The following is a 107,500-nucleotide window of genomic DNA, read 5'->3' as shown; positions in this document are numbered from 1 at the left end:
ACCTATACAGACCAAGGACTGACCATCCATGATATCAACATTATAACTCTAACCTATACAGACCAAGGACTGACCATCCACGATATCAACATTATAACTCTAACCTATACAGACCAAGGACTGACCATCCACGATATCAACATTATAACTCTAACCTATACAGACCAAGGACTGACCATCCACGATATCAACATTATAGTTTTAACCACGTTTTGATGCTCTACAGTGTTGATGTTTATGTTGTTTACAAACATTTGCATAAAATAAGTAATTATTTTGGGTTCTGACGGGGTACCACTGTCACGGTACTGATGTGGATGCGGTGGTGAAGTCAGGCTCAGGACACAGAGGATAAGTCAAAACAACTTTACTGAAATACTTGGAACAAATACAAAATAAATGGCCTCGAAACACCGGAGGCGAACTAATACGCGAAATGCGTAAAAACACCGACAAACAAAAGTACCGAACCTCGACACCAAACGACAGGCGGACAATAACACACAACTACCAAACATAACACAGGGAAAGGTATAGGTGACATAATCATGACAGAATACGAAACATGTGCACTTAACTAGACATGACAAAAAAAACATCGAAAACATCAAATGGTGGCAGCTAGTACTCCGGGGACGACGAACGCCGAAGCCTGCCCGAGCAAGGAGGAGGAGCAGCCTCGGCTGAAACCGTGACATTGCCACAGTGGAAGCATGTGACTTGATTTACCGGTCTCTGAATTTTCAGTTGAAACTCTGTGATCAACTTTTTATTTATTTGAAAGGAACACAGACAAGAACAAATAGCAGCAGGAATGTTTATACAACTAGAGACACAATACTGTTAAAATATATCTCAGTATGTTATGGAAACTAGTTATTGCAGATAAATACAATTAATAAACCACATATACAAAATGTGTTGTTTGGCTAGCCCCATGGATCCTAGCAGTGGATAGTTCTAAATCTATCTATAAAAGTGCTGATCCTATGTTTTCTAGGTGGAAGGTATACCCTGTGTATGAAATTAAAATGTATCAGCTGGTGATTAGGATTGTTAGATGAACCCACTAAGTTCCTGATGAACTCAACTGGTGAGCCTCTTTAGCAGCTAGTTCCATGGACACACTGATTTCAATGTCCTTTGCCAAGGTCAGGTGACTTTCAGTCAACAGTCTCTTTTGTGTAGCTTCACTCCGTAGCCCACATACTAGTCTGTCTCAAATGATGTCATTTAGAACAGCATTAAACTCAGTGTTCTGGTAGTTTCTTTAATGCAGCAGCAAACATTGTTACTGATTCTCCCTCTTCCTGATGTCTCCTGTGGAACCTGAACCTTTCAGCATTAACTAGTGGTTCTGGTGAAAAATGTCCTTTAAGTATCTCCACCAATATCCCCATACGTCTTATTACCTGTTCTGTCTGGCTGTAGCAGGCTGCCTAGTAAATGACATGTCTTTGGCCCCATTACACTAAAACATGTAGGCACAATGTTGTCCTCATCCATGTCATTTACAAGAACAAAATATTCAAACCGTTCTGTATATGAGCTCCACTGCTCAATACTCTTATCAAACTGTCCAATGTTTCCAACAATTCCAATATTTTTTTGTTTCTCAATAAGCTCCTGATTGTCACTCACTTCAATATTGTCCTCAACCAAAGCAATATTTTCCTCAGTCACGTGATCTTCATTCACTTCACTGACTGATGTTTCCTCCTAAGTTCGCTCATTTAGCAATTTTTTATTCCAAAGTTCATCTTCACAGTTGAATAAATGTCCTTTCCTTTAATCACTGTATATTCCTCCATTTTAATCACGTTGTTTTCCCACTCCGATGTCCGTCTCCAGTCCTTTTCTGCCGTCCATGACGATGTTAACTCTCAGAAAATAACAGTTTTAAACAGTTGTAAAAACCCACTTCTTCCAGACAGAATAGTTCCTGTAGATTCAGACTTACTCATCGCCAATCTTTTGTTATGTCTCGTGGGTTTCATAACCACGCCTGTATAACAATTCAATAATGATGAGACGGGAGACAGGAATCAGTTCAACCATTTATCTGGAACGTGATCATCTCAACACATACAAACCCCCATGATGCTCTGCAGCACAAACCCAATATACAACAAATACATAGATAAGTAAATGGACACGAAACAAAACTCATAGAGGAATTTAAATGTTCAGTTGTAGAAAGTAGGGCCATGGGATAGGGTCAGAAAAGTCAGTATGTTTGATAACTGGTTCCAGAGGTGACATAACAAGCATAAGGTCCATTATAACACAGTGAAGTAGAGGTGGGAGCTAAAAGCAGACATGGACAGTGAGACGGTGTGAGGAGGTCAGGGGTGAAACACTAGATCAGGACAGGTAGAAATGGCAGGGCTGGAAATAGACACAGAGACACATTCTGATCATGGCTCAGACCTGACCTGAGACACCCAAACAGAAGATGCCATAGCAAAGTCCTGTCCAGTAGGCTATATGGGATTTCCTTTCATCAAAATCCAACACATGGAAATGTGTCCAGTGTGTGTGTGTGTGTGTGTGTGTGTGTGTGTGTGTGTGTGTGTGTTCAGTGTGTGTGTCCAGTGTGTGTGTGTGTGTGTGTGTTCAGTTTGTGTGTGTTCAGTGTGTGTGTTTTTGTGTCCAGTGTGTGTGTGTTTGTGTGTGTCCAGTGTGTTTGTGTGTCTAGTTTGTGTCCAGTGTGTGTTTGTGTGTCCAGTGTGTATGTGTGTGTGTCCAGTGTCTGTGTGTGTGTGTGTGTGTGTGTGTGTGTGTCCAGTCTGTGTGTGTGTGTGTGTGTGTGTGTGTCAAGTGTGTGTGTGTGTGTGTTCAGTGTGTGTGTTTTTGTGTCCAGTGTGTGTGTGTGTGTGTCCAGTGTGTATATGTGTGTTTGTGTGTGTGTGTTCAGTGTATGTGTGTGTGTTTGTGTGTGTGAGTGAGTGTGTGTGTTCAGTGTGTGAGTGTGTGTGTCCAGTGTGTATGTGTGAGTGTGAGTGTGTGTGTCCTGTGTGTGTGTGTGTTCAATGTGTGCGTGTGTCCAGTGTGTGTGTGTGTGTGTGTCTGTGTCCTGTGTGTGTGTGTGTGTGTTCAATGTGTGTGTTCAGTGTGTGTGTGTGTGTGTGATGAGTGTGTGTGTCCAGTGTGTGTGTGTGCGTGTGTGTGTGTATGTGTTCAGTGTGTGTGTGTGTGCCGTGTGTGTGTGTGTGTCCAGTGTGTGTGTGTGTGTGTGTGTGTGTGTGTGTGTGTGTCCAGTGTCTGTGTGTGTGTGTGTCCATGGTGTGAGTGTATCAAGTGTGTGTGTGTGTGTGTGTCCAGTGTGTGTGTGTGTGTGTGTGTGTCCAGTGTGTGTGTGTGTGTATTTGTGTGTGTATCCAGTGTGTGTGTGTGTGTCCAGTGTGTGTGTGTGTGTGTGTATCCAGTGTGTGTGTGTGTCCAGTGTGTGTGTCCAGCGTGTGTGTGTGTGTATCCATTGTGTGTGTATGTGTGTGTGTGTGTGTGTGTGTATCCAGTGTGTGTGTGTGTTTCCAATGTGTGTGTGTGTGTGTGTGTCCAGTGTGTGTCCAGTGTGTGTGTGTGTGTATCCAGTGTGTGTGTGTGTGTGTCCAGTGTGTGTGTCCAGTGTGTGTGTGTTTCCAGTGTGTGTGTTTGTGTTTGCGTGTCCAGTGTGTGTGTGTTTCAGTGTTACCATGGTTATTATTTACAGGGACACTGAGGAGTCAACACCATAAACCCCAAACCCTGGATAGAGGGGCTCAGTGAATGTGGTGTAGAATGTGTTCAGGTGGGTCAGTGTGTCAGAGGAGACTCTGTAGAAGGACAGAGTGCCGGCTGGCCAGTCCAGATACACTCCTACTCTGTGGGGGCTGGAGGAGGGGACGTCTATGGTAGTGGACTTATTATTGTGACAGGCTCTGTAACTGTTGTCAGAGCAGAACAGACTCCAGGACTTGTCATTCCATCCAATCCTACAGTCATAACCCCCTCCTGTCCTTCTGATTCCTTTATATGCCACTCCTATACCAGGCCCCTCTCCCACTGCACTCTGCCTCCCAGTAACAGCGCCCAGTCAGACCCTCTCTACACAGCACCTGTCCACAGTCCTCAAATCTCTCTGGGTGATCAGGATACGTCTGCTCCTCTCTCCTCCATGTCACCTTTCTGTTCTCCTCAGACAGAGAGAGGAATATGTTTACTGTGTTTAGGTCCAGTGTGAGATCACAGACATCTGATGGATGAAACCAGACACAATTTTACAAATCGTCATCATCCTGAATACACACACACACTGAACACACACACCCTGAACACACACACACACACACACACACAAACAAACACATCCTGAACACACACACACACAAACACACACATCCTGAACACACAAACACACACACACACACACACACAAACACACACACACAAACACTGGATACACACTCACACTCACACACCTGTATGCATGAACACACAAACACCCTGAACACACACACCCTGAACACACACACACATTTCTAAAGTAACACGAACACGCCACACACACACACACACAGACACACACATTGTCAAAGCAACTCTTTGTAAACTTTGGTTTCCCTGATTTGTGCTTTTGTAGAACTACAGCTGATATTTAATATGACCAAGTAAGTAATGATGGTGGTCTTTGACTTTGTCTTCACTTGAATTAAGACTTATTCTTAGTCATATTCTTCACAGCAGTCAACACTCACATTTTCTAAGTCCAGGTTTCATTGTGTTCTCTCCACCATGTTCTACACTGTAGCGGTAAGCAGAGGAACAGACAGTCATTGAGGGATACCCCTGAACTCTTCTTATGTAACACGAACGCGCCACACACACACACACACACACACACACACACACACACACACTCACACTAACACACACACACAGTATTTATATAACTTAGTCCAAGTGGTGGTCAGAATGTTTGTCTTAACTAGCCTGATAACTCCAACATGTCTGATATGAACATTGCCATAAACCCTCTACATACTTGAGTTTCTCCAGTCTGCAGTGTGGATCCTCCAGTCCAGCAGAGAGCAGTCTGACTCCTGAGTCTCCTGGGTGATTGTAGCTCAGGTCCAGCTCTCTCAGGTGTGAGGGGTTTGACTTCAGAGCTGAGACCAGAGAAGCACAGCCTTCCTCTGTGACTAGACATCCTGACAGCCTGCAAAGAGTCAAATCATATTAAAACCACACTGCTATTTTTTGGTGGTGAGTGATTTTCTTCCTGTGAGTAGATAACATGTTTCTAAACACAACTACATTAATCCTGATGATGACATGATTGAGAAAGATCATGAATTAATCATGAATAATAATGAGTGAGAAAGTTACAGAGGCTACAACAAAACATGCTAACCTCTCACCATTAACATCAAATAAACGGTGACATTCTATAAAGTCGCCTAATATGAAACATAACAGACCTCAGAGTCTCCAGTTTACAGTGGGGATTCCCCAGGACAGCAGAGAGCAGCTTCACTCCTGAATCCTTCAGGTCATTGTTACTCAGATCCAGCTCTCTCAGGTGTGAGGGGTTTGACTTCAGAGCTGAGACCAGAGAAGCACTGCCTTCCTCTGTGACTAGACAGCTTGACAGCCTGCAAAGAGTCAAATCATATTAAAACCACACTGCTATTCTTTGGTGGTGAAAATATATATTTTTCAACATTTTCAGATACATCAGAGTCCTGAAACCTGCCATATCTATTCATATATATATATATATATATACAGTACCAGTCAAAAGTTTGAACACACCTACTCATTCAAGTTTTTGTTTAGTTTTTTTTAAAACTATTTTTTACATTGTAGAATAATAGTGAAGACATCAAAACTATGAAATAACACATATGGAATCATGTAGTAACCAAAAAAGTGTTAAACAAATCAAAATATATTTTAGATTTTAGATTCTTCAAATAGCCACCCTTTGCCTTGATGACAGCTTTGCACACTATTGGCATTCTCTCAACCAGCTTCATGAGGTAGTCACCTGGAATGCATTTCAATTAACAGGTCTTCTTAAAAGTTAATTTGTTGAATTTATTTCCTTCTTAATGCGTTTGAGCCAATCAGTTATGTTGTGACAAGGTAGGGGGTTATACAGAAGATAGCCCTATTTGGGAAAAGACCAAGTCCATATTATGGCAAGAACAGCTCAAATAAGCAAAGAGAAATGACAGTCCATCATTACTTTAAGACATGGAGGTCAGTCAATACAGAACATTTCAAGAACTTTTAAAGTTTCTTCAAGTGCAGTCGCAAAAACCATCAAGCACTATGATGAAACTTGCTCTCATGAGGACCGCCACAGGAATGGAAGACCCAGAGTTACCTCTGCTGCAGAGGATAAGTTCATTAGAGTTACCAGCCTCAGAAATTGCAGCCCAAATAAATTCTTCACAGAGTTCAAGTCACAGACACATCTCTCCATCAACTTTTCAGAGGGGACTGTGTGAATCAGGCCTTCATGGTCGAATTGCTGCAAAGAAACCACTACTAAAGGACACCAATAATAAGAAGATACCTGCTTGGGCCAAGAAACACAAGAAATGGACATTACACAGGTGGACATTACACAGGTGGACATTTGTCCTTTGGCCTGGAGTCCAAATTTGAAATTTTTGGTTCCAACCACCGTGTCTTTGTGAGAAGCGGTGTGGGTGAACGGATGATCTCGGTATGTTTAGTTCCCACCGTAAAGCATGGAGGAGGAGGTGTTATGGTGTGGGGGTGCTTTGCTGGTGACACTTTTTGTGATTTATTTAGAATTCTAGGCACACTTAACCAGCATGGCTACCACAGCATTCTGCAGCGATACGCCATCCCATCTGGTTTGGGCTTAGTGGGACTATCATTTGTTTTTCAACAGGACAATGACCCAACACACTTCCAGACTGTGTAAGGAGAGGGATTGAGTGCTGCATCAGATGACCTGGCCTCCATAATCACCCGACTTCAACCCAATTGAGATGGTTTGGGACGAGTCGGACGGCAGAGTGAAGGAAAAGCAGCCAACAAGTGCTCAGCATATGTGGGAACTCCTTCAAGACTGTTGGAAAAGCATTCCAGGTGAAGCTGGTTGAGAGAATGCCAAGAGTGTGTAAAGCTGTCATCAAGGCAAAGGGTGGCTATTTGAAGAATTTCAAAAATAAAATATATTTTCATTTGTTTAACACTTTTTTGGTTACTACATGATTTCATATGTGTTATTTCATAGTTTTAATGTCTTCACTATTATTCTACAATGTAAAAAATTGTAAAAATAAAGACAAACCCTTGAATGAGTAGGTGTGTCCAAACTTTTGACTGGTACTGTATATACATGAATTAATATATCATTATTAACAGTAGACAACATGTTTCTAAACACTACTAAATTAATCCTTGTGTGTGTGTGTGTGTGTGTGTCCAGTGTGTGTGTGTGTGTGTGTGTGTGTGTGTGTGTGTGTGTGTGTCCGTGTCCAGTGTGTGTGTGTGTCCAATGAGTGTTTGTTCAACAAAACATGGTAACCTCTCACCATTAACAATTATTAACATCAAATAAAAGGTGACATTCTATAATAAAATATTCAATCTGAAATCCAAAATGCTGGAGCATAGCACCAAATTTAAAACTGTAAGCTTCACTGTCCAAACACATATGGTGTGGACTATGTGTGCCTGGTAAACACATGTGGATCTGGTGAACAGTTATCACTTGTTGACCAACTACAGGAATACTGACCTCAGAGTCTCCAGTTTACAGTGGGGATTCCCCAGTCCAGCAGAGAGCAGCTTCACTCCTGTATCCTTCAGGTCATTGTTACTCAGATCCAGCTCTCTCAGGTGTGAGGGGTTTGACTTCAGAGCTGAGACCAGAGAAGCACAGCCTTCCTCTGTGAATAGACAGCCTGACAGCCTGCAAAGAGTCGAATCATATTAAAACCACACTGCTATTCTTTGGTGTTGAGTAATTTTCTTTCTGTGAGTAGATAACATGTTTCTAAACACTACTGAATGAATCCTAATGATGCCCTGATTGAGAAAGATCATGAATGAATCATGAATAATAACGAGTGAGAAAGTTACAGAGGCTACAACAAAACATGGTAACCTCTCACCATTAACAATTATTAACCTCAAATAAAAGGTGACATTCTATAATGAAATATTCAATCTGAAATCCAAAATGCTGGAGCATAGCACCAAATTTAAAACTGTAAGCTTCACTGTCCAAACACATATGGTGTGGACTATGTGTGCCTGGTAAACACATGTGGATCTGGTGAACAGTTATCACTTGTTGACCAACTACAGGAATACTGACCTCAGAGTCTCCAGTTTACAGTGGGGATTCCCCAGTCCAGCAGAGAGCAGCTTCACTCCTGAATCCTTCATGACATTGTTACTCAGATCCAGCTCTCTCAGGTGTGAGGGGTTTGATTTCAGAGCTGAGACCAGAGAAGCACAGCCTTTCTCTGTGAGTCCACAGAATGACAGCCTGCAAAGATATCATCATGATTTCACAACCACACTGTTAATTTAACACCAGTAGTGTAGAAGGACAATGGCAGATGCATTTGGTTTATTCTCTTAAACAACATATAGATTAATCTTCCGTCTCCTAGAATTGCATGGTCATATTGTTATACAAATGTGAACACCAATGCACTGATTCAGTAAGTTTTTCAATATAATATAATATATTATATACATATTATAATATATATTTTTCTCTAAACTGAATATTTCTTCCTGATGATTAGTACTTAAATGTCATTTTATGTACTCACAGAGCAGCTCTGGAGGCTTTGACCACTGGCAGCAGCCTCAGAAGACCTTCCTCTGATCTGGAGTATTTCTTCGGGTCAAACACATCCAGCTCCTTTTCTGAAGTCAGCAACACAAAGACCAGAGCTGACCACTGTGCAGGTGACAGTTCTTCTTCTGAGAGACTTCCTGATCTCAGGTAGCTTTGGATCTCCTCCACTAGAGAATGGTCATTCAGTTCATTCAGACAGTGGAACAGATTGATGCACCTCTCTGGAGAGGGATTCTCCCTGATCTTCTCCCTTGATATACTTGACTGTTTCTTCATGGCTCTGTGAGCTGCTTCTTGTCTTTGTCAGGAGACCTCGTAAGTGCTTCTGATTGGACTCCAGTGAGAGGCCCAGAAGGAAGCGGAGGAAAAGGTCCAGGTTTCCCGTCTCACTTTGTAAGGCTTTATCCACAGCACTCTTGTAGACAGTAACTTCAGTAACTTGCGGTTTGGCCATTAGATTCTCATTGTTGTTGATGAATGAGAGGAACACATATACAGCAGCCAGAAACTCCTGAATGCTCAGATGCACGAAGCAGTACACCTTGTCCTGGTACAGCACACATTCCTCTTTAAACATCTGTGTGCACAATCCTGAGTACACTGAGGCTTCATTGACATCAATGCCAGCCTCTTTCAGGTCTTCTTCATAGAAAATCAGATTGCCATTCACAAGCTGTTGAAAAGCCAGTTTTCCCAGTGACAGAATGCTCTCTTTATTCCAGTGTGGACCTGTCTCTTCTTTCCCAAGATACTTTTCATTCTTCTGTTTGGTATGAAACTCCACAAGGTGTGTGTACATCTCAGTCAGAGTCTTGGGCATCTCTTCTGTCTTGTCTGTACTCAACATGTGCTCAAGGACTGTTGCAGAAATCCAACAGAAGACTGGAATGTGGCACATGATGTGGAGGCTCCTTGACGTCTTTATGTGTGAGATGATTCTGCTGGCCAGGTCCTCATCACTGAATCTCTTCCTGAAGTACTCCTCCTTCTGTGGGTCATTGAACCCTCGTACCTCTGTCACCTGGTCAACACACACTGAAGGGATCTTATTGGCTGCTGCAGGTCGGGTAGTTATCCAGAGGAGAGCAGAGGAAGCAGATTTCCCTTGATGAGATTTGTCAGCAGAACATCCACTGAGGTTGACTCTAGACGTCACAACAGATCTTGTTCTTCTTGAAGTCTAGGGGCAGTCGGCACTCATCCAGACCATCAAAGATGAACAGAACTTTGTACTTGTCGTAGTTGGAGATTCTTGATTCTTTGGTTTCCATTGAGAAGTGATTGAGAAGTTTAATCAAAGTGTGTTTTTCCTCTTTCATCAAATTCAGCTCCCGAAAAGGGAAAGAAAATACAAATTGGACATCCTGATTTGCTTTTCCTTCAGCCCAGTCCAGAATGAACTTCTGCACAGAGACTGTTTTTCCAATGCCAGCGACTCCTTTGTCAGCAGCAGTTCTGATAGGTTTGTCTTGTCCAGTTAAGGGTTTGAAGATGTCGTTACATTTGACTGCAGTCTCTGGTCTTGCTTGTTTCCTGGTTGTTGTCTCAATCTGTCTCAGCTCATGTTCATTATTGACCTCTCCTGTTCCACCCTCTGTGATGTAGAGCTCTGTGTAGATCTTATTGAGAAGTGTTGGGTTTCCTTGTTTAGCGATCCTCAAATACACATTGAAACTTCTTCTTTAGATTAGATTTGAGTTCACGTTGGCAAATCACAGCAAGCTCATCTGAATGAAGAAATAACACAGAGGATATTAGTATTACGTCTGATTTAATACCTACAGTTTTGCAAAACTGTCTTATAAAGTTTAAATTATAATAATTTATTATCTTAACTGTCCCTGTATAAATGTTTTCATAATGCATTACACAATGGTGTGACTGATTTATATCATTATTGGTATTATTGATGGCATTAATAATGTTCTCTCTCTCTCTCTCTCTCTCTCTCTCTCTCTCTCTCTCTCTCTCTCTCTTTCTCTCTCTCTCTCTCTCTCTCTCTCTCTCTCTCTCTCTCTCTCTCTCTCTCTCTCTCTCTCTCTCTCTTCGCTCCTCTCTCGCTCTTCTCGTCCTCTCCTCTGTCTCTCCTCTTTCTCTCTGTCTAAATTAATCACCACAACACATCCCTGCTGCCACTTGATGAGGTCACTAGGTGTTGTGTCAAGGCTGCTACAATATCATTGAGTTACACAGCTACTTTAGCTGTTCTTTAGCTACAGCTTTTAAATGTTCTAAAACAGCATTCAACATGAGGCAGACAGCTCTTACTTTTCTCCAGTGTGTCAGCAAGCTCCTTCTGGTTCATTTCCTCAGGACGTGCAGTGACCTTCAGAGCCCCCTCTCTGGCACTGCTCTCCTGCTTCTCATCTTCAGCATCCACCACTTCATTATCCCTGCTTCTGACTCTCAAAGCCTTCTGGGAGTTCTGGGACTAAGAATCCCTTGAACATCTTCAGCTCAGCTCTTCACAAATGTCATAATATTCTCTTCAAGCAACTGAAATAAATCAAGTAAATAAGTTAAGCAAGAGACTAAATGCTTTCTCACTAACACATTAATGAATGATTGACAGATCAACTTTACTTGAGGTAAACAAAAACAAATGTACATAACAGGACCACATACACTGAATATGGGAGGCCAGATCTGTTTGATGACTCTGGGAAGACTGCACCACTGAGAATCTCTGACTCTGATCTCTCCTTTGGTTTCTAGAGGAACATGAGATTACATCTCATCCAGGGAGTGCACACACACACACACACACACACACACACACACACACACACCACACACACACACACACACACACACACACACACACACACACACACACACACACACACACACACACACACACACACACACACAGGGAATGTTGTGTTAGGGTTTAATATTGTTTCAGGACTATGAAAATGGAAAAAGGTTTAGCCTATGGATTCATGAAAACAACAAAACGAAATGGTAAAATGGGAGAGGAGAAATGACTAGAGACAGTGTTGTTTAACCCCCTCACTGACCATGACCCATGAGTTCTTGTACCTTAGTTCACTAGAAAAGTCTCCTCTCTCTGAACTGTATAGGTTGATTCATAGACCGGTCACTCTTCATGGACACACAGCTGGGTACAGGGGGAGGCTGGTCTCTCCTGCTTGATTGGGCTTCAACAACAGAGACAAACAACACCTCTCATCTACTTGGTTCACCTACTGGAGCTCTTCTTTATCCTACAGTGGTGTTACTTTGGCGGATAATGACACCCATCTAAATAAATATAAATATATATATATATATATATATATATATATATATATATATATATATATATATATATATATATATATATATATATATATATATAGTTAACTAAATGTATGGTGTTTTTGGTTTAGGTCAGTTTCATTGTTTGTCATGCTATACATGGTTATTTTATGGTTGTAAGTGGTAAAATGAACTAGAAAATGTCATATTTTGTAATTCTGAGTAATTACTACTTTAGTAAGGATATACACTTTATTCAGTACTACTGCAGTTTCTAAATAATTCCAATAGATGGAATCATAAGACCAGAATGACATTTCAGAAGGTTAGTTTAGTTTTCTCTCTGGATACACCACCACTCCCCTCACAGGAAAAAAACCGCACACGCTTACTGTCCCTACTGCTAATGCAAGAAGGAACGACTGAAAAGCGATTTAACAGATTACTGTGAAATAATATAATGATGATTCATGTTTATTAATAGCTGTTTTTATGCTCATGTTTTGAAATTATACTTCATTACTATAACGATGATCAATAAGCCTGAACATTAATTAAGTCACCTCTGGTCGAGAAAAATGTATTTTCCTAGTACATTCATTGTCAGATTCATCAACCAGCAGCGAGCACTCTGCCTTCTAGCACAAGCGTAGGGCATGTTGAGGTACATTTACTAACCGAGGGTTGCATGATGTAATTATTGGCGGGCTGGAAGACGACTTCTTGTCTTATCTATTCCCCGAGTTGTTTAATCCGTAATAATTAGATATTTCAAAATGCATGTATACTAGGGTTGAGGTTGGAGCATCGACTAGTGATTATTTACCAGGGTTCAACACCGGCTATAGTCATTATTTAATTGCTCTTCCAAAAGCATCACAGGCCTAATACAGAGATATATAGCTAACTAAAGTAATGAGTGACCATTTTAGAAAATCATGGGACATATAGTATTTGGTTGCATGCTATTTTATGTCAATCATATTGCTGTGTAGCCTATAACTGATGTCGTGGTCTTATGCTGCCATCTATTGGAAATATTTAGCTATTAAAAGTTATTAATTCACGTACAGACGTTGGTGAGGCAGCTGAGAAATAAAGTGTATTAGATCAGTCTCAAACCTGCCCCAAGCCAATTGCTGGACTTTCACACAGAGGTTACTAGGTCACCCAGTTCAAGCCACATTTGAAAAATAAAACAAAAGTGTCTTATTTATCAAGTGTTCTGTCTTGCAATAATAAATATCATAAAATAACTAATAACAAAAAAAAGCAAAATGTTTGACAGGTTTTGATTAACAAAAAATTGAAAATGCTATTTAGTACTATAATTGTATTTACTAAGATAATATTATTACTAAAATAGTTTCTAAAAGTGTTCTAGGCTACCCTACCCTAGAATTAGGGTGAAGGTTAAGGCTAAAATAGGTTATAACTAGGGTTAGGGGGTTAGGGTTAAGGCTAAAATAGAATAAGGTTAAAATACGTTATACTAGGGTTGAGGCTAAAATAGGTTATACGTAGGGTTAGAGTTTCTGTATTGCACTTTGTGACATCTGCTGAAGTACAAAGGGCTTTATAAACTACTTTCTGATTGATTGATTGTTAGGTTTACTGTTTTTAAGGCAAGAATCAGTATGGGGGTTTATGGCTCTCTTGCTCTTCCCTGTGGCCGTATGTGGTACTACATAACTCATTCATGACACTTGCTAGGCTCATAATCTGAGGTAGCAACTGTGTCAGATCTACAAATCCATTAGCTAGACCACCCGATTAGACAACAATCACCCCATTATACCCATTTGGAAACAACAAATCGTCAAATATTTTATTTTTTTCTTAATTTAAAAATGTATTCTGGCTGTTTAAATCAGCCACATCTTGAAAAAGAGGACAGGGACATGTGTTTTGTTTAGGTTGTACACCCTTTTCTGAAAACAAATATGGTTAACCATGACCAGAAACGGTTTAACGCTTGATGGCTATCCGCTCAGCCATCGCTTACATGTTCGGTGAACACAACGTGTACTCAGGGGGAGCAGTAACCCTCTCACCAAGTATCAATAACCTTGATAATAAAAGTTACTTGAGGTAAGCCTCACAGTGTTAACTATATACATGCTGTCCTTAATCAAAAAAGCAAATTGAACAATAAACTCCAGCATCTCAACACTGAAACGAACTCTGTCGTTATTCCACAAGATCACTTCAGCCCACTCTGCTTCCTAACTGGACAATATCCTGGCGCCACACACGGACGTTGTGGACTGACACCGACGACAGTTCTGTACGGGACGCGGACAGTTCCAGAACGCGGACATGAGCAGAGCAACACAATAAACTAAACCCAGTCTTTACAGTGGCTTACATTAGTAATATTCATTTATTTATTTTTTTATATGTAAAACAAACATTCAAAGTTTTGAGATCTGGGCCCATATCCACAAAGTCTCAGAGTAGAAAATTGGTCTTGATGAGAATAAATACATTTTACTCTTATGGGTATAAATTAAAGCTATGCATGAAGCCTCTAGTCCCACCTAGTCGAGTAGATATTTAGGACACCTCATGAGCTGTCCTAACCAGTTAAGAGTTAAATCAGCAGGTGTCTTGATAATACTATAGAATCATGCAGTGAGTCAGTGGTTCCTGCACCACATGTAATTGCTTTGGAGTAGTTCAAAATAATATTTTTATATTTCTATATGATCAATCCAGAAATAATATAGACCTACATGCAACAGTATCTCTTCAGCATTTGACAATGATTTCTGTATAATAATTATGTATAAGTGATACCATTAATGTCTGCATAGCATGTTGTCTTCATTTTGGCAGATCAACTCATGCTTATTTCTGAAGATTAACTCAGGTTTTCGCCCAGTGGCTAAAGAGTTTGAGCTGTGGCAGGAGATGGACCTATGGCAGAAAGGTGGCTGGTTCGAATCCGGGCCGGGCGCTGGAAAAACAGGCGGGCTTGATCTGACCACTGGAGGGCTGCTGGGTTCACATCCTCAAAACATTCACCTTTTGTTGATCAGAACTCTAGAGGTTCTTCTTCACTAAACCCAACAATATATCTAACTTTTAGTGGTTCCATATATTAAGGAAGTGATAGAAGCCGAGCGGCAGGTAGCTTAGTGGTTAAGAGCGTTGTGCCAGTAAACCAAAGGTTGCTGGTTCTAATCCCTGAGCCCGACTAGGTGAAAAATCTGCTCGATGTGCCCCTTGAGCAAGGCACTTAACCCTAATTGCTCCAGTAAGCGCTCTGGATAAGAGCATCTGCTAAATGACTAAAATGTAAATGTAAGCCTTTTTGGTTCTATAAGGAACCTTATTTTCTAAGTGTATAATAAACACAATTATTTAATTACCTACATCAAGTTATCCCTTTGGAGCGCAACATCACGTTGTTAAAAAATACTTCTAATTTGGGCATGGCTATAAAATGGCCAATTGAAGGCATCTAGGGCAAAATATGTGTTAGATGAAAATGAACATTGTATGCAACGTTGTAGTCAACATTATTGACACGGGACTTGATGCCTACGATGCCAAAGCTATTTAGCGTTGTTAAACGGGTGTGAAGAGTGTGTTGGTATAACGGTAATATTGTCAAAATTCTGCTTGTAACAACTATCAGAATTGGTTAAAAAAATATGCATTCCATTATATTAGGCAATAATGAAGAGTAGGCAAAGTGGTTGTGTCGTGATAATTCTATCAAATGTCTTCCATTGCAACGAGTCCAGTCAGGGTGCTGCAGAACCCCTGCAGTACCTCCACTGACCCCGGATTGAGAACTCCTGATTTAGCAGATACTCTAATCCAGAGCGATTTCACGATAGCTCTTAAGATAGCTATTTATTTTAGAAATAAACGTAACAAATTCTTCATAAAATTGTTATCTCACCTCTTAGCTTTGGTGTCATGTTCCCCAGAGAGACGCATTTTAGAGGCAGGGTCCCCCCCTCTCTCTCCCCCAGAGAGACTCCTTTTAGAGGCAGGGCCCCCTCCTCTCTCTCCCCCAGAGAGACTCATTTTAGACCACTGACCCCTAAACAGAGATGCAGCATGTTGGTTGTGGTGAACACAGTGACAACTAATTCTAGAATATCCATTGTTCTCTTTTACTCATGATCTCTTAGAAATAAAACATTTACTAACAGACACATCCAAACAGTCAGGCTATTTAATGCAATCAGATGAACATCTGGTTGTGACATCTCTTCTCCATGTTAACTGTCAATAATAATAATAAGTCACTGTTTGTTAAGGTAGTTATAGACAGTGCAGCAACACAAGGCCTTGTCTCACACTTATTTGTATTCATTAAAAGTCGGCTATTTGTTGTCTTTCAATCTGAGAATGTAGACAGAAGGGCTAAAACAGGCTTGATTGATCTGAGGGGAAATCATTGATACATTCAGAAAGTATTTTTGCAACAATTTATTTTATGTAAAGTAGGCTAGGTTATAATATATAACAGAGGTTTGTTAGTGATATGCAGATGGAGGTCTATACCTCAGCTATAGCCTACATATCCTAGATGACCAGCCTAAACCTGTTCAGATCAGTTCCCATAACGTTACAGGCCTACCAGTAGAAGGACAGAGCATGTAGCCTAGGACTGATATGTTTCACATTTCCAACAGAGACCATCAGGTTGGTCAGCATGATAAGTGATCATATATCAAACCTACTCTGACTATTGAATGTCTGTAAACGACCTAACTTTCTAATATAATAGTTATTTGTAGCCTAGACTTACCAGGGTCTGCCCGTCTTTCCTTCAAATCAACTACATTTAACCGGCTAATGTTGCTGACAAATGTGTCCCACAGTTTCAACAGCCATTTTGTAAGTGCGTAGGCTACACCTTACTTTTAATTTCATATGAGGAAACTGGTGCGGCCGCCTGTTTTCTTGTCAGATGAAGTAGCCTCTCATAGGGGAACTCATTCAACCAGCCTAAACAACAGTAAATAAAATATGTAAAATGGTCAAGAAACAATGGTCTAAAGAGAATCCTGTCCTCCTAATATAGCCATGTACATTAAAGACAGGTATATTGCTACAGATGTAGGATCTTAATTTGAGCCCGCTTGCTACAGCAGGAAAATAATCCTGAAGCAACTCGACATTTGAATTATTATGTGGATTATAATGAATGGTCATTTTTCAAAAGGGAAAGGTGGAAAAGTGGAAATTACAAACTTCAGAAGCCTTTTTAACCCTCCAATACACGAAAAGTGTTAGTTCTACTGTAACAAGGTGATTCAATTAAGATCCTACATCTGTACAGAACATGTCTTTATCTAAACCAAGGCAGTTTGCATTATTAGCAATGACGTTGCAACTGTCAGCTGCTGTAAACCGATGTAATTGGATGTTATAGACCCCCATCTGAACAGTTTCCTTCCCCATGCTGTAGCCCTCACAACTGGCCATCTGGTCCATAGAGGACACAAGGACTATACACTCTATGCTGCTCACCACATCAAGCCATCTCTGAACTGTACACTAAATAACTGCACTATACTGCATTAGCACTCTGTTAATCTCTCTTAGATATATTTATGTAAATCACCTGTATACCCACTGTACTGTATTTAAGTGATAATGCCTGAGAAGCCGGTGTTTGGAAGATATATTGGTACGGGTTTTGTTAGGCAAACTGTGCCAGTATATCCTCCAAACACCGGCTTTGAGGGCATTATCACTTGTATTCAACTGAGTTACCAACATATTCAAATAATGATTTACATATTTTCATTTAAAACATTATTTTGATGAATATATTTCTTACTATTTCATCCTTCCACAAGATATAGTCCCGACACAAATCTAGGGTTGCTACCCAAGCCGGCTGGTCGTTCGATTCTATCGGTTCGGTTGCCAGAGACGCGACCCAGTTGTTAAGTCTTTTGTTCTGTATCTATGGATGTGACCCAGTAGTTAAGTATTTTTGTTCTGTATCTATGGATGTGACCCAGTCGTTCCAGTCTTTTTGTTCTGTATCTATGGATGCGACCCAGTCGATCGTTCTAAATGTTCCATTGCCATACTGGCTGGCAACGTTCTTATCCCTTGCTTAGCAGCTAGCCAACTACGGCTAACTCAGTCACGTCAAACAGTGCAGCCAGAATAACAGCAAAGTAGCTGCATTTGCGTTTGTTTAAGCTGTTTTCTAGTGACATTTATTTGGATACATCCATAACAATGAGCTAATGATGCGCGATTTCACCTGGCATAAAATATGTGCTCTCTGGTCAGGACACTGTTGTTCAGAGGAGCTAGCCAAAAAACACAGCTAACACAATAGCTTCAAATAGAAGCTGGAAAGACTGAAAACTAGCTGCACTTCGTTTCGTTTTACCTGTTTTCTATTGATATGTCTTTGTATTCATGATTTCGACAGGCTGAGAAAAAGCTGCCTGCCAGTCTGTCTCATCCCGACTCCTGATACGTTCATTACTATGGCGACAGCTGGAGATCAAATTTGAATATTGAAACAATGTTGCAAATGATCGGACAGACAGCAATGTTTATACAAACCTCTGCTGTTGAAAACTAAATGTTAGTCTAAAATAAATGTGAGATAATGTCTAGATGCTTTTTATAGTGGAGATCAAATTCATAAATTGCCTGGCTGGGCTGATGAGACAGTGGATTGCACAGTCAGATGGAACAGAGTACATAGGCATTTAATGTCATAGATTTAGCGGTGGTAATTTGTGGAATAGACACCGGCTGGAATGAAGTTTTTAACCAATCAGCATTCAGGATTAGACCCACCCTTGTATACATTTGTTCACGTCGCTGCCCTTTATATCCACTGCTCATTCTCTTATAGCTCAATGCTCACTCTAGCTATTTGTGTATAATGTTGTACATAAACTTTGTGTAAACTCCTCTGTCTGTATTCTGTCTCTAAATGTTGTCTATCACTAGCAGCGTATCACCAAGTAAAATTCTGAGTAAAGGATCTTAATTTGATCACCCCCACTGCAGAATAACTTCCATGCAATTCAATGTGAAATGTAGAACTATGATCAATGAATATTGATGTATTGAATTCACAGGAGTCTGGTGGCACCTTAATTGGGGAGGACGGGCTTGTGGTAATGGCTGGAGCAGAATAGGTGGAATGGTATCATTAATATGAGCCGCCTCCCTCAGCAACCTCCACTGATTGGATCTGACTTGCCCACGTCCCAGTTAGCGCCATTTTGTATGATTAAACTGTCATGTCATTATATATTTTCCGTTCTGCTGAGAGAGCACCTTCCTGATGATTAGCACTCTGTACATTCCTATGGATGAGGCCTGTGCTGGAATGTGAAGCTAACTGAAGCTAGCTTTAGAAAACCAGTATATCTAGCTTGCATCATAGTACACCCCTCAGGCTAAGTTCAGGTTTCAGCATGAGGCAGCCATCAACTGCCGAGTTGTAGGCTACAACCTGGGTCGTATTCATTAGTTTACACCACAGACAACAGGTTTAAAATGTTGCATAAACAGTTTACTCCAAACGCTGTACAACGTGACCTAAAACGGTTTCTGTTGCCAAACGTTTTGCTACGGTGGGCACTAATGAACACACACAACCTGTTTTTGAGGAAGTGTAAGTTGTTGTTAGTCTTTCCACAGTATTTATTAGTCTCTCTTTCACAACATACCTTCCTGAGTGAAAATAGTTAACAGTAGATTAGAAAGAGAAAATGTTGTTGCTTGTTGTGTTTTAAGCCTATTTTGAGAAGACAAGTCTATAGACCTATGATACAGTACACTCTTAGAAAAAAGAGTTCCAAAAGGGTCCTCTGGTTTGTCCCCATAGGAGAACGCTTTTTGGGTTCCAGGTAAAACCCTTCTGGCTTCCATGTAGAACCCTCTGTGTAAAGGGTTCTTCATGGAACCCAAAAGGGTTTCTACCTAGAGACCAAAAATAGTTCTGCAAAGGGGTTCTCCTATGGGGACAGCCAAAGAACCCTTTTAGATTCTAGATAGTGTAGGAGCGATCACCCTGGGGCACACAGATGGAAACAGAACGAAGTTCACCCCACGCATCTAATTTATATCCAAACATTTTAAGGAGAGTAGGCCTATTATAACACTGTCCACAAAACATATCATCAACTATATTAATACACATAACAATATCATCAACTATAGTAATACACATAACAATATCATCAACTATATTAATACACATAACAATATCATCAACTATATTAATATCATAACAATTGTCGTCTTACCTTTTATATGTCTCTCAATAGAAGTAGAGTCTCGGAATGATCATTCGGTGGTGGAAAGTTCCTTTAGTTTGTTCTGCTCATTTCAATCAGGTTCTACCTGTTCTCTCTCCCCACTCCCTGTCTCTTTATAGCTCTTACAATGTGCCTTGGCATTGTAAGAGCGGCAGGCTAGCTTAGTGGGTAAGAGCGTTGTGCCAGTAACCGAAAGGTCGCTGGTTCTAATCCCCGAGCTGACTAGGTGAAAAATCTGTCGATGTGCCCTTGAGCAAGGCACTTAACCCTAATTGCTCCTGTAAGTCGCTCTGGATAAGAGCGTCTGCTAAATGAAAAAAAACAAAACAAAAACAGCATACATTCTACAACTCTCCAGAATCTCCCATAAGTGTTCAATTGGGTTGGGACCTGGTGACTGAGACGGCCATGGCACATTGTGAAAAATCAGCAAGTTGAGCAATCTTCGTCACTGAGGTTCCTGCAAAACATAACCCAACAATCAACAATCGTTCAGCGCTTCCTTAGCATGGTCGCAGTTTCTCCTGGTTGCAGCTCCTCTCTCCCCAGGGGTAGCAGCCCTCTCTCTCCCCAGGGGTAGCGCTCCTCTCTCCCCAAGGGTATCAGCTCCTCTCTCCCCCAGGGCTATCAGCTCCTCCCCCAGGGTAGCATCTCCTCTCTCCCCAGGGGTATCAGCTCCTCTCTCCCCAGGGGTATCAGCTCCTCTCTCCCCAGGGATAGACGCTCCTCTCTCCCCAAGGGTAGCAGATCCCCTTTCCCCAGGGGTAGCAGCTCCACTCTCCCCCAGGGTTAGCAGCTCCTCTCTCCCCAGGGTAGCAATTCCTCTCTCCCCATGGGGGTAGCAAATCCTCTCTCCCCAGGGGTAGCAACCCCTCTCTCCCCAGGGATAGCAACTCCTCTCTCCCCAGGGGTAGCAGCTCCTCTCTCCCAAGGGGTAGCAGCTCCTCTCTCCCCCAGGGGTAGCAGCTCCACTCTCCCCAGGGTAGAAGCTCCTCTCTCCCCATGGGGTAGTAACTTCTCTCTCCCCCAGGTGTAGCAACTCCTCTCTCTCCAGGGGTAGAAGCTCCTCTCTCCCCAGGGGTAGCAACGCCTCTCTCCCCAGGGGGTAGCAGCTCCTCTCTCTCCAGGGTAGCAACTCCTCTCTCCAGGGGTAGCAACTCCTCTCTCCCCAGGGGTAGAAGTTCCTCTCTCCCAGAGGTAGCAACTCCCCTCTCTCCCCAGGGTAGCAACTCCTCTCTCCCCAGTGGTAGCAACTCCTCTCTATCCAGGGGTAGCAACTCCCCCTCTCCCCAGGGGGTATCAGCTCCCTCTCTCCCCAGGGGTATCAGCTCCTCTCTCCCCAGGGTATCAGCTCCTCTCTCCCCAGGGTAGAAGATCCTCACTCCCCAAGGGTAGCAGCTCCTCTTTCCCCAGGGTAACAGCTCCACTCACCCCAGGGTACCAGCTCCTCTCTCCCAGGGTAGCAAATCCTCCCCCGCATGGTAGCAACCTCTCTCCCCAGGGGTAGCAACTCCTCTCTCCCCAGGGGAAGCAACTCCTTTCTCCCCAGGGTGGCGGCTCCCTCTCTCCAAGGGGTAGCAGCTCCTCTCTCCCCAGGGTGGTAGCTCCACTCTCCCCCAGGGGTAGAGCTCCTCTCTCCCCATGGGGTAGCAACTTCTCTCTCCCCAGGGGTAGCAACTCCTCTCTCTCCAGGGTAGAAGCTCCTTTCACCCCAGGGTAGCAACTCCTCTCTCCAGGGGTGAAGCTCCTCTCTCCCCAGGGGGTAGCAACTCCTCTCTCCCCAGGGAGTAGCTCCTCTCTCCAGGGGTAGCAACTCATCTCTCTCAGGGGTAGCAGCTCCTCTCTCCCCAGGGTAGCAGCTCCACTCTCCCCAGGGTAGAGCTCCTCTCCCCATGGGGGTAGTAACTTATCTCTCCCCAGGGATAGCAACTCCCTCTCTCTCCAGGGGTAGAAGCTCCTCTCCCAGAGGTAGCAACTCCTCTCTCCTCAGGGGTAGCAACTCCTCTCTCTCCAGGGGTAGAAGTTCCTCTCTTCCCAGGGGTAGCAGTTCCTCTCTCCAGGGGTAGCAACTCCTCTCTCCCCAGGGGTAGCAACTCCTCTCTCCCCAGGGGTAGCAACTCCTCTCTCCCCAGGGGTAGCAACTCCTCTCTCCCCAGGGGTAGCAACTCCCTCTCCTCCAGGGGTAGAAGTTCCTCTCTCCCCAGAGGTAACAGTAGTGGTAGTCGGTGGTGGTGGTTGTAGCTGTGACTGGAGTGAGGCCTGTCCAGGCTTCTAGGATTTGAAGCTAAAGCCAGTAATGGGGGTTCAGGGCATTTCAACAGATAAATGCATGAATTTGGTGCACTTTGAGATGAACATTGAGAGATTAGAACATTGAGAGATTAGATATTTTTTCAGGTAACTTGCACCTTCCCACCTGCCACAGCAGACACTGTCAGTACTCAATTACAGTTGCTACTGTGGGTCTCTCTACTCTGGAACACTCTCTACTCTGGAACACTCCTCTACTCTGGAACACTCTCTACTCTGGAACACACTCTACTCTGGAACAAACTCTACCCTGGAACACTCTCTACTCTGGAACACTCTCTACCCTGGAACACTCTCTACTCTCAAACACTCTCACCCTGGAACACTCTCTACTCTGGAACACTCTCTACCCTGGAACACTCTCTACCCTGGAACACTCTCTACTCTGGAACACTCTCTACTCTGGAACACTCTCTACCATGGAACACCTCTCTACTCTGGAACACTCTCTCCCTGAAACACTCTCTAGTCTGGAACACTCTCTACTCTGGAAAACTCTCTACTCTGGAACACTCTACTCTGGAACACTCTCTACCCTGGAACACTCTCTACTCTGGAACACTCTCTACCCTGGAACACTCTCTACTCTGGAACACTCTCTACTCTGGAACACTCTCTACTCTGGAACACTCTCTACCCTGGAACACTCTCTACTCTGGAACACTCTCTCTACCCCTGGAACACTCTCTACTCTGGAAAACTCTCTACTCTGGAACACTCTCTACCCTGGAACACTCTCTACTCTGGAACACTCTCTATCCTGGAATACTCTCTACCCTGGAAAACTCTCTACTCTGGAACACTCTCTACTCTGGAACACTCTCTACCCTGGAACACTCTCTACTCTGGAACACTCTCTACTCTGGAACACTCTCTACCCTGGAACACTCTCTACTCTGGAACACTCTCTACCCTGGAACACTCTCTACTCTGGAACACTCTCTACTCTGGAACACTCTCTACCCTGGAACACTCACTACTCTGGAACACCCTCTACTTTGGAACACTGTCTACTCTGGAACACTCTCTACTCTGGAACACTCTCTACCATGGAACACTCTCTACCCTGGAACACTCTCTACCCTGGAACACTCTCTACCCTGGAACACTCTCTACTCTGGAACACTCTCTACTCTGGAACATTCTCTACTCTGGAACACTCTCTACCCTGGAACACTCTCTACTCTGGAACACCCTCTACCCTGGAACACGCTCTACTCTGGAACACTCTCTACTCTGGAACATTCTACTCTGGAACACTCTCTACCATGGAACACTCTCTACCCTGGAACACTCTCTACCCTGGAACACTCTCTACTCTGGAACATTCTACTCTGGAACACTCTCTACCATGGAACACTCTCTACCCTGGAACATTCTCTACTCTGGAACACTCTCTACTCTGGAACACGCTCTACTCTGGAACCCTCTCTACTCTGGAACACTCTCTACCCTGGAACACTCTCTACTCTGGAACACGCTCTACCATGCAACACTCTCTACTCTGGAACACTCTCTACCCTGGAACACTCTCTACCCTGGAACACTCTCTACTCTGGAACACTGTCTACTCTGGAACACTCTCTACTCTGGAACACTCTCTATCATGGAACACTCTCTACTCTGGAACACTCTCTACTCTGGAACACTCTCTACCCTGGAACACTCTCTACTCTGGAACACTGTCTACTCTGGAACACTCTCTACTCTGGAAAACTCTCTACCCTGGAACACTCTCTACTCTGGATCACACTCTACTCTGGAACACTCTCTACTCTGGAACACTCTCTACTCTGGATCACTCTCTACTCTGGAACACTCTCTACTCTGGAACACTCTCTACTCTGGAACACTCTCTACTCTGGAACACTCTCTACTTTGGAACACTTACTACTCTGGAACACTCCTGACTCTGGAACACTCTCTACCCTGGAACACTCTCTCACTCTCGAACACTCTCTACCATGGAACACTCTCTACCATGGAACACTCTCTACTCTGGAACACTCTCTCACTTAGGAACACTCTCTACTCTGGAACACTCTCTCACTCTGGAACACTCTCTGCCATGGAACACTCTCTACTCTGGAACACTCTACTCTGGAACACTCTACTCTGGAACACTCTCTACTCTGGAACGCTCTCTACTCTGGAACACTCTCTACTCTGTAACACTCTCTACTCTGGAACACTCTCTACTCTGGAACACTCTCTACTCTGGAACACTCTCTACTCTGGAACACTGTCTACTCTGGAACACTCTCTACTCTGGAACACTCTCTACCATGGAACACTCTCTACTCTGGAACACTCTCTACCCTGGAACACTCTCTAGTCTGGAACACTCTCTACCCTGGAACACTCTCTACTCTGGAACACTCTCTACTCTGGAACACTCTCTACTCTGGAACACTCTCTACTCTGGAACACTCTCTACTCTGGAACACTCTCTACTCTGGAACACTCTCTACTCTGGAACACTCTCTACTCTGATGAGGGGATCATGATGCATTTAGGAGGAGTGTTTACACTTCCTGCAGGAGTGCTCCAGGGGAGATTTGGCAATTTATATAAATGTGAGGATGGTTCTTCTAGCACACAAACTTGGACTTGGTTATGCAGCTCTAAAGAAAATAAACAAAGTCCTAGGGATTCCTTCCCTGAGTCACAGCTCATATCAGAGACATGACAGGAGAGTGACAGGTCAATAAAAAGGGAGAGTAGCCCATTATTGTCAGGTGACTTGCTGTGTATAAATTATATTTAGTAGCCAACTGTGATTACTGAGAAATTAGCTTTACATAAAGTAAATGCATGCTGATATGCTAATATTTACATGGGTAACATGCTGATATGCTAATATGTACACAGGGTAACATGCTGATATGCTAATATGTACATAGGGTAACATGCTGATATGTTAATATGTACATAGGGTAACATGCTGATATTTAGTCCTGCAGTTATGACTGTAATGTCGACAGACATCATAATAAGTACTTTTCCTCCCCACTTTAGTAGCAGAGATTTAGAGAGGGCAACAGCCAATGGGGAGTGCTGCAAAGCTAATTAGAATATGCAGATATAGACCCAGACATGGCAGAGTTGCTGAAGGAGGATGAGGATGCCATCATATACATTAATGGATCCTTTGATGGCTCTTGGCACAAGAGAGGATTCACTTCCAACTACGGGATAGGTGTGTACATTGGTGCTGGTACCAGCCAGCCTAGAAAATGGTGAAGATCCACCCAGTCACAAAAAATGGAGGCCATACATTCTTTAATTGAGAGGATGCACAGAAAATGGTACCTGTATATCACAGGATGTCAAATGATAACATCCTCAAAAGAATGTAGCACGGAGGAACCCAGAATGCAAATGAACGTCCTGAACTCTAATATGGTCGCGACGCCCCAAAACTGTCTTCTTGGGCAAAAGCCTCATTGCCAGTATGGCAGTAGCCACGTTCAATGAGGGAGCCACTGCTATATCAGATGGGATGGACTAATTGTGTATTGGCAGCACTTTGGCGACACTGGAAGCAATCAGAGAGGAGTTGTGAGAGCTGATTCTGCTTCAATGGAGTGTGACAAGGGAGGCGCAGGTCACATGACACAGTCAAGAAGTAAAGCAGCACCAGCAACAACTCAAAGAGGGCCGTACAAATGGGGCAGGCATAGCTGATTACTGTTCTGCACATTTCAACAGCCATACAAAAGCCTTGGATGTGACACATTGAGCAAAGTGATATGAGAATTTGGCCAAAACTGCATATTTGCCCTACAGACCAGTATTCAAAGCATATGCTCTATTGCTTGAAACAAATGTATTAAACGTGCTGATGTATTTGTAAAATGTATATTTGATGTTTATTTGACAGTTTAGAAGTGATATATGAAAAAGAGATGAATTTAATGTGACGTAAATGGTCATTTTTATGGAAAGTACATTTTAGTTGTAGTCTGTGGTGTTTGGCATTACAGTTGTTCTCAATTGCTAAAACACAATTTCTGAAACCTTGCTCCATTTCCTTAAAAAATTTAAACACAAAACCTCATCTTCAAGCACTATTTACAAAACCTCTGACTCCTCTCGCAAAAATGAAACATTATCGCCCTCAAAACAGTTTTTACCTGTGTTCAAAATCAAACACTGCTCTCAAATCATAAACAAAGTGATCAAAATGATAAACACTCTCAAGCAGTCAGTAAACAATACACAGAAAAATAGAAAACACATTGTTCAAAACATACAGTTCTCAGGGAGAAGTATATTTTAAATCTCAAAACAAATGTCATGTTTTTCCATCATTGTCTCTTCCTCTTCGTCCTCCTCTTCCTCTTTCTTGCCCTCCTCCTCCTCCTCTTCCTCCTCGTCGCCCACCTCGCATACACACTCGTCCTCGTCCTCTCACATTGTTTCTTCTATCCATTCTCAGACTTTCTCCTTCCCACCTTCAACAACCTGTTTGCTCTCTGAACTGCCTTATATTGGTTGTGTCGCATCATTTGAAACAGGTTAAATCCATTTTGAGTGGTTGTGTTCAATCAATGACATGTGTTCTCTATTTGTATTTGATTGTTGCCACTTGTGTTTACCAGTATGGATGACATGTGCATTAGAGTGCAGAATGTGTTTGGAGAATGAGAACGTGTTTAGAGTTTTGCTGAAAAGTCTAAGTGAGATCTGCATATTGTGTTTTACCATGTGAAATGGTTTAAGATATTGACAACAGACTGCATAATTAGCTAAATTAGTCCAGGCAACTGAGAACTTTGTTCAGCCAATGGGTTTTAGTGTTTTAGCAATTTGGCCTTTTATAAACGCATTTCATGCAATTCCACGTCATTTTACTTGACTGGAGACTCTGGCATAATCTATATTAATGCCGTGTTCAAAACAACTGGAAACTCTGAGCTGGTAAATCTCCAGACTTCCGACTTTAATGAGTTCAAGACAACTGGGAAATGGGAAAAAAGGAGCTCCGACTGGAAACATTTGTTTTAAACGGTCATCCAACTGGGAATTCTGGCCTCTTTCTAGAGCTCCGACTGGAAACATTTGTTTTAAACGGTCATCCAACTGGAAATTCTGGCCTCTTTCTAGAGCTCCGACTGAAACATTTGTTTTAAACGGTCATCCAACTGGGAATTCTGGCCTCTTTCTAGAGCTCCGACTGGAAACATTTGTTTTAAACGGTCATCCAACTGGGAATTCTGGCCTCTTTCTAGAGCTCCGACTGGAAACATTTGTTTTAAACGGTCATCCAACTGGGAATTCTGGCCTCTTTCTAGAGCTCCGACTGGAAACATTTGTTTTAAACGGTCATCCAACTGGAAATCTGGCCTCTTTCTAGAGCTCCGACTGGAAACATTTGTTTTAAACGGTCATCCTACTGGGAATTCTGGCCTCTTTCTAGAGCTCCGACTGAAACATTTGTTTTAAACGGTCATCCTACTGGGAATTCTGGCCTCTTTCTAGAGCTCCGACTTTCCTGATTTGAAGACCACTGATGTCATGATTCTACCTCATTTTTTCCAGAGTTCCCATTTGTCTTGAAAGCGCAATACCGCACAAATGATCGAAATGATCGACACTTAAAAACTGAGAATCTGAGATCAATGAAAACGAACTTGAATCCATCAATAGCCTATGCCTGGGTGTGTCTAGACATATTGTATGCTACAATATGAGGAGGAAATTATAGTCCTAAAAATGTTTTAAAGTTTCTCTTACAGATTTGCAGCGCGTTCCCCACAGTATGCCTTGTTATTGTGCTACACTCCATTTACATTTTAGTCATTTAGCAGACGCTCTTATCCAGACCGACTTACAGTTAGTGAGTGCATACATTTTCATACTGGCCCCCCGTGGGAATCGAACCCAAAACCCTGGCGTTGCAAATGCCATGCTCTACCAACTGAGCTACACGGGGCCTAGATTATTTTAAAAATAAGCTATTTATCCTCTGTGACTACATTTTAGGCTTTCTCATTGTGCAGTAGGCTATTTTTAATTATTTCATTTATTTCTGAACAGACAGCAGTAATTCTATAACTTTGTAAAATGTATTTGAATTGATCAGGCGTGCTGCAGCTCCTCCAGAACCCTTGGCGTGGCTCTATAAATGATGGGCAATGCTGGAGAGATGAGAGTTGGAGGCTTATGTCTGTCAGAGCAGAGAGAGTTCTGGGAGAGATTATTAGAATTTTTACATTGCTAAAAGTGACAATTATCTTTCATGCCAGGAGAGGTACCGGATCCGGCCAAATAGGTTCCTGAACAAAACAATCCAAAACGGAGAGGTGCCGCATCCTGTTCCGGCAGGATCCGGATCAAATTAAGCACTGATAATACACTATAACCATCATATTGAAGTAAACTTGGAGTCACGCGATATGTTGCATGGTCCTCCCACTACGACTCGGGAAAGCATGCAGTTTATTAGGCTACAGATGAAATAAGTTGTGATGAACACAGGTTGGTGAAAGTGCAAGGTGACGAGCTTGATGCTCCTTTCCAATAAACATTAAGGCTCTTATTCAGCTAACATGATGATCGATGCTCAGCTGCCATTTGTGAAATACAAATAATATCGATATAGCCATACCCACACTGTATCTGTGAGTTGTTGGCATGTGTCATGGCCAGAGGGGCACATTTGCTATATAATGCAACAGCTTTAGTGACAAAACCATCAGTAGAGTTGAAGATGCGATGGAAACCCATTTAACTTGTGTTTTTCATGTGGTACATGGGAATTTAACCACAAAAGTAATTAATTAAGTTATCATGTACAGTCTTTTATCCACAAAAATTCAGTTTGATGGAAAAATCTCTGGAAGGAAAATGTGCATACTGTATTCGCATGCAAACCTTTTGAAAATTGGTTGAAAACCTATCTATTGACCAGATACTCCATTGGCCGCTCTAACAATGAAAATCATTTTCTTAAAAAGTTAAAGGCAGTCGAGAGGAAGCAAGATCAACAGAACCGAAAACCAGAAAACATTTTTTTCAAGGAACAGCAACAGAACCGGAAACGAAGGTGATCGATAGTGTTCTAGAACATAACTGTTATTTTAAAAACAACTGGTTAATAACATTATTTTACGAGTCACACACAAAAAAACGCTATAAAGTGCTTATGCAAAGCCCTCACTCTGTCACTCAAACTTATTTCAGCTTCTGCCTGCCAGCTGAAAGTCTTTACCAGTGGGTGTGTTTAGGCTACCTGCCTGCCAGCTGAAAGTCTTTACCAGTGGGTGTGTTTAGGCTACCTGCCTGCCAGCTGAAAGTCTTTACCAGTGGGTGTGTTTAGGCTCCCTGCCTGCCAGCTGAAAGTCTTTACCAGTGGGTGTGTTTAGGCTCCCTGCCTGCCAGCTGAATGTCTTTACCAGTGGGTGTGTTTAGGCTCCCTGCCTGCCAGCTGAAAGTCTTTACCAGTGGGTGTGTTTAGGCTACCTGCCTGCCAGCTGAATGTCTTTACCAGTGGGTGTGTTTAGGCTCCCTGCCTGCCAGCTGAAAGTCTTTACCAGTGGGTGTGTTTAGGCTCCCTGCCTGCCAGCTGAAAGTCTTTACCAGTGGGTGTGTTTAGGCTCCCTGCCTGCCAGCTGAAAGTCTTTACCAGTGGGTGTGTTTAGGCTCCCTGCCTGCCAGCTGAAAGTCTTTACCAGTGGGTGTGTTTAGGCTACCTGCCCCTCCCCTCTCTGAAGCAGAGGTTACTGTACTGACCTTACAAGCTTCATTCAGAAGATAGATGGTTTATTTACTAGAGAAGAAAATGGTGGTGTCGGGAAGAGTGGGGTGTGCCGGACACAACAAAAGTTTCAAATGCTTTTGCTTTAGCTTTTAGTGTCTAGTCCACAAGACGTTCAGGCAGGAGGGGGTTAACTGGCGCTCTAGTCCACAAGACGTTCAGGCAGGAGGGGGTTAACTGGCACTCTAGTCCACAAGACGTTCAGGCAGGAGGGTGGTTAACTGGCGCTCTAGTCCACAAGACGTTCAGGCAGGAGGGGGTTAAAGATGGCGGCCACCTGTAGTCTCTTGTGGTGGCATGGCCTCACTGGCAGAGTCCAGAACTCTCCTGATGAGTCAGTGGAAGGAAAGCAGTCTGAACCAGGTTTTCCTCTAGGAATTGTCCTGTGCTTAGCTCTATTCCATTTCTTTTATCCCCCCAAAAACTCCCTAGTCCTTGTCGATGACAAGCAGACCCATAACATGATGCAGCCACCACCAAGAAAACAGTGGCACTCAGTGATGTGTTGTAGTTGGATTTGCCCCAAACATACAACTTTTTATTCAGGACATAAAGTGAATTTCTTTGCCACATTTTTTAGCAGTTTTACTTTAGTGCTTTATTGCAAACAGGATGCATGTTTTGTAATATTTGTGTCCCGTATGGCTCAGTTGGTAGAGCAAGGTGCTTGCAACGCCAGGGTTGTGGGGTTTGATTCCCACGGGGACCATAGCGTCTTCTAAATGACTGAAATGCGAATGTATTCTGTACAGGCTTCTTTTCACTCTGTCATTTAGGTTAGTGTTATAGAGTAACTACAATGTTGTTGATCCATCCTCAGTTTTCTCTTATCACAGCCATTCAACTCTAACTGTTTTAAAGTCACCATTGGCCTCATGGTGAAATCCCTGAGAGGTTTCCTTCCTCACCGGCAACTGAGTTAAGAAGGACGCCTGTATCTTTGTAGTGACACACCATCCAAAGTGTAATTAATAACTTCACCACGCTCAAAGAAATATTCTGCTTTTTATTTTATTTTTACCCATCTACCAATAGGTGCCCTTCTTTGCGAGGCTTTGGAATACCTCCCTGGTCTTTGTGGTTGAATTTGTGTTTGAAATTCACTGCTCGACTGAGGGACCTTATAGATAATTTTATATGTGGTATACAGAGATGAGGTTGTCATTCAGAAATCCTGTTAAACACTATTATTGCACACAGGTGAGTCCATGGAACTTATTATGTGTCTTGTTAGCACATTTTTACTCCTGAACTTATTTAGGCTTGCCATAACAAAGGGGTTGAATACTTGTTGACTCAAGACATTTCAGCTTTTCATTTTAAATTAATTTCTAAAAACATTATTCCACTTTGACATTATGGAGTATTGTGTGTAGGCCAGTGACACAAAATCTCAATTTAATCCATTTTTAATTCAGGCTGTGTAACAACAAAATGTGGAAAAATTCAAGGGGTGTGACTTTCTGAAGGCACTGTATTATAGACCGTTCAGACTTAAGTAGGGGACGTTGTTGGGCATCTCCTTTAGCATACGCATCAGATTCATCTACTGGGTTGTTATCAATCTAAATAAATACCATCTAAAGAAAACATATTGCTTGATTGAATGTCTTAAGAATATTTTGTTACTTATTTTGAATAGTTGTATATTTAGAAGTACATAAAATGCATGTAAAGATATGTTTTATATTATAACCAATCAGCATTCAGGATTAGACGTTGTATAATATTCTACAAAGGCCTACTGCAACATGTAGCATAATTTTGTTTCCCTTCACAATAAAAACATAACAATGTAATACATTTGATAAATAGTATTTATATATTTGATTAGTAATAGAGTTATAGTAAGTAATACAGTCCAGTAACAGCTTCTTTTTACAAAGTAAAACGTAAAAGAGAATTATATCAACCTGCAAGGCTCACGGTCATATTATTTGCTGTAAACATGAGTGCCAAAGCTTGATAAATAGTGCGTAAACAATTGTAAAGGATGAATTACGTAAATAAATATCGGTGAAAAGATATCCATGAAAAGATATGAAAACAAGAGTAATTTATTGATTGTATGGGACCTTGTATTGTGGCCTTACCCGTGTTTTAACTCATGAATCAATCTCATGAATAATGCTTCAGTTCGGCTGGCGCTGAACTCTGCTAGCCAAACCCAACGAGTGTTCTAGTATGCTCCCTTAAAAAAGACCTTAAAAGACCTTCGCTTGAAAATCGTGGAAAAAAAGAGGCAGTAGTCCTATTTGTCCTTTTTTGAGATGCCGTAGCCAGTATACACTCAAAATCGTCTGAATTAATTAAGATAACTCAAGCAATCTTGGCAAAATGGGTAAAATTGCAGGACATTTGCTTTAAAACTGCAATAATTCTCTCTGCCCCATGGCAAAATATGTAAAATTGCATGAAATTGGTTATAAAATTGCTACATTTTCTCTCCACCCCAATGCAAAATGTGTATAACTGCAGAATACTTGCTTTAAAACTGCAATATTTTCTCTACACCACATGGCAAAGTGTGTAAAAATAATTAGACCACCCACAACACCCACAAATCTTCATCATCATTACACCATTGTTCTAAATTAAATTCACCCTCTTCACCCTCCTCATCGTTCAGTTCATTGAAATTCAATTGTAAAGTAACGTGCACAATTATCCGTTTCCATCACCCATTCATTGTCACGCCCTGACTCAGGGGACGTTTATTTGTTGAGTCAGGGTTTGTATATTCCGTGTTGTGTTTATTTCTATGGTGATATCTAGTATGTCTATTTCTATGTTGGCCGGTGTGGTTCCCAATCAGAGGCAGCTGTCGCTCGTTGTCTCTGATTGGGGACCATACATAGGCAGCCTATTGGCACCAGTGGGTTGTGGGCAGAGGTGGGTAGAGTAGCCAAAAATTGTACTCAAGTAAAAGTACTGTTACTTCAGAATAATATGACTCAAGTAAAAGTTAAAAGTAGTCATCCAAATAATTACTTGAGTAAGAGTAAAAAAGTACTTGGTGAAAAAACTACTCAAGTACTGAGTAACTGTTGAGTAACGTCTGATTTATTTTTTAACACAAGACAACGATCAGACAGACAAAAATACAAAATAATAATCTTTAGGCAAATTATAGTTCATCCAATCAATAAAATTAATTAAAATTAATTACAAAATAGCTTAAATTAAAATCATTCAGGTAAATTCAAGTACTTAAAAAATAAAATAAATAAAATAATAATAAATAAAAAATAAATAAGCACAAGTAACACAAATTGTGTGTGTGTGTGTGTGTGTGTGTGTCAAAACATGCAGAAAGAAACTATTTCACCAAAGAATCACTCAGTGATGTCACTATTAAGCTTCAACAGTAGCTGGCTCTCAAGGTTCTTGCTGTGAAGCTGTGATCGTTTAGCAGTGAACAGAAGTCCTGCATGACTGAAAAGTCTCTCACAGGCTGCAGATGCAGGAAGACCTGTGTTGACTTTGAGTGACAGCTTCTTGATGCGAGGAAAGGTGTGGAGTAGATCCATACCTGCAGGGGACAGACATGAACGGTACCTCTCCAGCTCTCCTACTTGTGATTTTCCCAACTCCATGGATGCAAAGAAGTCGTCTTCATCAGAGAGGCCGCTGTTTGCGCTGGTGACATCATCCAAGTCGGTGTCTAGGTGATTTCTGATGTAGTCAAGGCCTGTGGGTTTTAGGGCAAGATAAATCGTTTTTCAAACAAATTAAGTCTGCACATTATTCTTACCCTTCTACTGTATAGGCTGTCAAGCTGCTGATGTTTGACATTAAAAGCTACCTGAGCTTCTAACTATATTGCCACCCTGTGGTTTGTCACTGACACACTATAATCCTAAATGACAGTAACATTATACAGAGTTATATAGGTCAATGTCTACTGGTTCACATTTGAATTGATAAACAAGTATATTTACCAGCATTTAAGATGTTCTCCTCTGTGGTCCAGGATGTTCTGAATCTTGGTAGGAGTATTGCTGCTGCAATCAGCTCAGGCTCTTTCATGACGTCTCCAAAACGCTTTCTGGATCCCTTGCTGCAGGGCGTGAACAAGAGGTGTACACATTTTGCAAATTGACTCCAACTTCTTCAGCTTGTCCCGAACTGGTAAAGTGTTGGCAGCAGGAGGCCCATATGCACAGATGATTATACTTGGAGGATATTAAGGGCCATGGCAACAGGCTTCATCACAGCAGCATACTCGACCAAAACCCAATTTCAGCTGGATTGAACCTATAAAAGATGTAACGATAAAAAAATTACTTATAGCTATTTCTGGTACAATGTCTTTATTATGCATTGTACATGTTAAATACACAAATAAATAAAAATTAAATAAATTAGTTAAATTATTTCATTCAAGTCAACCACAAATGTCACACCACCATGCAAAGAAAACTTAGTTACTTGAGACAAGTGGATTCACCCATTAATCAGCAAGGCTTATTTATTTTTATTATTCTTTAAAAACAAAATATACATTTTGTCAACTTATATCTTTATCTTTAATGTTGTGCAGACATTGCGAATTGCTTGTTCTCCTTGCTCTCGGTGAATGCGCACAATCCTTTCTACAGCGAGGAACAGGGAGCTCCAGCGTGTCTGATTGGGTCGGAGAAACTGCAGCTTGCATTCACGTTCCACTGTTTCATGAGCCATGGTTGACCTGCTGGTTTTATTCCAAAGAGCATGACATTTTGCAAAAGCAGACCGAGACAGCCTCTTGTAGGTTTCGTTTGCAGCTCCTCCTGCAGCAGTGGCATCAACTGTGGATATAAGATTGAGGAGATGGCATGCACACTTTTGGTGCCTTGGAAGTTGGTACTCAAGGCCTGTGTTGTCATCCAGAATAGCAGACACATCTTGATACTCCACCTCTGACTCACTCTGATCTTCTGTTGCATCATCAAGGGTGGAGTCACTCTCCTCTTGTACATTGATGGCTTCCTCCTCTTTCTCCTCACCATATAATCGAAAGGCCTTCAGGAAGTTTGAGCCACTGTCTGTTGTCGTCCTGGTCACTTTTTCCCTGATGTGGTACTCAGAATGTATTTCCTCTAATGCAGCAGCAAGGACATCAAACGTGTGCGAGCCTTTGACAGGTCTACAAGCCAATGCAGCGGAGTGCCTGTCCAGTGAGGTGTTGTCTATCCAGTGACAGGTGACACCTAAGTAGCTACGTTGTCTGGCAGACCAGCAGTCTGTTGTGGTAGCAACATAGTTCACAGCACTCAGCTTTTTGATGATTATGCTCTTCTTGTGTTTTGCAGCTTCTTGTATTCTTGTGCATAACGTTTTCCTTGTCATTACTGTATGAGGTTGCAAGGTTTCTATCAAAGTCTTGAAGGATGGCGTCTCAACCACAGAAAATGGTTGGTTGGCCTCACATACAAAATTTAGCACTCAGCTTGTCAAGCGTTGCTTGTGTTACCCGCCCTGGGGCAGCGAAGGCTGTGATTTTTGCATTTTCACAAGAGTATCACTGGAAGAGGAGGACTTACGCTTTCTGTGGTTCTTTAGTAAGTCTGTGTACTTTGCCAGTTTGTTGGGGTGAACCCTCTGTGGATAAAAACAAATCTGTGAGGCTACAGGGAGATCAAGACATTAAAAGAGACTTATTACATCAAATTTGGATATATATATATATAGAGAGAGAGAGAGAGAGAGAGAGAGAGAGAGAGAGAGAGAGAGAGAGAGAGAGAGAGAGAGAGAGAGAGAGAGAGAGAGAGAAAATGTTTAAAACATATGTAACCTAAAAAGACAAACATTCGCCTATCCACAGCAAAAAAACGAATTTAGGAAACTTACCGCTACATGTTTCCTCAAGTTAGATGTTGAGTTCTTGAATGCTGAAATGTCAGTTTGTTTTGGTAGACACAGAAGACACCGCATAATGTAGCTGCACTTTCGCACTTTTACTAAGGTAAACATGCTTTCAATATGAGGCCAGGGTGCGGGTGTTCCTCCTCGTCTGTGTCTGCATTGCCGACGGCTAATTCTGACATTTTTGTGTTGCTACGACTGTAAAGCTAACCCGTCCCGCCGCTGAGATTGAGTATGGTAACGTGATCGAGACTGCACAACTACGTTTGATTGGTGAAACACAGTCATGTGGTAGAGCCTTAGCGGAAGTCTCTCTCTCTGTCAAAATTAAAATTAAAATAAGGCGTATGCCGGGGGATAAAGACAATGACGCGTAGAATACCAAAGAGGTAAAAATAAAAGTACCGACCTCATTGTAGCCCAATGTAGCGGAGTAAGAGTACAGTTTCTTCTTCACAAATCTACTCAAGTAAAAGTAAAAAGTATAGTGTTTTAGAACTACTCCTAGAAGTATATTTTTTTCAAAAACGTACTCAAGTAAATGTAACGGAGTAAATGTAACTCGTTACTACCCACCTCTGGTTGTGGGATCTTTTTCCATGTTATGGTATGTTTGTGTGCTACCTTGGACTTCACGTTTCGTTTGTTGTTTTTGTCGTGTGTTTATTCGTTTAAATAAACATGTATGCTTATCACGCTGCGCCTTGGTCCGTCCTGTCTATAAACGATTGTGACATTCATCCATTGACATCATTCAATCAGTGAGGAGAGAGACACATTATCACCTGGGTACCGACGTCTTACAGCGCATTTGTCTTTGTCACGAATACCGCCGAGGCTGCTCCTCCTCCTTGTTCGGGCAGGCTTCGGCGTTCGTCGTCCCCAGACCCATAACATGATGCAGCCACCACCAAGAAAACAGTGGCACTCAGTGATGTGTTGTGTTGGCTTTGCCCCAAACATAACACTTTTTTTTCAGGACATAAAGTACATTTTTTAGCAGTTTTACTTCAGTGCTTTATTGCAAACAGGATGTTTTGTAATATTTGTGTCCCGTGTGGCTCAGTTGGTAGAGCAAGGTGCTTGCAACGCCAGGGTTGTGGGTTTGATTCCCACGGGGGACAATAGATTCTGCTAAATGACTGAAATGCGAATGTATTCTGTACAGGCTTCTTTTCACTCTGTCAATTAGGTTAGTATTATGGAGTAACTACAATGTTGTTGATCCATCCTCAGTGTTCTCTTATCACAGCCATTCAACTCTAACTGTTTTAAAGTCACCATTGGCCTCATGGTGAAATCCCTGAGCGGTTTCCTTCCTCACCGGCAACTGAGTTAAGAAGGACGCCTGTATCTTTGTAGTGACACACCATCCAAAGTGTAATTAATAACTTCACCACGCTCAAAGAAATATTCTGCTTTTTATTTTATTTTTACCCATCTACTAATAGGTGCCCTTCTTTGCGAGGCTTTGGAAAACCTCCCTGGTCTTTGTGGTTGAATTTGTGTTTGAAATTCACTGCTCGACTGAGGGACCTTACAGATAATTTTACATGTGGTATACAGAAATGAGGTTGTCATTCAGAAATCCTGTTAAACACTATTATTGCACACAGGTGAGTCCATGCAACGTATTATGTGTCTTGTTAAGCACATTTTAACTCCTGAACTTACTTGCCATAACAAAGGGGTTGAATACTTGTTCACTCAAGACATTTCAGCTTTTCATTTTTAATTAATTTCTAAAAACATTATTCCACTTTGACGTTATGGAGTATTGTGTGTAGGCCAGTGACACAAAATCTCAATTTAATCCATTTTAAATTCAGGCTGTGTAACAACAAAATGTGGAAAAATTCAAGGGGTGTGAATACTTTCTGAAGGCACTGCATTATAGACCGTTCAGACTTCAGTAGGGGACGTTGTTGGGCATCTCCTTTAGCATACGCATCAGATTCATCTACTGGGTTGTTATCAATCTAAATAAATACCATCTAAAATAAAATATTGCTTGATTGAATGCAGTCATGTCTTAAGAATATTTTGTTTCTTATTTTGAATAGTTGTATATTTAGAAGTACATAAAATGAATGTAAGGATATGTTTTATATTATAACCAATCAGCATTCAGGATTAGACGTTGTATCATATTCTACAAAGGCCTACTGAAACATGTAGCATATTTTAGTTTCCCATACAATAAAAACATGACAATGTAATACATTTGATAAATTGTATTTATAGATTTGATTAGTAATAGAGTTATAGTAAGTAATACAGTCCAGTAACAGCTTCTTTTTACAAAGTAAAACGTAAAGAGAATTATATCAACCTGCAAGGCTCACGGTCATATTATTTACCGTAAACATGAGTGCTAAAGCTTGATAAATAGTGCGTAAACAATTGTAAAGGATGAATTACATAAATAAATATCGGTGAAAAGATATCCATGAAAAGATATGAAAACAAGAGTAATTTATTGATTGTATGGGACCCTGTATTGTGGCCTTACCCGTGTTTTTAACTCATGAATCAATCTCATGAATAATGCTTCAGTTCGGCCGGTGCTGAACTCTGCTAGCAAACCCAACGAGTGTTCTAGTATACTCCCTTAAAAAAGACCTTAAAAGACCTTCGCTAGAAAATCGTGAAAAAAGAGGCAGTAGTCCTATTTGTCCTTTTTGAGAAGCCGTAGCCAGTATACACTCAAAATCGTCTGAATTAATCAAGATAACTCAAGCAATCTTGGCAAAATGGGTAAAATTGCAGGACATTTGCTTTAAAATTGCAATAATTCTCTCTGACCCATGGCAAAATATGTAGAATTGCATGAAATTGGTTATAAAATGGCTACATTTTCTCTCCACCCCAATGCAAAATGTGTAGAACTGCAGAATACTTGCTTTAAAACTGCAATATTTTCTCTACACCACATGGCAAAATGTGTAAAAATAATTAGACCACCCACAACACCCCACAATTCTTCATCATCATTACACCATTGTTCTAAATTAAATTCACCCTCTTCACCCTCCTCATCGTTCAGTTCATTCTAATGTAATTGTAAAAGTAACGTGCCCCATTATCCGTTTCCATCGCTCGTTCATCCATTGGCATCATTCAACCAGGAGGAGAGAGACACATTATCACCTGGGTACCAAACGTCTTACAGCGCATTTGTCTTGGCCCCTTAAGATAGTACTAGGTGTGGAAACATTGCTTTCACCTGTCCAGTTCTCTCATGTAGTTGAGATGAAGGAGAGGAGACAAGGAGAGGAGACAAGGAGAGGAGACAAGGAGAGGAAGTCCATGTAGAATGTTGATATGCCCCCAGGAGTTGTTGTTGATGTCCTGAGATGTCTGTCTGTTTAGTGCTGTATGCTTGATGTCATCCTAATATTTCTATATTTCTTAATTCCATTGTTTTCCTTTTAGATCTGTGTGTATTGTTGTGTATTGTTAGATATTACTGCACTGAGCTAGGAACACAAGCATTTTACTACACCCTCCATAGCATCTACTAAATATGTGTATGTGACCAATAAAATAGATTTGCTGAACCCTTATTGGGAGGTGGTTAACTAGTCTGTATATTCCACTGATTCATATGGATACCAGTCCATACATTGGCTGTAAAAGTGGGTAAAACCAGACAACCATATAACTGTAGCTATGTGGTCTTTACTTGGGTGTGTTTCAGCAGGGTGAGGTCAGAGAGATGCTTCAAGTCAGTATTTTCTGAACTCATAAAATCCTTTATACAATCTGATGGGATGAATGTTCAACCCCATTAAAATGACCATAAAGTCTATATAGTACCTTTAAGTTAAGACCTCACAGATCTGTTCATGGAAAAGCAGTTCAATTAATGATATTAATTGATTCTTAAAGAATTTAACTTTTAAATCATGAGCCTCATCTTGAGGAGTCACCTGTGACAGTATTCATAAAGAGTAGGAGTACTGATCTGGGATCAGTTTAGCCTTTTAGATCATAATGAAACAGATTAGATGGACAGGGGGGACCTGATCCTAGATCAGCACTCCTCCTCTGGGAAACTGCATGTATGAATAAGGGCCCAGGAGTCAGCAGGACCATGAAACCGGACACATACTGTTATAAAGTTTAGCTACAGCAGGTGTTTACTGCCATCTAGTGGAAGATACCAATAAAACACTTTATTATCAGTGTGGGGAGACCGCTGAGCTGAACGTAAAGACGCAGGGAAAGGAGCATCTCTTTATCAAATCCTCCTTCAGAGTCACATGCAGGTAAAACATTGTGATTTCTATATAGTGCTGTATCTGAAAGAGCATATTCTGCAGTTTCTATGACACTTACCTTTATCAAATAACTCTCCACATTCAAGAAGTGAAGCTCGATTTTCAAATATCATTTTTTCACCAACATCCCTGCTGTTAATTCATTTAGCACATGACCAGTCTAGTGCCAGCATTGCTGTGTGTATTTCCAGTGTGAGTGTTTGTCCAGTGTGTGTGTGTGTGTGTGTGTGTGTGTGTGTGTGTGTGTGTTTATGTGTGTCCATTGTGTGTGTTTGTCCAGTGTGTGTTTGTCCAGTGTGTGTGTGTGTGTGTGTGTGTGTGTGTGTGTGTGTGTTTGTGTGTGTCCAGTGTGTTTGTGTGTGTCCAGCGTGTGTCTGTGTGTGTGTGTGTCTAGTGTGTGTCTGTGTGGGTCCAGTGTGAGTGTGTGTCCAGTGTGTGTGTGTGTGTGTGTGTGTGTGTGTGTTTGTGTGTCCAGTGTGTGTGTGTGTCCAGTGTGTGTGTGTGTGTCCAGTGTGTGTGTGTGTCCAGTGTGTGTGTGTGTGTCCAGTGTGTGTCTGTGTGGGTCCAGTGTGAGTGTGTGTCCAGTGTGTGTGTGTGTGTGTGTGTGTGTTTGTGTGTCCAGTGTGTGTGTCTCAGTGTGTGTGTGTGTGTCCAGTGTGTGTGTGTGTCCAGTGTGTGTCTGTGTGGGTCCAGTGTGAGTGTGTGTCCAGTGTGTGTGTGTGTGTGTGTGTGTGTGTGTGTGTGTGTCCAGTGTGTGTGTGTGTGTCCAGTGTGTGTGTGTGTGTCCAGTGTGTGTGTGTGTCCAGTGTGTGTGTGTGTGTCCAGTGTGTGTGTGTGTGTCCAGTGTGTGTGTGTGTCCAGTGTGTGTGTCTGGTGTGTGTGTGTGTGTTTTCCAGTGTGTATGTGTGTGTATGTCCAGTGTGAGTGTGTCCAGTGTGTGTGTTTGTCCAGTGTGTGTGTGTGTGTGTATGTGTGTGTGTGTGTGTGTGTGTGTTTATGTGTGTCCATTGTGTGTGTGTGTCCAGTGTGTGTGTTTGTCTAGTGTGTGTGTGTGTTTGTGTGTGTTTGTGTGTGTGTATCCAGTGTGTGTTTAGTGTGTGTGTCCCAGTGTGTGTGTGTTCAGTGTGTGTGTCCAGTGTGTGTGTGTCTAGTGTGTGTGTGTGTGTGTGTGTTCAGTGTGTTTGTGTGTGAGTCCAGTTTGTGTGTTCAGTGTGTGTGTGTGTGTGTGTCTCGTGTGTGTGTGTGTGTGTCCAGTGTGTTTGTGTATGTGTGTGTGTGTGTGTGTGTGTGTGTGTGTCCAGTGTGTGTGTGTGTGAGTGTGTGTGTGTGTGCCCAGTGTATGTGTGTGTGTGTCTAGTGTGTGTCTGTGTGGGTCCAGTGTGAGTGTGTGTCCAGTGTGTGTGTGTGTGTGTGTGTGTGTTTGTTTGTGTGTCCAGTGTGTGTGTCCAGTGTGTGTGTGTCCAGTGTGTGTGTGTGTGTACAGTGTGTGTGTGTTTGTGTTTGTGTGTGTGTGTATCCAGTGTGTGTGTTCAGTGTGTGTGTGTGTGTGTGTGTACAGTGTGTGTGTGTCCAGTATGTGTGTGTATGTCCAGTGTGAGTGTGTTAGTGTGTGTGTGTGTGTTTGTGTGTATCCAGTGTGTGTGTGTGTGTGTGTGTGTTTTTGTGTGTCCAGTGTGTGTGTGTGTCCAGTGTGTGTGTGTGTCCAGTGTGTGTGTGTGTCCAGTGTGTGTGTGTGTGTGTGTGTGTGTGTGTGTGTGTGTTTATGTGTGTCCATTGTGTGTGTTTGTCCAGTGTGTGTGTTTGTCCAGTGTGTGTGTGTGTGTGTGTGTGTGTGTGTGTGTGTGTTTGTGTGTCCAGTGTGTTTGTGTGTGTCCAGCGTGTGTCTGTGTGTGTGTGTGTCTAGTGTGTGTCTGTGTGGGTCCAGTGTGAGTGTGTGTCCAGTGTGTGTGTGTGTGTTTGTGTGTCCAGTGTGTGTGTGTGTCCAGTGTGTGTGTGTGTGTCCAGTGTGTGTGTGTGTCCAGTGTGTGTGTGTGTGTCAGTGTGTGTCTGTGTGGGTCCAGTGTGAGTGTGTGTCCAGTGTGTGTGTGTGTGTGTTTGTGTGTGTTTGTGTGTCCAGTGTGTGTGTGTGTCCAGTGTGTGTGTGTGTGTCCAGTGTGTGTGTGTGTCCAGTGTGTGTGTCTGTGTGGGTCCAGTGTGAGTGTGTGTCCAGTGTGTGTGTGTGTGTGTGTGTGTGTGTTTGTGTGTCCAGTGTGTGTGTGTGTCCAGTGTGTGTGTGTGTGTCCAGTGTGTGTGTGTGTCCAGTGTGTGTGTGTGTGTCCAGTGTGTGTGTGGGTCCAGTGTGAGTGTTTGTCCAGTGTGTGTGTGTGTGTGTGTGTGTGTGTGTGTGTGTGTTTATGTTTCCATTGTGTGTGTTTGTCCAGTGTGTGTGTTTGTCCAGTGTGTGTGTGTGTGTGTGTGTGTGTGTGTGTGTGTGTGTTTGTGTGTGTCCAGTGTGTTTGTGTGTGTCCAGCGTGTGTCTGTGTGTGTGTGTGTCTAGTGTGTGTCTGTGTGGGTCCAGTGTGAGTGTGTGTCCAGTGTGTGTGTGTGTGTGTGTGTGTGTGTTTGTGTGTCCAGTGTGTGTGTGTGTCCAGTGTGTGTGTGTGTGTCCAGTGTGTGTGTGTGTCCAGTGTGTGTGTGTGTGTCCAGTGTGTGTCTGTGTGGGTCCAGTGTGTGTGTGTGTCCAGTGTGTGTGTGTGTACAGTGTGTGTGTGTTTGTGTTTGTGTGTGTGTGTATCCAGTGTGTGTGTTCAGTGTGTGTGTGTGTGTGTGTGTACAGTGTGTGTGTGTCCAGTATGTGTGTGTATGTCCAGTGTGAGTGTGTTAGTGTGTGTGTGTGTGTTTGTGTGTATCCAGTGTGTGTGTGTGTGTGTGTTTGTGTGTCCAGTGTGTGTGTGTGTCCAGTGTGTGTGTGTGTCCAGTGTGTGTGTGTCCAGTGTGTGTGTCTGGTGTGTGTGTGTGTGTGTGTGTGTCCAGTGTGTATGTGTGTGTATGTCCAGTGTGAGTGTGTCCAGTGTGTGTGTTTGTCCAGTGTGTGTGTGTGTGTGTGTGTGTGTGTGTGTGTGTTTATGTGTGTCCATTGTGTGTGTGTGTCCAGTGTGTGTGTTTGTCCAGTGTGTGTGTGTGTGTGTGTGTGTTTGTGTGTTTGTGTTTGTCCAGTGTGTTTGTGTGACCAGCGTGTGTGTGTGTCCAGTGTGTGTGTTCAGTGTGTGTGTGTGTCTAGTGTGTGTATGTGTGTGTGTGTGTGTCCAGTGTGTGTCTTTGTGGGTCCAGTGTGAGTGTGTGTCCAGTGTGTGTGTGTGTGTGTGTGTGTGTGTGTGTGTGTGTGTGTGTGTCCAGTGTGTGTGTGTGTCCAGTGTGTGTGTGTGTCCAGTGTATGTGTGTGTCCAGTGTGTGTGTGTCAGTGTGTGTGTCTGGTGTGTGTGTGTGTTTGTCCAGTGTGTGTGTGTGTGTCCAGTGTGTTTGTGTGTCCAGTGTAGTGTGTCCAGTGTTTGTGTTTGATCAGTGTGTGTGTGTGTGTGTGTTTGTTTGTGTCCAGTGTGTTTGTGTGTGTGTTTGTGTGTGTCCAGTGTGTGTGTTCAGTGTGTGTGTGTGTGTGTACAGTGTGTGTGTGTGTGTGTGTGTGTGTGTGTGTGTGTGTGTGTGTGTGTGTGTGTGTGTGTGTGTGTGTGTGTGTGTGTTTAATGTGTTTGACGTTATTATTTACAGGGACACTGAGGCGCCATCATACCAAACCCAAAACCCTGGATAGAGGGACTCATTGTGTGTCCAGTGTGTATGTGTACAGTGTGAGTGTGTCCGTCCAGTGTGTGTGTGTCCAGTGTGTGTGTGTGTGTCCAGTGTGTATGTGTGTGTCCAGTGTGTGTGTGTGTGTCCAGTGTGTTTGTGTGTCCAGTGTGAGTGTGTCCAGTGTTTGTGTTTGATCAGTGTGTGTGTGTGTGTGTGTTTGTTTGTGTCCAGTGTGTTTGTGTGTGTGTTTGTGTGTGTCCAGTGTGTGTGTTCAGTGTGTGTGTGTGTGTGTACAGTGTGTGTGTGTGTGTGTGTGTGTGTGTTCAGTGTGTGTGTGTGTGTGTGTGTGTGTGTGTGTGTGTTTGTTTAATGTGTTTGACGTTATTATTTACAATGACACTGAGGCGCCATCATACCAAACCCAAAACCCTGGATAGAGGGACTCAGTGAATGTGGAGTGGAATGTGTTCAGGTGGGTCAGTATGTCAGAGGAGACTCTGTAGAAGGACAGAGTGCCGGCTGGCCAGTCCAGATACACTCCTACTCTGTGGGAGCTGGAGGAGGGGACGTCTATGGGAGTGGGGTTACTATTGTGCCTAGCAAAGTATCTGTTGTCAGAGCAGAACAGACTCCAGGACTTGTCATTCCATCCAAGCCAACAGTCACTACCCTCCTCTCCTGCTGATTCCTTTATATGCCACTCCTATAACAGCCCCTCCTCCACTCCACTCTACCTCCCAGTAACAGCGCCCAGTCAGACCCTCTCTACACAGCACCTGTTCCCTGTTCTCAAATCGCTCTGGGTGATCAGGATACGGCTGCTCCTCTCTCCTACATGTCACCTTTCTGTTCTCCTCAGACAGAGAGAGGAATCTGTTTACTGTGTTTAGGTCCAGTGTGAGATCACAGACATCTGATGGATGAAACCAGACACAATATTAGAAATCATCATCATTCACATTAGAATGTTAACTCACTTTTCACTAATTGATTTAATGTAGATGTTTCTAGGTATCAAAAGGAGAAGTTAAGGTAACTTGAGATTTGTTCAATGATCATATGTTATACTGTATGGTAATATAAAACACACGTATTCCCATTAATTACACACACACACACACACACACACACACACACACACACACACACACACACACACACACACACACACACACACACACACACACACACACACACACACACACACACACACACACACACACACACACACACACACATACACCCTGAACACACACACACACCTTCATGCATGCATGCATGAACACACACACACATTTCTAAAGTAACACAAACATGCCACACACACACACACACATTTCTAAAGTAACACAAACATGCCAAACACACACACAGACACACACATTGTCAAAGCAACTCTTTGTAAACGTTGGTGTCCCTGATTTGTGCTTCTGTAGAACTACAGCTGATATTTAATATGACCAAGTAAGTAATGATGGTGGTCTTTGACTTTGACTTCACTTGATTTAAGACTTATTCTTAGTCATATTCTTCACAGCAGTCAACACTCACATTTTCCTAGTCCAGGTTTCATTGTGTTCTCTCCACCATGTTCCACACTGTAGCGTAAGCAGAAGAACAGACAGTCATTGAGGGATACACCTGAACTCTCACACACACACACACACACACACACACACACACACACACAACACACACACACACACACACACACACACACACACACAGCATATAACTTTGTACAAGCGGTGGTAAGAATGTTTGTCTGTGTGTGTGTCCAGTGTGTGTGTGTGTGTGTGTTTGTGTGTGTCCAGTGTGCGTGTGTGTGTGTGTCCAGTTGCGTGTGTCCAGTGTGTGTGTGTGTCCAGTGTGTGTGTGTGTGTGTGTTTGTCCAGTGTGTGTCAGTGAGAGTGTGTGTGTGTTTGTCCAGTGTTTGTGTGTGTGTGTGTGTCCAGTGTGTGTACTGATACACGTGCACAAACACACACACACACACACATACACACACACACACTGGACACACACTCACACACACACAGGACAAGCGTTGGTAAGAATAATTGTCTGTGTGTGTGTCCAGTGTGTGTGTGTCCAGCGTGTGTGTGCGCACACACACTCACACACACACATACACACACACTGGACACGCACTCACACACACATTGGACACACACACACACACACACACACTGGACACACACACACACACAATGGACACACACACACTGGACACTCACACTGGACACACACAAACACAGGACACACACACACACACACACCACACAGTCTTTATATAACTTAGTCCAAGTGGTGGTCAGAATGTTTGTCTTAACTAGCCTGATAACTCCAACATGTCTGATATGAACATTGACATAAACCCTCTACATACTTGAGTTTCTCCAGTCTGCAGTGTGGATCCTCCAGTCCAGCAGAGAGCAGTCTGACTCCTGAGTCTTCTGGGTGATTGTAGCTCAGGTCCAGCTCTCTCAGGTGTGAGGGTTTTGACTTCAGAGCTGAGACCAGAGAAGCACAGCCTTCCTCTGTGACTAGACAGCCTGACAGCCTGCAAAGAGTCAAATCATATTAAAACCACACTGCTATTCTTTTGTGGTGAAAATAGTGGCAGTATATATTGTTCAACATATTCAGATATATCAGTGTCCTGAAACCTGACATATCTATTCATAAATTAATGTATCATTATTAGAAATGACAAATTATCAAAGTATTGCTTGTAGAGAAAAAAATGTATATTACAAATATTTGAGTAGACTGACCAGAGCAGTTTAAAAAGCAGTATCAGTCAAAAGACAGACAGTGAGGTATCAGATTTAGATTGTATTGAGTATACAGTCCACACCATATCTATTTTGACAGTGAAGCTAACATTTTAAATGTGGCTCTATACTCCAACATTTTGGATTTCAGATCAAATGATTCATATGAGGTGACAGTATATAATGTCATATATTTTCATACATATCTGTTTCAACATTTAGTAATGAAAGCACTTGATGTATATAGTCCCACCATTTGAAGAAGTCATACGTATTCTAACTAATTCACTTATAGTGTATTAAAGTAGTCAAAAGTTTAGTTTTTGGTTGTAAACTCATTGGTTGCATTTGCAGTTTGTTTTGGTTGTGTTTTGGGTTATGTTTTGCCAGATAGTAATTGAATGGTGGATGATGACTGGAGTAATTTTCTGTCTAAGTGAGTAGATAACATGTTTCTAAACACTACTAAATTAATCCTGATGATGCCATGATGAAGAAAAATCATGAATGAATCATGAATAATAATGAGTGAGAAAGTTACAGAGGCTACAACAAAACATGCTAACCTCTCACCATTACCAATAACAGAGGGGGTATGATCCTTGTTCCTCTGTAACTTTCTCATTCACCATCATTCACGATTCATTAACGATTATTCATAATCATGGTAGCATCCACATGAATGTAGAAGTGTTCAGAAACATCTTCTATTCTTACTGACAATACAAGTGAAGTGATTCCAAAATGACAGGACATTATTCACCATTCAGTTTCTATTGGGAAAAACATCATCCAAAACACAACCAAGACAAACTGCAAATGTATTCAACACGTTTGTAGAATCACAAGCTTGATGTAATCACTGCAGGTAAGGAATATGGGACCAAATACTAAACTTATGAATACTTTAATATAATATAAGTGAATATGTCCAAATTATTACAACTTTTTCAAATGGGAGAACTAGATACATAAAGTGCTTTCATTTCTAAACAGTAACACAGATATGTATGAAAATACCCTCAAATAAAAGGTGACATTCTGTACTGTTGCCTAATATGAAACATTCTACCTCAAATCCAAAATGATGGAGCATAGCACCAAATGTAAAACTGTAAGCTTCACTGTCCAAACACATATGGTGTGGACTATGTGTGCCTGGTAAACACATGTGGATCTGGTGAACAGTTATCACTTGTTGACCAACTACAGGAATACAGACCTCAGAGTCTCCAGTTTACAGTGGGGATTCCCCAGTCCAGCAGAGAGCAGCTTCACTCCTGAATCCTTTAGGTCATTGTTATTCAGGTCCAGCTCTCTCAGGTGTGAGGGGTTTGACTTCAGAGCTGAGACCAGAGAAGCACATCCTTCCTCTGTGACTAGACAGCGTGACAGCCTGCAAAGAGTCAAATCATATTAAAACCACACTCCTATTCTTTGGTGGTCAAAATAGTGGCAGTATATTTTTTCAACCCTTTTCATTCATACCAGTGTCCTGAAACCTGCCATATATTATATAATTATTAGAAAAATCATAATATTGCTTGTAGAGAGAAAAATGTATAGTCACGAATATTTGAGTAGACTGACCAGAGCAGTTTAAAAGAAGTATCAGTCAAAAGACAGACAGTGAGGTATCATATTTAGATTGTAGTGAGTATACAGTCCACACCATATCTATTATGACAGTGAAGATAACATTTTAAATGTGGCTCTACACTCCAGCATTTTGGATTTGAGATCAAATGTTTCATATTAGGTGACAGTATATAATGTCACTTTTCATTTGAGGTTATCTTTAAACATGTCTGTTTCACCATTTAGAAAAATAAAAGCACTTTATGTATCTAGTCCCCCCATTTGAAGAAGTCATAAGTATTCTGACCAATTCACTTATAGTGTTTTAAAGTAGTCAAAAGTTGGCTATTTGGTCCCAAACTCGTTGGTTGCATTTGCAGGTTGTTTTGGTTGTGTTTTGGGTTATGTTTAGTCCAATAGTAACTGAATGGTGGATGATGACTGGAGTAATTTTCTGTCTAAGTGAGTAGATAACATGTTTCTAAACACTACTAAATTAATCCTAATGATGGCATGATTAAGAAAAACAATGAATGAATCATGCATAATAATGAATGAGAAAGTTACAGAGGCTACAACAAAACATGCTAACCTCTCACCATTAACCTCAAATAAAAGGTGACATTCTGTAATGTCACCTAATATGAAACATTTTATCTCAAATCCAAAATGATGGAGCATAGCACCAAATTTAAAACTGTAAGCTTAACTGTCCAAACACATATGGTGTGGACTATGTGTGCCTGGTAAACACATGTGGATCTGGTGAACAGTTATCACTTGTTGTCCAACTACAGGAATACTGACCTCAGAGTCTCCAGTTTACAGTGGGGATTCCCCAGTCCAGCAGAGATCAGCTTCACTCCTGAATCCTCCAGGTCATTGTTACTCAGATCCAGCTCTCCAGGTGTGAGGGGTTTGACTTCAGAGCTGAGACCAGAGAATCACAGCCTTCCTCTGTGACTAGACAGCCTGACAGCCTGCAAAGAGTCAAATCATATTAAAACCACACTGCTATTCTTTGGTGGTGAAAATAGTGGCAGTATATTTTTTCAACATATTCAGATATATCAGTGTCCTGAAACCTGCCATATCTATTCATAAATGGATCTATCATTATTAGAAATGACAAATTATCAAAGTATTGCTTGTAGAGAGACAAATATAAAAGTACAAATACAGTGGTGTGAAAAAGTGTTTGCCCCCTTCCTGATTTGTTATTTGTTTGCATGTTTGTCACACTTAAATGTTTCAGATCATCAAACAAATTTAAATATTAGTCAAAGATAAAATGCAGTTTTGAAATTAAGGTTGTTATTATTAAGGGAAAACAAAATCCAAACCTACATGGCCCTGTGTGAAAAAGTGATTGCACCCCCCATTATAACACAACTCAACTGTGGTTTATCACACCTGAGTTCAATTCCTCTAGCCACACTTAGGCCTGATTACTGCCACACCTGTTCTCAATCAAGGAATCACTTAAATAGGACCTGCCTGACAACGTTAAGTAGACCAAAAGATCCTCAAAAGCTAGACATCATGCCGAGATCCAAACAAATTCAGGAACAAATGAGAAAGAAAGTAATTGAGATCCATCAGTCTGGAAAAGGTTAGAAAGCCATTTCTAAAGCTTTGGGACTCCAAGGAACCACAGTGAGAGCCATTATCCACAAATGGCGAAAACATGGAACAGTGGTGAACCTTCCCAGGAGTGACCGGCCGACCAAAATGACCCCAAGAGCGTAGAGACGTCTCATCCAAGAGGTCACAAAAGACCCCACAACAACATCCAAAGAGCTGCAGGCCTCACTTACTCAGTTAAAGTTAGTGTTCATGACTCCACCATAAGAAAGAGACTGGCCAGAAATGGCCTGCATGGCAGAGTTCCAAGAGGAAAACCACTGCTGAGCAAAAAAAACATGAAGGCTCGTCTCGTTTTTGCCAGAAAACATCTTGATGATCCCCAAGACCTTTGGGAAAATACTCTGTGGACTGACGAGACAAAAGTTGAACTTTTTGGAAGGTTTGTGTCCCATTACATCTGGCGTAAAAGTAACACCGCATTTCAGAAAAATAACATCCTACCAACAGTAAAATATGGTGGTGGTAGTGTGATGGTCTGGGCCTGTTTTGCTGCTTCAGGACCTGGAAGACTTGCTGTGATAAATGGAACCATGAATTCTGCTGTCTACCAAAAAATCCTGAAGGAGAATGTCCGGCCATCTGTTTGTGACCTCAAGCTGAAGCAAACTTGGATTCTGCAGCAGGACAATGATCCAAAACACACCAGCAAGTTCACCTCTGAATGGCTGAAGAAAAACAAAATGAAGACTTTGGAGTGGCCTAGTCAAAGTCCTGACCTGAATCCTATTGAGATGCTGTGGCATGACCTTAAAAAGGCAGTTCATGCTCGAAAACCCTGCAAAGATGAGTGGGCCAAAATTCCTCCACAGCGCTATAAAAACTTCATTGGAATTCAAATGTTTGATTGCAGTTGTTGCTGCTAAGGGTGGCCCAACCAGTTATTAGGTTGTAGGGGGCAATCACTTTTTCACACAGGGCCATGTGGGTTTGGATTTTGTTTTCCCTTAATAATAACAACCTTCATTTCAAAACTGCATTTTGTGTTTACTTGTGTTATCTTTGACTAATATTTAAATGTGTTTGATGATCTGAAACATGTAAGTGTGACAAACATGCAAACAAATAAGAAATCAGAAAGGGGGCAAACACTTTTTCACCCCAAATGTAAAACCCGTAAGCTTCACTGTCCAAACACATATTGTGTGGACTATGTGTGCCTGGTAAACACACGTGGATCTGGTGAACAGTTATCACTTGTTGACCAACTACAGGAATACTGACCTCAGAGTCTCAAGTTTACAGTGTGGATCCTCCAGTCCAGCAGAGAGCAGTCTGACTCCTGAGTCTCCTGGGTGATTGTAGCTCAGGTCCAGCTCTCTCAGGTGTGAGGGGTTTGACTTCAGAGCTGAGACCAGAGAAGCACAGCCTTTCTCTTTGAATCCACAGCCTGACAGCCTGCAAAGAGTCAAATCATATTAAAACCACACTGCTATTCTTTGGTGGTAAAAATAGTGGCAGTATATTTTGTCAACATATTCAGATATATCAGTGTCCTGAAACATGCCATATATATTCATAAATTAATGTATCATTATTAGAAATGACAAATTATCAAAGTATTGCTTGTAGAGAGAAAAATATAAAGTACAAATATTTGAGTAGACTGACCAGAGCAGTTTAAAAAGCAGTATCAGTCAAAAGACAGACAGTGAGTGTCACGGAATCTGCCGAGGCTGCTCCTCCTCCTTGTTCGGGCAGGCTTCGGCGTTCGCCGTCCCCGGAGTACTAGCTGCCACCGTTAGATGTTTCCTGGTTTGATTGCTTTTGTCTGTATGTTGCACCTGTGTCCGTTTGTGTCTGATTATGTGTCCTATAAGTTGCCTGTTTTGAGTTGGTTAGGTTGTGTGTTGTTATTTCGCCTGTCCGTTAGTGCTGCGTGTTTTTCTATGTTTATTATTTTCTAGTTTACGCACAGTCTGCGTAATCGCTCGCCTCTGTTTATTGTTGGGGCCGTTCTTTGTATTGTGCTTTGGTTTGCACTAGTAAACTTTGTTGGACTAGCTTCGGTGTCCTGCGCCTGACTCCCGCACCACATTGACATCAGCTACTGACAGAACAACACACCATCTATGGGGTCAGCAGGAGCAGCGGCGCCACCCAAGTCGCTGGAGGATCGGATCAGCGACCAAGACACCATGATCCGGCAACTTGGGGCCGCCATGAACGAGGTGTCCAACACGCTGCGCCCGATTGGTTACGGGAGAGGTGCCCACGCCTTCGCACACCTTACCATCACCATCGGCCAGTCCTCCTCTCCCAGCACCGGAACCCAGTGGCATTCGGCTCTCGCTCCCGAGGGCATATGACGGTTCTGCAGCCGGGTGTCAGGGGTTCCTCCTGCAGGTGGAACTCTACCTGGCCACCATACACCCAGCGCCTTCGGGATACGAGAGCGTCTCTGCCCTCATCTCCTGTCTATCCGGCAAGGCGTTGGAGTGGGCCAACGCCGAATGGAGGGGAATAGATGCCGCCACCATCACCTACGCGGAGTTCTCCCGCCGCTTCAGGGCTGTGTTCGATCATCCACCTGAGGGGAAGGCGTCGAGGGAGCGTCTGTTCCCACCTCCCGACAGGGGAAGAGGAGTGCACAGGAGTTCGCCCTGGAGTTCCGGACTCTAGCGGCAGATGCGGGGTGGAATGAGAGGGCCCTCATCGACCATTACCGGTGTAGCCTACGAGAGGACGTTCGTCGTGAGCTGGCCTGCAGGGACACCAACCTATCCTTCGACCAGTTGGTGGACATTTCCATCCGTCTCGACACTCTGCTGGCTACCCGCGGACGTCCCGAGTGGGGGGTCGTCTATTCCACCCTACAGCACCTCCGAGCCGATTCCCATGGAGCTCGGGGTGCTGGCGCTAGGAGAGGAGGAGAGAGAACCCGAGGGGGCCGTCCCCTGCACCAACTGTGGCCGGTGGAGGACACACTGCGGCTAGAGTGCTGGGGAGGGTCTCCTGGGAGAGGGGACAACAGGTCACGCACTGGGGAGTCATTTCAGGTGAGTAGGCGCCCCACTTACCCAGAGCTCTCTGTTGGTCACTTGTGTATACCTGTGAGATTTCCACAGGTGGCACCTCATTCCCAGCATAAGGCGCTAGTAGATTCAGAGCGCAGCTGGGAACTTTGTTGATCGTGAATTTTGTTATAGGTTAGGAATTCCCCTTCGGCGGGTAGAAGCCCCCTTTCCTGTTCATGCCCTAGACAGCCGGCCGCTGGGGTCGGGGTTGATCAGAGAAGTCACAGCACCACTTAAGATGACGACGCAGGGGGTTCATGAGGAGATCATTCAGTTTTATCTGATCGACTCTCCTGCGTATCCCGTGGTGCTGGGGCTTCCCTGGTTAAGCGCCCATGATCCTACCATTGTGTGTGGCAACAGAGGGCTCTTATGGAGTGGTCTGCCCAGTGTGTAGGGGAGATGTCTAGGTGTTTCCTTAGGGGCGACCTCGGTGGAGAGTCGAACCAAGTGCCCGCAATGCGCATTCCCCCTGAATATGAGGATTTAGCACTTGTGTTCAGCAAAACGAGGAAACACGGCTACCACCTCATAGACAGGGGGATTGTGCGATAGATCTCCAAACAGGAGCGGCACTTCCGCGGAGCCGTGTGTATCCCCTGTCTCAAGAAGAGACAGCGGCTATGGAGACTTACATGGCCGAGTCCTTGGCACAGGATTACATACGGACCTCCACTTCCCGGTTTCCTCGAGTTTCTTCTTTGTGAAGAAGAAGGGACGGGGGTTGCGCCCGTGTATTGATTACCGTAGTCTCAATCAGATCACGGTTAAGTACAGTTACCCTCTTCCTCTGATTGCGACTATGACGGAGTCATTACGCAGAGCGCGGTTCTTCACAAAGTTAGATCTCAGGAGCGCGTACAATCTGGTGCACATTAGGGAGGGGGATGAATGGAAAACAGCATTTAGCACCACCTCGGGTCATTACGAGTATCTCGTCATGCCATACGGGTTAATGAATGCTCCCTCAGTCTTCCAATCCTTTGTTGACGAGATTTTCCGGGACATGCATGGGCAGGGTGTGGTAGTATACATCGATGACATCCTAGTGTACTCTTCTACACGAGCCGAGCATGTAGCCCTGGTGCGCCAAGTGTTGAGGAGGCTGTTGGAGCATGACTTGTATGTCAAGGCAGAGAAATGCTTGTTTTTCCAGGAGTCCGTCTCCTTTTTGGGTTATCGATTGTCCGCGTTTTTGTGTGAAGATAGAGGTTGACCGTGTGTCGGCCATGCGTAATTGGCAAACTCCAACCACTGTAAAAGAGGTGCAGCAGTTTTTGGGTTTTGCTACTTACTACCGGAGGTTTATCCGGGGCTTTGGACAGGTGGCAGCTCCCATTACGTCCCTGCTAAAGGGGGTCCGGTGCGTTTGCAGTGGTCAGCTGAGGCGGACAGGGCATTTGTTAAACTAAAGAACCTGTTCACTTCGGCTCCGGTGCTGGCGCATCCGGATCCCGCTTTACCATTCCAGGTTGAGGTAGATGCGTCCGAGGCCAGTGTTGGGGCAGTCCTGTCGCAACGGTCCGGCACGCCACCTAAACTCCGCCCCTGTGCGTTCTATTCTAAGAAGCTCAGTTCGGCGGAGCGTAATTATGACGTAGGGGACAGGGAGCTGTTAGCTGTAGTCCAGGCCCTAAAGGTGTGGAGGCATTGGCTTGAGGGGGCTCAACACCCTTTCCTGATTCTGACTGACCACCGTAACCTGGAGTACATCCGGGCATTTAGGAGACTAAACCCTCGTCAGGCTAGGTGGAACATGTTCCTAACCCGGTTTGTTTTTAAGATCACATACATCCCAGGGTCCCAGAACGGTAAGGCAGACGCCCTGTCCCGGCGGTATGACACAGAGGAGTGGTCCATTAAGCCTACTCCCCATACTGCCGGAGTCTTGTCTGGTGGCTCCGGTGGTGTGGGAGGTAGATGCGGAGATCGAACGGGCACTGCGTACCGACCCTACTCCCCCGAGTGTCCTGTGGGGGCGGACGTACGTTCCGCTCGAGGTTCGTGACTCTGGACATCCAGGTATTTGCCGGACAGTTCACTGCCTTAGCTTGAAATACTGGTGGCCAACGTTAGCTAGGGATGTGAGGGTTTATGTCTCCTCCTGCTCGGTGTGCGCCCAGTGTAAGGCGCATAGACATTTGCCCAGAGGAAAGTTACATCCCCTGCCCGTTCCACAACGACCATGGTCCCACCTCTCGGTGGATTTTGTGACAGACCTTCCCCCCTCCCAGGGGAATACCACTATTTTGGTCGTTGTGGATCGGTTTTCCAAGGCCTGTCGTCTCCTCCCAATGCCGGGTCTCCCTACTGCCCTACAGACCGCTGAGGCCCTATTTACCCACGTTTTCCGGCACTATGGGGTGCCCGAGGATATAGTGTCTTACCGAGGTCCCCAGTTCACCTCCAGAGTCTGGGGGGCGTTCATGGAACGCTTGGGGGTCTCGGTGAGCCTTACCTCGGGTTACCACCCAGAGAGCAATGGGCAGGTTGAACGAGTCAACCAGGATGTGTGTAGGTTTCTGAGGTCCTATTGCCAGGGTCGGCTGGAGGAGTGATCAAGGTATATCCCCTGGGCAGAGATGGCCCAGAACTCTCTCCGCCACTCCTCCACTAATCTAACACCTTTCCAGTGTGTTTTAGGGTATCAGCCGGTTCTGGCACCATGGCACGAGAGCCAGATCGAGGCCCCTGCGGTGGACGAATGGATTCGGTGCTCAGAGGAGACGTGGAACGCTGCTCATGTCCATCTGCAGCGGGCCATCCGTCGACAGAAGGAGAGCGCCGATCGCCACCAGCAGTGAGGGACCGGTGTACGCACCGGGAGATCGAGTCTGGCTCTCGACTCGAAACCTGCCCCTCCGCCTGCCCTGCCGGAAGCTGGGTCAGCGGTTTGTGGGGCCCCTTTAAAGTCCTGAGGAGATTGAACGAGGTGTGACAGGTTACAATTGTCTATTGATTATAAGAATATTAACCCCTCGTTCCATGTGTCTCTTCTCAGGCCGGTGGTAGCTGGTCCACTCCAAGAAGATGAGATAGGAGAGATCCCTCCGGCCCCATTGGACATCGAGGGGGCTCCGGCGTACAGGGTCCGGACCATCTTGGACTCGAGACGCCGGATGAGTGGTCTCCAGTATCTCGTGGAGTGGGAGGGGTACAGTCCGGAAAACGGTGCTGGGTGCCTAGGAGGGACATCCTAGATCCATCCCTCCTGACTGAGTTCCACCGTGGTCATCCCACGCGCCCGGGTCCGCGTCCTCCTGGCCGTCCCCGAGGTCAAGGGGGCGGTACTGTCACGGAATCTGCCGAGGCTGCTCCTCCTCCTTGTTCGGGCAGGCTTCGGCGTTCGCCGTCCCCGAGTACTAGCTGCCACCGTTAGATGTTTCCTGGTTCGATTGCTTTTGTCTGTATGTTGCACCTGTGTCCGTTTGTGTCTGATTACTTGTCCTATAAGTTGCCTGTTTTGAGTTGGTTAGGTTGTGTGTTGTTATTTCGCCTGTCCGTTAGTGCTGCGTGTTTTTCTATGTTTATTATTTTCTAGTTTACGCACAGTCTGCGTAATCGCTCGCCTCTGTTTATTGTTGGGGCCATTCTTTGTATTGTGCTTAGGTTTGCACTAGTAAACTTTGTTGGACTAGCTTCGGTGTCCTGCGCCTGACTCCCGCACCACATTGACCTCAGCTACTGACAGTGAGGTATCAGATTTAGATTGTATTGAGTATACAGTCCACACCATATCTATTTTGACAGTGAAGCGAACATTTTAAATGTAGCTCTATACTCCAGCATTTTGGATTTGAGATCAAATGTTTCATATCAGGTGACAGTATATAATGTAACCTTTTATTTGAGGATATTTTAATACATATCTGTTTCACCATTTAGAAAAATAAAAGCACTTTATGTATCTAGTCCCCCAATTTGAAGAAGTCATAAGTATTCTAACCAATTCACTTACAGTGTATTAAAGTAGTTCAAAGTTAAGTATTTTGTTCCAAACTCGTTGGTTGCATTTGCAGTTTGTTTTGGTTGTGTTTTGGGATATGTTTTGCCCAATAGTAACTGAATGGTGGATGATGACTGGAGTAATTTTCTGTCTAAGTGAGTAATTAACATGTTTCTAAACACTACTAAATTAATCCTGATGATGACATGATTAAGAAAAATCATGAATGAATCATGAATAATAATGAATGAGAAAGTTACAGAGGCTACAACAAAACATGCTAACCTCTCACCATTACCAATAAAAGAGGGGGTATGATCCTTGTTCCTCTGTAACTTTCTCATTCATCATCATTCACGATTCATTCATGATTATTCGTAATCATGGTAGCATCCACATGAATGTAGAAGTGTTCAGAAACATCTTCTATTCTTACTGACAATACAAGTGAAGTGACTCCAAAATGACAGGACATTATTCACCATTCAGTTTCTATTGGGAAAACATCATCCAAAACACAACCAAGACAAACTGCAAATGTATTCAACAAGTTTGTAGAATCACAGGCTTGATGTAATCACTGTGGGTAAGGAATATGGGACCAAATACTAAACTTATGACTAGTTTAATACAATATAAGTGAATTTGTCCAAATTATTACAACTTTTTCAAATGGGAGAACTAGACACATCAAGTGTTTTCATTTCTAAACAGTAACACAGATATGTATGAAAATACCCTCAAATAAAAGGTGACATTATGTACTGTCACCTAATATGAAACATTCTATCTCAAATCCAAAATGCTGGAGTATAGCACCAAATGTAAAACTGTAAGCTTCACTGTCCAAACACATATGGTGTGGACTATGTGTGCCTGGTAAACACATGTGGATCTGGTGAACAGTTATCACTTGTTGACCAACTACAGGAATACTGACCTCAGAGTCTCAAGTTTACAGTGGGGATTCCCCAGTCCAGCAGAGAGCAGCTTCACTCCTGAATCCTTCAGGTCATTGTTACTCAGATCCAGCTCTCTCAGGTGTGAGGGGTTTGACTTCAGAGCTGAGACCAGAGAAGCACAGACTTCCTCTGTGACTAGACAGCCTGACAGCCTGCAAGAGTAAAATCATATTAAAACCACACTGCTATTCTTTGGTGGTGAAAATATATTTTAAAAACATTTTCAGATACATCAGAGTCCTGAAACCTGCCACATCTATTAATATATGTATATATACACTATCAGTCAAAAGTTTGAACACACCTACTCATTCAAATTTGTAAAAAAACAAAAAAAACTAATTTTTACATTGTAGAATAATAGTGAAGACATTAAAACTATGAAATAACACATATGGAATCATGTAGTAACCAAAGAAGTGTTAAACAAATTAAAAAATATGTTATATTTGAGATTCTTCAAATAGCCACCCTTTGCCTTGATGACAGCTTTGCACACTCTTGGCATTCTCTCAACCAGCTTCATGAGGTAGTCACCTGGAATGCATTTCAATTAACTGGTGTGCCTTCTTAAAAGTTAATTTGTGGAATCTCTTTCCTTCTCAATGTGGTTGAACCAATCAGTTGTGCTGTGACAAGGTAGGGGGGTATACAGAAGATAGCCCTATCTGGTAAAAGACCAAGTCCATATTATGGCAAGAACAGCTCAAATAAGCAAAGAGAAACAACAGTCCATCATTACTTTAAGACATGAAGTTCAGTCAATACGGAACATTTTAAGAACTTTAAGAACAAGTGCAGTCACAAAAATCATCAAGCGCTATGATGAAACTGGCTCTCATTATGACCACCACAGGAATGGAAGACCCAAAGTTACCAGCCTCAGAAATTGCAGCCCAAATAAATGCTTCACAGAGTTTAAGTCACAGACACATCACAACATCAACTGTTCAGAGGAGACTATGTGAATCAGGCCTTCATGGTCGAATTGCTGCAAAGAAATCACTACTAAAGGACACTGATAATAAGAAGAGACTTGCTTGAGCCAAGAAACACGAGCAATGGACAATACACCGGTGAACATTTGTCCTTTGGTCTAGAGTCCAAATTGGAGATTTTTGGATCCAACTGCTGTGTCTTTGTGAGAAGCAGTGTGGGTGAACGGATGATCTCGGTATGTGTAGTTCCCACCGTAAAGCATTGAGGAGGAGGTGTTAGGGTGTGGGGGTGCTTTGCTGGTGACACTGTCTGTGATTTATTTAGAATTTTACCAGCATGGCTACCACAGCATTCTGCAGCGTCACGCCATCCCATCTGGTTTGGTTTTTTAACAGGACAATGACTCAACACACCTCTATTTGACCAAGAAGGAGAGTGATTGAGTGCTGCATCAGATGACCTGGCCTCCACAATCACCCAACCTCAACCCAATTGAGATGGTTTGGGATGAGTTGGATCGCAGAGTGAAGGAAAAGCAGCCAACAAATGCTCAGCATATGTGGGAACTCCTTCAAGACTTTTGGAAAAGCATTCCAGGTGAAGCTGGTTGAGAAAATGCCAAAAGTGTGCAAAGCTGTCATCAAGGCAAAGGGTGGCTATTTGAAGATTTTCAAATATAAAAAATATTTGTTATTTCATAGTTTTGATGTCTTCACTATTACTCTACAATGTAAAAAATAGTAAAAATAAAGAAAACACCTTGAATGAGTAGGTGTGTCCAAACTTTTGACTGGTACTGTATATAAATGAATGAATGTATCATTATTAACAGTAGATAACATGTTTCTAAACACTAATAAATTAATCATTGTGTGTGTGTGTGTGTGTCCAGCATTGTGTGTGTGTGTGTGTGTGTGTCCAGTGTGTGTGTATGTCCAGTGTGTGTTTGTGTGTGTGTCCAGTGACACACCTACTCATTCAAGGGTTTTTCTTTATTTTTTCAAATGTGTGTGTGTTGTCCAATGAGTGTGTGTCCAGTATGTGTGTGTCCAGTGTGTGTATGTGTGTGTGTATAGTATGTGTGTCCAGTGTGTGTGTGTTCATTGAGTGATACAGGAATACTGACCTCAGAGTCTCCAGTTTACAGTGGGGATTCCCCAGTCCAGCAGAGAGCAGCTTCACTCCTGAATCCTTCAGGTCATTGTTACTCAGATCCAGCTCTCTCAGGTGTGAGGGGTTTGACTTCAGAGCTGAGACCAGAGAAGCACAGCCTTCCTCTGTGACTAGACAGCCTGACAGCCTGCAAAGAGTCAAATCATATTAAAACCACACTCCTATTCTTTGGTGGTCAAAATAGTGGCAGTATATTTTTTCAACCCTTTTCATTCATACCAGTGTCCTGAAACCTGCCATATATTATATCATTATTAGAAAAATCATAATATTGCTTGTAGAGAGAAAAATGTATAGTACGAATATTTGAGTAGACTGACCAGAGCAGTTTAAAAAGCAGTATCAGTCAAAAGACAGACAGTGAGGTATCATATTTAGATTGTAGTGAGTATACAGTCCACACCATATCTATTTTGACAGTGAAGATAACATTTTAAATGTACCTCTACACTCCAGCATTTTGTATTTGAGATCAAATGTTTCATATTAGGTGACAGTATATAATGTCACTTTTCATTTGAGGTTATCTTTAAACATGTCTGTTTCACCATTTAGAAAAATAAAAGCACTTTATGTATCTAGTCCCCCCATTTGAAGAAGTCATAAGTATTCTGACCAATTCACTTATAGTGTTTTAAAGTAGTCAAAAGTTGAGTATTTGGTCCCAAACTCGTTGGTTGCATTTGCAGGTTGTTTTGGTTGTGTTTTGGGTTATGTTTAGTCCAATAGTAACTGAATGGTGTATGATGACTGGAGTAATTTTCTGTCTAAGTGAGTAGATAACATGTTTCTAAACACTACTAAATTAATCCTAATGATGGCATGATTAAGAAAAACAATGAATGAATCATGCATAATAATGAATGAGAAAGTTACAGAGGCTACAACACAACATGCTAACCTCTCACCATTAACCTCAAATAAAAGGTGACATTCTGTAATGTCACCTAATATGAAACATTTTATCTCAAATCCAAAATGATGGAGCATAGCACCAAATGTAAAACTGTAAGCTTAACTGTCCAAACACATATGGTGTGGACTATGTGTGCCTGGTAAACACATGTGGATCTGGTGAACAGTTATCACTTGTTGTCCAACTACAGGAATACTGACCTCAGAGTCTCCAGTTTACAGTGGGGATTCCCCAGTCCAGCAGAGATCAGCTTCACTCCTGAATCCTCCAGGTCATTGTTACTCAGATCCAGCTCTCTCAGGTGTGAGGGATTTGACTTCAGAGCTGAGACCAGAGAAGCACAGCCTTCCTCTGTGACTCCACAGCCTGACAGCCTGCAAAGAGATCATCGTGATTTCACAAACACACTGTTAATTTAACAGAGCAGCATTTGGTTTAGTCTCTCAAACAACATATCGATTCATCTTCCGTCTCCTAGAATTGTATGGTCATATTGTTAAACTAATGTGAACATCAATGCAGTGATTCAATATGTTTTTCAATATAATATTATATACATACTATAATATATATTTTTCTCTAAACTGATGATTAGTACTTAAATATACTTGTATTTACTCACAGAGCAGCTCTGGAGGCTTTGACCACTGGCAGCAGCCTCAGAAGACCTTCCTCTGATCTGGAGTATTTCTTCAGGTCAAACACATCCAGCTCCTTTTCTGAAGTCAGCAACACAAAGACCAGAGCTGACCACTGTGCAGGTGACAGTTTGGCTTCTGAGAGACTTCCTGATCTCAGGTAGCTTTGGATCTCCTCCACTAGAGAATGGTCATTCAGTTCATTCAGACAGTGGAACAGATTGATGCACCTCTCCGGAGAGGGATTCTCCCTGATCTTCTCCTTGATGTACTTGACTGTTTCTTCATGGCTCTGTGAGCTGCTTCTTGTCTTTGTCAGTAGACCTCGTAAGTGCTTCTGATTGGACTCCAGTGAGAGGCCCAGAAGGAAGCGGAGGAAAAGGTCCAGGTTTCCTGTCTCACTTTGTAAGGCTTTATCCACAGCACTCTTGTAGAAAGTAACTGCAGGCTTCTTTCTGAACAGCGCAAAAATGATGCTGGCCGTTGATTGATGTTCATCAATTAGATTCTCATTGCTGTTGATGAATGAGAGGAACACATATACAGCAGCCAGAAACTCCTGAATGCTCAGATGCACGAAGCAGTACACCTTGTCCTGGTACAGCCCACATTCCTCTTTAAAGAGCTGTGTGCACAATCCTGAGTACACTGAGGCTTCATTGACATCAATGCCAGCCTCTTTCAGGTCTTCTTCATAGAAAATCAGATTGCCATTCACAAGCTGTTGAAAAGCCAGTTTTCCCAGTGACAGAATGCTCTCGTTATTCCAGTGTGGACCTGTCTCTTCTTTCCCAAGATACTTTTCATTCTTCCGTTTGGTATGAAACTCCACAAGGTGTGTGTACATCTCAGTGATAGTCTTTGGCATCTCTTCTCTCTTATGTTTCAGCATATGTTCAAGGACTGTTGCAGAAATCCAACAGAAGACTGGAATGTGGCACATGATGTGGAGGCTCCTTGATGTCTTTATGTGTGAGATGATTCTGCTGGCCAGGTCCTCATCACTGAATCTCTTCCTGAAGTACTCCTCCTTCTGTGGGTCATTGAACCCTCGTACCTCTGTCACCTGGTCAACACACACTGAAGGGATCTTATTGGATGCTGCAGGTCGGGTAGTTATCCAGAGGAGAGCAGAGGGAAGCAGATTTCCCTTGATGAGATTTGTCAGCAGAACATCCACTGAGGTTGAATTTGCGACGTCACAACAGATCTTGTTCTTCTGGAAGTCTAGGGGCAGTCGGCACTCATCCAGACCATCAAAGATGAACAGAACTTTGTACTTGTCGTAGTTGGAGATTCTTGATTCTTTGGTTTCCTTTGAGAAGTGATTGAGAAGTTCAATCAAAGTGAGTTTTTCACCTTTCACCAAATTCAGCTCCCGGAAAGGGAATGCAAATACAAATTGGACATCCTGATTTGCTTTTCCTTCAGCCCAGTCCAGAATGAACTTCTGCACAGAGACTGTTTTTCCAATGCCAGCGACTCCCTTTGTCAGCACAGTTCTGATAAGTTTGTCTTGTCCAGTTAAGGGTCTGAAGATGTCGTTACATTTGACTGCAGTCTCTGGTCTTGCTTGTTTCCTGGTTGTTGTCTCAATCTGTCTCAGTTCATGTTCATTATTGACCTCTCCTGTTCCACCCTCTGTGAGGTAGAGCTCTGTGTAGATCTTATTGAGAAGTGTTGGGTTTCCTTGTTTAGCGATCCCCTCAAATACACATTGAAACTTCTTCTTTAGATTAGATTTGAGTTCACGTTGGCAAATCACAGCAAGCTCATCTGAATGAAGAAATAACACAGAGGATATTAATATTACGTCTGTTTTAATGCCTACAGTATTGTATAATGACTGTTACAAAGTTTTAAATAAAAATAATCTATTCTCTTAACTGACTGTATAAATGTGTAAATGTTTTCATAATGCATTACAGACTGGTGTGACTGATTATATTATTATTGGTATTATTGATGGTATTATTAAATCTTTCTCTCTGGTCTAAATTAATCAACATAACATATCCCTGCTGCTACTTGATGAGGTCACTAGGTGTTGTGTTAAGGCTGCTACAATATCATTGAGTTACACAGCTACTTTAGCTGTACTTTAGCTACAGCTTTTAAATGTTCTTAAACAGCATTCAACATGAGGCAGACAGCTCTTACTTTTCTCCAGTGTGTCAGCAAGCTCCTTCTGGTTCATTTTCCTCAGGACGTGCAGTGTGATCTTCAGAGCCCCCTCTCTGGCACTGCTCTCCTGCTTCTCATCTTCAGCATCCACCACTTCCATATCCTGCTTCTGACTCTCAAAGCCTTCTGGGAGTTCTGGACTAAGAATCCTCTTGAACCTCTTCAGCTCGTTCTTCACAAATGTCATAATATTCTCTTCAAGCAACTGAAATAAATCAAGTAAATAAGTTAATCAAGAAAATAAATGCTTTCTCATTAACATATTAATTAATGATTGACAGATCAACTTTACTTGAGGTAAACAAAAACAAATGTACATAACAGGACCACATACACTGAATATGGAGGCCAGGTCTGTTTGATGACTCTGGGAAGACTGACCACTGAGAATCTCTGACTCTGATCTCTCCTGTTGGTTTCTGTGGACAAAACATGAGATTACATCTCCTCATCCAGGGAGTGCACATTCACACACACACACACACACACACACACACACACACACACACACACACACACACACACACACACACACACACACACACACACACACACACACACACACACACACACAGGGAGGGAATGTTGTGTTTGTTTAATATTGTTTCAGGACTATGAAAATGGAAAAAAGGATTAGCCTATGGATTATGAAAACAACAAAAATAAATTGTAAAATGGGAGAGGAGAAATGACTAGAGACAGTGTTGTTTAACTCACTGACCATGACCCATGAGTTTTTCTTACCTTTGTTCACTAGAAAAGTATCCCTCTCTAAACTGTATAGGAAGGTCCATAGACTCGTAACTCTTCATGGACACACAGCTGGGTACAGGGGAGGCTGGTCTCTCCTGCTTGATTGGGCTTCAACACAACAGAGACAAACATTACGTCTCTCATCTACTCTGAGCTCAGATGGGGAAACAAGAGTTTCATTCCAAAACGCTTTATATCCATTTTCAGAAATGTTAGTAAATTAGCTTCTATTGTTTAAAGAAATTACGAAAGAGATTGGTGTGTTTTTTCACTATCTAATCATGGTATGGGGTTGTTCAATGACAGACATGTATTAGTTTACATTTACATTTACATTTTAGTCATTTAGCAGACGCTCTTATCCAGAGCGACTTACAGTTAGTGAATACATATATATTTTTTTATATTGGCCCCCTGTGGAAATCGAACCCACAACCCTGGCGTTGCAAACGCCATGCGCTATCAACTGAGCTACATCCCTGCCGGCCATTCCCTCCCCTACCCTGGACGACGCTGGGCCAGTTGTGCGCCGCCCATGAGTCTCCCGGTCGCTTGTTTCCTAAATCTATCACTTGATGGTTTCATTTCAGAGAGACAAATCTATCACTTGATGGTTTCATTTCAGAGAGACACATAATCATGTTTTTTTTGCATAATGCTATATATCTGCCTCACTCTCAGAGAAATAAGTAGTACTGCTAGGTTTTACACAGTAATAATATATATCTGCCTCACTCTCAGATAAATAAGTAGTACTGCTAGGTTTTACACAGTAATAATATATATCTGCCTCACTCTCAGAGAAATAAGTAGTACTGCTAGGTTTTAAACAGTCAAATGTGACCGACCGGCTCGATTCGTTCTTATCTAGCAAAATTTGAAATTGTGTTTTTTACATTGGATAAAAGTAGAGACTGAGCTAGAAAAAGGTATATCATACACTACAGTTGAGGAACAATGGGAAAGTAATTCTGCTTTGAAAGATGATTAACTTGTAACCTCAATTTTGAGAAAATGGCCTTTGATAGTTTTGGTACACCTACTGGAGAGCTCTTCTTTATCTACAGTGGTGTTACTTTGGCAGATAATGTCACCCATCTAAATAAATAGTATATATATATATATATATATATATATATATATATATATATATATATATATATATATATATATATATATATAGTTAACTAAATGTATGATGTTTTGGTTTATGTCAGTTTCATTGTTAGTTATGCTATAAATGGTTATTTTATGGTTGTAAGAGGTAAAATGAAATAGAAAATTTCATATTATTAAAATTCTGAGTAATTACTACCTTAGTAAGGATATACACTTTATTCAGTAGTACTGCAGTTACTAAATAATTCCAATAGATGGCAGCATAAGACCATGAATGACATTTCAGAAGTTTAGTTTAGTTTTCTCCCTGGATACACCACCATTCCCCCTCACAGGAAAACTCCTGCACATGTTTTTTACTGTCCCTTTCCACACTGTTAATGCAAGAGGAACGACTGAAAAAGCATTTAACAGATTACTGTGAAATAATATAATGATGATTCATGTTTATTATTAGCTGTTTTATGCTCATGTTTTGAAATTATACTTCATTACTATAACGATTATCAATAAGCCTGAACATTAATTTAGTCACCTCTGGTCGAGAAAAACGTATTTTCCTAGTACATTCATTGTCAGATTCATCAACCAGCAGCGAGCACTCTGCCGTCTAGCACAAGCGAGGGGCATGTTGAGGTACATTTGCTAACCGCGAGGGTTGTATGATGTAATTCATTGGTGGGCTGGAAGATGCACTCTTGTCTTATCTATTCCGAGGTTGTTTACTCACAATATTTTATAATGCATGTATACTAGGGTTGAGGTTAACGCATCTGACTTGTGATTATTTACCCGGGGTTCAACACCTGCTATAGTTACTATTTAATTGCTCTTCCAAAAGCAACACAGGCCTAATACGAGATATATAGCTAACTAAAGTAATGAGTGACCATCTTAGAAAATCATGGGACATAAAGTATTTGGTTGCATCCTATTTTATGTCAATCATATTGCTGCTTGTAGCCTATAACTGATGCTTCATTGTCTTATGTTGCCATACATGTATATTGGAAATATTTAGCAAATCAAAGTTATTTATTCACGTACAGACATTGGTGAGGCAGCTGAGAATAAAAACTAATGTGGCTTGTTTATCAAGCATTCTGCCTTCCAATAATACATATCATAAAATAACTAATAACAAACAAAAAAACAGCAAACGCCAAGACAGGTTTTGATTAACAAAATTGTTAATGGCCAGCAGCCATTTAGAAACAACAAATCGTCAAATAAAAATTGTTATTTCTTAAATTAAAAATGTATTCTGGCTGTTTAAATAGACCACATCTTGAAAAAGAGGATAGGACATACGTTTTGTTTAGGTTGTACACCTTTTTCCGAAAACAAATATGGTTAAACATGACCAGAAAATGTTTAACGTTTGATGGATATCCGCCAGCCATCGCTAGCACTATTTGTGACCACAACTTGTGCTCAGGGGAACTGAGCTGCAGGTAGCTTAGTGGTTAAGAGCATAGTACCAGTAACCGAAAGGTCGCTGGTTCTAATCCCTGAGCCGACTAGTTGAAAAATCTGTAGATGTGCCCTTGAGCAAGGCACTTAACCCTAATTGCTCCTGTAAATTGCTCTGGATAAGAGGGTCTGCTAAATGACTAAAATGTAACAGTGAGCGTGCTCACCAAGTAGCCGTAACCTTGTTAATAATAAGTAACCTGAGGTAAACCTACAGGGTTAATGCTCACCAAGTAGCCGTAACCTTGTTAATAATAAGTTAACTGAGGTAAACCTACAGGGTTAACGCAGGCAGGTCTCATTGATAACAATAGTGAAGCTGGCATTGTGACGCAGAACAATGGGCTGGGAATAGAACGTTCTGAAGGCGAGTCGGTGTCATGTGGGGATTTATTATTCTCATAATTGATGGGATGACTAGCTTGGAAGGAATGCATTAATAATTAAGGCATGGAGGGTCTGTACTGTGCTGATGTGGGTTGTTTCACCTGGCAAGCTGTGATTAATGTGAGGAGCTGTTTTAGGGAGTAGAAAGATAAGAATTTGTGTCTCCAAATATTAGACTATACTGCTTCTTTGTGATCTGTGAACCGTCCTTGGACGTAGGAATGGTGTCTAGGGGAGCTGGCTCTTCTCACCATGACAGGTTGTTATGACAAGAACTTATGCCTGGCAACAGTGTGCAACGGTGGAGCGCCAAGAGGCTGGGACCAGCAGAGAGCGGGAACTAAAAACTGTCAGAGTATTTTAAGGAGAACTCATAACAATGGATTAGTTCTCTGTCTGCCCTGCGTGGTATTTCAGTGGACCCGTATATACGAACATCATATTTACCATTGAAGGTTTTGCAGTAATTAAAATACAAGTATATCTTAGAAGTCGTGTTGACCTCTTTTGTCCCAAATACCAGATTTGAATTGACGCAACTTGACAGTCACGGAGCTCAATAGAACTAATAGGAGCTGGTAGGGTGAAAAATGCCTTAAAATAAGGTCAGTTTTTTCGCAAATACTTCATAACCAGGGACAGAAGGTAATATTATGAAACTGGGCTCCATGGCGGATGCAATGAACTAATTTTATCAGAAATAAACATTGTAAAAAATGTCACTTGAGGCGCCCCGAAAATAATATTCAAAAGTTCAGTCCTTGGACACAGAGGGGTTAAACACTAAAGTTACCGTCCATCTTGTAAAGTTACCGTCCATCTAAATACCTCCACGGTATTTAACAGGTGGAAGAAACAACCAGGGAGCTCCATCGGTCCACAAGAAATGCAGGCAGCCGGTGACGATCTAGTGGTAGCTAGGATAACTAGGATGCTGCTGGTAGAGTAGCTAGCTTAGCTAGCCGTACCGACTAGCTTGGCTAGCTAGCAGGTCGTTTCGTCTGTCCCTCGTCTCGAGGATGATGACGAATCCGGTGAACCACAAAATGAAACAAGGATAGCGAGTGAAAAGGATCTGGCTACACTCATTCTGTCACTGACCAAAAAGCAAATTGAACAATAAACGTAGGTGTCTCAACACTGTAACGAACTCTGTCGTTGTTCCCCACGATCACCTCAGACCACTCTGCTCCTAACTGGACAATATGTTTGCCGCCAAACCGTACGTGGACGCGAACAGTTCTGTACGGGGACGCTGACAGTTTCAGAACGCGGACATGAGCAGAGCAACATAATAAACTAAACCAAGTCTTAACAGTCAGGTACATTAGTAATATTCATTTTTCTTTAAAAAATGTTAAACAAACATTACGTTTTTTTATAACAATATTTTGAGATCTGGGCACGTATCCAAAAAGCGTCTCAGAGTAGAAAATTGGTCCTCTCCCTCCCCAGACAGACTCATTTAATACTGGGTCGTTACAATATTTTGAGATCTGGGCCCATTTCCAAAAAGCGTCTCAGAGTAGAAAATGTGTCGTATAAGTGCTGAGAATAAAGCCGTTTTAGTCCTACTCTTATGGGTATAAATTAAAGCTATGCATGAAGCCTCTATTCATAAGTTTCCCACCTAGTTGGCAGATATTTAGGACACCTCATGAGCTGTCCTAACCAGTTAAGAGGTACCAGCAGGTGTCTTGATAATAGAAACATGCAGTGAGTCAGTGGTTCCTGTGCAACATGTAGTTGCTTTGGAGCAGTGTCGACCTGTCATTCAGGGCAGAGCCCCACCTGTTTAGCAGATGCTCTTACCCAGAGCGATTTACAGTAAGTGCATTCATCTTAAGATAGCTACGTGAGACAACCAGATAATACAGTCAAATATACAGGATACGAACATTCAATTTCAGCTAAACAATGGATATATAGCGTTTTGCAATAAAAATCTAAAATCTATTAATTAAACATCTGAGAACAGTAATATTGAAGGTACCCATAAGCAACCATTTCTGATTAAAAAACACATGTGAAAAATTGTGGAAATAGCATTTAGGAAATAAACTCTTAATAATTCTTAAACAAAATTGTCATCTCACCTCTTAGCTTTGGTGTCATGTTCCCCAGAGAGACTCATTTTAGAGGCAGGGACCCCCTCCTCTCTCTCCCCAGAGAGACTCATTTTAGAGGCAGGGCCCCCTCCTCTCTCTCCCCAGAGAGACTCATTTTAGACCACTGACCCCTAAACAGAGATCCAACATGTTGGTTGTAGTTAACACAGTAATTATTGAATGTGAATTGTTATCATTTATTAATTATCTCTTACAAAACATTTACTAACAGACATATCGAAACAGTCAGGTGATTTAATGCAATCACATGAATATGTAGTTGTGACATCTCTTCACCATGGCCATGTCACACACTTATTTGTATTCATTAAAAGTCGGCCATTTATTATTTTTGAATCTGTTCTTTTCTAAACGTATCTGAGAATGTAGACAGAAGGGCTAAAACAGGCTTGATTGATCTGGGGGGGATCAGTGATCTATACAGAAAGGTTTTTTGCAACAATTAAGATATGTTTTATTATTTAAAGTAGGCTAGGTTATAATGTATAACAGTTTTTGTTGTTGTTGTGTAAAGCAGATCAAGGTCTATACCTCAGCAAGTGGCGACCCGTCATTCAGGGCAGGTGGCCTTTCCTGTTTTGCATGTTATTGTGGCATTAATACATGTCACATATCAGTTTGCTAACAATGTAAAAAATATATACACGACCGGTCAAAAGTTTTAGAACACATACTCATTCAAGGGTTTTTCATATTTGTTTTACTATTTTCTACATTGTAGAATAATAGTGAAGACATCAAAACTATGAAATAACACATATGGTATCATGTAGTAACCAAAAAAGTGTTTAACAAATCAAAATATATTTTATATTTGAGATTCTTCAAATAGCCACCCTTTTCCTTGATGACAGCTTTGCACACTCTTGGCATTCTCTCAACCAGCGACCCGTCATTAAGGGCAGGTGGCCTTTCCTGTTTTGCATGTTATTTTGGCATTAATACGTGTCACATATCAGTTTGCAAAAAATGCAAAAAAATATATATATCATTGAGTTAATATAGCCGCATACAAACATGGTCTCTTTTTTGTTTTCTTGAGTAAGGCAGCTCCAAAATGCAGGTGTTTCAGCCTAGCTCAGTGCTTTCTGTGGTGGTGGGGCAAGCCAGAAGAAAATACGGAGTGCTGCGCCGTGATTGGCTCAGTGTTCTGTCACTCATGGGGACACTACGTCACTGCCAAGTCTAAGGGTAGAGCTAGAAAATACAAGCCCCTTGGGTGCTGCCACAGAGTCACAGATAAAATGACGTCAAATCACATTATATCTACAGTAGCTTTGATTGGACTGATCATGTCAACATCATACTTTTCAAAATCTTAGCTAGCAGTCATCATCATGAATCAAAGCGACAATCTACAGGCAAATCCTTTTTAATCCTTGTCATATGAAGAGAAATAATGAAGAGAAATGATAGGACAGCTGTTGGGACTCTGCTGTTGGGACTCTGCTGTCGGGACTCTGCTGTCGGGACTCTGCTGTTGGGACTCTGCTGTTGGGACTGCTGTCGGGACTCTGCTGTTGGGACTCTCTGTGATCATAGCTCAAACCTACTCTGACTATTGAATGTCTGACATCGACCTAACCTTATAATCGTTTGTAGTTTAGCCTAGACCTACGAGAGTCTGCCCGTCTTTCCTACATTTCAACACATTTATCCGACTTCTAATGTTACCGAGAAATATGTGCCACAGTTTCAACAGCCATTGTGTAACTGCGTAGGCTACACACTTACTTTCACGTTCATATACATTTTACATTTTAGTCATTTAGCAGACGCTCTTATCCAGAGCGACTTACAGTTAGTGCATACATTATTTTATCGAACCCACAACCCTGGCGTTGCAAACGCCATGCTCTACCAACTGAGCTACATCCCCTGCCGGCCAAATCCTCCCCTACCCTGGACGACGCTGGGCCAATTGTGCGCGCCGCCCCATGGGTCTCCCGGTCGCGGCCGGCTACGACAGAGCCTGGATTCGAACCAGGATCTCTGGTGGCACAGCTGGCACTGCGATGCAGTGCCTTAGACCACTGCGCCACTCGGGAGACCATATGAGGAAATCACATAACTTCTGACAGTCGCTGGTGCAGCCGCCTGTTCTCTTGCAGATGAAGTAGCTTTTATGGGCGACTCATTCAACCAGCCTAAACAACAGTAAATAAAAGATGTCAAATAGTCAAAAGTCAATCCTGATATAGCCATGTACATCAAAGAGAGGTGTATTGTTACAGATGTAGGATCTTAATTTTAGCCAGTTTGCTACAGCAGGAAAATAATCCTGCAGCAACAGGACATTTTAATTATTATGGGACTGGCCGGCAGGGATGTAGCTCAGTTGGTAGAGCATGGCATTTGCAACGCCAGGGTTGTGGGTTTGATTCCAGTATAAAAAAAAAATGTATGCACTCGCAATGTATGTATGTCGCTCTGGATAAGAGCGTCTGCTAAATGACTAAAATGTAAAAAATCACCATGTAGAATTATGTGTACAGATGTAGGATCTTAATTTGATCAACCCCCACTGCAGAATAACTTTCCCTCAACGCAGTAAATGTAAAACTTGTAGTGTATTTGAGGTTTTAAAAGGCTTCTGAAGTTTGTAATTTCCACTTAGAAATGGCAGACTTGAGTCTCCCTTACTAAAAATGTATCAACCGCTACAAGAATGTCCATTAATTATAATTCACATTTCCTGTTGCTGCAGGAATATTTTCCTGCTGTAGCAAACTGGCTCAAATTAAGACCCTACATATGTACATGTAAATGTACTTGGCGAATAAAGGTGATTCTGATTCTGCGAAGGTTGAGTCTCTAGATTCCCTTGCTGCTCTGGGGAAATAATGAAATGGTTCTCATGGTGATTTAAGCTGGGACTGGTTATCTCCAAACTCTGAGGCCATGTCATTTATTACATTTCACCCAATTGATAAAGGAAGCTAGAAGGCTGAACCCAGAAGACAACTTTAAATCAACACTTACTGATATTATCCTAAAATCCTTTCACTCATATTATAGTGTCTCTTTGTTCAACGGACGTCGGGTAGCCTGTGATATTAATATTGTAGCAAACAGCGGGGCAGGGCAGTGAACCCAGGTCGCTGGCCAAAACTAGGTTAACCCTATTGCTGCAATGGGAATTGTAACCTGTCTCACACTGCCCCCTATAAAAGCAAGTCTCGTGCTTCGACTACTCAGACCCCTCACACATCCGAGCTGTGCAATCTGATGGCCTCACAGACACCATACTACTTCTGACACCAATGTAGCAAACAGCGGGGCAGGGAAGTGAACCCAGGTTGCACTTGTAAAAAGGCAAACAACCTACGCATCGCGCCATTGGCGCCAATTGGGTTACTTGGTTGGAATTGCATCATAGTACATGGGAATAATTATGCATTTGATTTAGTAAAGTGGTTTCTTGCATCAAACACAACAACATTTTCAGTCACCTCCTCCTTGTGTGAAGGACAAATAGATAAACAGGTTAATGTCAAGTTCTGCATGTTTTTTGGAATGTCTCATGGAATGTAGGCTTACATTGAACACCACACATTGGCTGCTACTGTAGGCTGAATGATAGAACAGCTATTTCCATGTTAAATGTCATTGGAGGCCTTTTTTACATTATGATCAAATAGCCTACTTGGTCTCTGTTAAAACTGTAACTTAAAGTGGGTACAGCCTCAGTGTTCACAGTAAACTCACGCCGGAAGTTGCACAGATCGCTACACTATAGTAGAACTATGATACAATTACATTTATCATACGAAATGTGAAATGTAGAACTATGATGAATGAATATTGATGTATTGAATTCACAGGAGGTTGGTGGCACCTTAATTGGGGAGGACGGGCTTGTGGTAATGGCTGGAGCGGAATAGGTGGAATGGTATCATTAATATGAGCCGTCCTCCCCTCAGCAACCTCCACTGATTGAATTTGACTTGCCTACGTCCAGTTAGCGCCATTTTGTATGATTAGACTGTCAAGTCATTATATATTTTCCGTTCTACTGAGAGAGCACCTTCCTGATGACTAGCACTCTGTACATTCCTATGGATGAGGCCTGTGCTGGAATGTGAAGATAACTGAAGCTAACTTTAGAAAACCAGTATATCTAGCTTGCATCATAGTACACCCCTCAGGCTAAGTTCAGGTTACAGCATCAGGCAGACATCAACAGCCGAGTTGTAGGCTACTACCTGGGTCGTATTCATTAGGTTACTCCGCAGCCAACAGTTAAATTTTTTTGCATAAACAGTTTACTCCAAACGCTGTCCAACGTGACCTAAACGGTTTATGTTGCCAAATGTTTTGCTACGGTGGGCACTAATGAACACACACAACCTGTTTTGAGGAAGTTTAAGTTGTTGTTAGTCTTTCCACAGTATTTATTTGTCTCTCTTTCACACAACATACCTTCCTGAGTGAAAAGAGTTAACAGTAGATTAGAATTTTTTTTGTTGCTTATTGTGTTTTAAGCCTGTTTTAAGAAGACAAGTCTATAGACCTATGGTGGTCCTCTGTAGCTCAGCTGGTAGAGCACGGCGCTTGTAACGCTAAGGTAGTGGGTTCGATCCCGGGACCACCCATAAACAAAAAAAAATAATGTATGCACGCATGACTGTAAGTCGCTTTGGATAAAAGCATCTGCTAAATGGCATATTATTTATATTATATACAGTACACTCTTAGAAAAAAGAGTTCCAAAAGGGTCCTCTGGCTGTCCCCATAGGAGAACGCTTTTGGGTTCCAGGTAAAACCCTTCTGGCTTCCATGTAGAACCCTCTATGGAAAGGATTCTTCATGGAACCCAAAAGGGTTCTACCTAGTACCAAAAAGGGTTCTACAAAGGGTTCTCCTATGGGGACAGCCAAATAACCCTTTTAGACTCTAGATAGTGTAGGAGTGATCACCCGGGGGCACACAGATGGAAACAGAACGAATTCACCCCACGCATCTAATTTATATCCAAAACATTTTAAGGAGAGTAGGCCTATTATAACACTGTCTACAAAGCATATCATCAACTATATGAATACACATAACAATATAATCAACTATATTAATACACATAACAATATCATCAACTATATTAATACACATAACAATATCATCAACTATATGAATACACATAACAATATCATCAACTATATTAATACACATAACAATATCATCAACTATATTAATACACATAACAATATCATCAACTATATGAATGCACATAACAATATCATCAACTATATTAATACACTTAACAATATCATCAACTATATGAATACACATAACAATATCTTCAACTATATTAATACACATAACAATATCATCAACTATATTAATACACATAACAATATCATCAACTATATTAATATCATAACAATCGTCGTCTTACCTTTTATATGTCTCTCAATAGAAGTAGAGTCTGGAATGATCATTCGGTGGTGGAAAGTTCCTTTAGTTTGTTCTGCTCATTTCCATATCAGGTTCTACCTGTTCTCTCTCCCACTCCCTGTCTCTTTATAGCTCTTACAATGTGCCTTGGCATACATTCTACAAGTGTCGGGAACTCCAAATGTAGTTCTGATTTAGTGTTCCAAATGAAAACAATTTGATTAAACTGGTTAATATGGTTAAAATACATTAAGACTGAGTAATGCTGTGATTGTTGTTATTATTTTGTTATGTATTGAAATGTTTGACTTTATTTTCCCTATGTCCTTTCAATATAGGAACAATTTGTGAAATGACAGCCTTCTGTAAATATGGACAAAAGTCTATGGATTCATTTGATGGTATGTGTCTTGCAACATTATGTAAAATGACAGGTTGAGAAACACTGCATCTTCCTAGGTGCATATGTGAGAAGGAACGCAAACTGTCTCCCTATGTGTGTGCCATCCCTAAACATCAAGTGTTTGTGGTTCATTAAAATGTTTATTGTCAAGGTTGAAAAAAGAAAAAAATAGTCTCTTGAACTCTATTGGAGGGATGTGACATCATTCTTCCACAAGAAATTCCATAATTTATTGTTTTGTTGATGGTTGTCTTCAATTGGGTTGAGACCTGGTGACTGAGACGGCCATGGCATATTGTGAAACATCAGCAAGTTCAGCAGTCTTCATCACTGAAGCTCCTGCCAAACATGCCCCAACAATCACCAATCGATAAGCTCTCCCTGAGCAGGGTCGCAGTCTCTCTTCGTTGCAGCTCCTCTCTCCCCAGGAGTAACAGCTCCTATCTCCCCAGGGGTAACAGCTCCTCTCTCCCCAGGGGTATCAGCTCCTCTCTCCCCAGGGGTAGCAGCTCCTCTCTCCCCAGGGGTAACAGCTCCTCTCTCCCCAGGGGTAACAGCTCCTCTCTCCCCAGGGGTAGCAGCTCCTCTCTCCCTTAGGATTTGAAGACATCGGTGGCTTAGCCCACAGCCAGTAGGAGGGTCCGGGAAGGAATTTCAACAGCTAAATCCATGAATACATCATTAGTGTATTGCCAAAAACCACTCAAGAACTTCAAATATAGACTCTGACCTGTCCAATGAGCCAAACTGATTAAATAATCCCACAGTACCTAAACACACTCCTCTCTCTCTCTCTCTCTCTCTCTCTCTCTCTCTCTCTCTCTCTCTCTCTCTCTCTCTCTCTCTCTCTCTCTCTCTCTCTCTCTCTCTCTCTCTCTCTCTCTCTCTCTCTCTCTCTCTCTTCCTCTCTCTCTCTCTCTCTCTCACACACACACACACAGTGCAGTAATTAGAATCCCTATATCAGCTTTTAGTGATAGTCTACTGTGTGTTTTCCCCTCCTCTGTCTCTCTCCATCACTTTCTCTGTGTCGTCTACTGATGTCTTTCATCTTGTCTGGTGTCTCTCTCCATCATATCCTATTCTTCTGTTGCTGTCTCTGTGTCTTGTCTGGTGTCTCTCTCCATCATATCCTATTCTTCTGTTGCTGTCTCTGTGTCTTGTCTGGTGTCTCTCTCCATCATATCCTATTCTTCTGTTGCTGTCTCTGTGTCTTGTCTGGTGTCTCTCTCCATCATATCCTGTTCTTCTGTTGCTGTCTCTGTGTCTTGTCTGATTCTCTCTTTAGTTTTGCAATCCAAATTTGGAGCTATTAGAATTGTAACATGTTGTCCCATGTACATGGTGTAATTTACTGATGGTCCCTAACTAGCCCCATAGGGATATCCAAATTCAACCCAAATTTACCACAGGCATTACGATTGGGTCGGTGCAGTTGCATTCTGAATTGATTATTACCCGGTGTGGGCATGTGGGCAACCTTCATTTACGTTGTGATGCAGTCACAACCACAAGTCTCACTAAACTCAGTTTTGGACAAGACTGACTTTATGACCAAAATTATCCAACATTTTTTCCAGGAATTGTGCCATGTTTATTCTGGTGATAACTGGATCACTGGCTGTCTCATGAAGTGTGTGAGGGTGAGTGTCATGGTCGGGATGGCCTGAACTCAGAGCCTGATAGAATACCAAGGAAAACCGTAGTAACTGCAGTAGAACATGGTGGAACAAAGCCAGATGGCAGTAACCTCACTTACTGCTGTTTCCTTGGTTTTTACTGGGATTTTGTAGTTACATCAAATTTGACCCTCCATTTTCTCTGAAACAGAAGATAACTGAACCAGGACACTTTGTCACAAGATATAACAGATACTATGAAGCCTGATTTAGGTCTGAACTCATCTTTGACCAAATGTGTAGCAGCAGTTTGCAATTGTGCGGCAGAATAGCTGTGCACATAATCCTAATACCTCTTCATGGACTACATTTGAACACTTAAACATTGTCTTCTTTTTAGGGCGGGACCTGGTATGGTGTGGTCACATTGCCTAGTGGTTAGAACGTTGGGCCAGTAACTGAAAGGTCGCTGGTTCAAATACCCGAGCCATCAATGTGAAAATCTGTTGATGTGCCCTTAAGCAAGGCACTTAACACTAATTTGCTTCATGGGTGCTGTACTACTATGCCTTACCCTGTAACACAACACATTTCACTGCACCTATCCGGTGTATCTGACAATAAAAACATATATATATTTTTTTGCAATTCCAACAGTTAATTTAACAATGCTGGTTATAACTCTTGTTGACGTTGATCCAAGGACACCTTGACTTGCATTACCCTCTTACTGCAGAAAAATATTCTCATGAAATCATGTGACTTATAGTTAGAGAGAACGATTCCTGTAAACGCACACTGCTACAAGCAGGAAACACAGGTATGGACAAACCAGAAATGTGACATTTCTGTTTGATAGTAACCCTGAATGATGAATGATGAATGTGTGATCTATCTTTTCATCTTTTTGGCCAACCACATTGGAACATTCTAATCTTTAAGGACATGAAGTATGGAGTAGTTCAGGTGTCTTCCCTTGCCCTTAGTCTGCCTCCTGTCCCTCCTATCGCCATGGAGACACCTTCCTGAAAACAATGACTCCATACTTTGCTGAAACCTGTTCTGCCAGTTCATGTCCTTAAAGATGAATGTTGGAATGTTCCAATGTGGTTACCCCAAAAAGATGACAAGATAGATCACGCATTCCATAACTGGTTTCCTGCTTGTAGCAGGCCTCGTTCACAGGAATCCTTTTCTCTAATTATAGGTCATATGATTTCATGAGAATATTTTTCTGGAGTGAGAGTGTAATGCAAGTCAAGGTGTCCTTGGATAATAATATAATAATAATAATAATAATATGCCATTTAGCAGACGCTTTTATCCAAAGCGACTTACAGTCACTTACAGTCATTCTAACCTCCCGAGTGGCGCAGTGGTCTAAGGCACTGCATCGCAGTGCTAGCTGTGCCACTAGAGATCCTGGTTCGAATCCAGGCTCTGCTGTAGCCGGCCGCAACCGGGAGACGAATGGGGTGGCGCAAAATTGGCCTAGCGTCGTCCAGGGTACGGGAGGGAATGGCCGGCAGGGAGGTAGCTCAGTTGGTAGAGCATGGCGTTTGCAACGCCAGGGTTGTGGGTTTGATTCCCATGGGGGGCCAGTATGAAAAAAAATGAACTAACTGTAAGTCGCTCTGGATAAGAGTGTCTGCTAAATGACGTAAATGTAATGCGTGCATACATTTTTGTGTATGGGTGGTCCCGGGGATTGAACCCACTACCTTGGCGTTACAAGCGTCATGCTCTACCAGCTGAGCTACAGAGGATGTCAACAAGATTTATAACCAGCATTGTTAAATTAACTGTTGTAATAAATAAATAAAATATTTGTAAATGTATTGTCACAGACTCCGGATAGATGCAGTGAAATGTGTTGTTTTACAGGGCCATAATAGTACAGCGCCCCCTGGAGCAAATCAGGTGTAAGTGCCTTGCTTAAGGGCACAGACAGATTTTTACCTTGACGGCTCAGGTATTCGAACCAGCAACCTTTCAGTTACTGGCCCCACTAGGTAATCTTACCATACCAGTTCACTCCCTAAAAGAAGAAAATGTTTAAGTGTTCAAATGTAGTCCATGAAGAGGTATTAGGATTATGTGCACAGCTATTCTGCCGTACAATTACAAACTGCTGCTACACATTTGGTCAAAGATTAGTTAAGACCTAAATCAGACTTCGTAGAGTCTGTTATATCTTGTGACAAAGTGTCCTGGTTCAATTATCTTCAGTTTCAGAGAAAATGGAGGGTCTAATTTGATGTAACTACAAAATCCCAGTAAAAACCAAGGAAACAGCAGTAAGTGAGGTTACTGCCATCTGGATTTGTTCCACCATGTTCTACTGCAGTTACTACGGTTTTCCTTGGTATTCTATCAGGCTCTGAGTTCAGGCCATCCCTGACCATGACACTCACCCTCACACACTCCATGAGACAGCCAGTGATCCAGTTATCACCAGAATAAACATGGCACAATTCCGTGGAAAAAATATTGGATAATTTTGGTCATATATTCAGTCTTGTCCAAAACTGAGTTTAGTGAGACTTGTGGTTGTGACTGGAGACAAGAGAGACAGCAACAGAAGAGGGGAGACAAGAGAGACAACAACAGAAGAGGGAAGACAAGAGAGACAGCAACAGAAGAGGGCAGACAAGAGAGACAGCAACAGAAGAGGACAGACAAGAGAGACAGCAACAGAAGAGGGGAGACAAGAGAGACAGTAACAGAAGAGGGTCAACAAGAGAGACAGCAACAGAAGAGGGGAGACAAGAGCGACAGCAACAGAAGAGGGGAGACAAGAGCGACAGCAACAGAAGAGGGGAGACAAGAGAGACAGCAACAGAAGAGGGGAGACAAGAGAGACAGCAACAGAAGAGGGCAGACAAAAGAGACAGCAACAGAAGAGGGTCAACAAGAGAGACAGCAACAGAAGAGGGGAGACAAGAGCGACAGCAACAGAAGAGGGGAGACAAGAGAGACAGCAACAGAAGAGGGGAGACAAGAGAGACAGCAACAGAAGAGGGCAGACAAAAGAGACAGCAACAGAAGAGGGGAGAAAAGAGAGACAGCAACAGAAGAGGGGAGACAAAGAGACAGCAACAGGAGAGGGCAGACAAGAGAGACAGCAACAGAAGAGGGGAGACAAGAGAGACAGCAACAGAAGAGGGGAGACAAGAGAGACAGCAACAGAAGAGGGGAGACAAGAGAGACAGCAACAGAAGAGGGGAGACAAGAGAGACAGCAACAGAAGAGGGGAGACAAGCGAGACAGCAACAGAAGAGGGCAGACAAGAGAGACAGCAACAGAAGAGGGGAGACAAGAGATACAGTAACAGAAGAGGGCAGACAAGAGAGACAGCAACAGAAGAGGGGAGACAAGAGAGACAGCAACAGAAGAGGGGAGACAAGAGAGACAGCAACAAAAGAGGGGAGACAAGAGAGACAGTAACAGAAGAGGGCAGACAAGAGAGACAGCAACAGAAGAGGGGAGACAAGAGAGACAGCAACAGAAGAGGGCAGACAAGAGAGACAGCAACAGAAGCGGGGAGACAAGAGAGACAACAACAGAAGAGGGGAGACAAGAGAGACAGCAACAGAAGAGGGGAGACAAGCGAGACAGCAACAGAAGAGGGCAGACAAGAGAGACAGCAACAGAAGAGGGGAGACAAGAGAGACAGCAACAGAAGAGGGGAGACAAGAGAGACAGTAACAGAAGAGGGCAGACAAGAGAGACAGCAACAGAAGAGGGCAGACAAGAGAGACAGCAACAGAAGAGGGGAGACAAGAGAGACAGCAACAGAAGAGGACAGACAAGAGAGACAGCAACAGAAGCGGGGAGACAAGAGAGACAACAACAGAAGAGGGGAGACAAGAGAGACAGCAACAGAAGAGGGGAGACAAGCGAGACAGCAACAGAAGAGGGCAGACAAGAGAGACAGCAACAGAAGAGGGGAGACAAGAGAGACAGTAACAGAAGAGGGCAGACAAGAGAGACAGCAACAGAAGAGGGGAGACAAAGAGACAGCAACAGAAGAGGGCAGACAAGAGAGACAGCAACAGAAGAGGGGAGACAAGAGAGACAGCAACAGAAGAGGGCAGACAAGAGAGACAGCAACAGAAGCGGGGAGACAAGAGAGACAACAACAGAAGAGGGGAGACAAGAGAGACAGCAACAGAAGAGGGGAGACAAGCGAGACAGCAACAGAAGAGGGCAGACAAGAGAGACAGCAACAGAAGAGGGTCAACAAGAGAGACAGCAACAGAAGAGGGGAGACAAGAGAGACAGTAACAGAAGAGGGCAGACAAGAGAGACAGCAACAGAAGAGGGGAGACAAGAGAGACAGCAACAGAAGAGGGGAGACAAGAGAGACAGCAACAGAAGGGGGAGACAAGAGAGACAGCAACAGAAGAGGGGAGACAAGAGAGACAGTAACAGAAGAGGGGAGACAAGAGAGACAGCAACAGAAGGGGGGAGACAAGAGAGACAGCAACAGAAGGGGGGAGACAAGAGAGACAGCAACAGAAGAGGGGAAGACAAGAGAGACAGTAACAGAAGAGGGGAGACAAGAGAGACAGCAACAGAAGGGGGGAGACAAGAGAGACAGCAACAGAAGGGGGGAGACAAGAGAGACAGCAACAGAAGGGGGGGAGACAAGAGAGACAGCAACAGAAGAGGGGAGACAAGAAAGACAGCAACAGAAGAGGTCAGACAAGAGAGACAGCAACAGAAGAGGGGAGACAAGAGACAGCAACAGAAGAGGGGAGACAAGAGAGACAGCAACAGAAGACAGAGAAAGTAATGGAGAGAGGCAGAGGAGGGGAGAGCAGACAGTAGACTGTATCAGTTAAAGCTGCTCTATAGATTCTAATTACTGTGTGTGTGGGGGGGGGATATGTGTGTGTGTGTGTGTCTGTGAGTGTGTGTGTGTGTGAGAGAGAGAGAGAGTAAATAATGGTAAAACAGCATTATAATGATAGTCATACAATGTCAAATATTTCTTAAGTATAAACATTCTCTATGATGAAATAACCTTAGGCCTACTATAATATAACATTGAAAACATGAAAACACGACTACATAACACCATTAAATACAGTTGGAAGGTAGAAACAACTATCAAACAGTTTCCATCAAACAGATAAACAACAAGAAAGTTGGATCAACATATTTAGATTTCTTGATGCTGCACTTTGCCGTTGCATTACCCATATACTTGTTTAAGGTCATACAAAGGCAGAGTTCAGTATCAGCATTTTAGGGGTCATAGGTCAGATCATTGGTTATGGTTGATATGCACGGACATTTGCGTGGACTGCTCTTTGCCTTTGTAGGGCATTAGTTCAGGCGGCTGCCCTTGCCCTTAGTCTGCCTCCTGTCCCTCCTATCACCATGGAGACACCTTCCTGAAAACAATGACTCCATACTTCATGTCCTTAAAGATTAGAATGTTCCAATGTGGTTGGCCAAAAATATGACAAGATAGATCACACATTCATCATTCAGGGTTTCTATCAAACAGAAATGTCACATTTCTGGTTTGTCCATACCTTGTTTCCTGCTTGTAGCAGTGTGCGTTTACAGGAATCGTTCTCTCTAACTATAAGTCACATGATTTCATGAGAATATTTTTCTGCAGTAAGAGGGTAATGCAAGTGAAGGTGTCCTTGGATCAACGTCAACAAGAGTTATAACCAGTATTGTTAAATTAACTGTTGTAATTGCAAAAAATATATATGTTTTTATTGTCAGATACACTGGATAGGTGCAGTGAAATGTGTTGTTTTACAGGGTCAGCCATAGTAGTACTGCACCCATGAAGCAAGTTAGTGGTAAGTGCCTTGCTTAAGGGCATATCAACATATTTTCACATTGACGGCTTGGGTATTCGAACCAGCGACCTTTCAGTTACTGGCCCAACGTTCTAACCACTAGGCAATGTGACCATACCATACCAGGTCCCTCCCTAAAAGAAGACAATGTTTAAGTGTTCAAATGTAGTCCATGAAGAGGCATTAGGATTATGTGCACAGCTATTCTGCCGTACAATTGCAAACTGCTGCTACATATTTGGTCAAAATGAGATCAGACCTAAATCAGGCTTCATAGTATCTGTTATATCTTGTGACAAAGTGTCCTGATTCAATTATCTTCAGTTTCAGAGAAAATGGAGGGTAAAATTTGATGCAACTACAAAATCCCAGTAAAAACCAAGGAAACAGCAGTAAGTGAGGTTACTGCCATCTGGCTTTGTTCCACCATGTTCTACTGCAGTTACTACGGTTTTCCTTGGTATTCTATCAGGCTCTGAGTTCAGGCCATCCCGACCATGACACTCACCCTCACACACTCCATGAGACAGCCAGTGATCCAGTTATCACCAGAATAAACATGGCACAATTCAGCTGGAAAATGTTGGATAACTTTGGTCATAAAGTCAGTCTTGTCCAAAACTGAGTTTAGTGAGACTTGTGGTTGTGACTGCATTTCAACGTAAATGAAGGTTGCCCACATGACTACACCAAGTAATAATCAATTCAGAATGCAACTGCACGCGACCCAATCATAATGCCAGTGGTAAATCTGGGTTGAATTTGGATATCCCTATGGGGCTAGTTAGGGACCATCAGTAAATTACACCATGTACATGGGACAACATGTTACAATTCCAATAGCTCCAAATTTGGATTGCAAAACTAAAGAGAGACATCAGACAAGACACAGAGACAGCAACAGAAGAATAGGATATGATGGAGAGAGACACCAGACAAGACACAGAGACAGCAACAGAAGAATAGGATATGATGGAGAGAGACATCAGACAAGACACAGAGACAGCAACAGAAGAATAGGATATGATGGAGTGAGACACCAGACAAGACACAGAGACAGCAACAGAAGAATAGGATATGATGGAGAGAGACACCAGACAAGACACAGAGACAGCAATAGAAGAATAGGATATGATGGAGAGAGACACCAGACAAGACACAGAGACAGCAACAGAAGAACAGGATATGATGGAGAGAGACACCAGACAAGACACAGAGACAGCAACAGAATAATAGGATATGATGGAGAGAGACACCAGACAAGATGAAAGACATCAATAGACGACACAGAGAAAGTGATGGAGAGAGACAGAGGAGTGGAGAACACACAGTAGACTATCACTAAAAAGCTGATATAGGGATTCTAATTACTGCAGTGTGTGTGTGTGTGAGAGAGAGAGAGAGAGAGAGAGAGAGAGAGAGAGAGAGAGAGAGAGAGAGAGAGAGAGAGAGAGTTTAGGTACTGTGGGATTATTTAATCAGTTTGGCTCATTGGACAGGTCAGAGTCTATATTTGAAGTTCTTGAGTGGTTTTGGGCAATACACTGGTGATGTATTCATGGATTTAGCTGTTGAAATTCCTTCCCGGACCCTCCCACTGGCTGTGGGCTAAGTCACCGATGTCTTCACATCCTAGGGGAGAGAGGAGCTGCTACCCCCTGGGGAGAGAGGAGCTGTTACCCCTGGGGGAGAGAGGAGCTGTTACCCCTGGGGAGAGAGGAGCTGCTACCCTGGGGAGAGAGGAGCTGTTACCCCTGGGGAGAGAGGAGCTGATGCCCCTGGGGAGAGAGGAGCTGATACCCCTGGGGAGAGAGGAGCTGCTACCCCTGGGGAGAGAGGAGCTGTTACCCCTGGGGAGAGAGAGGGAGCTGATACCCCTGGGGAGAGAGGAGCTGTTACCCCCTGGGGAGAGAGGAGCTGTTACCCCTGGGGAGAGAGAGAGCTGCTACCCCTGGGGAGAGAGGAGCTGTTACCCCTGGGGAGAGAGGAGCTGCTCCCTGGGGAGAGAGGAGCTGATACCCCTGGGGAGAGAGGAGCTGCTACCCCTGGGGGAGAGAGGAGCTGTTACCCCTGGGGAGAGAGGAGCTGCTACCCCTGGGGAGAGAGGAGCTGATACCCCCTGGGGAGAGAGGAGCTGCTACCCCTGGGGAGAGAGGAGCTGCCACCCCTGGGGAGAGAGGAGCTGATACCCCTGGGGAGAGAGGAGCTGATACCCCTGGGGAGAGAGGAGTTGCTACCCCCTGGGGAGAGAGGAGCTGCTACCCCTGGGGAGAGAGGAGTTGCTACCCCTGGGGAGAGAGGAGCTGTTACCCCTGGGGAGAGAGGAGCTGCTACCCCTGGGGAGAGAGGAGCTGCTACCCCTGGGGAGAGAGGAGCTGCTACCCCTGGGGAGAGAGGAGCTGAAGAATGATGTCACATCCCTTCAATGGAGTTCAATACACTTTTTTTTTCTTTTTTTTTTCTTGACAATAAACATTTTAATGAACCACAAACACTTAAGTTTAAGTTTAAGTTTAAGTTTATTTTTACAGGGACAGTGCACATTAATCAACGTTTCAGTAAAAGTGCCGGTTTTAGCCAGCCGGCTAATTTTCAACCGCAGTCCCTGGGCAGGTTATTAAAAACAATTACAATATAGACAATAACAACATAGAACAAGACACAGCATACAGGCATAGCAACATAGGACAAGCAAGACGTAGCATAGAGACCGAGCAACATAGAACAAAAAGCAGCAAGTCAAAATTCATAAAAGCAACAAAGTGTTTCCACACCTCACAAGTTACAGACAACAGACATGGAAAGCGGCAACACACAGCTAGGGACCATGTTCACAAATCTGATTGACCTTTAGCCATGTCTTCAAGCATTTTGTGAAAGTGTGATATGTGGTGCAGTTATGTGTGTCTGATGGCAGTGTATTCCAGACATGGGAAGCTCTCACAGAAAAAGCGGATTTACTAAAGGTGCTTTTCCTTAGGGGAACTACACAGTCACCTCTCATGGCAGACCTTGTGGATCTGCTGCCATATGTTTGGGTTTTCTGTTTAACAAAAATACTGAGTGGAGGGGGAGCCATTTAGGATCTTGAATACAAGACATGCATCGGTGTATTGCACATGATTTTCCCAACTCAGGAGCTCATGCTTTCTAAGGATGTTACAGTGATGATGGCTATTGGGCTTCCTATCAAGCACTTTGAGAGCCTGTTTGTATACAGACTGAATAGGTCTTACTGTTGTACAGCAAACTTGGGCCCAACTAGCCAAACAGTATGTTAAGTGGGGGAGTATCATAGATTTGAAGTACAGTTTTGCTACCTCTGTAGTCAAACAATTTCGTATAAATCGGAAATTAGCTAGGTTGAATTTGGTTATTTGAATTACCTTTTTCACATGCTTTTTAAAGAGAGGTTGGAATCAAGTATGATGCCAAGGTACTTAAAATCAGATACCCCCCTGGAGCTTCTCCACTGACACATAGACTTCTGGCTCAGTAGCATCTGTTGCCCTCTTTGGAAGAACATGCAAACAGTTTTTTTCACATTGAGATGCAAACACGAGTCACTGAGCCACTTTGTAACCTGGACCATTACAGTTTAGGGATGGCACACATAGGGAGACAGTTTGCATTCCTTCTCACATATGCACCTAGGAAGATGCAGTGTTTCTCAACCTGTCATTTACATAATGTTGCAAGACACATACCATCAAATGAATCCATATACTTTTGTCCATATTTACAGAAGGCTTTCATTTCACAAATTGTTCCTATATTGAAAGGACATAGGGAAAATAAAGTCAAACATTTCAATACATAACAAAATAATAAAAACAATCACAGCATTACTCAGTCTTACTGTATTTTAACCATATTAACCAGTTTAATCAAAATGTTTTCTTTTGGAACACTAAATCAGAACTACATTTGGAGTTCCAGACACTTGTAGAATGTATGCCAAGGCACATTGTAAGAGCTATAAAGAGACAGGGAGTGGGAGAGAGAACAGGTAGAACCTGATATGGAAATGAGCAGAACAAACTAAAGGAACTTTCCACCACCGAATGATCATTCCAGACTCTACTTCTATTGAGAGACATATAAAAGGTAAGACGACGATTGTTATGATATTAATATAGTTGATGATATTGTTATGTGTATTAATATAGTTGATGATATTGTTATGTGTATTAATATAGTTGATGATATTGTTATGTGTATTCATATAGTTGATGATATTGTTATGTGTAATAATATAGTTGATGATATTGTTATGTGTATTCATATAGTTGATGATATTGTTATGTGTATTAATATAGTTGATGATATTGTTATGTGTATTAATATAGTTGATGATATTGTTATGTGTATTCATATAGTTGATGATATTGTTATGTATATTCATTTAGTTGATGATATGTTTTGTGGACAGTGTTATAATAGGCCTACTCTCCTTAAAATGTTTTGGATATAAATTAGATGCGTGGGGGTGAATTCGTTTCTGTTTCCATCTGTGTGCCCCAGGGTGAACGCTCCTACACTATCTAGAATCTAAAAGGGTTCTTTGGCTGTCCCCATAGGAGAACCCTTTGTGGAACCCTTTTTGGTCCTAGGTAGAACCCTTTTGGGTTCCATGAAGAATCCTTTCCACAGAGGGTTCTACATGGAAGGCAGAAGGGTTCTACCTGGAACCCAAAAGCGTTCTCCTATGGGGACAGCCAGAGGACCCTTTTGGAACTCTTTTTTCTAAGAGTGTACTGTATCATAGGTCTATAGACTTGTCTTCTCAAAACAGGCTTAAAACACAACAAGCAACAACATTTTCTCACAATCTACTGTTAACACTTTTCACTCAGGAAGGTATGTTGTGTGAAAGAGAGAAAAAATAAATACTGTGGAAAGACTAACAACAACTTACACTTCCTCAAAACAGGTTGTGTGTGTTCATTAGTGCCCACCGTAGCAAAACGTTTGGCAACAGAAACCGTTTAGGTCACGTTGTACAGCGTTTGGAGTAAACTGTTTATGCAACATTTTAAAACTGTTGGCTGCGGTGTAAACTAATGAATACGACCCAGGTTGTAGCCTACAACTCGGCTGTTGATGCCTGCCTGATGCTGTAACCTGAACTTAGCCTGAGGGGTGTACTATGACGCAAGCTAGATATACTGGTTTTCTAAAGTTAGCTTCAGTTAGCTTCACATTCCAGCTCAGGGCTCACCCATAAGAATATACAGAGCGCTAGTCATCACGAAGGTGCTCTCTCAGCAGAACAGTAGATATCTCAATGACTTGACATGTTCTGGTTGTGAATTCAGGCTACAAGGTGAGAATCATGCCAGGAATGATTGTAAAGTGTGTAGAGAAATTAAATGTATGGTGTAATTCTAGTACAGTGAATGTATGTAAAACACTCAGACCTAACAGTCTACTTCTACTGAGACAGGTTTGTGTCAGTTTAATCATACAAAATGGTGCTAACTGAACATGGGCAAGTCAAATTCAATATATCAATATTCAAGACTCAACCTTTGCAGAATCAGAATCACCTTTATTCGCCAAGTACATTTGCATGTACATATGTAGGATCTTAATTTGAGCCAGTTTGCTACAGCAGGAAAATATTCCTGCAGCAACAGGAAGTGTGAATTATAATTAATGGACATTTTTGTAGCGGTTGATACATTTTTATTAAGCGAAACTCAAGTCTGGCATTTCTAAGTGGAAATTACAAACTTCAGAAGCCTTTTAAAACCTCAAATACACTACAAGTTTTACATTTCCTGCATTGCGGGAAAGTTATTCTGCAGTGGGGGGTGATCAAATTAAGATCCTACATCTGTACACATAATTCTACATGGTGATAGTGACAGACAACATTTAGAGACAGAATACAGACAGAAGAGTTTACACAAATGTCTGTACAACATTATACACAACTAGGAAGAGTGAGCATAGAGCTATAAGATAATGAACAGTGGATATACAGATATACAGTACAGTGGGAATACAGTTGATATACAGATATACAGTACAGTGGGAATACAGTTGGTATACAGATATACAGTACAGTGGGAATACAGTTGGTATACAGATATACAGTACAGTGGGAATACAGTTGGTATACAGATATACAGTACAGTGGGTATACAGTTGGTATACAGATATACAGTACAGTGGGAATACAGTTGGTATACAGATATACAGTACAGTGGGTATACAGTTGGTATACAGATATACAGTACAGTGGGAATACAGTTGGTATACAGATATACAGTACAGTGGGTATACAGTTGATATACAGATATACAGTACAGTGGGTATACAGTTGGTATACAGATATACAGTACAGTGGGAATACAGTTGATATACAGATATACAGTACAGTGGGAATACAGTTGATATACAGATATACAGTACAGTGGGAATACAGTTGGTATACAGATATACAGTACAGTGGGAATACAGTTGATATACAGATATACAGTACAGTGGGAATACAGTTGATATACAGATATACAGTACAGTATACAGATATACAGTACAGTGGGAATACAGTTGGTATACAGATATACAGTACAGTGGATATACAGTTGATATACAGATATACAGTACAGTGGGTATACAGTTGGTATACAGATATACAGTACAGTGGGAATACAGTTGGTATACAGATATACAGTACAGTGGGAATACAGTTGGTATACAGATATACAGTACAGTGGGAATACAGTTGATATACAGATATACAGTACAGTGGGAATACAGTTGATATACAGTGGATGTCCACATATACAGTACCAGTATAAATATATCTAACAGAGATGAACAGAGTGCTAATGCAGTATAGTTCAGTTATTTAGTGTACAGTTCAGAGATGGCTTGATGTGGTGTGCAGCATAGAGTGTATAGTCCTTTAGTCTCTATGGGCCAGATGGTAGTGTACAGTTCAGAGATGGCTTGATGTGGTGAGCAGCATAGAGTGTATAGTCCTTTAGTCTCTATGGACCAGATGGTAGTGTACAGTTCAGAGATGGCTTGATGTGGTGTGCAGCATAGAGTGTATAGTCCTTTAGTCTCTATGGACCAGATGGTAGTGTACAGTTCAGAGATGGCTTGATGTGGTGTGCAGCATAGAGTGTATAGTCCTTTAGTCTCTATGGGCCAGATGGTAGTGTACAGTTCAGAGATGGCTTGATGTGGTGAGCAGCATAGAGTGTATAGTCCTTTAGTCTCTATGGACCAGATGGTAGTGTACAGTTCAGAGATGGCTTGATGTGGTGTGCAGCATAGAGTGTATAGTCCTTTAGTCTCTATGGGCCAGATGGCCAGTTGGTGAGGGCTACAGCATGGGGAAAGAAACTGTTCAGATGGGGGTCTATAACATCCAATCACATAGGTTTACAGCAGCTGACAGTTGCAACGTTATTGCTAATAACTCAAACTGCCTTATTTAGATAAAGACATAATCTCTGTACAGATGTAGGATCTTAATTTGATCACCCAGTTGCAGGAGAACTGAAACGTGTAGTGTATTTGAGTGTATTTAAGCTTTAAAAAAGGTTTCTGAAGATGATCAATTCCACTTTTCTATATATATATTTTTTCATTAATTATAATCAACATAATAATTAAAATGTCCTGTTGCTGCAGGATTATTTTTCCTGCTGTAGCAAACTGGCTAAAATTAAGATCCTACATCTGTAGCAATACACCTCTCTTTGATTTACATGGCTATATCAGGATTGACTTTTGACCATTTGACATCTTTTATTTACTGTTGTTTAGGCTGGTTGAATGAGTCGCCTATAAAAGCTACTTCATCTGCAAGAGAACAGACGGCTGCACCAGCGACTGTAAGAAGTTATGTGATTTCCTCTATATGAACGCGTGAAAGTAAGTGTGTAGCCTACGCAGTTGCTACAATGGCTGTTGAAACTGTGGCACGTATTTCTCGGTAACATTAGAAGTCGGATGAATGTGTTGATATGTAGGAAAGACGGGCAGACTCTCGTAGGTCTAGGCTAAACTACAAACTATTATAAGGTTAGGTCGACGTCAGACATTCAATAGTCAGAGTAGGTTTGAGCTATGATCACTTATCATGCTGACAAACCTGATGGTCTCCGTTTGAAATGGTGTGTAAAATACCATGCCTAGGCTACAAGCTCTGTCCTGCTACTGTGAGGTCTATAACGTTATGGGAACTGGATCTGAACAGGTTTAGGCTGGTCATCTAGGATATGTAGGCTAAAGCTGAGGTATAGACCTCGATCTGTATCAGGACTAGGCTCCTGCTACTGTTACTGTTATAATGTTATGGGAACTGATCTGAACAGGTTTAGGCTGGTCATCTAGGCTATAGCTGAGGTCAGTGGTGATTTTAGCATGTCAATCTTGGTGGGGCAAAACATAAATGAAGGGGGGATGCATGCCAGCAAAGCCACTCCACAACACAACACTAAACAATACATTCATTGCACTATAACGGTGACAAACGGTGACCACAAACTGTCAGGGCCTACATAAAGCAGAGTCCCAACAGCAGAGTCCCAACAGCAGAGTCCCAACAGCAGGTCCCGACAGCGAGTCCCGACAGCAGTCCCGACAGCAGAGTCCCAACAGCAGAGTCCCGACAGCAGAGTCCCGACAGCAGAGTCCCAACAGCAGAGTCCCAACAGCAGAGTCCCAACCGAGTCCCGACAGCAGAGTCCCGACAGAGTCCCAACAGCAGAGTCCCAACAGCAGAGTCCCAACAGCAGAGTCCCAACAGCAGAGTCCCGACACAGAGTCCCAACAGCAGAGTCCCAACAGCAGAGTCCCAACAGCTGTCCTATCATTTCTCTTCATTATTTCTCTTCAAGGATTAGGATTAAAAAGGATTTGCAAGTAGATTGTCGACTTTGATTCATGATTATGACTAATAGCTAAGATTTTGAAAGTACGATGTTGACCTGATCAGTCCAGCTGCCTTACTCAAGAAAACAAAAAAAGAGACCATGTTTGCATTCGGCTATATTAACTCAATGATATACATATTTTTTTATTTTTTTGCAAACTGATATGTGACACGTATTAATGCCAAAATAACATGCAAAACAGGAAAGGCCACCTGCACTTAATGACGGGTCGCTGGTTGAGTGAATGCCAAGAGTGTGCAAAGCTGTCATCAAGGCAAAGGGTGGCTATTTGAAGAATATCAAATAAAAAATATATTTTGATTTCTTTAACACTTTTTTGGTTACTAAAATATTCTATATGTGTTATTTCATAGTTTTGATGTCTTCACTATTATTCTACAATGTAGAAAAGAGTAAAAATAAAGAAAAACCCTTGAATGAGTATGTGTTCTAAAACTTTTGACCGGTAGTGTATATCTTTTTTACATTGTTAGCAAACTGATATGTGACATTAGGGGTGTAACGATTCGTTTTAACAACGATTCGATTTGTATCACGATTCGTGGTTGTCGTCACGATTCAAGGACGATATTGGTTCATTTAGAACGATCACGATCCGAAACGATTCAGTGACTTGAAATCGATTCAGTAACCTTTTAGCCAAAAATTCAACCAGTGTGACTGAAATAAATACCTGGTAACCAGTTGCATTTTAATGGCTGGCAATAGTCTTGATATTTTTAACAGTGTTTCATGACTCCATGCAGACCATCTGGTATTATGAAACTTACCAAAAGTCTCACAAGTCCGTCTGTTATGGCCTGTGCGGTTCGGTCAGCACCCAATTCAATCAGTCCAATAAAGTCCGAAGTAAACTCTCCGTTGCTGGACACAGACACAATGTAAACTATTTCCTGCTCAGTTTTTTGTGATGTCCTCAGATCCATCAAAAAAGCATTCAGTAAAGGAACATCCTCAGAATAGGAAGACATGGGCCGTGCGTGTTTAGCTTTATGGAAAGAGAAAAATATTAAACAGAGCTTGCCGCTGTTCTTCATTCAGCTTGTCTCGGTGACTGGACATTTATTCTCGGCTAGCTTTTAGCAATGGCTTGCGCCACATTCGTGTGCTCCTTGCTCTTTTCATGTTTGTCAAATAAAGGATGGTTGAAATTCTTTGAGCCTTTATAAAATGCACCTGTTTTTCTGCTAGATGTGGATTTGAGCGTCAAATCTTGCACCACATTTCAGTGCGCTCATCGTTAGCTTCAAGCCACTTTTCCGAAAAAAGTATTTTCTTCGGCTCTGGCTCCAGTTGGCGTTTCTTTGTAGGTGGCACTGCCAAAGAATCTGCTTAATGTCTGTTGCTTTTTGGACATCCCTGACAGTAGTTGACAAGCAAAATGTCATGTGTAAGGTTAGATGAGAAGATCGGTCAAGTACGCAAAGGCGCGCGTAGTAACACAAGTGTCATTACGCATTCCTGATTTTTGTCGCGCTTGCGTATCTGCGTACCAGTTATGTGCACCCCTGCATATAAAGTCTGACGTGCTTAAATCCAATGGGTTATTTCCTAGTATCGATAAAATCGATTTATTACATTTTAAAAGCGATGTTAGATCGATATATGTTGTCCAAAATGCCAACTCGCCGAGCACAGATCGATGTAGTTGGATCATATGAATATAAATCGATACATCGATGTAGTAGATGGATCGTTACACCCCTATGTGACATGTATTAATGCCACAATAACATGCAAAAACAGGAAAGGCCACCTGCCCTGAATGACTAGTCGCCACTTGCTGAGGTATAGACCTTGATCTGCTTTACACAACAACAACAAAAACTGTTTTACATTATAACCTATCCTACTTTAAATAATATAAAATCACTTAATTGTTGCAAAAAACCTTTCTGTATAGATCACTGATTAATCAAGCCCGTTTTAGCCCTTCTGTCTACATTCTCAGATACGTTTAGAAAAGAACAGATTCAAAGATAATAAATGGCAACTTTTAATGAATACAAATAAGTGTGAGACATGGCCTTGTGTTGCTGCACTGTCTATAACTACCTTAACAAACAGTAACTTATTATTATTCAGTTACCATGGAGTAGATATGTCACAACTACATGTTCATGTGATTGCATTAAATCACCTGACTGTTTCGATATGTCTGTTAGTAAATGTTTTGTAAGAGATAATTAATAAATGATAACAATTCACATTCAAGAATTACTGTGTTAACTACAACCAACATGTTGGATCTCTGTTTAGGGGTCAGTTCTCTACAATGAGTCTCTCTGGGGAGAGAGAGGAGGGGGTCCCTGCCTCTAAAACGAGTCTCTGGGGAGAGGGGGGGGGTCCCTGCCTCTAAAATGAGTCTCTCTGGGGAACATGACACCAAAGCTAAGAGGTGAGATGACAATTTTGTTTAAGAATTATTAAGAATGTATTTCCTAAATGCTATTTCCATAATTGTTCACGTGTTATTTAATCAGAAATGGTTGCTTATGGGTACCTTCAATATTACTGTTCTCAGGTGTTTAATTAATAGATTTTAGATGTGTATAATTATTATTAGTATTATTGCAAAACGCTATATATCCATTGTTTAGCTGAAATGAGATGAATGCACTTACTGTAAATCTGAATGACAGGTCGGCACTGCTCCAAAGCAATTACATGTGGTACAGAAACCACTGACTCGCTGCATGTTTTTATTATCAAGACACCTGCTGGTACCTCTTAACTGGTTAGTACAGCTCATGAGGTGTCCTAAATATCTGCCAACTAGGTGGGACACTTATAAATAAAGAGGCTTCATGCATAGCTTTAATTTATACACATAAGAGTAGGACTAAAACGGCTTTATTCTCAGCACTTATACGACACATTTTCTACTCTGAGATGCTTTTTGGATATGGGCCCAGATCTCAAAATATTGTAACGACCCAGTATTAAATGAGTCTATCTGGGGAGAGAGAGGACTAATTTTACTACTCTGAGACGCTTTTGGATACGTGCCCAGATCTCAAAATATTGTTTTAAAAAACGATTTTCTTTTGTTTGACATAATAAAAAAAGAATATTACTAATGTACTAATGCTTTTAGTTTATTTTTTGGCTCTGCTCATGTCCGCGTTCTGAAACTGTCCGCGTCCCCGTACAGAACTGTCCGCGTCCACGGACGGTTTGGTGCCAAGCATATTGTCCAGTTACGCGCAGAGTGGTCTGAGGTGATCTTGGGGAATAACGACGGAGTTAGTTAGTGTTGAGACACCCGAAGTTTATTGTTCAATTTGCTTTTTTGCGTAATGGTCAGTGACAGTATGAGTGTAGCCAGATCCTTTTCACTTCGCTAGCCTTGTTTCATCTTGTGGTTCACCGGATTCGTCATCATCCTCGAGGGACAGGCGAACGACCTGCTAGCTATCCAAGCTGGTCGGTACAGCTAGCTAAGCTAGCTACTCTTTACCAGCATCCTAGTTATCCTAGCTACCACTACATCATCACCGGCTGCCTGCATTTCTTGTGGACCGATGGAGCTCCCCTGGTTGTTTCTTCCACCTGTTAAATACCGTGGAGGGCTTCTCCCTCTCTCGTTGACAGATGCTGGCTACCTACCATCCCTCTGTCCGGTTCTCCTCTCTTCACTAGATGGACGGTAACTTTAGTGTTTAACCCCTCTGTGTCAAAGGACTGAACTTTTGAATATTATTTTCGGGCGCCTCAAGTGACCTTTTTTACAACATTTATTTCTTATAAAAACTAGTTAATTGCATCCGCAATGGAGCCCAGTTTCATAATATTACCTTACGTCCCTGGTTATGAAGTAATCTCGAAAAAACAGGCCTTATGTTTGGTCATTTTTCACCCTGCCAGCTCCTATTAGTTCTACTGAGCTCCGTGACACCACTCGCCTTCAGAACATTCTATTCCCAGCCCATTGTTCTGCGTCACAATGCCAGCTTCACTATTGTTATCAATGAGACCTGCCTGCGTTAACCCTGTAGGTTTACCTCAAGTAACTTATTATTAAAAAGGTTACGGCTACTTGGTGAGCATTAACCCTGTAGGTTTACCTCAGGTAACTTATTAGTAACAAGGTTACGGCTACTTGGTGAGCGTTAACCCTGTAGGTTTACCTCAGGTAACTTATTATTAACAAGGTTACGGCTACTTGGTGACGTTAACCCTGTAGGTTTACCTCAGGTAACATATTATTAACAAGGTTACGGCTACTTGGTGACGCGCACTCTGTTCACCTGAGTACATGTTGTGGTCACCAATAGTGAGGTGAGATATAGTTTAAGAGAAGATGGCTGGCGGATAGCCATCAAACATTAAACATTTTCTGGTCATGGTAAACATATTTGTTTTAAGAGAAAAGTGTACAATCTAAACAAAACGCATGTCCCTATCGTCTTTTTGAAGATGTGGCCGATTTAAACAGCCAGAATATTTTTTTTATTAAGAAATAACAATTTTTTTGGGACGACTTGTTGTTTCTAAATGGCTGCTGGGTAATTTGATATGCACGAAATCTTTGTTCGTAGGCATCAAATTGAGCGAATGATGCGCAGGTTCACTGAGTTGCAAACCAAATGGGTATAATGGGGTGATTGTTGTCTAATCGGGTGGTCTAGCTAATGGATTTGTAGATCAGACGCAGTTGCTACCTCAGATTATGAGCCTAGCAAGTGTCATGAATGAGTTATGCAGTACCCACATACGGCCACAAGGAGGAACAAGAGTGCCATAAACCCATACTGTTTTTTGCCATATAAACCCTAAACCTAACAATCAATGAAATATATTTATAAAGCATTTTTTACATCAGCAGATGTCACAAAATGCTATACAGAAACTCTAACCATATGTTTAACCTATTTTAGCCTTAACCATAACCCTAATTCTAGGGTAGGGTAGCCTAGAACACTTTTAGAAACTATTTTAGTAATAATATTATCTTAGTAAATACAATTATAGTGCTAAATAACATTTTGATTATTTTGTTAATCAACACCTGTCAAGCGTTTTGCTGTTTTTTTGTTGTTATTAGTTATTTTATGATATTTATTATTGCAAGGCAGAACGCTTGATAAATAATACACATTTGTTTTATTTTTCAAATGTGGTTTGAACTGGGTGACCTAGTAACCTCTATGTGAAAGTCCAGCAATTGACGTGGGATAGGTGGGGCAGGTTTGAGACTGATGTAAGGAATTAACAAGAAAAATACACTTAATTCTCAGCTGCCTCACCAATGTCTGTACATTAATTAATAACTTTTAATTGCTAAAAATGTCCAATAGATGGCAGCATAAGACCACGAAGCATCAGTTATAGGCTACAAGCAGCAATATGATTGACATAAAATAGGATGCAACCAAAGACTATATGTCCCATGATTATCTAAAATGGTCACTCATTACTTTAGACCTGTGTTGCTTTTGGAAGAGCAATTAAATAGTGACTATAGCAGGTGTTGAACACCGGGTAAATAATCACTAGTCAGATGCGCTAACCTCAACCCTAGTATACATGCATTTTTAAATATCTAATATATCGATTAAACAAACTCAGAATAGATAAGACAAGAGTGCGTCTTCCAGCCCGCCAATAAATTACATCATGCAACCCTCGCGGTTAGCAATGTACCTCAACATGCCCCTCGCTTGTGCTAGAAGGCAGAGTGCTCGCTGCTGGTTGATGAATCTGACAATGAATGTACTAGGAAAATACGTTTTTCTCGACCAGAGGTGACTAAATTTATGTTCAGGCTTATTGATAATTGTTATAGTAATGAAGTATAATTTCAAAACATGAGCATAAAAACAGCTAATAATAAACATGAATCATCATTATATTATTTCACAGTAATCTGTTAAATGCTTTTTCAGTTGTTCCTCTTGCGTTAGCAGTGTGGAAAGGGACAGTAAAAAGCGTGTGCAGGAGTTTTCCTGTGAGGGGGAGTGGTGGTGTATCCAGGGAGAAAACTAAACTAACCTTCTGAAATGTCATTCGTGGTCTTATGCTGCCATCTATTGGAATTATTTAGTAACTGCAGTAGTATTGAATAAAGTATATCCTTACTAAAGTAGTAATTACTCAGAATTTCAAAATATGACATTTTCTAGTTCATTTTACCACTTACAACCATAACATAACAATTTATAGCATAACAAACAATGAAACTGACATAAACCAAAAACACCATACATTTAGTTAACTATATATATATATATATATATATATATATATATATATATATATATATATACACAGTGGGGAGAACAAGTATTTGATACACTGCCGATTTTGCAGGTTTTCCTACATACAAAGCATGTAGAGGTCTGTAATTTTTATCATAGGTACACTTCAACTGTGAGAGACGGAATCTAAAACAAAAATCCAGAAAATCACATTGTATGATTTTTAAGTAAATAGTTTGCATTTTATTGCATTGACATAAGTTTTTGATACATCAGAAAAGCAGAACTTAATATTTGGTACAGAAACCTTTGTTTGCAATTACAGAGATCATTCGTTTCCTGTAGGTCTTGACCATGTTTGCACACACTGCAGCAGGGATTTTGGCACACTTCGGGGCTGTCGCTGGGCAATACGGACTTAAAGCTCCCTCCAAAGATGTTCTATTGGGTTCAGGTCTGGAGACTGGCTAGGCCACTCCAGGACCTTGAGATGCCTCTTAAGGAGCCACTCCTTAGTTGCCCTGGCTGTGTGTTTCGGGTCGTTGTCATGCTGGAAGACCCAGCCACGACCCATCTTCAATGCTCTTACTGAAGGAAGGAGGTTGTTGGCCAAGATCTCGCGATAGATGGCCCCATCCATCCTCCCCTCAGTACGGTGCAGTCGTCCTGTCCCCTTTGCAGAAAAGCATCCCCAAAGAATGATGTTTCCTCCTCCATGCTTCACGGTTGGGATGGTGTTCTTGGGGTTGTACTCATCCTCTTCTTCCTCCAAACACGGCGAGTGGAGTTTAGACCAAAAAGCTATATTTTTGTCTCATCAGACCACATGACCTTCTCCCATTCCTCCTCTGGATCATCCAGATGGTCATTGGCAAACTTCAGACGGGCCTGGACATGCGCTGGCTTGAGCAGGGGACCTTGTGTGCGCTGCAGGATTTTAATCCATGACGGCGTAGTGTGTTACTAATGGTTTTCTTTGAGACTGTGGTCCCAGCTCTCTTCAGGTCTTTGACCAGGTCCTGCCGTGTAGTTCTGGGCTGATCCCTCACCTTCCTCATGATCATTGATGCCCCACGAGGTGAGATCTTGCATGGAGCCCAAGACCGAGGTTGATTGATCGTCATCTTGATCTTCTTCCATTTTCTAATAATTGCGCCAAGAGTTGTTGCCTTCTCACCAAGCTGCTTGCCTATTGTCCTGTAGCCCATCCCAGCCTTGTGCAGGTCTACAATTGTATCTCTGATGTCCTTACACAGCTCTCTGGTCTTGGCCATTGTGGAGAGGTTGGAGTCTGTTTGATTGAGTGTGTGGACAGATGTCTTTTATACAGGTAACGAGTTCAAACAGGTGCAGTTAATACAGATAATGAGTGGAGAACAGGAGGGCTTCTTAAAGAAAAACTAACAGGTCTGTGAGCCGGAATTCTTACTGGTTGGTAGGTGATCAAATACTTATGTCATGCAATAAAATGCAAATGAATTACTTAAAAATCATACAATGTGATTTTTCAGGATTTTTGTTTTAGATTCTGTCTCTCACAGTTGAAGTGTACCTATGATAAAAATTACAGACCTCTACATGCTTTGTAAGTAGGAAAACCTGCTAAATCGGCAGTGTATCAAATACTTGTTCTCCCACTGTATATATATATATATATATGTATATATATATATATATATATATATATATATATATATATATATATATATATATATATATATATATATATAGTTAACTAAATGTATGGTGTTTTTGGTTTATGTCAGTTTCATTGTTTGTTATGCTATAAATTGTTATGTTATTGTTACTATTTATTTAGATGGGTGACATTATCTGCCAAAGTAATACCACTGTAGATAAAGAAGAGCTCTCCAGTAGGTGTACCAAAACATTCAAAGGCCATTTTCTCAAAAAGTGAGGTTACAAGTTTATCATCTTTCAAAGCAGAATTACTTTCCCATTGTTCCTCAACTGTAGTGTATGATATACCTTTTTCTAGCTGAGTCTCTACTTTTATCCAATGTAAAAACATTATTTCCAAATGCTGCTACATTTGACTGTGTAAAACCTAGCAGTACTACTTATTTCTCTGAGAGTGAGGAAGATATATTATTACTGTGTAAAATCTAGCATTACTACTTATTTATCTGAGAGTGAGGCAGATATATATATATTATTACTGTGTAAAATCTAGCAGTACTACTTATTTCTCTGCGAGTGAGGCAGATATGTAGCATTTTGCAAAAAAACATGATTATTTGTCTCTCTGAAATGAAACCATCAATTGATAGATTTTAAACAAATACATGGCTGTCATTGAACAACCCCATACCATGATTAGATAATGAAAAAACACCAATCTCTTTCATAATTTCTTGAAACAATAAAAGCTAATTGACGAACATTTCTGAAAATGGATTTATATCGTTTTGGAATGAAACTCTTCTTATGTTTCCCCATCTGAGCTCAGAGTAGATGAGAGACGTAATGTTTGTCTCTGTTATGTTGAAGCCCAATCAAGCAGGAGAGACCAACCTCCCCTGTACCCAGCTGTGTGTCCATGAAGAGTGACCGGTCTATGGAACAACCTATACGGTTTAGAGAGGGAGACTTTTCTAGTGAACAAAGATAAGAAGAACTCATGGGTCATGGTCAGTGAGTTAAACAACACTGTCTCTAGTCATTTCTCCTCTCCCATTTTCCCATTTATTTTTGTTGTTTACATAATCCATAGACTAATCCTTTTTTCCATTTTCATAGTCCTAAAACTGTGTGTGTGTGTGTGTGTGTGTGTGTGTGTGTGTGTGTGTGTGTGTGTGTGTGTGTGTGTGTGTGTGTGTGTGAGTGTGTGTGCACTCCCTGGATGAGGAGATGTAATCTCTATCCTGATTGCCTAGTCACTTTTACCCCTACCTACATGTACAGATTACCTCAATTACCTCAACTTCCTGGTACCCCTACACATTGACTCGGTACTCCCTATAGCCACATTATTGTTATTTTATTATGTTACTATTTCCATTTTTTATTTAGCGAATTTTTGTTACTTTTTAACTCTGCATTGTTGGGAAAGGGCTCTTAAGTAAGCATTTCACGGTAAAGTGTACCACTGTTGTATTCGGCGCATCTGAGAAATACAATTTGATTTGATTTGAAGCTCATGCGCAGAAATACGTCATTGGGTCTTATGGTCGTCTTGTGTTGAACTGAACATGTGCAGGCCGTCAAATCAAAGTCACTCCTTCCATATAAAGTTGTTTTTGACTAACATGAAAATGTGTCAGTTTGTTAAACTACTTAAGACAGAACAGTTTCAAAATGAACAACTAAGGAAGTCATTTTTATCTCTCATTGACATCTCAAACCCCAAACCCTGGCCTGGTCTGCTTCATATGCGTTCCCAGAAGACATTTTCTACATCAGCAGTTGTCACCAAGTGCTTATATAGAAACCCAGTCTAAAACCACAAAGAGCAAGCAATGCAGATGTAGAAGCACGGTGGCAAGGAAAAACTCCAGAGAAAGGCAGGAACCTAGGAAGAAACCTAGAGAGGAACCAGGCTCTGAGGGGTGGCCAGTCCTCTTCTGGCTGTGCTGGGGGGAGGTTATAAGAGGATATGGCCATTAAGGCCAGATCGTTCTTCAAGATTTTCAAATGTTCATAGATGACCAGCAGGGTCAAATAATAATCACTGTGGTTATAGAGGGTGCAACACGTCAGCACCTCAGGAGTAAATGTCAGTTGGCTTATCATAGCCGAGCATTCAGAGGTCGAGACAGCAGCAGTGGTAGAGAGAGAGAAGGAGAGGGAGAGAGAGAGAGAGAGAGAGAGAGAGAGAGAGAGAGAGCAAATATTGAGGTAGTTTTTTCGAATGCTTACCCAATAAAAATGCACTAAATCACAGATTTGGCACATCATTGGGCACATGTTAGGCTACACATCATGAAATATATTGAGACAAATTACAGACAGTAGCCTACAAGTAGCAAAATATAACTAAATATATTGAACATGAAATATATTCCAATATGATTGAAATAGGCCTATAGCCTACTGGTTATATTTTAATGCAGTCATCTCGGTTTTCATTTGAAGCATAATTTTATACGTCCCTTGTTTGAATCAATTGCAAAGACTTTGCAACTTTGTATTTGTATTCAACTTTGTTCTGAATTTATTGGATTTTGCAAAAAAAAACATTTGTCTCTTCTAAAATGAAGCCATTAATTGATCGATTTTAAAGAAACACATGTCTGTTATTGAACAACCCCCTGCCATGATTAGATAGTGAGAAAAAACAACCATTTATTTGATCATTTCTTTCAACATTAAAAGCTAATTTACTAACATTTCTGAAAATGGATATATAGCGTTTTGGAATGAAACTCTTCTTATGTTTCCCCATCTGAGCTCAGAGTAGATGAGAGATGTAATGTTTGTCTCTGTTGTGTTGAAGCCCAATCAAGCAGGAGAGACCAGCCTCCCCTGTACCCAGCTGTGTGTCCATGAAGAGTGACCGGTCTATGCGTCAACCTATAGAGTTTAGAGAAGGAGACTTTTCTACTGAACAAAGGTAAGAAGAACTCATTGGTCATGGTCAGTGAGTTAAACAACACTGTCTCTAGTCATTTCTCCTCTCCCATTTTACCATTTATTTTTGTTGTTTTCATAATCCATAGGCTAAACCTTTTTTCCATTTTCATAGTCCTGAAACAATATTAAACTAACACAACATTCCCTCCCTGTGTGTGTGTGTGAGTGTGTGTGAGTGTGTGTGTGTGTGTGTGTGTGTGTGTGTGTGTGTGTGTGTGTGTGTGTGTGTGTGTGTGTGTGTGTGTGTGTTTGTGTGTGTGTGTGTGTGTGTGTGAGAGTGTACTCCCTGGATGAGGAGATGTAATCTCATGTTTTGTCCACAGAAACCAACAGGAGAGATCAGAGTCAGAGATTCTCAGTGGTCAATCTTCCCAGAGTCATCAAACAGACCTGGCCTCCATATTCAGTGTATGTGGTCCTGTTATGTACATTTTTTTTGTTTACCTCAAGTAAAGTTGATCTGTCAATCATTCATTAATGTGTTAATGAGAAAGCATTTAGTCTCTTGCATAACTTATTTACTTGATTTATTTCAGTTGCTTGAAGAGAATATTATAACATTTGTGAAGAACGAGCTGAAGATGTTCAAGAGGATTCTTAGTCCAGAACTCCCAGAAGGCTTTGAGAGTCAGAAGCCGGATAAGGAAGTGGTGGATGCTGAAGATGAGAAGCAGGAGAGCAGTGCCAGAGAGGGGGCTCTGAAGATCACACTGCACGTCCTGAGGAAAATGAACCAGAAGGAGCTTGCTGACACACTGGAGAAAAGTAAGAGCTGTCTGCCTCATGTTGAATGCTGTTTTAGAACATTTAAAAGCTGTAGCTAAAGTAGCTGTGTAACTAAATGGTATTGTAGCATTCTTAACACAACACCTAGTGACCTCATCAAGTAGCAGCAGGGATGTGTTGTGTTGATTAATTTAGACCAGAGAGAGAGATTTAATTATACCATCAATAATACCAATAATAATAATATAATCAGTCACACCAGTGTGTAATGCATTATGAAAACATTTACACATGTATACAGTCAGTTAAGTGAAGAAATTATTATAATTTAAAATGGTATAACAGTCCTAGAATACTGTAGGCATTAAATCAGACGTAATATTAGTATCCTCTGTGTTATTTATAGATTCAGATGAGCTTGCTGTGATTTGCCAACGTGAACTCAAATCTAATCTAAAGAAGAAGTTTCAATGTGTATTTGAGGGGATCGCTAAACAAGGAAACCCAACACTTCTCAATAAGATCTACACAGAGCTCTACATCACAGAGGGTGGAACAGGAGAGGTCAATAATGAACATGAGCTGAGACAGATTGAGACAACAACCAGGAAACAAGCAAGACCAGAGACTGCAATCAAATGTAACGACATCTTCAAACCCTTAACTGGACAAGACAAACTCATCAGAACTGTGCTGACAAATGGAGTCGCTGGCATTGGAAAAACAGTCTCTGTGCAGAAGTTCATTCTGGACTGGGCTGAAGGAAAAGCTAATCAGGATGTCCAATTTGTATGTTCATTCCCTTTTCGGGAGCTGAATTTGATGAACGGGGAAAAACACACTTTGATTGAACTTCTCAGTCACTTCTCAATGGAAACCAAAGAATCAAGAATCTCCAACTACGACAAGTACAAAGTTCTGTTCATCTTTGATGGTCTGGATGAGTGCCGACTGCCCCTAGACTTCCAGAAGAACAAGATCTGTTGTGATGTCACAAAGTCAACCTCAGTGGATGTTCTGCTGACAAATCTCATCAAGGGAAATCTGCTTCCCTCTGCTCTCCTCTGGATAACTACCCGACCTGCAGCAGCCAATAAGATCCCTTCAGGGTGTGTTGACCAGGTGACAGAGTACGAGGGTTCAATGACCCACAGAAGGAGGAGTACTTCAGGAAGAGATTCAGTGATGAGGACATGGCCAGCAGAATCATCTCACACATAAAGACATCAAGGAGCCTCCACATCATGTGCCACATTCCAGTCTTCTGTTGGATTTCTGCAACAGTCCTTGAACACATGTTGAGTACAGACCAGAGAGAAGAGATGCCCAAGACTCTGACTGAGATGTACTCACACCTTGTGGTGTTTCATACCAAACAGAATAATGAAAAGTATCTTGGTAAAGAAGAGACAGGTCCACACTGGAATAAAGAGAGCATTCTGTCACTGGGAAAACTGGCTTTTCAACAGCTTGTTGAGGGCAATCTGATTTTCTATAAAAAAGACCTGAAAAGGGCTGGCATTGATGTCAATGAAGCATCAGTGTACTCAGGATTGTGCACACAGATCTTTAAAGAGGAATGTGGGCTGTACCAGGAAAAGGTGTACTGCTTTGTGCATCTGAGCATTCAAGAGTTTCTGGCTGCTGTATATGTGTTCCTCTCATTCATCAACAACAATGAGAATCTAATGGGAAAACCTCAATCAACCAGGAACTGTTTTGCGCTGTTCAGAGACAACTCTGAAGTTACTGTCTACAAGAGTGCTGTGGATAAAGCCTTACGAAGTGAGACAGGAAACCTGGACCTGTTCCTCCGCTTCCTTCTGGGCCTCTCACTGGAGTCCAATCAGAAGCACTTACGAGGTCTACTGACAAAGACAAGAAGCAGCTCACAGAGCCATGAAGAAACAGTCAAGTACATCAAGGAGAAGATCAGGGAGAATCCCTCTCCAGAGAGGTGCATCAATCTGTTCCACTGTCTGAATGAACTGAATGACCATTCTCTAGTGGAGGAGATCCAAAGCTACCTGAGATCAGGAAGTCTCTCAGAAGCCAACCTGTCACCTGCACAGTGGTCAGCTCTGGTCTTTGTGTTGCTGACTTCAGAAAATGAGCTGGATGTGTTTGACCTGAAGAAATACTCCAGATCAGAGGAAGGTCTTCTGAGGCTGCTGCCAGTGGTCAAAGCCTCCAGAGCTGCTCTGTGAGTACATAAAATGACATTTAAGTACTAATCATCAGGAAGAAATATTCAGTTTAGAGAAATATATGTATTATAATATGTATATAATATATATTGAGAAACATATTGAATCAATGCATTGATGTTCATATTAGTATAACAATATGACCATACAATTCTAGGAGACATAAGATTAATATATATGATGTTTAAGAGAATAAACCAAATGCATCTGCCATTGTCCTTCTACACTACTGGTGTTAAATTAAGAGTGTTTGTGAAATCATGATGATCTCTCTGTCAGGTTGTCAAGCTGTGGAGTCACAGAGGAAGGCTGTGCTTCTCTGGTCTCAGCTCTGAAGTCAAACCCCTCACACCTGAGAGAGCTGGATATGAGTAACAATGACCTGAAGGATTCAGGAGTGAAGCTGCTCTCTGCTGGACTGGGGAATCCCCACTGTAAACTGGAGACTCTGAGGTCAGTATTCCTGTAGTTGGTCAACAAGTGATAACTGTTCACCAGATCCACATGTGTTTACCAGGCACACATAGTCCACACCATATGTGTTTGGACAGTGAAGCTTACAGTTTTACATTTGGTGCTATGCTCCAGCATTTTGGATTTGAGATATAATGTTTCATATTAGGTGACAGTATGTAATGTCACCTTTTATTTGAGAGCATTTTCATACTTATCTGAGTTACTGTTTAGATATGAAAGCACTTTATGTATCTAGTTCTCCCATTTTGAAAAAGTCTTAATAATTTCGACATATTCACTTATATTGTATTAAAGTAGTCATAAGTTTAGTGTTTGGTCCCATATTCCTTACCTGCAGTGATTACATCAAGGTTGTGATTCTACAAACTTGTTGATTGCATTTGCAGTTTGTCTTGGTTGTGTTTTGGATGATGTTTTTCCCAATAGAAACTGAATGGTGAATAATGTCCTGTCATTTTGGAGTCACTTCACTTGTATTGTCAGTAAGAATAGAAGATGTTTCTGAACACTTCTACATTCATGTGGATGCTACCATGATTATGAATAATCATGAATGAATCGTGGATGATGATGATGAAAGTTACAGAGGAACAAGGATCATACCCCCTTGTTATTGGTAATGGTGAGAGGTTAGCATGTTTTGTTGTAGCCTCTGTAACTTTCTCACTCATTATTATTCATGATTCATTCATGATTTTTCTTAATCATGGCATCATCAGGATTCATTTAGTAGTGTTTAGAAACATGTTATCTACTCACTTAAACAGAAAATTACTCCAGTCATCATCCACCATTCAGTTACTATCGGGCAAAACATAACCCAAAACACAACCAAAACAAACTGCAAATGCAACCAACGAGTTTGAGACCAAATACTCAACTTTTGACTACTTTAATACACTATAAGTGAATTGGTCAGAATACTTATGATTCTTCAAATAGGGGGACTAGATACATAAAGTGCTTTCATTTCTAAACAGTGAAAAAGATATGTATTAAAATACCCTCAAACAAAAGGTGACATTATATACTGTCACCTCATATGAAACATTTGATCTCAAATCCAAAATGCTGGAGTATAGAGCCACATTTAAAATGTTAGCTTCACTGTCAAAATAGATATTGTGTGTACTGTATACTCAATACAATCTAAATCT

At 41.9% G+C, this 107,500-nt stretch overlaps 2 protein-coding genes and 1 long non-coding RNA gene across 3 annotated transcripts in view; 1 reads left to right on the top strand and 2 right to left on the bottom strand.

Moving 5' to 3' along the window:
• Positions 1-44,728: 44,728 nt before the first annotated feature.
• Positions 44,729-64,310, bottom strand: LOC123483545 (NLR family CARD domain-containing protein 3-like; the record flags this gene model as incomplete). The annotated part of the gene is given in 6 exon segments (XM_045213766.1): positions 44,729-45,008; positions 45,010-45,242; positions 60,380-60,503; positions 61,493-61,666; positions 61,915-63,706; positions 64,091-64,310. Coding segments are annotated over 6 exon segments (2,823 nt in total), but the record flags the coding sequence as incomplete, so codon positions are not given.
• Positions 64,311-64,497: 187 nt separating this feature from the next.
• On the bottom strand, positions 64,498-69,967 carry LOC123483538. Its single transcript, XR_006658301.1, has 3 exons — positions 69,943-69,967; positions 64,859-64,975; positions 64,498-64,533 (listed from the first exon to the last, which is right to left on the bottom strand). It is a non-coding gene; the product is annotated as an uncharacterized LOC123483538 (long non-coding RNA).
• Positions 69,968-103,478: 33,511 nt separating this feature from the next.
• Positions 103,479-107,500, top strand: part of LOC123483543 (NLR family CARD domain-containing protein 3-like) — a gene marked incomplete at both ends in the record, with an annotated part of 11,333 nt that continues 7,311 nt past the window's right edge. Inside the window, 4 exon segments of the mRNA XM_045213765.1 lie at positions 103,479-103,698; positions 104,072-104,788; positions 104,791-105,862; positions 106,146-106,319. Of these exon segments, the coding sequence (XP_045069700.1) occupies positions 103,479-103,698; positions 104,072-104,788; positions 104,791-105,862; positions 106,146-106,319 (2,183 nt within the window).

Source organism: Coregonus clupeaformis, unplaced genomic scaffold (assembly GCF_020615455.1).
Source record: "Coregonus clupeaformis isolate EN_2021a unplaced genomic scaffold, ASM2061545v1 scaf0149, whole genome shotgun sequence".
Taxonomy (NCBI): Eukaryota; Metazoa; Chordata; class Actinopteri; order Salmoniformes; family Salmonidae; genus Coregonus; species Coregonus clupeaformis.
This window is presented reverse-complemented; position numbering and strand designations above follow the sequence as displayed.